Source organism: Botryllus schlosseri, chromosome 2 (assembly GCF_051294905.1).
Source record: "Botryllus schlosseri isolate E-star chromosome 2, Bs_hap1, whole genome shotgun sequence".
NCBI lineage: Eukaryota > Metazoa > Chordata > Ascidiacea > Stolidobranchia > Styelidae > Botryllus > Botryllus schlosseri.
In genome coordinates, this window is record NC_137237.1 from 5,229,142 (window position 1) to 5,370,690 (window position 141,549).

The following is a 141,549-nucleotide window of genomic DNA, read 5'->3' on the forward strand; positions in this document are numbered from 1 at the left end:
CCGTTTGAGCTAGTGGGGAATAGTGGTGTTAGGCACAGGCGAATAGCTTATTTTGAAACAACAACAACAACATTTTGATTCTGGAATAAATTTCAGCATTTCTAAATTCTTTGCTTATCGTTCTTCCGAAATCTCGAATCAGAGTACGGGCTGCAAAATCTGACCTCGTGGGCCACGTGTTGGTGACCCATGTTATAAAAGATTGCGCAGCGGTCGTTAGCGCATCCCGACGAGCTATAAAATATTTTGAAAATAGCTAATGGCTAAACGATCAAATCAATAGGGGAGTTGAACGGTGAATATATTAATCTTTTGACCCCCAAATGACCTATTTTACGAATAAATGTAATACAATCATAAAAGGTGTAAAGTACTGACTGATAAATCTTAACATCCGTGTATCGGCGGAAATGATTATTGGGATATGTTTATTGATGGTTCTATAGTCGATATGGTGCTTAGAAGTCAACATAACGTTGTGATGTTTGGTGTCGCACATCTGAAAATATATCCGGTTATACTGTGGATTCATCATATTAACCATAGAGATTAAAGAGCTACATTTGTGGATGATCACCATTTTAAATCCGATTTTACAAGAATTGGTTAACTACATCCTTGCAAAAATGGAAATCCATGCATTAAACATTATCATACCGAGTACGCTACTTTTCGTATGGGATTATTTCTAAGAACAAGTATAAAATGCTATTCTATGTGGAAGCGATAGCTCACACCGTTATATCATGTTGCATTTGTTATGAGATATCGGTGCGTGCACGGTACGGAACGAATATAATTACAATGCTCATCCGACGCATGGTTGATAAATTAAGGGGTGAAATCGATATCAAACCGGTAAGACTACAAGACTGTGAGATAATTTATTCAATTTATCTTGTGCGATATTTATGAGATGCCGATGCTGCATAGCACAAGATGATCTTTGTTCGCTAAAATATTTTCATTATTTAATTAATGCATCTAATATTTACAACGGTAGAAATGTTTTCTCAAATGTTCAAATCTCGTAATTCGTGCCATACTACTCCTGACTCCCGATCTCAGGCTTCCAGTAAAACTCTATGAGAGCACAATAATAACCTAAACTTTAGAGCAACTGTATACGACTTACCTTCTACCAGTACAGAGTTTTGTGTAGTCCATAAAAAGCATACAAACAAAAATAAGATACGATGCATTTTAATATCCTAAATCCCTGTTAAAGCGCATATGAAACAATTTCTCTCTTATCACCACAAATACCCACTGCATATATGCACTGTCGATCCAAATGTGAATATACAAAGTAGTACCTGAACGAACAACCTTGACTCCCGGCACAAATACTCGGGATTCTAAAATAACTCTTGTTGGGATGCTCATCTTAATCGAATCCTTAAACCGCCGACAAGACAAACACAGCCTCAAGGCTATTTACTCGTTTACCATTCCGATGAATAGAGATCTCTGATTATTCCCTACGATAACAGGAGCGATCTATGGAATTATTAAATTTAAAAACGCTTCCTGTAACCTATATAGCAATCCGAGTGTCCCGAATAAAATGAGAAATTACTACCACGAATTGGATGCTAATCCGATAATTGACCTCAGCCTGTTGAAATGCCTTATTGAATTGTCGTTCAACGCCGAAAATCATCAGCGATCGACGGAGAAATTCCATCTAAATCCAAATCTATATTCAAATTGGAGACAATCTAGGTTCAAAACATTGCTCTCATAATTTGTAATGCAATAATCTAATTGCTGTTTATAGAGATTGCTAGCACACCTGAGGCGCGTAACCACAAATCCAACTCCCGCAGATTCCTATCGTCTTTTCCGTGACCTTATTGTTATTTATGCTTTCCTTGGGGATTTTTCAGGTCGAATCGCGTATACGTTAATTTTGCTCGGAATGCATATAATTCATAGTTTTCTGCGAGTAGCTATTTTTTAGCAAATAAGAAACAGCGCAGAATGAAATCTTGCCGAAAATGAAATTTGAATGATGTATTTCTGGTATTATCCGCAGATTTGACTAACCCATTAAGGTCATCAATCGTCAGTGCTTAATGTAGGATACTGGTCGAATATAATGCGTCAGCAAACGTGAATAATCTTACCTCGCGATTAATGTGAAACCGATAGACTCCTAATCTCTACATGTTTTAATTAGAACAATTTCGAATTCATTGTATATAAATAGATACATGTGCTATATTTATACTTAAACTACACTTTACATTACGAAAATAGAAGTATATCAGGAAGTTGTCATACGACCATTGTCAGGTAAATTCACGTATTCGCGCAACTAAAAAAACAATTCCACATAGGGGGTCCTTATTGGGGGATTGTACCATTGAAGTATAAAAATAATTACAAAAATGCGTTTTCAATGTTAATTTCTGCTGATATTTTGAAATAAGCAGAAATAAATTGCACGGAGTAAATAGAAATCTTGCGAAGTATTTGCGTTGTGTATTTTGTTACATTAGTGTATATCCAAATTAAATATACTAATGGAAATCAAGAATAAATAGTGTAACATAATGTAACATTCGATACTGTCAGCCAATGACTATGGTAACATGAAAGCAACAGTGCGTTATGAAATTAATTCTAATTATCAATCAATCTGACACCGCTTTGAGGGATGCATCGTGCTCATAAGAAATCTACGCGCACTAGCGGCCGGAGAGTTGCAAATTTAATGACCGCTTGGAAAAGTAAAAATTTAAAAACTATGCTGAACTGAAACCACTGGTTCGGTTTATGAGCAAATTTTATCCGTTCAATACACCACAAAAATGCGATACAATGAAAAGATAGGAAGGTGTCGAAACGACTTGGAATAGTCTTTGGAATCAGACACCCACCTTGGCCTATGCCAGTGGTCGGGAGCCTTTTTCGGCCAAAGAGCCTTATTGGCCCAATATTTTCAATTGTAACGAAAGAGCCATACATGTTAATCAACTGTTACGTCACAATTGAACATGCGTGGTGTACTGGTAATTTGGTAGCACTAATATGTTAGGGCAGTGGTTCCCAACCTTTTTCGTCTCGTGCCCCCCTTGGCCGACATTTGAGCTAACATTCCCCCCCCCCTATGAAAAAGTTGCCTGTGACTAAAAAATGTGCTTTTTTTACGCGTAACCATTTGTTGACTAAGCAATTAATGGTCAAACATATTCAGATATGTCCGAACTATGACGAATGCGCACTAAACTTTGGTAAAGTACAGTCAAATTTGACATGTTTTTGACCGGTCGGGTAGCCGCTGACGAAAAATAAATCACCAAGTCCGCTTGCTATAGGCTTGAGTTGAATCGATGAATTTGGCACGGTATGTTTTTCACGTTAGTTCATATGTTGGCTTGAAAAGTTAAACAATTTCACTAGTGCTGAGTGCCTTGTGCTGAGTTCGGCTTGACGTTTTCCTGCTTTTAGTAGCAATTTCGTCGAGAGGCTGTCGCGGACCTAACGAAATCGTCTCGTGAGCCTCACTTTATCAGGGGGTGTAATATCTACGGAAGACACCTAGCTTGAAATCCGCCAAAGAAACAGACAATTGTAAAGAACTAATTTCTACTTAACAGCTCTATACCATAAAACTCTAAAAACCTTGTGAACCCAGTGTATCTTCCGATACAATGCCAAAGCCAGATTTCCCCTAAAAAAATTAGGCCAGATTCCCCCCTAAAAATTTCTAAATTTCCCACCGGTTGGGAACCACTGTGTTAGGGTTACCATACGTCCTCTTTTAAGAGGATTTGTCCCGTTTTTTTTTTTACATTTTTGAAAGTGCAAATGTCCTACTTTTTGAGATTTTGTCCTCTTTTTTGAGAATTTCGGTGGAATAGAGGGCACAATCCGACTGAGATACAGTAAATCAGCACTGAAGTGACGCTGCGGTGGCTATTGCGGCAGCTGAGCCGGAAAGTTGATCCGGTATCGCAATTTTGAAAAAGTGTCAAATTTTCAGATTTCCAAAATATGGTAACCATATAATATGTGGGATTCGTAGTGTGCGCTATATTTTTATGCCCACATGGGTAGGTGCAGCCAAACATGGTTACCACAGCATCATCATCATCATCATCATTGGTTTATTAGCAATTTCATCAGTTCAATACACCACAAAAAATGCGATACAATGAAAAGACAAGAAGATGTCGAAGCGACTAGGAGTAGTCTATGGAATCAGACACCCACCTTGGCCTAGGCGATGTAAAGAGGAGGCATGCACACTGAATGAAAGTAAAGAAGATAGTATAGAAAAAAGTGACAAGAAATAGGGCGGCATGTCATGGGAAGCGAGATCGATAGGTCAGTGGTGGTCCGGTAATCTTGAGGATGGACTGTATTTATTTAGTAGTAATTGCGTGTAGTACATACCCAGCACCCACCGTGTGATACGTCAGTGAGGGGAGGCAAGTTAGACAGTGCCTCGGATGTCGTCAGGGATGAGTGAACGAAAATTCTGAACCCTTCAATGGTTATTGTTATCTTCTAACAATGCTGTCTGGCGAAACGAGAGAGTAGCTCACAACGCAACAATGCTGTCTGGCGAAACGAGAGAGTAGCTCAAGAGAAAAAGAGCCAGACAGCATTGTTGCGTCCTAATGCCAATCTCCATAACAATGAAAAATTCGAGGCTGATTGTGGGAGTTCCAGGGCCACGAGCGTAATAAAATTTATATTTTCGTAATCAGTGCAGAGTCAGCTTTCGATTGATACCCGTTTTACCAAATTTAATGCCCGGCAAGCCGGTCAAAAATGACCGTCAAATTGCCTGTAGCCAAATGGAAATTGTGACGTGATACAATTTCACTGAGGCGTGAGAATTGCCTGTGTCGACACCATATAGGACACTATGATTACACGAAAGTATCGTTGAGTATAATTTAGGTAGCGGGTTGGCATGGCTCCGTTCACACCACATTGTCCCCCTTCGCCCATATGAAATATTTCATCACAGTATATATGGCTCATCACAACGTTTGAAACTGATGTTTCGCAAACTAGCATTTAGGCCCCTACTTATCATATCGAAATTCAGCATGTCCATGGCGTGTCCTAATCTGGAAAAGTGGACTCTGGCTTTTTTATTTCATTTTTAGAGCTGTTTTACCATACCACATTACCACTTGTGAAACTTTCTGGAATAAAGACATGAAATACATGTTCCGCTTTTTGAAGTAGTAGTTATAATTCACTTTCAATTCCCAGTATCATATACTTTGAGTTCTAATTAATATCAGTTCTTTTGTTTGGATAACATAGTTGAAGTATAAAAGCAAGTGTAGCAATGCCGTTAATTTCCGGAAATAAAGCTACACGATCTGGCATTTTTACGGTTCACCATATTTTTTATTAACGTTTACTAATCGCGCAAAGTGTTTACACCGTATGCTATACAACTTCTCCGTATTGCTCTACGACTAAACTACGGGCCTAATAATATAGGGGACCATGGTATTTTCTAAAACGTGCCGTTCGAGAAAACAGAGGATTATAGTATGGCAATATCGCATTTCCATATCAATACTCTCATTTTCATCCCATGATGCGGACGTATGCTTATGTTGTCGAAAATTGGATAGCCTACCTCCTTGTTTGCATCAATATGAATCGAGCTCGGCACCTTTCGCGTAGTTCAATTTGCACCTTTTGACAATCCACGTGAACGAATTAGGATCGTTTTCACAACTACTTACTTACTTGAGTAGATTTAATGTCGGTCAATTCTACTTCTACTTCAAGTAGTTTTAGGTTGCTTGTGGAAGAAATACTTCTACTCGTACTTGAGTAGATTTTTTCGTCGCTACTTCTGCTTCTACTTGAGTAGCTTTCTTGACTACTTTGACCACCTCTGCTATTCAGACTGCCGCGGACATTAACGACCTGCCGATCCTCAAATCGCGGCCGGCAAGCTGAGGTGTCTGATTACATTGAAATCGACGAAATTTTCATACATGGCATTATCCATTAAAACATTTAGTATAATGGAGTCGAAGACTAATTTTAGTGTGCAAATCCGGGAATGAAAAGCACTGGATTTTAAGATATTCGGAAGACGCATTCCAAATTATTGATTCAAATATAAATGATCAATATAGTTATATCATAGCCTTAATAAAGTCTATGGTTATATTGTTAAGCTCGCGGACTCATTTTGGAGCTTATATTCGGATCAAGAAAGAGCGGGCTTGACCTTGACTTCCCACATTAGCAAAATGGCTACACCGTGGATAATGTACTCCGGCAATATTTTGTGAAGCCACCAGATATTCTTTTCGCCGCGGGTCAATGCATTTTGACCTCCCTACCTACAAGGACTTTTCTGTACTGGATTACTGGTGTGATTAGCGAATACTGAGGCTGAGCTGATAACGTGATAAGGTAACCGGGTTGTATACTATAGTGAGACCGCGGACAGTATTGCTGACTGCGGAGACAGGAACTCGCGGTATTATTGTACTTGTTTCTCTTCTCATTGCCGTCATAATATTCGTTATGATGTTACAGTTGCATCAATATTCAGAAAGTCTTATAGTTATATCAATCATCAATCAATCATTATTATTAATATTTTCATCGTTTCTAAACTTCACAAGACTGCGATACAATGAAAAGATAGGAAGGTGTCGAAACAACTTCGGAGTAGCCTTTAAGATCAGACACCCACCTTGCTTGCCTTATAGGCGAAGTAAATAAGAGGCATGCACACTGAATGAAACTGAAAAGTAATAGAGATAATATAAGACGCAAGCGATATATGTCTTCGCAAGTCGCATCAGTCACCGTAACCCTAACCCATCAGTTACAGAGGACTGATAACAGTGATAAGGAGTTCACGGACATGTCACGGTATCCTATTGATAAAAAAAACGATTGACTGGTCAGGCTGTCGTTTATGATAACGATAATGATGAAATGTTGTCATTCCTGTAACCTCTCGATTTTAAGAGATGTACAAAACAATGGAGTCATTTCGAAAATTGAATGCAGCCCAGGAAGCCCCAGTGCTGGTGTGCCTGTTATGACAATACACGATACATGTAATTGGGTGATGGAGATTTGAAAATGTAACTGATTACGGCAATTGAAGCGTTTTCATGGGCCAATGCATTAGATTTAAAAAAAATCCGCAGTAAGCATGATCGATTCTTTGTACACGTATTGTCTGCTATAAAGTTGCGCATATGAGGCGTTTCAAGTTGTGACGTAACAAGTAAATGACATCACATTTTAAAAGAAAATTGTTCTCTTGTGACGTCTTCTTATTGCAATCGTTATTTATATTGTCATATGTCATCCAATATGTGTTCAAGGCTCCAAGTGCTCTGAAGCAGAATAAATATTATCTTCATTACTTTCCAAAGTAATTCAATCGACAACTTTGAGATTTTGCTGTTGATACATTGATGAACTAATCACCCCATGTCTGGTCATCACTAAGGCAGGCAGCTTATGGTATAGTACCTTGCATGACTGTGAATAAGACCATTTTGAAAAGGAAAAGGACATTTCATCCATCCCCTTCATAGTACGGTTATGAGATTATATGATAGAGTCCAAGAAGCTGGACAGTAGGTCATGGTTCAATCAACTGATATATACCCAGCTTTCTTGCTAGATGGCAGGCGCTTGGGATATACCGTAGGGCGTAGTGTAAAGAGGAAAAAGGGTGATGCTGACTCTGCAACCTGCGGTTCTATGGCGCAGACGAAAATAAGCTCCTGTCCTCCCTCTCTCTTATCGCAACGTGCAAACTCTGAATTACCTTGTTACTGGCTACCTACACAGCCAAACACTCAGTGTGGAGTGTGCTACCGTTGAGATCTCATTCTCAATTAATTGTTTCGTACACCGGTGTGTTTCTATTTCAGTTGAATAAGTTACATAGCTGTGATCATTAGAATTACAGACAGAGATGCGGGCACTTTTAGCAAAACGTATCCTCCAACCCGCCATTGCTAGAGGAATGTCTAGCGGATCAGCGAACGCTCACTCGGGACCAGGTAAAAAAATTGCATTTTATTTCAGGCAACAATCAATGAGGATAGTTCGTTGGCAAGTTTTTCCATCAATGCGGAACCAATAATTTATGCCTTACTGGGTAATTGAAATGGATATCGGCCTGAGGACAAAAGCATCAGTGCTGTAGAGCAGAGCTAATGCTTTTTACAATCATCATACACTTGATATTTTATGAAATAGAATTTTCATAGGTCATTGTTATTTTGATCCTGTATCTATTGTACTCATTTATATGCAGTTGGCATAGGTTGGATTGATTTTCTTGGCGTTTTGCTGAATTATGTCAGCTTATATTTTGGCCTCCATTCATGGCATGGGACATCAATGGTCAGTTGATCACTAGTTGGTGATTCGTAGGTAATGGCCTTGCAGACTTAGGGTGGAGCCCAATTCTTCTCCTCAACTAAGTAATGCTTAAATGCGTATCTCCACTCAACTAAGTATCGATCGATACTCAGCGTTGAGTGCGCGCCAATTCTCTCAACTCAGTTGAGTATCGATTTCCAGGCGTCATTTTCCGAAGTTGTGTTGCCAGATTTTTTTAGCCTTGAACCAGACACGCGTGAACGATTTTGTCATGACAACGAGACGCTTTCCTCGTTATTTCGTCACAAAACTTACTTACGTATACGTCGATCTCACTGATTTACCTTATCAATACCCTTCGAAGATGGCCCATTAGAAATACTAGAAGTCCTTGAAGATACCCACAACGTTCCATTGCCCCACAGAAGTATATTCGCAAGATGCCACAAACCCATTCGAAATTTATCAAGTTAAAGTTTCACAACAGGCCACAATAACGTAAGTGCAGGCCTCTAAGAACAAAAGAATGCGTCGATATCATGTAAATAAATTGAAAGTTGACATTTCTTCAGGATTTCTTTCCAATCGTAGATCGTCCATGCACGAATCACTTAGCTCCTCTACCATTAAACTTTGCCATATCCACTCTACATTTTCTCCCTGATATATTCAGCATTTTTTGTTTCCAAAAGCTTATTGCTGGTCCGTTGACGGGGAGTCTCGTCTGAATATTGATAGGCCTGAAGGTATAGTGACTCCATCCCAACACGGATATCACCAAGAATTCTATCAGTCCAGGTTCAAAATGCTGAATCTTCTTAATTGTGAGAGGAGCATTCGTAAAGTGCCGGCAGCGTTAAATTCAATCGCTAGCAGCAGCCCAAAACTTGTCGGTTTTGCTTGACGATCAACCTTTGTCGCCATTTCTGTATCTATAAATTTCAAATGGCAGTTGACATGACTTACGGTATGTATAATAAAATTTTATGGAACAAAATCCACCAAAGCGCACTCATTCACTCAACGGAACTTGACGCTAACGAATTGATACAGCAGAAGTTACCATTCCGGAAAATCGCGATACCGTACAAGATGCCGAAATGGTACAGCAGGCGCCACTGATTTCATCCGTTCAGGAGAAAGCAATAGAGTACCGTACCGCCGGTGTCCGGTATTCCGGTATTTGGCGAACCCCGCAGCGACTGTTGCCTAAAATGCCTACAGTTGGCTGCTCGACCGCAAAAATTGACACTTAAGTCTGGTGGTCCGCTGACTTAGATTTGAGTGCCGATTCGAACGCATTTGAGTGTGAGTATACTTTTTGGCGTGAGTTGAGTAAAAAATTCGCTGCTGAGTAGAGAATCGCTACTCAGCAGAGAAATTGGTCTCGGCCCTTACTGTCTGACTTATGAATTCGGGAGGCAATGCTACAAAGAGAATAGTTGCACAAGTATCTTTTCACTGCCGTGACCCTGACCCAGTCTAGTGTTTTCCAAATGCAGGCCTGATTTTCTGCCCGGTAAATGGTAAACATAATATCTATCCTGTGGAAAATTCCTTCCAAAGTTTGAATTTAATGATATCACAGAACCGGTTCGGCATGTGGTTGATATTTACTCGTCTCTTCAGATTTATGGAAGCTGGGAACCTACGTTTTTGTACCAGTCTGGGTTGTAGGAACCGCGGTTTTCGTATACCAACGTGAAATGGAGCATTTGGCCCACCATGTCCGACCCGAACATAAAGAATATTCTCATTTGGGAATTCGCAGCAAGGTGAGTGACGAGATCTCCCATTAATTTTAAAGCTCTTCAAGTTTGTATGATGTGTGTGAAGTGCACATCAGTCATTCTCAGATTCTGTGTTCTGCGTTAACCACGATCGGGAGGTGTCAAAACAGGCACGGTCAATTTTTCTAACTAAAAGGATGCTGTGAAAACTAAAACCTATGCGAATCTTCAACTTCATTCCCAACCTTCTATATGTCACCGACAATCCGCATGACCCCTTGTGATATCACTTTGATTCAGCAATGGTATTCCAACATATAGGCTTATTGTGACACATAGACCACGGCTTCCAGCCTGAGGGACACGATCCCCGAAGGGGTCATGCGGTCATTTAATATATTTTGTAGTTTGCGGATAGTATATCAATTATCGTAATTTACACAACACATTATACAATCTTCTTCTCAGTGTTAAATTTTGATACTTTACTTTTTAATGATAATACGGTATGCAACGTTCTGTTGATTTTGCCGTTTGAATATTAAAAAGAATACTAGCGTGAGTAGCATCCCGGTAATCTTTTGTAAACTACAGGTTTATCACAGCCTTGATTTTCAATTAATTACTACTCGATGACATCGTTGTGAATTATCTAGAGCAGGGGTTGGCAAACTACGGCCCGCGGGCCGCATGCGACCCGCGAGAGTCTAAAGAAACTAATAAAAATATTGATAACATGCGTTCTAAAAATCGAATTACAGTAGGGATGTGATTAAACCTTTTCTTAGTATATTTAACCATGATAATTCTAAGGCAGTGGTTGTCAAACTGGGGGGCGTGAAGGCATCTGAAGGGGGCGCGAAGCTGAGCTCAACTGAAATTTTTTTTTGCGCTCCGCGCGATTTCCATCCTATTCATAGTTATTGCTCTGTATTTAGTGTGAATTTCATATTTAAATATCTCCCATCCCATCCACAGTCGTAACCTTCCATGCCTTTAAACTATCCGTTAGGTTTGCTAGCTAAGGGGGCGCGAAATCTTTCACCGTCATATGGTGGGGGGCGTGTCTTAAAAATTTTGAGAACCACTGTTCTGAGGTAAGTTCTTCCTATATTATTTTTATGTTTAATTTCTGACGCCGCAGCCCGATCTCAAGGCCCACGCAGTTTGAAAGGTTTCAACTGCTAAACATCACAGAAATCCTAAACGACATTGACATATTTCGGATCACGAGTGTGATTTCCGATCGGCCACTCCAGTTTTAATTATTTCAGTAAAACGATTCGTGCGTGTCTTAGGTGAATTTGTTCTCTGTATGCGTAGAATTAGGGTATTCATATTTTTTCTGCACATAGGCTCGTGGAAGCATGTTTGAAGCTAACATGGTTATGATGCTGTCAGCATTGTGTGTCCTGCACCTGAACCAAAAGTGGAATTAGTAAATCTATGAACAGATTGCTGCAGACAGATTAAAATTTCAATCCTGTTCTAAAATCGGGACAGCCGACTTTCATTTCTATAGTTTTGACAAATTGGTTATTGAGGTCGACCAGCCTATGAAATCTCGTCACTGTTTCTGGCGCGCATCAAAGCAATGTCTGGTTTGCTTTAAATAGGCATATATATTATCTCCTTGTCCTCACTATTTAATCAAATACCAATTTTGCGTTTTGGATTATAATCCCTATTTTATATAGTGAGGCCCGCGAATGGATTCAGATGTTGAATGCGGCCTGCGATCTCAAAAGTTTGCCCACCCCTGATCTAGAGAGTATATTGGTAACGACCATAAAATATGAGAGTAGGATATGCGGCGTCATGCAGGTACCTTTAGTACTGACTGGCTAGGCCTCCCACATGAATAGTTGAAATAAATGAACAAATAACACGGAACTTGTTTTGCGAGTGTGGAACAGATTTTGGTGTTGGCCTACCCGGTAGAATTTGATTGACAGTTCCTTACTCTGCGGTTACCAATGAATAGAATATTGAGCCTTGTAATCATTTCCCAAGACATTTTATGCGACTACAATGAGAAAGCATTGAGAAGAAAATTGAGTTCTGTGAGCAAAAAGTTCGGGAATCCGTACCCAGTGATGTGATTTTTGTGGAATTCATTTGATTGTCCCCTTCCCCTACCCTATGATGTTTACAAATAAAATGGTCAATATGTGGATATGATGGGACTGGACGGCTGCATGTAGGTATATCCATCACAGCAAGTGATTTCAATATGAATATTCGTCGCAGTGGAATCAAAGTGACTTATGTCCAGTTTTCAAATTTTAAAGGTCCATTTTTAAAACTTGGAAAAAATCAAGTTTTTGAAAAATTTTCATCATTTTTCTGCCATATCTTGGCCATAGTTATGTTATGTATGTTTCATCCATTCAAAGTCAGTCAGGGCCAATATATGGCTGAAAGAAGACGAAAACTGTATGTAAAGTCAATTTTCTCAAAATGTGTAAAATGGACATAAGTCACTTTGATTCCACCGAAACCAATTATTCAATTGTGTATTGAAGTCATGTGCCTCTAAAAGTCTCTTTAGTGATCTTAATTGTGCAGTGACATATCACGACTGGAATGAATGTGACAAGAGTACAACGGCAGACCTCCCTGAATATAGAGTTGCGAGCAAATGTAGAAAGGAACATGAAGTCGCCTAGTTTTTTTCAAAATCAAGTTCTGGGCTCGCGTTTACGACCCTGAAGGGCCCTCTCCGGATAAAACCCCGGTTTTGAAGCTTTTCTTTTCTTGCAGGCGTTCCCGTGGAAGGATGGCAACAAGTCGCTATTTCATAACCCGAAATCCAATCCCTTGCCCGGAGTCGGATATGAAGAAGATTGAACATATAAAATTTGCTTTCCTTTCGTAGTGGTTTGGCTTGACGCTGAGAAACAGAAGATTAAATACTCGACGTTCATCATGCGTGACGGAATGATAGGTGTTTCGAATAGATTTTTCTAATAGCGCTATTGATATCTACGTATAAGCCTGCGTACAGCAGCGGGTGTTCGGTGAGACGCAATGAGAAAGGGTCAGTTGCTGTATGCTACTAGAATCGAAATCGTTGATCAAAACGATGCGTTGATGGTCAACAGCGGGTTTTTTAGTTGTGAATGAAATATCCTATCTGCGGTCCCGATATCCCTACGGTACACGCTACTTGTTCCTACATGGTCAGTTCGTTTCCTGGGCGACGCCTCGATACGCCAGTCAAACTCTTTCACGTCGTAGATTTACTTTCGTCGTCTACCGAGATGTGCGCTAACTGTATAGCCAGTTTCAAGATACAATGAAATGAACTATGAGAACCCGATATATGCATGGATGAAAATATCTACACTGGCCGTGCTCAAGCTTCATTCTCGTCTTCGGTGCAACAACCAAGATCGGGGCGAACACATAATCAACAAAACCAGTGCAACGTTAAGAGTTTGGGTCCCGGAACACGCGCGTCCATAGGCCGATAGACACGTCGCTGTATTTGACTTTTCTCGCTTGAAGTATCATTAAATCTAGGGTGACCATATTTTGGAATACGGAAAGGAGGACACTTTTTAAAAGTCCTAAAAGTTAGTTGAACGAAATTGAAAACAGCTGACTTAGAAATATTTACCGAAAATCTTGTGATGACTAAAAAAACCGTTCATCACTCTGATTCGACTCCCGAATGACCCACTCGAACGTTGGCATTGCCTATTTCGCGTCAAATATGCCCATTTTCAGTTGACCCTGTCCATTAGCCTAGCTGTAAAGGAGGGCATTTAGGCGTCCTCGGAGGACACATCCTCGTATGGTAACCCTATTTAACCCCTGCCTACCAGAGATGAGCAGATTTGAAATTTCTATGTCCTAATCTGATTCCAACTAGAAACTCAGAAAAGATGCTAATTTATGCAAGGGAGGAATTGCAAATTTTTCTTTCACAACCAACATTCTCTTGATTCAAGATAACTTTGCATAGGGCTGCTCCTCTCATGCTCATTGGCACCGAGTGTACCATACTCAAGTACGAGTAGAAGTACTTCTTCCATGATCAACCTGAAACTACTTGAAGTAGAATTGACTGACTTTAAAAGTACTCAAGTAAGTAAGTAGTTGTGGAAACGATCCTATTTCGTTCACATGGATTATAAAAAGGTGCAAATTGAGCTATCCGAAAGGTGACGAACCCTATTCATATTGATGCATACCAGTAGGTATCCAATTTTCGATAGCATAACATAAGCATTCGTCCACATCATGGGATGAAAATGATAGTATTGATATGGAAATGCGATACTAGTCCTCTGTTTACTCAAACAGCACGTTTTAGAAAATATCATGGTATTGCGCACTCAACCATGTTATAAGGCCTGTAGTTTAGTCGAAGAGCAATACGGAGATGTTGTGTTGGATGCGGTGTAAACCCTTTCTTCGATTCGTAAACGTTAATAAAAAAAATATGCTGGACCGTAAAAATGTTATATTGTGTAGCTTCATTTCTGGAAATTGAAGGCATTACTACACTTGTTTTTATACTTCAAGATGTACGTTGTCCAGACAAAAGAACTCAAATTAATTTGGAATCAAAATACATGGTACTGGGAATTGAAAGTGAAATATAAATCTAAAAACGGAACATGTATTTAATGTCTTTAGTCCAGAAAGTTTCGAAGGTTGGTATGCTAAAACAGCTCTAAAACTAAAAAAAAAAGTCCGAGTCCACTTTTCCAGATTAGGACACGCCGTGGACAGCTAGATCACGGTATGATAAGTAAATGCTAGATTGCAAAACATCAGTTTCAAACGTTATGATAAGCCATATATACTGTGATGAAATATTTGATATGGCGAAGGGCGACAATGCGGTGTGAACGGAACCACGCCAACTCACTACCTAAATTATATTCACCGATACTTTCGTGAAATCATACTGGATACTCCGCATTCACTGCGCGCGAAGCGTGACGAAAATTCTGGGCTTAACTCAACTTTTATGAAAATTAAATGTCGATACTCCGTGAAAACAGCCCCGAAATTTCTCAGGCTTTCTTCCTGATTGGAGGACTAAACTACTTCTACTTGACAAACTGAAAATAGCGAAAAGTAAGTAAGTAGATCACAAAATATTATGAAGTAGAAGTAAAAGTAGTGAAATTCAGATCTACTTGAGTAAGTACCAGAAGTAGAGGAAAGCTACTTGAGTACTTCGAAAAAGTAGAAGTACTTCGTTACTGACCACCTCTGAGTGTAGTGCACCATAAGTACATTAATAACTGATCTGAATAAAGTTTGTCGCCATTTGCCACACGACATATCAATCTCCCTGAATATCGGTAAATCCAATCCTAACCCATGCTCATTTCTGCTGCCTACACGACCTACAAACTTATAGACCGAGATCAAATGCCAGTCCTCGATGCTGGACTCGGAAAATATGTTGATAACTGACGACCATCGAACGAGGTAGTAACGAGTTTCTTCTGTAGTTACTGTTCGCTGAATGATATTGAAAAAACCAGTAAAAATGTCAGCAGTTGCGATTGCATCAGTAGCTTCGCTGAAGAACCACCTGGGTCCTGATCCAGTGGCGTCGGAATAACCGCATTGTTGCCCTGGATAAAATAAGACTAATAAAGTGCACAAATTGGAACATAGGACTAGCTTGGGAATTAGACTATTATCCATAGGTGGTGGTTACCAACGCATGCATGGGTTGCGACCAGGGCTCTGGAGTCGGAGTCTGGGTAATTTTCGCTTGATGGAGTCGGAGTCGTGAAAACTATAATAGCTGGAGTCGGTGCGTGTAAAGACCCAGGAGTCGGAGTCGGTACGATTACAGACTCAGGAGTCGGAGTCGGTATATTGAAAATGTATGGAGTCGGAGCCGGAGTCGGTAGTAAAATTTACCGACTCCACAGCCCTGGTTGCGACCCAGACGTGCGGGTATAGCCTGATTATTTTTGGCACGCTTGTTCTCTGGTATATTGTATCTGAGGCTTAGAAATTACAATAAATATGATTGAAGATGCGTAGATAACACAAGACTTGAAATATATACACCGTATTTGTTTGGATAGCAATATCTTTTAAATCGATCGCCTTACGAACGTGTTGGGAACCAGAAAGTAATATTCGACTGTCCCTGTGGCTACTATAGTTTGTCTAGTCCACTATCATCGTACCGCTGATTTTAAGCTGATAGGGTAGCTTGGCGTCCGTGTTTGACACCAGTTCTCATCGTAATTCCCGTCGGTGGCACTTTCTATGACGATCCTGTGATACAGTTTTAACGGTATTCAGCCATTCACACAGTGTATCGGGAGTCACAATTATGATATTACCTGTACCAGAAGTTCACGGTACTTCCCTCGCATGACTTACAGTCAAATTCGAATGTCATCGTGCTTCCCGTACCGATCTGGTCACATTTTGATAATTGTGCATTGGTGCCTGAGAATTCGGAAAAATAATTCATTTTCCATCGCACAAATTGAAAGGTCTATAACTAAACGAACGGTCAGCTTTATTTACGGAGAAACAAACAAATAGCCTAACATTATTTTCAAAATATAGTCCATGGTTTAGTGAGCCTGTACGGATCAATGCTTCAAATGAAGTCACAGGCAATGATGATTTACTGGTCACCCGCTCTCTTTAATACAGTCTCACTGTCACTTGTACGAATATTATACGATTATAATGGTCTGACTGGATTTTTAACTCTATAAGCCTTGGCAAGTTCAACGAAGTTCAAGTATCAGGGATATCTAGATATCCCTATCAAGTATAAAGTGATTTCTTACAGACTGATTCTTCCCCGGGAGGTATGATGCAAGCAGTTCCGGATGGACTGTCAATTGAAACTTCATAGTGCCTTCCATTTCCGCTAGTATCCTTGACCGTAACGCATGGTTTTGCTGAACCGATAAACATAATAGATGTGAGCATGGTCAGCATGAAAGGCATAGTTGTTAACGTCCGGGGTTTGTAATAACTGAATGATTTGTGCGAGCACTGGGCAGGCGTCAGTTCAGCAGCTTTGATCACGAATTTGTACGTAGGTGTATCAGCAATCAGAATCAGTGGCGTAAAGAGCATATATGCTACCGCCCTGGCTTTCGTTGAAAATGCCGCCCAAATTTTGATATAGTTTCAATATTTTCAATTATATTTACTGGAAATCTTGTTGTGTTGACTAAAAAAAGGTCATCACCTCACATTTTGCCGCCCCTGGTGCAGAGCCGCAACCGCCAAGTGGCTGCTATACGCCACTGATCAGCATCAGCCAACACGGTCAGAATGACTAAGCAGCGATGGAACCACCCAAATAAAAAAGATAATTTTCAATCTTGCGACGTCTGTATATATCTGTGGTAGAGCAACATATTACACTATTTATTTGCCAACGATATAGGCTAATGCATAATCTCCATGACTGTCGCAGATATGTCAAATGTGATAAATAGGGCGTGTACGTGATTTCAAAACTATCGTGTTCGTCAAACAGGGATTGATGTTTATCGCCTGGTGTTATGTCGATTTCACGGATAAGAGGATGGTGAAATTTCAAATAACTCTTCTTTCAACTTGATAAAAATTGTACAATGCGAGCATTTCAACTATTGAAACAAGTTGATGCAAGTTGATGATATCGAAAACAAATGCGCCTTGAGTGGTTGAATTCGCGAAATCTTGTCGACCACGCAAACGAAGTGAAAATACTTTACCCATCACCGTCGTCGGTCAATGCTTAATCAAACCAGAGATATCTAGTTCTAGATATCCCTGAATCAAACTGAGATTCATCCAGAGGTGATCAGAAACGAAATATTGGTACTTTTTCGGATCCTGCATGGGCGTCGTGTATGAATTGATATATATCTTAACTTACTTGAATCGCCAAACTTAACTCTCATCGGCATATATCCTAGCGGTCTCGTGAGGCTCGCATTTGCGGCTGTTACCGTAACAAACGTTTGTGAATAATCACTTGCGTCAATTGATGTCCATTCCTAAGAAAGTAAGAACAATATAAACGCTGGTATGTTATGCATATATGTGGAGCATCTGGAACAGCAAAAACGCAGTATTATGCCCTCGAGTTTATTTACAATTTATACAGGCCTTTATATTGTTTGATATTTCATTAGCGCAGTCCCATTGCATTCATACGGTACTCTCTGATAGGTTCGCTGAATCTGTTTCCGTCTTAGCAGTAATGCTGTTGGGGAACTAATTGGAATTTCGAGAGAGGAACGAAAACTTACTCGTATCCCATATGAATTATTTACCCAATTATCAATACCGATACACGGACTTCTAGCTGCATCGTTGTCTCACAAGCCCAAGCAACCCCTTATGTCCCAGCCCTGGGTGGCATTAACAACGGCTGCGAGAACCAAGTTTCTCGGTGGAACACGCTTCGCTTCATATTGAACCATCGCCACGCGGGCTGTAATGACAACCTGCATCTCGCGCACACACTGAAGGCATCCTACTATGCAGCTTAACCAACGACCAGCATCAAAAATAGTGGTAGGATATTGAGATTTTGAACTTATCCAATATACCCAAAGGTGGTCATGGTAAGTAGATGAAGTACTTCTACTTTTTCCAAGTATATTCAAGTAGGTTTTTCGAACTAGTACTACTTACTAAAGTGATTATATTTTAGACTCCTTTGACTTCTACTTGACCATTTTGTTGGCAAAATATTTATTTTTCCGCAATTTGGATTTTGTAAAGCAGAAAGTACTTTTGGCATGCACTTGTATCCCTCGTTATAAGTGAAATCATCATGGCAACTGAGCGAAAGATCCCGCTGTATCACGATACCGTAGTGGTATGATCCGCAGATGCAACACCAATAGGTTGAGAGTAGTTCGAGTCCAACCGAGGCGATTTTAGTATCCCCTCCGAGTTGGCGGCTTATCTAGACCCCTCCTCGCCATCTGAGCTGTATAGCCTCCGTATACGATGAAGCCAAGAAGTGGGGTGTGCTACTAGTCAGCAGATCAGTATTCAAAATAAAGAATATCGACCTGCTGTAAATAACCATTGCGATCGAAAAACTATCGAGTAAATCTACTTTTATGAACCACTTACTTGAACACTTTTGAGATCTATATTTTCTGCTTTTACGTGAGGTAGTTTTCCGTGACTCCGACGTATATTCTTGTACTTGAGAATTACAGCGTTACTTCTACTTCTACTGAAATAGTAACGCTGACTACCTTGACCCCCTCTCAATATAACCAACCTCTGTTCCAATACGGAATAATTCTGTTTATCACATTTCAATGTCGCCCAAGCTAGATATACATCATGTTCTAACACCATTCACAACTCTCGAAGAAGTTTCGAAATCATAAATCATATTACTTACTTCACAATTGCTGTGCGCTTGCTGCAGAGTTACCAGGACATGTAACAAAACGTATGCTATCCTGCCTAGTTTTGGCATGTTTATAAGCCGGCAATATAATATCGTGATGTATCTAGTCCTAGAGCATAAGATAACATTTGAATCTACCACGAATTAGGCCTATACTCTCAGCATGATAAATGCATATTCTTTGTTCCACTTATGATTACATTTGAGTAAAACTAGTAACTTGGTGCAATCAATTGATCATTCGACCTCGCGTTTCATCTGGTTTGAAACAGACTGACGAATTAACACATTCTCAACGCCCGAAGGTTGGTTACATTCGCCTTATCAAGTAGCGGCTGCAATCGACAGCCATCTGACTGTAAAAAGATCACTGCGGCTGCGCTATGTCGAACAACAATCCTCGCAGTTTTTTCAAGTCTCGCGACATCGCTGTCCTAAATATAGCTTCTATCCAGGCATCATTCTCAGTCACAGGTATACGCAAGTAGCGTGGCGGAAACTCTGATTCAAACGAGTAAGAATCTGCGCGACGGTGTAGTATACCACACTTTATACACATTTCCGTCTTTGATGTATAATAGAAGCTGGCTTCTATACAAATGATTCCATCTTTTTAAAAGGCCATAATATACAACCGTATCATTCCTAACTACCGCAGATGGCGTGATGATATCAGGCAGAAATAGGATGTTGAATTGGTAATACAGGAATAACTGATCCCAATATAACATGTTGATTACTTTCAAAATTTGACAAACGTACATTATTCTTCGATTGCAATTGGTTCAAAGGCCGCACATATCGTTTTAGGAAAACGTGACATGATTTAGCATTGTTTGGTGCAACTAAGCGCAAGACACTGTAGCATCAAGCAAGATGACATCATGAATTCTGTCATTCGACTTTACGGGACCACGTTGAGGACATCGTCAGTATTTACGAGAGGAATGACTTCATATGCGTAGGTAGGCGATATATAGGGATGCGAAAGTATTTTTTTCCGAAATTGTGTCAAATCTGCATAACATGAAACCGACAATATAATCGAAATTTACGATTAACATCCATATATTCGCCCCTGATTGCTGCGACAGCGCTTTAACTAGGCTTACCATATTTTGGAAATCTAAAAAGAGGACACTTTTTCAGAAATTTGAGACTTAAAAAACCGGACAAGAATTCTCAAAAACCGGTGAATTTTTCCCACTTTGTGATCGGTTGACAAACAAGAAAAGGTCATCTTTCCGCCCAGAGCTAAAATAACCGTTTTTCACTCCGAAATGCCCGCCGGAGCGTCAGTTCTGTGTTAATTTTACGGCATATCACTCACAATTTGCTCTAAATTCACATAAAAGAGGACAAAATCTCAAAAAAGAGGACAAAAGGGCGTCCTCCGTGGACACTTTCAAAAAAGTCAAAAAAGAGGACAAATCCTCTTAAAAGAGGACGTATGTTAAGCCTAGCTTTAACAGAGTGGGCCCATATCGCCAATGAGTGAGGTCATGACGTTAATTTCTATCTCAGCTATAGAGTCTCGTAATATATATTGCTGCGATGGTGACATCATAAATTCTCAAACCAAACTTCTGGCAGGAAGGTACTCTGACTACGCCTGAGCGCATATATACTATGACAATATGCAAGTATATATTGGTATATTTGTGAATATCGAAAAACAGATCATAGTGTCGTTCGCTCAAGGTAGGTTACGTTGATACAGTTTCATGGCGTCCTACGTGAAGTATATTCAGCAAACATAGATCTTCGATTGTCAACATTTAACGCCCAGGGGCATCACTGGCCATTCTAATCATCTGTGGAGCGGCTCCCGAATTCATGCGAATCATCGATGGCGCCATGTTCGAACTTGCTTGATAAGATGGGGCCGCATTACCGACGTTATATGAAGCGAGTTGCACTGCACGAAAAACAACAGTTATGAGCACATCCTTCAGAGAAGGCAGCCCTGCGCCTAGCATAGTGGTCAGGTCACCAATCAGGGGGAATATCAGCTAATAGGGCGGCATTTTAGGATCTGACGTTGGCATTGTGAATCACTTCATTGGGGTAAGGTACAGCTGGACTCACCAAATTTCTCGTGGTCTGTCTGGCAGCACTGTAAACTTTAAACTAGTTCCTTCCCAATGTATTCCTTTATAAAGTATGAAGTATGTTTAAATTCTATTAAAAACTTCCATTAAAAGAAATTCATCAACCCCCCATGTCGAAACCGCCATGTTTTTAAACTAGTTCAGTTGTGCTAGAAATGAAATTCGCGACAGCCTCTAAATCAAAACGGGAAAACTTTATGCCAACGACAGTGCACCAAGTGTTAAATAATGAGACCAAATTCGCCAGCAGTACCGTACCGCAGTGTAAGGCGAAAAAATGTCGAAAAAGTTCTGGCATCTCTCTCCTAGAGCTTTCAAGCCGCGGAGCCCGCCATATCCGTTAGTCAACGGGTGCTTGCCAGGGAAGTATGGCCCTTTTTAGTCATGGTAATTCATACGGAGAATTTCGGCTCACATATGAGCTGACGGGGTTCACGACACGAAAAAGGTTGGGAACCACTGGCCTAGCATGTCATTCTGCACTGCAGTCCCGTTGACGAAAATCAACCACATATGTACAACGTACAATGTACATGTAAATGACACCCCATCACTGGACCCAGCATCTCAAGCTAAATTTTGTTATCGCACTAGCCTGGCCGGGACAATTCGACTTCGCTGGTCTCTGGACTTTTGCCGTATTTGTCAACTCTCATGCCGGCGTTATGAAATGGTAATAACTGTAGTTTTCGACGAGTACGAACACAAACCTGGTTCTGGTTCAATCTTCATAGCCGCGACGATTGGCTGCGACTTCGGCACTGCGTTTACAAAATCGAACCATTAAAGACATAATCATATCAATGGTTTCTATTAGGGTTGCATTTAAAACAAACGACGTTTTAAAACGCTTTGTTTTAAACACATGTTTTAAACAGTATTAAAAAAAAGACCTTTTAAAAAAAAATTGTGTTTTTTTAAGTTGTAAAATTATCCCATAATTGTGTAAATACTTCACAAAAACATGTTGTATGAGCCTATACGGACAATTACTACCCGATGTAGCCGACGTATATCGATATGGGAGGGTTGGAACACATAAAAATAGTCTGTTAAAGAGCAATAGCACATATATTTAGTCAAAAGAGGTATTTTTACCCTATTTTTTCAATTGTCAATGCCAATCCACTGTGACGTCACAATTGAATATTCGTGACGTCATGGCTTTAAAAAAAACATAAAAAAAAAAGGGCCTTGTTTTAACCCTTACGAGGTGGGGCCATATTTCGCAGAATTGACCTTCACTTTTCAAATTCTCACCGTGACCCCACCAGGTCTTGAATCTGGGCCTTTCCAGTTTAAAAGTGTGCGGAGTATAGCCCTCTACCGATTCCACCCTTGATCGACACCCCATGACATGTCTGAGGTTTTTTAATAAGTTTAAATAAACAAGCTTTTCCCCAAAAAAACTCTCTCTCTCTCTCAATTTTCAAGGCTGACCCTCAGGATGGCGTCAGAGAGAGGAATGTGATGCTTCAGTGCGTAGCCACTGTTGCCTGGTTTCAAACAAGCCGTCAACCATGGTTGTAAACCGCGCGGTTCGTCAGATATCGAAAAATGGAAAATACATATAAAATTTACAAATGGGCGTGGTCAGTGAGTGGTCATCAAGGTCAAGTTCATGATCAAGACTCAATCGGCCCCTGCAGTCCGGTTTATGGCATAAAACAACGCGATATGCTTTCTTTTGTCATATCCAACCATTTGCCGGCATAGTAAACCTGTTTATGACTCTGAATTTGCACTTGAACTTGACCTAGATCTTGAAAATCATTGAAGCGTGACCAAAATTTACAAATCCCCCTCAGAAAACTCCAGAAAACGTTTTGATGTTTGAAACGGTGAAAATTTACATAGAAAACCGTACATGTCGACTTCTGATGTTCTGGCAGATTTTCCGACAATATTTCCCACTCGGAAAATATCCGGAAGTTTTAGGTGATAACCGTATTTTATTTTATTTTTTAATTTTTGTTTATTTTTACAAACCAAAATTTTTGAGTAAGGTACTTAATACATCGGAAAAGTCTCAACTTTTCAAAAAATGTAGTACCCGATGTTAAGGGCGTGTCAACATGGAGAAATCGGTGTCGGAGACATGCCATATCAAATATGATACGCCCACCTCGTAAGTGTTAAACATGTTTGTTTTAAATTGATTTTTGTTTTAAATGCAACCATAGTTTCTATACACACTAACGCCATAATACTTCAAATATGATTTTCCAATACAAGGAACTAGTTTTAATATCGAAGCAGCAAGTGGCCGAACTGGACCAAACGCAGCATATTTAGCTGTATAATGTATATTCGGACGAAAGGCGCGATGTGGTGTAGGCCTATAATTACAAGGACGTATAACGACTGTACTGTATACTGTACAAGTACACATGGGCTGCTAAGCCATACTAGTTCACGTATGCAAATATCGAGTGTAATCATTTGAATACGAAATTGTTCACTTCACATTTTACAATAGACGAAACGATTGTGTTACATACCCTCCTTCTGGAATGCTGTAAGCGGTCGGGCTGTCGTTGATGTCATAACGAGCGTCTGGGGGTGAGCGAAAGCTGCAATAGTGCAATAGGATGGTAAGGATGGTAAATCACAATACGTAAACGAATACTTCAAGTAGAGGTACTAAATGTGACATTACTGTTGGCCAACTATAAAGATTCTACCGCACACTAAAATTTTATGCAAAGCCTATTCCTATTCGCAAATACCTGATGTCATATAAGTAATCGGATGAGGTTGCGGATGCGGGAAAGATGGCAGTAGGCCTACCGGACGATGAGGAATCGGAACAACATGTGAGGATGTCTGGTGAAATTTCGACGGTGCTGTAATAGGACAATTTCATGCATAATGAATGCATAAACAATAAACATGCTATTTCGCCTCCCCATTTTACACAAATTCCCAATATATCTATATCTTATAGTAGGCTTTCCTGCCTTTGCAACTATAGACATAATTGTTGATACCGGTTAATGAAACTGGCCGAATCATGCGCGTTTCGGTATCACAATTCACATTCATCTGTCTCTATACATAGATACACGTTATTTCATAAATTAAATACTGCATGGTCGTTTATGGCTATGTGCTAAACCTAACAGAGGTTTCGTAATCGCAAATACCTGGCTGCACACTAATCATCGGGTGAAGATGCGCAAATGGGTCTGATATCGCTACCGGACTCTCAGGAATTGGCGCGACTTGTGAAGGTGTCTTGTCGGATTTCGTCAGAGCGCCGATCATCTCAGACACTGCAACAAAATGATTATACAGGCACAAGTAATAAGAATGTTATTTTATTTTGACGAAAATTTCCAATTTGTGCCCAGTTGACCCGCAGCTCACTTTCCCGTATTCAGGGAGACATGCAGAAATTCGCATCGCCAGATGAACTTGGTTAATCAGATAGATTTGAATAATGTGTGATTATCATAAATAATGTTCAGCTGTAGCCTACTACCATTTTCATCCGCTCAAGAAAAATAGTGTAAGATTAAATAACTGACCATTAACATCTTCGTCGCCGAGCTCAATGTTAGTCAGTCGACAGTCCGCTTTCAATTCAGCAATCTTGGAGCTCAGCGGATCCATGCACAGGGGTAGATCTCTCACTGGTCAGAAAATAGAAATTTAAAAGAACATGTTTATTGTGAGGTTTCGGTCTGTAGTAAGCCGATATAGACCAGTGCAATCGACTATTATTATCTGTCCGCTATAAGACGCTACTGCCTACATTTCAGTTCAATATCAACATCAGTTAATCTACTCCCTAGCCAGGGGAGATAGTGTAGATGGCCCGGGTTCAATTCCACGTTGGAGGTTATTATGGGCTCCTCACGCGTCGCTGTTCTTACGGCAACCAAAAAGCCCGGAAAAAGACCCGATGGAAAAGCGCACTCACAAAGGATGGAAAGAGCAAGATAGAACCGCGGAAAGGAGACTAACTTCGAAAGAGGAACTGTGACATCGGGCACTAGGCCGAGGTGGATGCCAGATACCGTGACTGGTCGTTCGGCATCATCCTATCTGTTCATTACACCGCATTGTGTCTTATCGCATTGTACATTGTCTGACGGTCATTGATTATAGAATAACTCGAACACGCACAATTACGTTCAATATTGCACGGAATCGTGGCAGACATGTGAATTCGCGATCGTCTAAGGACGTATTGCCATAGCCAAACGCTTAAAATATGACTACTTCTTGGGACATTGAATAGGCGGTGAAGGGTGCAGTCAAACATCCCACGCAGCAATCATGCACTGAAGATGAAAGCAACCTGCACCCACATTTTTTTATCTTCTTTCCCAGCTTTTTCCATCCCGTAAGTTTGCTTGAAGCGCTCTTCCTGTTTGACAAGTCTTTTATTGCATGCTCTAAAACGTAAATTGAGATTGCATGAAGCTGCATAACTAAGGGAACTTCGCAACATCACAAACCGGTCAGCACTTTGTCAGCCGCGGAGCCCGCTAGCAGACCGACGAATATTTTTTCAACAACGTCGTCACCAACTTTCGAGAAACCGTCCTTGGCATCTGAACGAAAACATGATGCGCCAACAATTTAAGCATATCTTATACAGGACAACGATTATCTTCATGTAACTGGGAGGCTCAAGCTTAACATGAGCTTTTTGTCGATGGCTCCCGTCAAGTAACTTTCACACGGACTACGAATCGCAATAGTATTATGTATATCGAGTTAACGAAAATATGTAGAGAAAATATCAAGCGTCTCGCTAGCCTGGCTACTAATAACCCACATTTGTTTCAAACAGCACTCGCCTAACGTAGCCTACGTCCACGTGCGACCAACCAGTTTTCTACAGATGCTATGTACTTGCTATAGTTTATTGAGAATAAAATACACCAGTGCTTCCCGCGAAGAATTTCTAAATGTTTTCTATTCAATTTTCTAAATACCTTATCTTCTCGCGATTAGACGAGCAAATACAGTACACGTTCTCCTCTAAATTAAATTGTTAATGCTCCCATAAGCGCCGCAAGCCACATTCACCCGCTTAAATTCGTGGGCCTGATTTTCGTGACGGTCATTTCGATTGGAGCGCGACATTGAAAAATGAAAAGTGTGTTATTGTGTATTCCTGAGAATTGAAATTCATTTCTTCTTATTAGGCGTTGTGAGCGTTGATCGGGATAAGCAGCAACCCAGACCGATATTATTGCTGCGACGAGCAGACAGTTGCCGTGACGCAAGCTACTCTGAAGCTGAACCCCTTTGTGTTCGACGTAGAAGACGAATTTGTGATTGGATTTGCGCTTTCTCGTTTGTAATCACTAACACGACATGTATTCCTGTCTTCTTGAAACACTCGTATTCCCGAATTGTGGCAAAATGTCGTTTGTCGGCGTTTTCGCTACTCACATGACGCATTGTGCGTTGAATTATGTTGTCTTAAATTTGGTCATATCTGATTGTGGGTCGCAAAATTATTCTTGGTTAAAGGTAGGTTGCGAACTGAAAAAGGTTTGAGAGCACTATGCTCTACATACACCACATGCAAAATCCGGCAGCTAGCAGTCAATTAATCGTGTCCACTGTCCACTATCTCATCATTACATACATTTTGCAATTCCAGCTGTTGGATCTGCATCGCGGGCAATCAACCAGCACTTAGTGGCCGCTTCTTTGTTCTTTTTATTATCAGTGGTACCGTCAATTGACACAGGAAAGTTAGAATCTGTTGTAAAAGAATGTAACTATTACTTGACCAATGACTTATCAGCATCGTCACTGAAATAACAAACTAATCATATATCTTCTACGGAAATAAAATGCATTGTCTGACAATAGCAATTATAGCAGGTAATTGTTTAGGGAAGGGAAGGTAGCAAACCTACGGCTATGGTCCATATGCCTAATCTATACCATACCTTTCAATGCTTCACGATATCTTTGTGGAACAAGACGGATAAACAAGTCCGAATAGGCACTTCCAGACGCTCCCTTGTATTCTGATTTTGAAAGCGAATCGAAATCAATTATACATCAGTGGAATGCTATCCAAATCTCACTTTTATTAGGGTCGGTTGACTTCTGTCCATTCCAGGAATACGTTCGCATGTAAACGATCGTAGTATTGAAGAATTGCTGTAAATTCTCATCCCGAAAGCCAGGTAGTCCGGCGTGGTCGTACGCTTTCAAGTTCCCGCCGCACATGTGAAATACCTGGCCCAATTTATTTCGTTCGTCGGTGCAGTGTTTAGTCAGGAGACATTTTCCGCTTGTGCACAAATAGGACGATCTGAAGTCGCATGCGTCCGTCAAGACTCTGTTTCGAATCCGCTAAATGTGGAAAATGCAATGTTGAATAGAAAGAGACGTATTTTCCTATGAGTGAACATTACTAGCCTATAGGTAAATTAGTTCAATTAGATACGTCCAAACACGATTACAGCATTTACAAAGTTTACGAACCTCGGTCTCTGATTGGCTATATAAGGAACGTTCTTCCATGGCCGCCTGTGATGACAATACGTCTTAAATGCGACGGGCACGTTACTGAAGAAATGAATTTACCTTGATCTTTGACTCTGAAAACGCGTCATTGACCTGGAAATCAAAATGAATTCAGGTCATGAGGGCTATTCTCTGAAATATTGAATTGTGATGAGATTCCACGATTCGAATCGACAATTATTTCAGTTCAAACATATTCCAAAGTAGCAAATCTCCACGATATGAATTTGCATCAGCATCAGTGTACGGCTGCAGGCTATCCTCACATAATGCAAAAGCTACCATGAAGTTATAAGATGACACTTGTCATCAAAATAGTAATTCCTCGTGATGAATTACCTAAATATAGTCATACGGCTACTTACGGTAAATTTCGCTGTTTTGGACGAAAGAAGCTCCAATGCCAACATTCCTGGTGATGATATCTAAGGTATTCAATACAACATTGAGTAGCCTATATTGTCAATTAACGAAAAATTGCGAATTTTCTCAGTCTGCTAATTGACAAGTTATGGATTGTAATCAGAATTCTGCTGTCACTAAAGGTATGTAATATAGATTGATAGAATCAACGACCAAACGGCTACAATAGAGTGTATAGGCCTTAATAGTCTTTGTGTCATGCCATGTTTGTTATTTGCATAGCATAAAGCTCAAAAGATGTATATGGGTTATATTTTAATATGTAAATATGTCTAAGCAATGTCTAATGTCACCAACAAAAAAAGCTACCGCCACCAACCGCGCACTGCTCACAATATAATATGGATTGATTTATCGCCGTACTACTATGTTATGCTGAACTCACGTCGCATCGTTCCTTGGATATCTGAAAATGGAATGTTTAAATGAATTATATTTGCAAAGATTTGGGATATATGCCATATCCCCGTAACAAGGTATATTTGAAAAGACCTATTGATTTTTGAAAGACTATCCATGTAGCATAAACGTCTCTACTAGAATTAATGATAGTATGCGATATATGGAACCCTGACGCACACGCTCAGTCGGTATATCGGTAATTCCCTCTAAGGGTGAAATATATTTAACAATCACGTGACCTGTCTTGAGCATTGTTCCCTCTAATTTTGACGAGACTGCGCACACTCACCAACTCACTGCGAATACCCTTAGACAACAGTGCTTAACGACTGATAAATGGTCATCCCTTCGGATCTTTTGTGCGCCACTTAGAATATCTTTGCACAGAGACCGTGTCAGCACTGCGCATTTGCGCACGCGCGCAGCTTAGAGGGAACATTGTTCATGGATCTATTTCGAAGTACTTAAGGTGTATAATGGAAATTAACTGAGGGGCATGGCATTTTCGCTACTCTGGCGGCATTAGGGGTAATTTTACAATACCCGGCCCTCGGAGTAGCCTACATCATGCTGATAGTAATATATCAGTTATAACGAGATCATATCACTTTGCAGTCTACCGTGTTTCAACTTTTGTTATATTTTGTTGATAGACGCAAATAAGATTAAATACCACTTACCCATTTTTGAACATGAATGTCCACCATGGAGTCTCCCTGTATGAATTGGAATGAAGACTAATATTTAAAAAAATTGTACTTCCCGAAATCGTTAATGTTTTTCATACACATGCATTACCCAACAGTAAGTTATGAATAAAGAGAATGACTCACCCCCGGACTGTTGTAATTACAATCAGCCTGTAAAGCAATGGTAAACGGATAGTCATTGGTTTTACGGGCTAGGCTGTGATGTATTGGTGAAAAAGTGGCGATAAATGCTGCTATCCCAAATGAAATAGGAAATAAACAGATTTTTATCATTTTGATGATGATTTCCAGCAAAACACCTGATGAAGGACGTAAAGAAGGAGCTAAGGAAACGCCTTCAATTGGTCTTTCTACATCCTGATATCGGTTCGTTACATGGTATTGTGTCTGATGTAGGCCTATCACATTGTGCGTCTTGAGCGGAGGAAAATATAAAATTCTATGCGATTAAATCGCACATGAATCGGTTATTTGAGGTGCACGAATGATTTCTGCAGACGAAATCAAAATGTAATCAACTTCTATTACGAATCGTTAGCTGTCGCATAACGATGACTGCACGAAGTCCAACTGCCAATCCAGCCTATCTGAGCTAGCGGTGTCTTACACAAAACTCCGGAATAACAGTTGGCCGTGCTACAATACGGGTGTAAAATGTCCAGAGGTGTCGGAACTCAACAACATAACATCAACGGCAACCTACCGCGAACCATTTCAATATAGCAGTATGTAAAATATTTGGTAACTCACTTGTACTTGGACAAGAAGGGCTACCAAGCTCACGGCAACCAGAGCTGTATCCATAATCTCTGGCTTGGAATACCATGTGTCACTCAACTATTCTGAAAGACAGTTTTGCGACTACCACCCCCGGCAATACGTATATATGCGCAATATCAATATAGAGAATGAACTAGTGGACAGTACCGTCGTTCTTTGTATTTAGGGGCATGATTCGAAAATAGAACTAAGAACAATACGTTGCTCGCGTTACTGATGGAATTGAAGCAATTAATATAAAGCATGACCTGGAAAGCCTAGTGCTGGTAACTATAACGACAAACATAAAAATTCACGGGAACTGGTTTTCTTAGGCACACTATACAACAGTCGCTCCGCAATTCGATTCATTAATTCTTCGCAAACCTGGCAACCGCGTTACTTTATAACGAGTAGCGACTCGAGCCGTTCCGATGTTTGACACCTGACTATATCTATTTCCGTGCGCACACAATCTACACATATAATCCATCCCAGTTCATTATAAACCATCTCTTTATTACAAAAGAACACGAAATAGACAATCTGCCAGCTATTACACTAGATATAATAAAATATCGCAATCCTCTAACGCAGGCGGTAGCGTGAGCCCCCTAAAATCTACGTACGTTCACAAAATTAGGAGTAAAAATTTGGTAAGGCCACGACTAAAAAGAAGGTCCTGTTCAGCCCTCGTGACGACTAGTTAAGTCAAAAAACCAGGGTAGATGTTACAAATAATCGACAATGTAGCCTCATCTTATAGCTCACAGATGTGCTTTCAACATAGGTCTTTCATGGACCCCTTATATAGTTTATAGATGAGCTTTCAACGTAGGATTTTCACTGAGCCCATAAAACTAGTACGCGGAGTCCAGTTTAATAACGCTTGCAGTCTATCTTTCAAAGACAGGGCTGCCCACGGCGGAAGATTCTGATGTCATAAGGGAGGAATCGGTGAGATTCGGGGCGTCCGCGAACTCGCCCTTGAAAATTTCGTCCGCGTACGACTCGCACATGCCGTTAACTTCCCGCGAAACGGCGGCGATTACGTCATCCAGAATTTCGTCCGAGAGTCTGAAATAGCGGAGGAGGCTAGAACATGTCAAAGTTACGCGTCAGTTCCATTGTCCCGCAACTTTCAACGACTACTTCACCTCGGAATCAAAAGCGCATACATTCAAAAATATATTCATTACGGCAACCAAGCCTGTGCCTACACAAGGAGTTAGTGTTAGCATTGGGACCCCGGGAAATCCCGATCCCGGGATTTGAAGCAATCCCGATCCCAATGAAATCCCGGGATTTGTAAAGAGCATTTTCCAAGGCTTACGTAGCGCCATATCTCTTATTTTGGTAATAAAGCAATGTCACAAACTCTGCTGATAGTTTAAAACAATTCACAATTATTTGATATTAAAGCCAGCTATGGCATAACAATGTACTACACAATCACTTCCGTCGTAGTCTACGAATCGTAGCAGTGTAACTGAGTATCGGAAAGTCACAAGGACGGTGCTGTGGAGGTGAAATACAGGTCGAATAATGGCGAATTTCGAAGATGTCAATGCAAAGAGAAAATCACATGTTTAGCGAAACTGTTTGTTTTATAAATCGACATAAAAAGCCAAATGCAACTTGTGTCAAGACGTTTTGAAAGCTTCAGTGTCTAGCACAAAGGGACTATAATAACGCATTTAAGGTCCGTACAAATGATAGTAATTAAATCATGCATGATTCAATCGGACACGTCAAAGCAACATCAGCTAAAAATGAAGATGAGGAAGATCGATTCCTATAAAATAAATCGCATAAGCCTCGCCTCGATGAACTTCTTAACCAGTTAACTGCTGTGGACAGGTTAACATTTATTCAATTACCCAAAGTGAGCGAATTCGTTGGGCCTTCAAGGCTTATGGCTATGACTTGTCAAAATGTCACAAATGGGTTCGTGACTTGGTGATCGAACACAGTAAATAAATCCGTAAGTGTGTGGAAGAAGAGCTTATGGCAATGAAACGCAGCATTGGACGTTTTTCGATCACGTTTGACGAATCATTTTCTACACGAAACAGGCGGTACATGAATTTAAACGCTCATTATCCGGGTGGCCTTTGGTGGCTGGGTTTCATTCGTATTCACGGGAGCATATTTTTCGTCAATACTACAAGGAATAAATGTTGTGTGTGTAGCTTGTATGTGTATTTTACTACTTTGCTAATCCCGGGAAATCCCGGGATTGAGAAGCGCAAATCCCGGGAAATCCCAATCCCGGGATTTCAAATTTGATCCCGAAGTCCCAACCCTAGTTAGTTTACGATCTAAAAATAGCACATTAAACAGCGTAAGCTCTTTCTGCGCCCCGGTTATTCGAAATTTCATGCCGGTGACGTCATATTTTGTGCTACGATTGTTGATATACAATGTTCTTTCCAATTCTCCTCTAGTTGCAGCCGAAAATATTCGGGTTCATTTCAATATGAATACACCATGCAATTGTATATTGAAGTTATGTACCTCCAAGAAGCTCTTCATATATTCATTATGTACAAATATGAATATCAGAAGCTTAGGGGTAAAAATCTTGAATAGATTTTCAATAATATATTCAAAATGCAATTATATTGAAACTCAAGGCAGCCCTCAAGATTACTGGACCGCGATCTGACATATCAGCGTTACTTGCCGGCACATGCCACATTCATTTCATCTCTATCCCTGTTATACTTTATTAGTTTTCATGGATGAGTGCAAGACTTATCTTACTCTACGCACCAAAATCGCTGACATTTATGTCATGAAAAATCGGTGATCATTCATGTTTTAGCCACTAGTGGTGGAAAATATTTCCAACTTAACGAATGATTTTGGTCAATGAAACTGGTTCTTGCATATTGCATATATTGCGAATCGCATTTGTACCGCGGTGCTCAGATCGCAAGGACGGGAGAATTCGGCGGCCGGACATATCAACACGCTCAACAGGGTTACGATCAATAAGCGTTGATCAAATGTAGGGTCATGGTCCCATTCGCCTCCCCTGGCTGCGCGGATGCGTTGGAACTGTTTTACATCGACACCCCAAATTTCGCGTTCAGGCTAATCAAATGTTTGGTTGAGCTTGAAAGTTGACATTAAATTACATGGGTAATTCATATTTCGATATCATAAATTACTTAAAAAATTAGCAAGCGGGCCGCTCCGCCCCTGCTCTGGGCCGAGGTGGGTGTCTGTTAACAGACAACTCCATGTCGTTTCAGCAAACTCCTATCTTTTCATTGTATCGCATTATGTCTTGATTTGATGAAAATCCCAATAAACTCACTAACAACTACACCATTATCGAAGACTCACCCGTCGACGATTTTCCAGGGGTTGAAATTCCCTTTCGGCTCATGGAATGAGTGTTTGAGATGCCGTTCAAAGTTTCTCCTGCCCTCTTCAATAGCGTGCAGGGTGGTCTCGGGAAGTACGAGGACAGTCCTGTTCTTTCCTTTCTAAAAGACAGACGCGCGTGCATAGGCGGTCACAGCATACTCTGCCTTGGCACTCCAGTTTAAGCAAAAGTGACCCAAAGTGACGTCATAATAGACGCGGAAACTGGATTTCAACGGAATGGAGGGGAATTTACACAGTAAGTACTAAGTACCGAACGCGGGTAGGTTGACTAAAAAAAAAGGTCAACTCCAACCGATTATTATAAGTGGGCTTTTGGGAGATGAGTCAGAAAAGTGACATTTTTTTAGTCAACCCAAATAACTTCAGCCGTAAAAATTTCCAAATAACCCGTTTGCTAGGCCGCTTTTGTAACTTGTATAGAGTGTCTTCTTTTTTGGATTTCAAAATATGGTAACCATACATTTGAGCAACTAACAGAAAATGTCACTAAAAATAGGTGTTCAGTTGCCGCGATACAATGGCTGTTTTACCTAGTGGAGTGGCTATTACAATTTCGCTTGTAAAACTACTTTCTACTTAGCAAAATACAAGGTGCTGAAAGTATGTAGTTCTGCATAAAAACTATCTAGTAGGCATAGTCAAAAAACAACAGCTTGAGTAAGCAGTACAAGTAGGTAAAATCTAATAGGGTACGCCGGAAAAGTTCGAGTACTTCGTTATTCACGACCTCAGGGCCTACCATGCATCCTTGCCGAGGCCGTCGTTAGCAAATGATGAACCATAATCATTTCTCACCTCACTGTTGCTTCTACCTTCCAAGGTTATTGTAGGCTGCTGTCCGTAATCAGCTCTGTCTTTGTCGGGTATGAAATTTACAATTCTGGGAAAAAAAATTTAATCCAATTCCAATCTGGAAGGTACAACAGCCTACTACCAGTTGAACATGCGCGCATGACAATTACATTCCGAATAACTAGAACCTAATCACTAGCTGAACAGTAAATGAAAATCCCAATCGTTTAGTGGTTTTAGCTTTTTTGTGAGCGCATACTTGACAACAGTGGTTCCCAACCGCCAGTCTGCGGACCAGTGCCGGTTCGCGGCAAGTTTCCTGACGGTCACCCAAATATTTTAGAATTTTATATCTCAATTCTGAAATGTAAGAAGTTGGACGCGTGTCCGTTAATTAGTGAACTAAAACACCAAATTTTAAATTGATTCAGAAGTTTGGTGCGTATTCTTCTCCATCGTGCCGTAATAGCGGGTTCATGATCTGATTTGGGTGTACGTCACAACATCGCAAGTTTTGTCCGAAATTGTTTAAAAGTAGCCCGCAACTCGTTTCGCACTAGTTGTTTGTGAAAGCTACGGAGAGTTTTAAACAAACTGACTGTGAAATTAAGCGACACTTGACAGTAAAATAGGAGCTATAGCAAACAACAAAGTCGCATTTCTTTTAGAGGGTACCGAACGATCGCAATCGAGTTATTGGCCTTTAACGGGACTTCGAGAGCATCGCCTAGCAGAAACTTCAATATCAGGGGACTCTATCGACCTACCACATGAAAAGTAAAAAGAAGTAGTTTTGCTTAAACAACATTATCAGTAAAATTATAAGTACGGTAGTAGAAAGACACTTGAGTTAGTTGAGTATGTAGTGGAAGTAAACAGAGTCCAAAAGAGTTCATACCAAACATAGCAGTACTTTATTACTGATGAGCTCTGGCAGTAAGACGACATGAAACAGTCAAAGGCAAGAAGATATTGGCAACTTTAATCACGCAACGGCGAATAATAATAATCTGATGATTTTTAATCAGATCTGATATTTAATTTCACAGCCCCGATTTTCAGCACACACCCAAGCAGATTTGCTGATACAGTAATTTTTGTCGGAACCTGGAACTGCCCAAGTCAATACATGTAGCTCACCGTTTGGGAGCGGTCTCATTCGATTCGGTCGTATTCGTGAACTTGAACGCTTGCGGTGTTTTCGGCATCGTTTCCGAGACGACAACGTGCGATTCCTTTTCTGCGTCTTCGTAATTAATCTGAACGTAGACCAGAAATGGCCGACATCACACATCAGGTCAACCCTCTTTACAAAACAAAAACCGAAGTAGACGCTGGAGATACCTCACGCCATCGTCTACGGATGGCCTCTTCCTCCTGCGAGATTGCATCGAGTCGTGAGAAGAGCGATTCCAATGACGGCCTCTGCTGAAGCTGCACTGCTTCTTGTTCAACCGCTTTCTCTTTTTGAAAACTGTCCAGAAACAATTATTCTAAAATCTACAAATCAAGAACGAAAGTCACAGGGGCTGCTTTCGGCTTGACATACTTCTCGAGTTCTTGCTTCGTTTCCTGAACGATTTCGCGAACTTGCCTCTCCAACATTTCGTCATCCGGAGTTTTCTGTAACGCGGCCGCTCTTTCTTTAGACTTGGCAAGCTCGTTAACCTGACATATAGAATATATTACGTTGACAGCTAAGTCTCTTGATTTCCCACTGTGATGTGACCAGGCGCTTATCCAGAGCGCGAAAAAGGGGGGGGTTTGCGTTTTTTTTTTTATCGTGGTGACCTTGGTCACCCATATATTTATTTCTTATATCAAAATTTCAGTACAATAAAGTCGAGTAAAATTTGCATAAACACAAAAAGGGTGTAAATTCAATTTCTTTCCTTTGGATCCTTCGTCGTCATCGTCCAGCATCATCATCCAGCATCGTTCATTCTCATCATCGTCGTCACCCGTTCTCGTCATTCCTCCGTCGTCCCGTTGCTCCATCTTGGTCCGGATGTAAAAATTTCTATTCTTTTTTTTGTTTTATTTAATATTTTCAACGCCATCGTTCTTCTCCAATTTCGTCCGTTTTCGATGTAATCGTTCTTCGCGTCTTGATATTGCTTCCATTTCAATATCGTTGATTTAAAGATCGATACCATCAGTATGTCATTCTGACTTCTTCTTTTTTTGGTGTATATAATTTCTTCCTTCCTTGGAGTCCATTCCAATCTTTCTTTAATAACATTGAAGACCTGTTGCGTAATATCGCATGTGGTGAATACATGCGTGATTGTGTCTTCTTTTGATTTGCAGAATTTGCAGTTAGTTAATTCTCTTCTCCCATTTATCTTTCTCCCCATGTTTCTTTGATCTTTTTGCTTGCCAAAAATATATCCGTTATTGCACAGTCGGTAGTTGATAATCTTTTCTTTGTTAGTAAGTTTTGAATTTGATCCTCTCTTAGAACCTTGTATAGCGTTCCAATTTTTAACCATGGTATCGTCTATTTTCTTTTCATATGTCCTATTCAATTCTGTATATAGCTCCTTAAAATTTGTGTCTTTCCATTGCTCTGTGTTCCATTTCAATCTTCTGTTCATCGCTACTAGTTTCTTCCAGTTCTCGTCTGGGTTTCCCTTATGTGGCATACTATTATCGTATATTCCTGGGTTTATTTCTTTTATCTTCGAGCCCAGTTGGTATGCCGCGTATTGATGCCAGAACTCTCCCGGTTCTTCGATACGCGATAGGGCCTTTATCTTAATCATGTCGCACGTTTGAGCAATGGTTTTGGGAAATGGGACTGCGAGTCCTCCCTCACATTTCCTTTTAATGAGGATTTTCCTCGAGATCGTTTCGATCTTTTCGGGATAGTATATGAAGTCGAAGAATTCCTTCTCTATTCTTTTTAATACTCTATCGTGAGGCTGATGTATTCTTGCCGTGTATAGTATTTGCGTTGCCGCCATACTTTTCAAGATTTGCACTTTACCCAGCCATGTAAGCCTTCGCGTTTTGTACAGATTTAAAATTTTTATTATTTTCTCTGTTTTTTCTTTCTATGAGTTTGGGTTGCTGTTTTTACCAAATCTGTACCCTAGGATTTTTACCGAATCTTTGGTATATTTATGATAGTTTGAGTGTTCTAATTGTGTCTTTGCATCTTCATTTATTGGTAATATCTGGGTTTTCTCTTGATTTATTTTTTGCCCTGTAGCACTTGCGAAGTCTTCGAGGTGTTGGAAAGTTTTATCTATCGAGTCTTTCGTGCTTAATATGGCCGTGATATCATCAGCATATATCTGTGCTTTTATTTCTTTCTTCCCTATCTTCATACCTCTTACTTCTGTATCATTCAAAATTCTTCTTGTTAACGGTTCTGTGACCATTGAGTACAACGTCATGCTCAAGGGGCATCCTTGTCTGATACCCCTCTGAATGTCGATAATCGCTGTTTTCTTACCATTGACTTGGACTACACTTTGAGCACATCTATACGTGTGCTCAATATATTGGTATATATTGTCGCCCAAATTCCACGTTTTCATCAATGATAATAAAAAGTCGTGATTTACTCTATCGAAAGCTTTTTCCTGGTCAAAGCTGACCAGGAATAGCGTCGATTTCTTGTATTCAGCAAATTCTGTGGCCGAATTTATGTTCAACGCCGCATCAAAAATGCTTCTGTCCGCTATACTGCATTTTTGGTTGATGTTTATTAGGTCTGGTAGGATGGACTTCATTCTGTTCGAGATTATCTTTGAGAGTATTTTATAATCTGTATTCAGTAAAGTAATTGGCCTATAATTCTTAATTTGTCCTGCATTACCTTTTTTGTAAATTAATTTAACAAGGCCTAATTTCCAGGATTTGCATAGCGTGTTGAAGATGAATGCGTTGTTCATAATTTCTATGAGCTCCAGTTTTAACAGGCCCCAGAAGGTTTTGTAGAACTCAATCGATAGACCATCGGTGCCTGGAGATCTGTTGTTGCTCATCCCCATAATCGCTCTTTTTATCTCCTCTTCAGTTATGACCTCATTTAGGGTCTTACGCTCTTCTTCAGTTATTTCGCAATCTTCTATTTCTTTTCTGAAGCCTTCTTGTTTTTCTTGGTCTATGTTTAGGGATTTTCCCCATAGTTTGTTATAGAAGTTTTCTACTTCTTTTAAAATTTGGTTTTTCCCAATCAATTTTTCTCCTTTGTCATTTTCCAAGACGTCGATGTTCTGTTTTTTGTTTTTCGCTTTTAGTTTTTCGAAAAAAAATCTAGTCGGCTTTTCATTCAATTCTATGTCTTCTACCTTGGCTCTTTTGTTTATTCTAATCAGTTCTTCTCTGTCGTGTTCTTTCATCTCTTTCAGCAAGTTTCTGTATGCTTCAGTGCCGATATTTGTTGATCTTATTTTGTTCTCTAAATTTTCTTTTTGCTTTCTAGCTTCCTTTCTTTTTTGCATGCCTGCCATTTTTAGCATGGATTTTAGTTCTGTTTTACCCGATTCCCACCATTCCGCTATGTCGTGGAAGTTCGACTTTTGCGCCGTGAACATATTGTACCTTTCTATTATTTCTTGTCTAATCATTTTATTATTGTACAGCTCCACATTGTTTTTCCAATGGCCTTTACCCCATTTTATTCTTCTCTTTTTGTCTAATTTTATAGTGGCCATGTATAAGTGGTCCGAAACTGTGTTATTTATGTAGGCGAATCTTTGTATTTCTTGGTCTAGATTTTTAGTACAATAGATACGGTCTATTCTACGAGCTTGGTGGTGTTTCATGACGGTGTATATAAACTTCTTTGGGTTTCTTGTTCTAAAGACATCTTGGAGTTTGCTACTCCTTATTAGCTCCTTCCATATTTTACTTGCTGCAGTAAAAGGGTGCTTAGGTGTCTTTTTTTCATCTTTCTTGTCTACTATCATATTAAAGTCTCCGCAAATTATTTTCCTACCTTTTGTATTCCTAATCTCTCCTGATATATACTTATAAAAAGCCGTTTTGTATCGACCTTCGCTGGGGGGTCCGTAAATGTTCCAAACCTCTGTTTTCTCGCCCTCCTCGTCTGTCAACGTAATTCTTTGTACACGGTCTTCTACTATATCCTTGGGGTCGATCTGATATACCTCCTCTAATACTTTTTTAACGAGTACGGCAGTCCCTTTAAAATATAGTTTCTTATTTTCTTGGCTATCTATCCAACAATTACCTCTATCTAGACAATTTGCGTACAAGTTGTAGTGATTTTGTTTTGCCCAGTTTTCAATTTTTGATTTATTAATTTTGTGTGTCTCTTGTATGCAGATAATGTTATAGTTTTTTGTTCCTGGTGAAACTTTAAACTTTTTCCAATTCCTATCCAAACCATTTACATTTAAGGACGCGATTGAGAGCTCCATTTATTTTGATTTATTCGATTCAATAGTTTTGTCATTTCTGTCCTGTTAGTCTTTATCCTGTTTTCTTGTGTTTTGGTTTTCTTCTGTTTTTCTTGTTTGATTTATGCTGTTTTGGTGTCGAGAATCTCTTTGTTATACTTTCTATTTCTTCTATTGTGAATTCATCGGTGTCTGAATCTGTCAGGTCGGGCTCATTCGCCGGCGTGTCTATATCAGTCGTATCCTTGTCTGAGTCAGGGCCGTCTGACGACAGCTCTAGGCCCATTTCATTTGTATCTATTACAGTTACATCATGTTGCTCTTTCGAGTCATCTGTTTCTGTGTTTGATCTGTTTTGCTTTTGGTGCGTGGTCATTTCTGTCTGTTTTTCGTTCTCTTGTGCTGCGTTCATCGTTTTGTTCTCATCATCAGTTGATGATGCTTCGTTTTTATCATTTTCATCGTTTCTATCTATTCCATCGTTTTTCCCTAGTGTTGGGAAGTCTAGTTCCTTTTTTGGGCATTTGTACTGTACATGCCCACTCTCGCTGCAGTATCTGCATACTCTTACTTTTTTGCAGGTCTCAGCATTATGCCCATTCTCCAGGCATTTAGTACATTTGTTCGTGTTTTCTAATGGAAAAAACACTTTGCATGCAGTTTTTCGTATTTTTACGAACGGTGGAACTGTACCCTGTTTGTAATTTTCGACGGCTATTTTTCTGTAACCGTTGTAGAATGGAGTGTCTTTGTGGTATAGACTCTCCACTCTCACAATTTTGCCACAGTTCAAACCTTCCAGGTATTTATGGACTTCCTCGTCTTCTATTTCAGTAGGTACTGCCCTGATGTGGATAAACTTTAGTTCATCTCTCGGGTAATATAGCTTCCCCTCTATCTCTCCAAAGGTGATGTTCCCTCTTGTTTCATTATACATCTTCATTCTGTTGTCTATTTTTTCGTTTCTTTTGAAAGTTATATTGTATGATTTCGGGCCATTTTGGTATACTCCTTGTATATCATGTTTATATTCTTTCAGGATATCGTGTTGTAGTACCATTTGTAATACCTCGGACAAGGTTTGTTCAAGTTTTACAACCAGATCAAGCGATCTAGGCCTCTCTCCTTCGTCATCCATGTTATAGTTGCAGATCAATCAGCTCTGAAAACCACAGCTTTTCGTTTTGTTTATTTCGGTATTTTATTCGCTTATCCGTTATTTTTGGCAGATAGGTCGCGTTATTCTGAGTACCGGTGCACTAGGAATCCTAGTTCGATTGTAATCTCTAATGTTCGTGTTGTATCGTCTTTCGTTTATCTCGTCAGTCTTTTAGACAATCAAATTTCAAATTTGTATTGTCTTCGTGTGTGAAAGACAGTTCCCTTTCTGACGGGTTCTGTTTTCAATTTTTTGCGTTCAAGTTCAGTTGGAATCTAATAATGTAATAAGAAATAACTCACACACTCAAAAAAACGACACGTCTATAAGCGTGTGCCCAAGTTGGCTGATATACCGCGACCTGGAACCGGCAGTTACGGCTTTTAAAACTAGGCACGACAGGTATGTCAGAAACGGCAGTTACGGCTTTTATCTAGATACGGCAGTCACGGCTTTGTAAAACTTGGTACAGCTCAATTGTTCAATTAGTTCCCAATTTTTGACAAGATTGACACGGAAACACGTGTAATTATGTACGGCTTTTATCTTAGGCAAGACTGGCACAGCAACCACGTGTAAGACGGTACGACTTTTATCCTAGGTAAGTCGCACCACAAAAAAATTTTAGGCCAATAAAAATCACGTCCTGTATAAGTTTTTAATGTAATCAGCGTTTGCCACAGCGGCAAAACCACAACTAGTATTAAATCTGAAAAAACAAGCTATAAGACACCTGTCTAGACTCAGAAAAAACGTACAGTGCTCAAAACATAGGAAGTATGGTTGTATGGTTGTATGGAAGTATGGTTGGGGGGTTTGCGTTACGAAATTGGCTATTGTGACGTCGTCATTACGATCACTCGTCTCCACGCCGTGGCGAATATTTATAGTTTAATAATAAACAGAGATTTGCGGTGAGTGGGAGATGTACGAATACGATACAGACATTGCCTGAAAATCGCGTTTCTTTTACGGTGTGATCGAAAGAAATTGTAAATGCTCTCACATTTAGTCAAGAGCCGGCAAACGCCGCCCGTCTTTAAGCGCCTAGTTCCGGCCAGAGATGCGCGATTTTGTTGGGTTTTGACGATATTATGCGCACGGTCGGTAGTATCGCAGCGGACGAACAAGCGCGGAAGCATAAAGGCGGTAGCATAAACGAGGGCGATCGCGATCGCCACAGAGAGGTGTGGTGTGAACACTGAACAGTGTACGTCGTACACGAATGTGTGCTTTTCGATGGCTTTACTAGCCATACGGCTGAGCGTGTAGTACGCGCGAAGATAATTAGACTTTAATTGCAAGCACGCAAGTCAGTCAATTAATACAGAGTACACACTGGGATAATAACTTGATCGACAGAGAAACTTGTCAGCCGATATAATTAGGTTAACTTTACTACGAGGCCTACTCAATTCTCCCGTTCAGCGACAACATAGGCCTGTATTTGAACGACAGCAAGCCACCTAACAATCGGGAACGTGGATTGCTAGGCATGTATTTTGAAATGTGAATGTCAATCGTAGGCCATTTCTCGCCAATAATCGCGAATACAATGTGGATTTAAGAATAGCATTGTCGCACTGGTGCCGTCGTGTCTGCGTCTCGTTGATCAATCAACACGCCGTGCAATTCTTAATTAGGATTTCAAGGCGAGCAGGTGCAGCGAATTCGCTAGCGATGTTGATTGCCGACAACTTCGTCTTTGCAATTAGGTATCGCGTCGGCCAATTAGATTAGATCAGTGGTTCCCAACCGGGGAGGAATTCCCCCCTTGGGGGGAATTTCGCAATTTTTAGGGAGGAATTCTGCTTTAGAATTGTAACGGATTTCCCAAATTGTTCGTGTCCGAACTGTCATGTGTAGTCAACCAGTTATATCCGAATGTATGCTCCTGATTGGTGTTTTTTGTTTGCTGATAGTATATTCAAATGCTATTTGAAATCTTTTTTCACATACAAATCCCCCCTTTTTTAAACTAGTTCAGATGTGCTGCGGTTTGCAAGACAATTTTGTAGGCAAGCAATCAAATCCTAAGCGAGCAAATGTCGTGTCGGATCTATCACAACAAGGCCTCTAGTGAAAGAATTTATCTTATATGTCAACATTTTCAGACAGTGACAAAATATTCCAACGTCATCGATTCAAGTCAAAGAGATCGCTAGCCTTACTTTATTTTTAGTGAACAGCTACCCGATCGAAAAAAGACATGTTAAACTTGGTGCAATGTTACCGAAACGTAATGGGTGTCCTAAATTTCCATGAGCTCCAGCAGGGAATCTTATCACGTGCATGTTATGTATCAGGGCTGTAACCAAGTCACGAGGCTCCGAGTCACAAGTCAATCTCAATTTCATAGTTTTGACTCGAGTCAAATTGAGTCATTTTCAATTCACCATTGGGTCACGTCCGAGTTCAAAGGGTCGAGTCTGAGTCATGGTATTATGACTCGAGTCCGAGTCCAAGTCAACACTGTTTGGTGATATTGAATGATTTGGATTTATGTTATACTAATATTCCTCACTTTTAGCAGTTTGACATTGTCAAGTACCAGGATCAATAGACGAAATTCCATGAGGGTGGTCACTTTACTGTTCTTCGAAATTACAATTTAATGTCGGTCTATAGGCCGTTTTATAGTCTCGAGTCATATGGCTTGGTTCGAGTCATGCACAGTGACTCGAGTCCAAGTCGAGTCAATACCCAGATTGTCTCAAGTCGAGTCGAGTCGTTTCTATATTTTGAGAAAATGACTCGAGTCAAGTCGAGTCATCAGGAAATGGTGACTCGAGTCTGGTCAACCCTGCTATATATGAAAGTACCAATATTATTGCCCAAATGCATACGCAAACTTGAGAAAAAAATTGCGATACCAGTAAATTTATGGATAGTGATTTTTCGCAGTGGTTATATTAGTGATTGGTGCATGGTAATCCGAAAACACAAATAGAAGTGTGGGGGTCTGTTGAGTCAAGCCTTCCAGAATTTGTTTGATTGGGACCAAGACCATTGTTTTTGGAGGTCTACAAAAGTGTTATTACAGCACTGCTAGAAACAAACAAGGTAAAAATGACCTTTTTTAATCATCGGGCAGATTTATTTCAAGGGGGGAATTTCGGCTTAAATTTCGGCCAAGGGAGGCACGAGATGAAAAAGCTTGGGAACCACTGGATTAGATTTTCCTAAAATGCGTCTCTCGTTTTAGCAAGGCGAGAAAGAAATCGAGGGAAGAAAGTTGAGTACGTCAGCAACTGCCACAGCTGAAATGTAGCTGACCAAGCGCAGAATTCGTATGGAATTAGCGAATTATAATGACCTATTTTATCCTTTCGACTAATTCGGCGCATAATTCCAATATTTTGTAGGGGTGTTAGTCCCCTTAAATAACATTAAGACGCCATATTCGCCTTCTCATACGTAAAAACGAATATGTTAAACTGATAAATTAGCAAATATTAGAGGCTATATTTGACATCAATTTTTAGGATTTTGAAAAGGGGGGGGTTCCGACCCCCTAAAACCCCCCCTGGATACGCCACTGGATGTGACGCTTACCTGCTTCAGCAGAGGTTGAATCCTGCCTTTCAATTCCGCTTCCAGCTCGTCAGCCAATCTATTTTTCAAAGCGTTGATGTCGCGCGAATTTTCTATTTGATAGGTATCTGCAAAACGTGACATGTTATCCTCAGTAAGATGGTACGGCGCGTTTAAAATTTATTTACCGATATCATGTTCTCTAGGTGTGCTGAAAAACTTGACCGTTTTTGCTTTGGACTGTGGTCTCGGAGTGGGCGAGTCCAGGAGCGGCCCCAGGGACGGCGGGCCCACGCTTTTATACGGCGAGTTGGATGGGGGACGCCATTCTGGCCGATCGATCATGTCTCCTGCTTCCGGCATATGACTGACTACATCAAAAAATGCGGTTAAAATTAATAGTCATCACATTTTCAATTTCAATCAAAAGCATTGTGACAAGGTGCCGTGCTGAAAATTAGGACATGTAAGGTACAGGTTATTCTGTACTAGTGTGGAAGCTCACATTACAGGTAATAATCAGTCTTCCTAAAATAGCTATCCAAATCCAATCCGGCTCAAAGGTCAAATCCTAGAATCAAGCATTTGACTCCGATCCATAAAACGGTACACAAATAAGCTAGACCCACACAATCTGATACCTATTTGTCGTAGGAATGCATTAAAACGTCAAGTTTTCAAGAGATGCACGAAAGAATTCAAAATCTGCATAAATTCCATGGGACCATTGAGTCTTTGCCTGATCACATTCAATCCAATGAAAAACCCCACACTGACTCCAATCCTGGCCTGGCTAAAATCTAAAATCCGGGTATGGATCCATTCCCATACCATTCTGTACACAGCAAAGTTGAATTACTGGAATTTTTTTTTATCAAATTAGATTATTATTAAAACTACATAGTCTTTTCCAAATTAGATTAGAATTACAGAATTTGAAAAAACTTGGAAATTGAATTATATTCCAAATTAGAAAGAAATATATGACAAAATCAAGTTCAGTTCACAGCAAAGCTGAATTCATTCTCATAAGTAGTCTAATGGCAAATGTCTGTACACCCGGTATGGCTCATTGCGTACTGTACAGTTCTTACATAACAAGTTCATGAAAGCCAGAAATTAGATTAGAGTTAAAAATTGACCATAGAAACATTTCACAAGTACGATTAGAATTGGACTGTTGATCTAATTAGTCAACTAAAATTATGTAGCAGATCGTGATGTTAGGGTAGACCAGGGGCGGGCAACTTCTCCAGTCGGGGGGCCGAATCTAGGAATATTAGGTACTTGGCGGGCCGGATTGCTGAATCGATACATTATTCGCCCATTTATACACATATACACGGAACAATCGTATTTAATGAATGTATTTTAACGACAGCAATCTCACTTCAAAACCATTTCGCGCCGATAATGACGATGACAATGTGGATTTGAGAACAGCATAGTCATACAGGCGCCGCCATGTCTGCTTCTCTCTGTTCAATTAACACACTGCACAATCATAATACTGTCCCATAGTGACCGTCTTGCCGAGCGCGAAATTTGATAAAACGGGTATCAATCGAAAGCTACCGCGGTACTGATTGTGCAAATATAAATTTTATTCTGCTCGTGGCCCCGGAACCCCCCAAAATCAGCCTCGAATGTTGCATTGTAACGGAGTTTGATATTGTGACACAACAATGCCGTCTGAGAGCAACGGAGAGCAGCGCAAACCACAAGCGTATTGGCCATTGTTGCGCAACCGATTGAGCATTCACTTCACACTCTCACTCTCGTGCGCACTTGCTCTTGCGCTGCTCAGACGGCTCCAAACACCAAACTCCGTTACAACAACAACAACAACAACAATCATTGGGTTATAATTTTCATCTGAACAAGTTACACTCAATGTACAATGCGATAAGACGCAATGCGATGTAATGAACAGATAGGAGGATGCCGAACGACACGCATCAGTAGCGATCCTTTACTCTAACATCCACCTCGGCCTAGAGTGCCCGATGTCACAGTTCTTTTCGATGTTGATCTTTTTTTGCAGCCGTGGTCCTTTCTACTAGTTCTTGTCATTCCTTATGAGTGTTTTCTTTCATCGGGTCTTTTTTCTGGGCTTTTTTTTTGTCGCCGTTCTAACGGCGACAGCGGGGGAAGATGAGCCCAGATGAATCTCCGATGGGAATCGAACCCGGTCCACCGGCTTAGTAGGCACTTATCGTTACCACTACGTTATCTACCTCGCAATGCAACATTCGAGGCTTATTTTGGGGGTTCCAGTGCCACGAGCAGAACAAAATTTATATTTGCACAATCAATACGTCGGTAGCTTTCGATTGATACCAGTTTTATCAAATTTAATGCTCGGCAAGCCGGTCAAAAATTACCGTCAAATTGCCTTTAGCCAAATGGAAAGTGTGACGTGGACCAATTTCACTGAGCCGTGAGATTTGCTTGTATCCACACCATATAGGACACTATGATGCAATCCTTGATTAAGATTTCAAGGCGTTCGATAAGCCCGGTACCCTAAATTTACCAAGATATCAATTCATTAGGGTTGATTACATGGTAAATGCCGATAATGCAAGTCTTCTCGCACGCTGCGCGCACACGTATATAATAACATACAGTCACTGAAATTTGACGTTTAAGAAAATAGTGGGGAATCTCGGCAGACTGGGGCCGCAGGCCACATTATCATGTAAGACGGGAGACTGTCCGCGGGCCGTATGTTGCCCGCCCCTGGGGTAGACTGTAGAAACTTGTACCCACAAGGCCTTTCGCTGCGTATTATTAACGTACCGACAGCTTGTTGTGAAGGTCTAGGATTCAAGAAGGACGGTTTCGGAAGACTGGGTTTAGTAAACGACTTCTTAACGACGGTCACGTTTTTAGACTTGAACGAGCGATGTGGAGTTCGGTCTTTTTTCCTGCCAGACCTCGGAGTTCTACCTGCGAGATGAGATCGACGGTTACCAGCATAAAGAACACGCAACGTTCGCGAAGTAGACATACCTGACGGGAGAGGGTTAGAAGCTGGGACGTACTTGGGTTCAATGAGTTGCAATGCATCGGATAATCTCTCGACTTCTTCGATCTCAGCCAGGTTGAGTTGTAAAGCACACAAAGATAACTCTCTGTAAAGAAGCAGTGGCTAGAAACATTAGACAATAGACTACCTGCTACTATCAACTAGCGTTCAAGAAATATAACAGATGTGGCTGGTAACGAGGTCCTTCTACTTATTCGAAGTATTCGAGTATGTGTTACGGCAGTGGTTCTCAAACTGGGGGGCGTGAAAGCACCGGAAAGGGGGCGCGAAGCTGTCTGAGAGAAATGACGTTTCTTGAACTCGGATTGATTTTAATTCCTGCTGAAATCTCAACAGCGGCAATTATCCTAAATATTTTACGATTTTAAATGTCACAATTGCATCGTGCAGTGTTGTAACCAAGTCACAAGGTTCCGAGTCACAAGTCAATCCCACTTTTATAGTTTTGACTCGAGTCACTTTCAATTCACCACCGAGTCAAGTCCAAGTCATTGAGTAGAGTGACGAGTCCGAGTCATAGTGTTGTGACTCGAGACCGAGTCCAAGTCATTGTGTTCAGTGTTCACTGTTCAGTTTTGAGTTCAATCTGGTTCAGCCCACTTTTTCAACTCTGCTCGAGTGATATAGAGTGGCTCGCATTCATAAGATGGTCATTTTTCTCAGTCCTAGCAGTTTCTGGCCCTATTTTCCAAGAATCAGTCGGACTGACAGAGGAAATACCAATAACGTGGTGACTTTATTATTCTTCGAAATTACAATGAAATGTCTGTCTCGGCCGTGCTAGTTTCGAGTCATGCGACTTGGTTTGTGTGATGCACAATGACTCGAGTACAAGTCGAGTCAATACAAAAATTACTCGAGTCATTACAACTCTGCATCATACCATCCATAAACCGATGCTAGATTTTAACTGACACCGGACCTTGCACCGATCAGACGAGATCTCTGAATTAAGATGAACCCGTAAATGCGTGTAGCTGTTGGCTTATGCTGTCATGCCGTGTCTGTCAAGCATCCGTGTAGAGTGCGTAGAACGGCCACTCTTAGGAAGCGAATTTTATAGCCTAAGAGTACAAAATTGAATTATTCTCTTGACGAACACCTGCGACGCGTGTAGGAAAATTGTTTGTCCCGTGAAAATGTGCCAAGCTCAAGGGTTCGCCAGGTTAGTAAAGGTTAAGAATCACTGGGGCAACGTAGCAGAACCGAACATTCAAAAACTGAAAATATTTCAAATAATCCGTAGCTCACTTGATTAGTCTCGATACTTCTTGGAACAACGCCTTCACGGCTACGAAATTGTCTTGAAAAACCAAGTGTTCGGGCAGCTGCGGACAGTAGCTTTGAAGCAGCCGTGACGTCCCACGGTGCGACGCGGCTACTTTGCTGAACAGGCGGCTCTGCAAAGCAACACACTCGATCAGTTAGCTGACGTCAACGGGAGCGACAATACCGTACTTTCGCATTCAAGTCGTCCTTAGTAGATGTCCTTCTCAACTCTTCCTTAATAACTTGAACTTGCTGCTGCAGCGTGTAAACTGTTCTTGAATGTTTTCGCATCTGGTGCAGCAACATACATACTCAATACAGCAACATTCCACACCAACATATTTATGGTTTTAACTTGGAATCATCAATTCAATTCATAATTTTATTGGTATCTACAGTGTTTGCTTGAGTGTGAAATGCACTAGCATATATGTGGTGGAACAAATTTAGGAAAAAAATACAGACGCGAGTTACACAGGTGGGGCAGAACTCGTAGACATAATATCATATTATAATGCTCCATGCACAATTTCCAGATGGCAGCTCGCGTGCTCTTCTGTGGCCATCCCCTTATGTCTTAACGCCGTGGAAGTTGATGACCAAATATTTTGAGACGATTCTCATAACTGTCATTTATAACCATGTCTTGTCTTCTTAAATTTCATTCCAGATTTTTCGCAGTTAGCTTGATTTTAGAGTTATGTAATGAACGAGTAGGACATTAAGATTCCTAATATTTGAATTAAAAACAATTAATGCCAAGGAAAATTATTAAAATAGTTTGTGTATTGACCATCGTTCCGGAGAAGTTAATGTAATCAAGAATCTTCTACAGTGAGAACTTCGTAAACTCAGTCCAAACCAATAATGTTGAGCTAGGTTTGGAGGTATATATATGAAGAGATTCATGGAGGTACTATTGTTGATATACAATGTTCTTTCCAATTCTCTACTAGTTGCTGACGATTACCCCCTGACGAGTGTCAGCCGAAATTATTCGGGTTCATTTCAATATGAATATACTTTTCAAAGGTAAATATATATGTTCATTAGGGCTCTTCAAAAATGACTTTTTTCTCAAATCGTACTGGCCACTTGATAAAATTGTTAGGTTACCTAATTTAAGCCTACACACAAAATTTGGTTCAATTCCAGCCAGTAACCGCTTTGCTACAGGAGAAGAAAGTTTATATTTAATATATAAAAATAAATGATGAAAATTTTAAAATTTTCAGTTCACCCCATGAAAGTGTTAGGCTGTCTATAGAAACGATGCTACCAAATTTGGTTCAATTCCAACCAGTGGAAGCGGAGTTATTGCCGTCGAAAAATTTGGATTTGAATAAAATAGTATTTACGGTGACCGATTCTTTGCTTATTTATTATAGTTGTGCTCACCGTAAATACTATTTTATTCAAATCCAAATTTTTCGATGGCAATAACTCCGCTTCCACTGGTTGGAATTGAACCAAATTTGGTGAGCATCGTTTCTATAGACAGCCTAACACTTTCATGGGGTGAACAGAAAATTTTCAAATTTTTTATTATTTATTTTTATATAATAAATAGAAACTTTCTTCTCCTGTAGCAAAGCGGTTACTGGCTGGAATTGAACCAAATTTTGTGTGTAGGCTTAAATTAGGTAACCTAACAATTTTATCAAGTAACCAGTACGATTTGAGAAAAAAAGTCATTTTTGAAGAGACCTAATGTTCATTGCTCAGTCAACAATTATGAGATTGAGGGTGCGATTTCTTCAGATACTATGCCAAGGGGGGCGGAAGAAAGTGGACACATTGACATCCCGTTACCTGCTCAATTCCACCATGGAAACCGCGCATTCTTCTGCGTACAATTGTAGCAATGTTATGTGAGGCAGTTTAGGAGATTTCAATGATCTGACCACAGTCCTATTTACATTTTTGGTATTAGTGCTAAAGTGCGGTAGCCAATTTCAATTAGATTGGAGGTGTCATATTACTTATCCAATTAAGACGAGGGTCACACCACCACAAAGAGTACCATTCAACTACCTGTTCCAAGTGTCGAACGAGCAGTTTTTGTTCCTCTTCCATGTCCATCATAAGAATGTTTTGCTGATGATGCATCCTCTCCTCTGAAAAATGAATGTAGCAGTTGGCATAGAGTTTTACAACAAAGAGAGGAATATGATACGATAGATTTTACCTTCATGGGATTTTTGCAATTTCAATATGACTTGCTGAATTTCCAAACGTAACCTTTTAATGTCTAATACTTCTTGATGTTGCTTAGGTCTAGCCATGTTTGCTTTTGAAGTATCGTTGACAGAAGCTTTCACATTTCGAACACGAATGCGATCGTTAGGTCTCTTGTCTCTCTTTGGTTTTGAAGATACCACAAGTACACTAGTGTGCACATCTTCTGGCGCATCCTCAAAGTAATCTTCAATTACATCAGGAGATAACTTGTTTTCCCGGGCAAAGTTACTAAACATTTGTCTGCGCTTTGCTAGTTTCAAGTCTCTCTTCGCGAGAATAACTGCATTGGACAGCTTACTATGAGACACGGCTTTGAAGCGATAAGGATCATTTTCTTTCTTTATGGGAGACTCACGTTCGTACATTATGGCACCAGGGCTCGTGAAGTTTGTCTTCAAATTTCTGAGGTCGACCGGATGGTCGAGATTGAACTGCAATTGATTGGCGTTGATCATCGCAGGTGCAGATTTTATGGACTGCTTCTTTGGGTACAAATACGCAGTAGTAATACAAGATTATTCACATCAATTTTCTCGCCGTTTCATTTCTGGATGCAAAACATAAAAACATACAACCGGGTAATATAGGGTGGATATAAATTGGTGATGTAACGATGTCAGCCACATATAGTAGACTGTTAGAGATTACTAACAGTAACAACCAGCAGAGGGAGCCCCTAATCCAAAAATTGTCTATGTGTACTGTATTGTGACTTTGTGTATTTTTACATTTAAATGATTCCCTGACATCACGTCATTGTCAAAACTGTTTTGACACCAACAGAATTTCAATCACAGGCGACCCTTTCAAATTATCATTGTGGATTTGTGGCTATGCTTGCACCTAGCACGCTAGTGGCTTTCCTGGCTTATACGCCTGCATGTAGAGGCAGAACACAATCTATCCCTAACCTAACCAAGCTCTCCGCAATTCAACTCAAACCGACAAGATAGCGTAATGGTTAAGCGTCCGGCTTCTTGATCGGTAGGTCGTGGGTTCGATTCCCGGCCGGGTCAGACCAAAGACCTGATTAGTAACACTGGTATCCATGGCTTCCCTGCTTGGCGCTCATGCATTACTGGGATAGCATGGAGGGGTGGTGCATGACTTAGAAAGCCGTAAAGGCTATATCTGCACTTCCTTGTCCAGCGGCATATGCACATCATGCACTCATGGTATGCATATATGCGCAGATCGTGTGCATGTGTATCATGAGTCGGTGTATATGACGCAAAAACATCAAGGACAAAAATAAACTACGTCTTTTCCTTTTCCCTTTCTAATCTAAACCTATTATAACCACTGAACCAGAAGAAACGAAAACACCAAACCCAACCAAGATACTAACGGCGATAACCCTAACATTACCCATTCAATAAAACAATTAATAACATAAAAACCAGTCCTCTTTCCAAAACGTCAACGTACACGTTGAATCAATCTTTCACAGTACTATATCAATATATCATTAATTAATGGATGAGATCACCAACATATGAAACGATACGGCATGCCGGTATATCACGGATCGGATGGATGACATCGACCCTAAGCTAGCAAATCAAGGTTGTCTGATTTCAAAGACTACTTCAAGTCGTTTCGACATCTTCCTATCTTTTCATTTTATCACAATCTCGTGTTGTTTTTGAAAGGATAAAGTTATTAAATATAAACTATAATACGGCGGAGTTTTTCCAATCCACCCCAACTAATAAAACGATTTGTTATGCCGCCATTCATTCTTCCTTCATTCAAGCTGTTTGCAATCATTTAGGCGGAACGATCGTTTCATCCATATCATCGATATTTCCATTGAAATATAAAGTCTTTGAGTATGATAACTTCAAGTATAATTGTATATGGCGCATACAGAAGTAAATTATCAGGTCTGAAACTCTAGTTATGTGTTAACTGTGGATCTATTATCCAATGCATAAATGACACGATGTGTCTTCCGGAGATGAAACCCGAAAAATCATGAATGTTATGTAGGATCAGTTAGAGATGAGCGTGGATTAGGATTAGGTTTTGAAAAAACAGGATTTGTGAAATTTTGTCGGATTTGGATTGGATTTGGATTAGACATTTTTTTCAGAACGGATTAGGATTTGGATTGGATTTACTTATTTTCTGGGAGATTGAAATGTCGTGTGGCGAATGGCGACAAACTTTATTCAGATCAGTTATTATTGTACTTATGGTTACTAAGTTATCTTGAATCGAGTGAATCGTTGGTTGTGACAGAAAAGTTTCGAATCCCTCCATTGCATAAATTAGTATTTTTTTCTGAATTTCCAGTTGGAATCGGATTAGGATTGGACATGAACTTGAATATGAAAAAGTTATCGATTAGGATTAGGATTTGGATTTGAATGTTCGGATTTGGATTGGATTAGGACATACAAATTTCAAATCCGCTCATCTCTGGTATCAGTATCAATTTATTATAGGCTTACCATATTTTGGAAATCTAAAAAGAGGACACTTTTTCAGAAATTTGCAACTTGCAGAACCGGAGTAGAATTCTCAAAAACCGGTGAATCTAAATCTGACCTAAATTTTCAAAAAAGAGGACAAAATCTCAAAAAAGAGGACAAAAGGGCGTCCTCCGAGGACACTTTCAAAAAAGTCAAAAAAGAGGACAAATCCTCTTAAAAGAGGACGTATGGTAAGCCTAATTTATTATTATTTTCATAATTTCAAAAGACCACAAAACTGCAATACAATGAAAAGATAGGAAGGTGTCGAAACGACTTGGAGTAGTCTTTAAAATCAGAGACCCACCTTGGTCTAGGCAAAGTAGAGAGGAGGCATGCACATTGCACACTGAATGAGAAGTAAAGCAGAGAATATAAAAGGCAAGCGAAAAAATGAGGTGAAATGTGGCGAAAGGTGAGATCGATTAGGTCGTGGTCCGATAATCCTGATGGCTGACTAGAATTCATTTAAAAGCAGTGGTGACTCTTGGAGTGGGCGAGGTGGGCGGTCGCCCGGAGCCCTCCCGGTCGAAGCCCCTCCCTCTTTGGTCAATCATCAAATCTCTGCATTTGTTAGAAAATCCCCATATCCCGATACTCATCAAGTCTTTGCATGCGGTGGAGGTACTTAGTTTTGATGTAGTCTATCCTTGCCACCATGCAATAATAGATATGACCTAATCCAGCGCAAAGCTCAAACCTTGACAGGGTGTGCTGACTCATTACTGCTGTCAGCCGATAGCTTTCCAGATTAGTGTGGGTCTATTTAGCTTGCAGTAGGGGAGATATGGTACCGATGGATCAAAAATTGGAAAATGATCGCTGGCCCCAAAATGTTCAGCCGAAAACAGCACGTCTTTGCTGGCTCAGCACTTTGATACAAGCTCTACCTATCGCGCACATATACATGAATATCCGTCTTTTCAAAAAATATTTATGGACATTCAAAATTTGTTGCTCGAACGTGTCATCGATCCCCACCCGGTGGGTCCAATGGCACACGACCCGGGGACCTATGACACATATACCCTAAATACCTCAGATGTGACAACTTTTTTTGCTTAGTATTATAATCTAAGCTACAGTAAGTCAAAGAAGAATGTTTGATCGCAACCGTCAAAAAATAGAATAAATATTAACTCAAATGTTGTCATAAAATCACGTTTCGATTTATGCTCGGACTTATAAGTTTTTTTCGGTATTTTCGGTTTCAGTGATCCATCGGTACCACATCTCCCCTAGCTGTATTGCTATTCTATTATTTCACGCTACATTCCATACATCTTCAACATGAAGGCATGACGAGCTATATATAGTTAACTGGTTCAATTCTTTTATAATTTGACAATGTATGATAAAAGAAGGCTCAGAAGCTAGAGCAGTTCAACATTCCGGCCTGCTTTCAAAGCCGTGTCATAGCGCGTCATATACACATCACGTAATCCTGTTCCAGATGGCACACAAATATTAAGTCGGTATAACAACAGATGCGAAAAGGGGGGTCTGAGGGGCGGAGCCCCCAATAAGCTGCGATTACATACTTATAGGGGGGTCCCCCGGAAGTCTCGCCTAGCCCCCCCCCCCCCATCCAATCGTAGGGCCACCCCTGTTTAGCAGAAATTGCTTGTATTATGTCCTATTGCTCCATGCCCCAACAATTTGCCGGTGATAGTTCAATTCGGAAGGGAGGAATACACCGATGTGGCAAGATATACGCCATCCGAGGTCTAAATGTCATTATGGCGAGAAATTATTGTTTGAAATCTAATCGCCCGCTTCATCACTTTGCATCGCAAAGACCGTACACACGAGTAATTGGAGTTGGCATATATTATGTAATACGGCATGTATTACTTCTCCCCACCTCCTGTCTCTTGGCTATTTCTTAACCGGGAGCTAGTGTTATCAGCTAATTGAGAGTGCGACATGCGTATCGGCAGTTATCTACCAGCAATTCAGCATGCCTCCGCATAACGTCTCAGGAAATCAGGTTGATTGCAAAGGCTTGTATCCTGCGTGGAGTTTGTTGATCGTGTCTGTTTTGACAGCGTGTTTCTGTGTCGCTGTGGCTGTCGCACACAAATATGTGAAGAATAGGTGTCGAAAATTGACAATCCAGAGGAAGACAACAAGGAATTCTGTCAAAGTAACGATCGGCAAAAGGTCAACCCTTCAATCAAGTTGTGCATCCGAATTAGTGACGGAACGGGATGCTGCCAGGAGTGAATCCGGTATACCAGGAATAGTACAGTGTCAGGGGGAGAATATAGAGAAGAAGAGAGTTGGCAGTCAAGTTTTCGGTGACTTTGGAAGAAGTAAAGGAAGCGTTTGGGCGCTTTCACCAAACGATCGACACGCCAGTGATCTCTCTTTGGCGTCGGGGGCTTACGCACATGTGGATAGCTTAGTAAAAAGAATCCGAGCATTGTCGGAAGACGGCAAATTGCAAATCGACGAAGGTTCCGAAATGCTGACACCGGGAATAAAATCAGTTTCCAGTGATCCATCGTATTTCACTCCAGCAGTACTTCGTCTTGCCTCCGCTGAACGAAGAAGCCGTTTTCCAACACCGGGAATTGCAAAGTTCTCGTTGACCGCACGAAGACATTTTTCTTCGGATGAAGCACGACAAGCTATCAGCCATAAAACCTCAAATGAAAGTCCACGCACCCGCAGTTGGGCAAACAGTTTGTCTTCTATTCATCCCGAAGCTGATATTGGCAATAATAATTCCACTTATCTTACGTTCAACAACGTGTCTATCGCCATCACTCCTGCGGCGTCGAACAGCGATTCCGAAGCATAGATGACTGTATCCAAGTGTACTCGACAAGACGATAGTCAAGGATATAATGAGAATATGCACAGAACCTAAAGATTTATTACTGTAACAAAAGTGAGTAAAACAGTCCAGTGCTACGTAATGCTATTGGGGCTCGACTTGACTAGAAACGTGCAGAGAATGGGAAATTCCTCGCGCTACGTGTTTTGTTTATATCGTTCAATATCTTTACAGAAGATCAAGATGCACCAATCTTGATCTTTACACAAGATCAAGATGCACCAATCTGCATTAGCAGATGTGATTCGTTGCTTTATTTCTTGAAAAATAAATTATGCATATACTATACAGTATTCGGAACATTAATTCTCGTGCTGGTGTATATATTACGACGAGATCAGATAAATGATCACTTCAGTTTACGATTATAGTCAGTCGCATGAGACGCTGGCTTCGTGGACACATGCGTTAACCGTATCATCGAAGGCCGTGCCCGCTGAACATTGGAAATGGTACGCTACTCCGTTGGAACAGCGGTAGTATGAGTGGCAGTCGACTTTATGATACCCACTCTCACCCGCCTGTCAAAATAGAAAACATTTTCCCATTCACTGTGTAATAGCAACGTATAAATTTCTATTAAGGACTCATGCAAAGCTAATGCGCTGGATTTTGTGTCAGCCGATTCAGAGGAGCAAATATAGTCGTACAGAATACGAATAGGCATTAAATTTGGCATTGGCACACGCGGTGGTGTTAAGCGAATAACTATAAGCGGACATATTTTGGTAGAATAAGCAATGGTAGGCTATAATGTCACGGCTCATTCGTTGTAGCCCAAACGCGGTCAAGTCATGCATGTGAAATGTGAATTACACTCGAGTTACCCGAAAGAGCAGAAGCAGATTTAGCTTCGTCCAGTTACGGTCATCACAGAAATATATAATTATGGTTAGTTCTCGTATGCATCTCAACCTCGACGCTACTACCCCCGAGGAGTGTTTTTTAGTTTAAAGGGGGAAATACTCTAGGGGCGCTGCGATGCTATGGGCAAGAATATCGTACAACAGTATTCCAATTTAGATCTCACTGCAAATTTACTTCCGAGCAATTATTTGGGCTCGAATCTGATAGGTTTGAGCTATACCGGAAGCTGTAATGACAGCGTCCAGCAAATTTATATTGTTAATTAGTCAACAGGTCATTCGCCGACATCCACGCCCTAAATGTTTACGAATTCAAGCACGAGCTCGAAAAGCCCGACCCGGCTTCCACCTCTATCCCATCGTCTTTAATACAGCACCAGACCATGAAAAAATATGAAAGGGAGCGCTGGAGAAAGAAATAGTTAAGAACCATCGATCTAGACCAGAGGCCTCAAACACGCGGCCGGCGATGGCATTTTGGAATTTCAAGTATTCAACAATATATTGAAGTGCCATATATCTTTTTTAGATATAAGAACTTGAAGTTCACGCTAAAACGACTATAAAATCATGGAAATCTTAAAGAACTTCACTATCACATCACTTTTAGCACTTTTAAAAGCTGCCATGCGTCACATTTCTAGTTCATAATGATAAAACATCACGCGTTACTGATTCGTGACTGAAAATTGTGATTTGGTTTGGTGCGACCTTCTCGTAAAATTACTCGATTTTTGTTTGACTGGGTGAATAAATAAAAATGACTCGAGTTGAGTCGTATCAAACGTTAAAATCAGAGAAGGAACGGTAACTTGGTCATCCTACGGACACAACGATCTATGAAGCTGTCATGGGAACTAGTAATGTATTAAAAGGTCGTAGCTTGCGTTGCGTATGGTAAATAGCTATAAGCATTGGTATTCTGTGACACACGTGACGTATAGATGGTTACATGGTGGGCGTTGTTTGTTCCCTTTATCCATATTGTTATCGGTGGCGAGTAAGCTGTAGCACCAATGAATGCTTCGCCCATTGAACATTTCTATTCCAGTGGTTCTTAACCAGGGTCCGTAGACCACATCGGGGTCGAAGCACCACATCAGGGTGTACGAGATGCATTGTAGAGTTAGGCCTATATGCTGTGGAATATTTTCTTGGCCAATTTATGCAACTGGAAAATAGTCTTCGCTCTACGCGCGATTTTATGTGAATAGCCGATACTTATCACGACTACATCAAAACCAGGATTCGGCTACACCACTCAAATGCTTTGATATCAAATCAATCTTCAGTAGGTTTTCAAATATTCTACATGAAATAGTGGCACGTCAAAGGTTCACTAGCTGCAATACTATAACCCGATAGTTTTACGATGTCATGATGCATCCTCTCGCATGATGTCTATAACTCATTAATTAAAAAAAATTATGCCCGGCACAGAAACAATATTATTCAAATATTTGAAAATGTGATTTTTTTCGTGTCAAGCGTGAATAGTACAATAGTAAATTACATTTCCTCGATGTTAGTGGGATACATGCCTGCAAGGTCCCGTCAAATAGGGCCTACGTGGAAATTATACATTGAATATCTCTATTATTGATGCTGCGGCCCACGGCGTCATCAAAAACTAATAAATTGGCCCGCGAGGACATTTGAGTTTGAGACCTCTGATCTAGATTATCCAATGTCAACCTCGTTCTCATGTCCCTAGCAACACCATTGGATCAAGAATCTCACCGCGCATTGACTGTTCTGACTTGACGTAGACGTTGTGGAAGTTGAAGTTGAAGTGGTACTCTTGCTGGTCTCTGGCGCAGTAGTAGTTGTAGTTGTTGTAGTAGTAGTAGTACTAGTAGTAGGGGAACTTGCACCAGAGTCTGGTATGGTGGAGCTTGCCGCCGTACTTGTAGCAGAGTTATCGCCGTCCTGTAATAACAGAACAAATATTCGGAAAAGCAAAAACCAGAGAAGCCGAAGCAACTACCATGGCCATGCAACTACTTACCCTGTAGCCAGGAGGTGGCAACACAGAGTCCACACCAATTGCAACGTCGGCACATCCGTAAAACTCTTCTTGCGGTCCCTTGCCCAGGCCGCAATCGTTTGCGCTGTCGCATCCCCACGAATTACCTAAAATAACATCCAAATTTCCGAATAACAAACGCGCATGAATCTCGGCAGTCGCTGCGCGTTGATAGAAGTGGTGACATCTTGCTTACCCGTGCGATATCTCCATTGCAGCACGCACTGATCGCATGTTACATCGCTCGGCAATTTGACCTGAATATGGTAGTACCCAGTTTTGGGGTTTTCATCTGTAATGTCGTATTGGGTAGTATAATCATTCGTGACCGGAAGCAAGTATCTGAAATTTGGGCATCGATAAATTCGACCTTTGGTCAAAAGTATATTATATATGGAGCCGCAGGCCTATTTTTCAAACAAATGAAAATGATGATCCCTGTGTATAGTCAGATCGGATTTTAGTATGTCTATGAGACTGATGAACATTTATACTCACTGGTTCAGGCAATCGCGCGTGATTACACTGGTCACGTCGTCCCATGGGCAAAGTCGAAATTCGAAGAATCCACGATGATGAGTTGTTATTTCGATCGTAACGGATATCCAAGCACCTGCTTAGAAATAACGATTTCAGTGCAGAACTACCAACTACCTTCATACATACTCAGGTATGATAAAAAAAAGTATATCTCAGCGGTTCTTACCATTACTAACATGGGGAGCATTTACACTAATCTGCAAGCCTTCCCGAAAACCTGAATATTCGCTAAAACTACCAAAATGCGTATCAAATACATCACTGCATATTACTGGTGCACAAATTGAACTAAGCGGCAATAGATTGTCGTAAGAACATATTCAATAAAATATTGTTTTCACGCAAATCAAAAACATTACAATGAATATTTCTTGCAAGTCACTGCCACTTGTGCCGTCTCCTTTAAGATATCAGTTCAGAAATCCTAGGCTCTTCTTTGGAAAGGACTGTCATGTTGATCACAGCAGCATGATACCAATTTCGCAATTGCAAATGAGCATAAAATATTGGAGATAGAATTACCAGTTCGAAAGGACAGTGTTTCGATGTCGGACTACAATCTCATCTGCGTATATACGCCGCTTCATACGACGTACCACCACAAGAGTCGCAATTCCACTGATGATCGGCGTAATTTCTAGAATCCAATGATAGCCAAAACGGGTGTGTTATCGAAAATAGAGACCTCCATGTCTAAATTAGTTGAGCGTGTGTCGTCACCCCCAGAGAACCCCTGCTACCAGGGCCGTAACTGCCGCCCCCACCCACTTCCCAATTTGGAGGGCGAGATCGAAGGGGACTCAAAATCATTTCGAAAATCAATATAAATTAAAAAGTGTTTACGGAAAAACGATACACCTTCAAAATTTTATGGAATTGAATGTCTACTTTTTAATATGGGTACCCTCCGCGCCCCAAGAAAAAAATACGCATCATTTATGAAAAAAATATACATTTCGGTACCGGCCATCACTGCTCCACGACACACCAAGACTTATGAAGTTTCGGCCAACATGCGACCTCGCGAAGCAGTGCGTTACCAAATAAAACCTTGACCTAAAATAACCGCGGCATGTTGACTGAAAGCATCAATATATATTTAGTCCATAGGCGCCTAGCCGGGGCGGAATAGTCCTCTGCTTGGTATTCGAAGTCACCATCGCCCTCAGATCTACAGGTAAATCTGATCACGTGGGCTGGGAGAGGGTGAAGAATTATTTGCAATATATGCAATTACCAATATTATAAACCAAATTGATATAATTTTTTCGCGCCTCGCACGACTACAGAAAGGGTGACATGGGTGCCTTAAAACGCCTAAAGCTTTTTTGTACTGTTGCCCGATACGACGGGGGGTCTGGGGGGCGACGCTCCCAGAAAATTGGTATATGACCTAGTGGAGGATCAAGAACAACGTTTATTTGGGGGGGAGGGCTGCCGAAATAATGATTCGGCCCTGCCTGTGACTGACTCAGTGAACCCCGCGTGATAGGGACACCGGTTAAGAACTGGACTACAATAATTCTCCAGACTTAGGCTTGAGGTCGAATAAAAGAGTGGGGAGTTAGGAAATTGTAGCGTAAGTACACACATAGCTCCAATAAGTAGTGGAAAGAGATGCTGGTATGCCGAAAGCCAACGAATGCCAATTGCTAAAAGAATAATTTCATAAAATATTCATCTTGTTGCCGACGAGGCCTATCATATAGCGAAAATATACTATGGCAAACAACTAGAGCTACTATTCGCACCTTGCTGGTACTGACGAACGATGATTCCCTTCGCGTATGTTCCGCCTGCGACATTTTCTGGGTTCGCCGCATCATAAGCATCGCCACATACGCCGCACATGCCCCCGAGTGAAGCTTGATGCTGAAAGTTTAAGCGAGGAATATGCTGTTTTATAACGAATTTCTATTACGATTACATGGGGCTTATAATCCATTGAACAAGCATTCTTGTCAGCTATTCATACCGATAAATACTAATCTTCCCATTGACGATGCTGAATGCACACTGTAGGATCCAGCAGGATAACAGATTTCATATTCTTGGAACAGTTTGTCGCATTTACCATTTGAGGTCAAGTTTTTATTATGATAGGCAACAATTCTGCGAACAGAGCTTATACGCGAAGGCATAGGTAGTTAGGCTTGCGCAATAATCGACTTTTCCGAGATTGCTTATGAAATTTGATTCGTGAGGCCTTTTCTTTGGCCTATGTTGACCCCGGGGTCACTCATGACTGCCCATGCTTATGAATCCGATATAGGATGTCACTATTCAGACTTCATAATCTAACTGTTATGATCATTGAGTCATCAAGTACAGACATATCCATTTCAGTCATCACCACGATCTTTTCGCCTTGGCACTGTTAGTGTGCACTGTGCAGATCATCTTGGCTACTGTTCAGCGGATATATGTCTAGTTTTCCGATTGACGAAATAGTCTCGTTCTTTCCCTCTCTCCTGCTCATTCTTTAACCCACTCAAAGCGGCTAACGACACCCTAGTCGAAATCGTGTGTTTCGAGCTCAAAATCGTATGTATTTCTTTGTTAGTGAGTGAAGAGAGGCAATGAATGTCCGATACACCACGATGCCAGTGACTATTGGAAAACAGCCTAACGAAAAGTGACACCCACACCTCTGTGATACTGACCTGAGCCCCACCGCAGAACAGTTGATTATCATTGTAGTTTGGTTCAATGATATCTTCATAGGGTGCAATCAAGGGATTGTCATCATTAATGAAACGCCAAACCGATGAGCGACCGGGTGGGTCCATCAGTCGACCATGGCCCTCAACAGTTGATTGCCAAGAAGTAAAGAATAGCGCTGTAATTTAATCACTCACGTTACTCGACCAGCGATAGGTATATAGATAGATATCTTACCGAGAACAGCAATTGTAAGCATCTTCACAGACATTCTTATTCCAGACTCTATACCTCAATGTGAGAAACGGCCGCACGCTGTCTCAATATATAGCCTGGGTCTGCACCGGGCAACTACGATATTTGTGTTACTAACGCATTTCTTAGCATACACCAAATATTTATATCCATTGTGCTTCCGAAATACTCGGTCCCTTTGAGCCATCCCATTTATCCTGTAAAAAGTTTTTTTCCGGGATTTTGACCATCTACGCGCGATTACGATTTCGCATTAGTCAATACAATTTCTTTACTTGGTTGTGGACATAGTGATTTAATAATAAAAATGCACTGTGTCCTGGTAATTTGTTTGTGACTTCCATTGCAAGCAAGCATTAAAAGTAATAGCGTATACCGTTGAATAGATGAAACAGAAGGAGGTTATGCTGACTCCATATTTACACCGTAAGAATTTACGATCATATGACTTAAACGCAATGAAATTGAAGCACCATTAATCGGTCGTAATCTGTTGACCAGGAGAACTTATTGATCGGTCTCTACAAAGCAACATATCGTGAGAGCGAGATCAACAATTGTGTATATTTATTTGATTACTTGGGTCAAAGCCCTTGCTCGTACCTGTGTATGTGTACCAACCACTCTGGCATTTCTTACATTCATATGCAGGACGGACGGACGTTTATTCTATAAATAGCAATTGCTATATTGTCGCGATGATAGATGTATAATTGTATATATATAGGCTGCATGCGATGTAATAAATTGTGACATGAAAATATACAGTTTGAGCAATGAACAAAGAACACAGTCGCTTGAACTGACAGTCGGTGTTAATATCGTAATTTATATTTCGGTTCCGCGAGAAAAAAAGCGTCTGCAACGCGCGGTCTCGAATTTCAATATCTCAGCACAATATTCAATCCACAAATTCGACCGGAGAAAAGGTACATTCCCGCCTGCCTGTCGGCATACAAACAGAACAACAGACTCTATACGCCAGGTGTCCCCTAATAACTTTAGTCTTGGGACCCCCATTGTTATAAATCCAACTTCTGGGGGCCTTGCTGCCCAGACCCCCTCCAGATGTAATTTTTTTACCGCTACTTACCCAGCTATCTACGTGGTCTGTTTGGTTGATCAGCTTTAGTCGCGTAGACGCGCAATGCGCGAAAATTTTCTATCATTCATCATCATCATTGGTTTATTAGCAATTTTATCAGTTCAATACACCACAAAAAATGCGATACAATGAAAAGAAAGGAAGATGTCGAAGCGACTGGGAGTTGTCTATGGAATCAGACACCCACCTTGGCCTAGGCGATGTAAAGAGAAGGCATGCACACTGAATGAAAGGAAAGAAGATAGCATAGAAAAAGGAAGCGACAAGAAATAGGGCGGCATGTCATGGGAAGCGAGATCGATAGGTCAGTCGTGGTCCGGTAATCTTGAGGATGGACTAGCTGTATTTATTTAGTAATAATTGCTTGTATTTCGACTTGAATGTGGACATGCTCGTCGACTGCCGGATGGCCGGCGGGATACTGTTTCACACATCAGGTCCGGCATATTTGATAGAGCGATGATCTTTTCGGTCGATCATATGATATTTGGACGACGTGGACGCGCGTGTGTTGTAGGCCTACTTGTGCGCTTTTGATTCAGAGGTAAAGAAGTCATTGAAATATTCGGGGCAGCGACCGCAGTGAAACTGATACATAAACTTGGCGATTTCTAGTTTCCGCATATCTTCTATGTTTAGGACGCCGAATCTCTTCAGCAGCGACTTATTGGATGGGCAGCCAGGCCCCTTTGGGGCCCTAGCTATGATTCGGAGTACTTTATGCTGTAGTTTCTGCAATGGCTTGAGTGCAGTTTTACTGGCAGCCCCCCAACAGAGGATGCCATAATGTAACTTCGATTGGATTAAGGATTTAAAGAGTATCAGAACAACCCATGCTGGCATGAAGCGCCTAAGGCTGTAGAACAGGCCGCACTTCGGTGATAATTTAGTTTCTAGGGACTGAATATGAATCTTCCAGGACATGTTCAAGTCCAGTAAAACCCATTATCTGTGTTGGAAACGGGCAGACCAGCGACATTAACGGTTAGGTTATTTTTTGAATTTACTGTCAGCGATTGGGATTTCGCGGCTTTTATGCAAAGGTTGTCCTGGGCCGTCCACTCATGGACTTTAGGCATCTGGTCACCAGTCAGGGCATCCAGCTCTGCCGTCGAAGATGCGGAAGAGAGGAGGTGAGTATCATCAGCGAAAAGTGTGGTGTTCAATGAAGAGGTTCCAAAAATGTCGTTGACATATAAGGTGAAAAGGACCGGTCCAAGTACTGAGCCTTGGGGCACACCACAGGTCACCAGGTGAGGAGAGGACAAGGTGTCTGAGATTGCAACCATTTGTTGGCGTCCAGTGAGGTAACTTTTCATGAGCTCAAGTTGTGGGCCCCGAAGTCCGTAGCGCGCCAATTTCGAGATGAGAATTTTATGATCTACGCAGTCAAACGTTTTTTTTAGATGTTGTGTAATAAGAGGTAAATACTTCCAAGTTAGCATGGACATCCAATTAGTGCCAATGAGTGTTTGAATAGACGAAGAGTAGATTACCATCAGGAAGAAAGACTGCTGAAAATAGCAGCGCTAATGTATGCCTTATTAAGCGGACATATCCGCGAAGAAAATGGGTGCTAATAGATCTTCAGCAATCCAAATATTAGTTACAAACCTCATCGTGTGTTTCATCATATCGTGGAACACAAAACAAACGAAACGAGCATCTTGTACTGGTCAAAGTGGCCAGCGTGTCGAATCGAACAAAAAGTATCGATATAAAAGTCATTTCAAAACTATCTCAGGTGGCAGTACAAAATGAAGATCTAACTTGTTCTATAAAGTACATTTGGTAGAGGGACCACAAACTTTTAACAGTTAATAAGAGGTGCATATTCTTTCGAGATTGCGGGACGCAACGCAGAATGACTAAATGACACTATGGGCGATTTTAGAAGATATATTATATCCAGTTTCCGTGTTACTGGGGCTCTTTATGATAATATCAATCGTGAGATTATATTTTCATCTGCCCCAGACACGCAGCACACACGCAATGTAAAATGTGATATACAAGGCAAAATGCGACACAGCTGCGACACCAATGTGTTGCGGGTTATAGTCCGATTGAGGTCGAATCCAGAGTTCCTACCTAAGTGTTGGGAGTTTATCTAGGCTCCCCCTCGTCATCTCATCCGCGTAAGCGGTGTCTTATAAAAAGCCTAGAAGTGGGCCGTGCTACAAGTCGGAAGCTACCAAATAAAATATGACGAATATTGACCTAATGTAAATGACGATAGTAGTCGACAAACACCATGAATACCACATGGATACAATATAACCACTTGACAATTATTATTAGTATTGTTAAAAGTTTACAGTGGCACTTATCACCGGTTAAGGTCGTATATTCCACTTGAGTAAGTATAGCGCAAGTAGGCAAATCGTTTTTGAGTATTCCCAGAAAGTAGTACTTCGTTACTGACCAGCACTGTGTATTCGTATCGTACTTGATCAGACAGATGTTACAATATAGCCTTTTAGGCATCTCCAGACATATGGCCAACTTGCCTCGTTCACATTCCCCATGGCAGAGGTGGTCAAAGTAGTCAAGAAAGTTACTCAAATAGAAGTAAAAGTAGCGACGGAAAATCTACTCAAGTACAAGTAGAAGTACTTCTTCCATAAGCAACCTAAAACTACTTGAAATAGAAGTAGAATCGACTGACTTTAAATCTACTCAAGTAAGTAAGTTGTGAAAACGATCGTAATGCGTTCGCATGGATAGTCAAAAGCTCTAAATTGAGTTATGCGAAAGGTGCAGAGCTTGGTTCATATTGATGCATTCCTGGAGGTATCCAATTTTCGACAGCATAAGCGTTCGTCCGCATGATGGGATGAAAATGATAGTATTGATGTGGAAATGCGATACTAATCCTCTGCTTACTCGAACAGCACGTTTTAGAAAATATCATGGTATGGCACCCTCCCCCATATTATACGGCCCGGAGTTTAGTCGGAGAGCGATACGGAGAAGCTGTATTGGATACGGTGCAAATACTTTGCGCGATTAGTAAACGTTAATAAAAAAATATTGTGGATCGTCAAAATGCCATATTGTGTAGCTTTATTTCCGGAAATTAATGGCATTACTACACTTCCTTTTATACTTAAACATGTGTGTTCTCAAGACTAAAGAACTGATACTATAATTAGAACTCAAAGGAAGATACTGGGAATTGAAAGTGAAGTATAAATACATACTTCTAAAAGCGGAAAATGTATTTCATGTCTTTAGTTCAGAAAGTTTCAAATGCTGTATGCTAAAACAGGTCTAAAGCTGAAAAATAGTCGGAGCCCATTTTTCCAGATTACGACACGTCATGGAATGCTAGACTACGATATGATAAGTAAATGCTAGATGGAGAAACATCAGTTTCAAACGTTTTAATGGGCCATATATACTGTGGCGAAATATTCCATATGTGCGACAATGCAGCGTGAGCGGGACCACGCAACCCGCTACCTAAATTATATTCGCCGATACTTTCGTGAAATCATATTGGTCACTCCATATCCAATGTGCGCGAAGCCCGACGAAAATTGTGGGCTTTACTCAACTTTTCTGAAAATTAAATGTTGATATACTCCGTGAAAACAGCCTCGAAATTCCTCAGGTCATCTTTCTGATTTTAGGATTAAACTACTTCTATTTGACCAACTGAAAGTAGCGAATAGTAAGTAAGTAGATCACAAAATATTATGAAGTGGAAGTAGAAGTAGAAAAAATATTTCTACTTGAGTAAGTACCACAAGTAGAGGAAAATTACTTGAGTACTTCAAAAAAGTAGAAGTACTTCGTTACTGACCACCTCTGTACACACAAAAATCGAATGCAAAATACGTTATCTATAATTCGTAAAAGATCCATAAGAGCAATTGAATGAATTATGTTGGGTTTGTATTTGTGATGTGTCAGTCATGTGTGATTGCGCCAACCAAGTCTGTGCCTACAGAAGGAGTTCGTGTACCATCTAAAAATAGTACTTTGAGCTTAAGCGCTTTCATCGCCCTGATTGTTCGAAATTTCATGCCGGTGACGTCATATTTTGTAATACGATTGTCAGCCGAAAATATTCGGGTCCATTTCATTATGAATATAGTGTTCAATTGTATATTGAAGTCAATTTCCTGTAAAAAACAGTTTAGCTCAAAGTGATATTCCTGGTTATACGGTTGCTCGTTCTTTTTGAGAACAAAATACATTCTCCGACATGGTATTCCAATAACTCCATGTTTGAAGAGCCAGGTTAATTATCACTACTGCTCTTACACATGCACGATCAATTGTAATCAAATCAAGCATACAGTTGGCATTACAATGCGCTAATGTTTTTGCAACATGAAGGAGAAATTACGCTCTTTTGGAATCAGAATTATATCCAACCTTTGATTTTTGTTGCAGTAGCGGACATTCGTGGTGTCGCCTGCTGGGTGTCGTAACCTATTTTATTTTATGTCATCACAATACTCAATGATATAACTTTGCCATAAATGAATGATTATGAAGTCATAACGTTTTAATGCCTGTATGGAGAGATGTTGGTTGGCAATAAAAAGGAGCAAGGACTATGTAGGTTGATTTAAGTATATAGAAATATTGGGCTAAATATGGGTCACTGTACTCTAGGTCCAAGAATCTTATTGCTATTTCTGTTTTTCTAACTAGATAAAAGAATTCATTCTCTTACGGAAGGAATAGACGGTGGTGTTATCATATCAACTCCGATATGTGTAATGTTTAGTGTCTGCACTGAAGGATATGTCTCTTGGGTCATTGTTTGAATGCAAGCTCAATATAGAAATGTGTTAGTGCATACTACCTGATCCGTGTCATAATAACAGTAATCTAATATTTTGTGGTAATATGTTTCGTATAGATTCAGGACGATATCACAACCAACTAAATATTTATCATTTGAATCACCATAACTATACCGATGCTATAGTATAACATCGGCGTTGTGACTTTGCCCGGCGAAATTTTGCGACACAATTAATGTGAAGCTCTTTGAGCATCAATTTCATCAAATCCTAACTAACAGAACCACACACAGAACTTACAATTCTTTCCAGTCCAACTCAGAACTAAACATTCCCAGACGACAACAATATAGCTGCGGATAAGCACTGGTAAATTACATCGTGTTAATACTTTTAGTTATTACAGAAGATATTGTCGCTCGACACAAACGAAACAACCACCAAGTATTCTTGACCTTCCTAACTTAACAGTCTCAGTCGCAGTCCCAATACACACAAATCCGAATGCAACATACTATGTTTAATTCAGATAAGATGCATGAACAATTGAACATGTAAGTATCGTGGGTTTGTGTCGTTTCAGTCATATGAGATCGTCCTTGGTGCAGTTAATTCTTCAGATTGTCTTTATCTAGTACATATTGCAAATGTAAATATCTTATTCTAAACCCGAAGGATGTGTATCCTCTCCTCACCCCACAAGGTGGAATCACGTTATACACCCAATCGCATGGCGGCATCCCGTTTTGACCGACTACCAATCCCGCCGGACAGTCGTTAGCAATCCATTGCGAATGTACACACCAATAGTAGCTGTAGCAGTCCCTCGACGAAAACTCACCTTCCTTTATCATGAAATAACGGAATAGTATTTCAATCAAATGCGCATAGATATATGATCGAGCTGCGTGCGTACTAATGCAATATATTTCTGGTTCTGCGTTTACGCGCTTTTGGTAATGACAAAATACATTCTTCGACATGCTACTCTATACTTGAAGGACGATTCGGGTAGATGTCATTACTGTTCTTAATTAGACTCGATAAAAATTGGTCATTTTACGTGCAGAGTTGATATTAAAGTTTCCGACATGAAGCAGAAATACAGCTCAATCAGAATTCGGAATCCATCCTACCTTACATTTGACAACATTTGATTCTGTTGTTGTTGTCGTGGTGGTCTTCCGAGTTGATGTCGATGCCGGCGACTTTCTTGTCGTTGTTGTAACCTATTTTTTTTTTATGTAATCACAATATTCAATGATTTAAGTGTGACCTTAATGAATGATTATAAAAGTCGCTATACGTCCTACAATAAAAATAAGAAAAAATAAAAACGAAAATGATATAAACAGAAACATTTGAACATTTGGCAAGATTCGTTGCACAGTGACTGTACTGGTACTCTCCCAGGCCGATATGAGCTGATTAGCATTACTCATGTTCTCAGTGTCAATAATATTTCTCAGATATTGGTTACGCTCACTCTTACCGGATGGATCTGTACAGTCTGTAAACGATTAGTAGACCTATAATATACTACATATGGATACTTAACAATCCTGAAAATTCACCGCCCGTTCGTGACTTACATAATGTTACCTGTGATTTTGCTGACGTAACTTACTGTAACTATGAAACACAACAGGCTGGAAACCAAATTTCATTCTCTTACCGACGGAGTGGACGGAGGCGTTATCATGTCATCTCCGATCGCTACGTCCGCGCACCCGTAAAATTCTTCCTGTGCGCCACAGCCGATGCAGCCTACTCCATCAGGACCAATCCCCCACGAATTCCCTTTTTTATTGCGACGAAAAGTGTGTGTTTATCTTATGTCCCCAAATAAACCAATCAGGTGTTCGGAAATCTATCGCTTTGACAATACAGGTGAAAATTTTGTGGGATATACATATTATGCTGATACTCTAAATTTTAGATAAATATACCTTTCTGGACGTTTGTAGGCTCGCCACGTGTTAGTTATATATACTTAAGTATAGTACCAGAACCGTAACAGCACTTCGTCAGCCCTCCCCCAAAACGTTGGTCTTAGGCTCCCCATAGGGTGATAAACCGAACTTCTGGGGGGCTTTGCCCCCAGACTCCCCTCACTTTCTACGCCTTTGTCCTGTTGTTTATCATCTACATTGGATAGTATATTCATATTGAAATGCAGCAGATGCAATATGAATATACTATTTAATTGTATATTGAAGTCCTGTACCTCCAAGAACATCTACATTGGGTATCAGTCTAGTCAGCGAGCATGTATTGCCCAAAAATTCTATAATTCATGATTGAATCGATCAATATAATCGGGAATTGCATATATATTGCTATCAATTTTTATCCTCTCTCTGCTCACGTAATCGGATTTACTAGTAGAGCTGAGTGAGGTGTGTTGGAAAAGGTAGGAACCCGAAATAATAATTATACATCTTCGGGGGTACCCGTTGGTATAATGACTTCGTTACATGATGCTATTTCGGGACCTCCCATCTGCTGTGTCAAAAGATATTGAAATCGCCCAAACGTACTAAACTTAAAGACGTGCACGATTTCCAATTGGTATTTCTTTACTGACAAAAAATATTCCCTGTGGGATGCCATTTGTCTTGTGGGGCTCAGATTGCCAGGATAGGGACATTCGGCACCAGCCATTTTTCGGCCTATGGACAATTAAACATATATGTATATTGTAGGGATGGTGTGAACGTGACGTTCACGTTCACGTTCTGTGTGTTAACCGCAGAAACCGCAGAGGTCCACGTTCACAAACGAACCTTGGTAGTTCCGCACTGTGAACCTTTTTCAGATATTACGATTTTTGACGTCATTATAATATCTATGGTTAAAATTTATTGCATTTCAACGGCGGGTCATAGTCTATGCATGACCCAGACAACATAAAAAAATCAAAACTAAACGAACATGCACCTTGACAATTTTAAAAATTTACTTGCTTTGTTACGAAAGTTTGCTCGAAATACCCAGCTTCCCGTTTGTGAATATTTCGTGAATCTCTGCTGTGAGCTTGACCCGCAGTCACACAACATCAAGAGGTATAGTCAGAGAATGATGCTTATTCAATCAATCAATGAAATTGATATCGTTGTCTAATGTGAAAAAATATTGCAGGGTATATACTGTTGTGTAACTTGTATGGGGTAATCTCGGTAGCAAGTATAGAAACCCATTTTACACTCTGCTCAATATCAAGGTAACAATGCTCAGGCGCCGAATACATTGTCCGGTCTGGCCTAGACCGTCGAAATTGTTGACAAAGCGACGGAAGACATTGATTTTATGGGATTCTTATATTATATAATTTGATTGCACCGTGCAGTTGATACATTTGGCGACGTTTAAAAAGTCAGTATGTACTTCATCATTGCGACATAATGCGGCCTGAGCCGTCGCTTTAGGTATCGTGTACTGTACATTAATATTTTACTACACTGAAATGTAGGGTTGGAATTAGCAATATGACGTCACGAGGTTCACGTTCGCGTTCACACGCCCCTCAACGTTTCAGAGGTTGACACCATCCCTAGTATATTGTACACATATCGAAGTTTTCGGTCAGCACAAGGGCATAGTCCTTTTCGGCCAAGGTCTTCTCGCTGCCGATCGTTCTGGCGCACTTCTCGGAGTCGCATGTTACATGGCCTATAACTTCATATGTCTTGGTGCGTCGTGCAAAGCGCCCATTTCTATAAATCATGCGCATTTCTTGTTGGGGGAAGGGTACACAATAATCAACATATTTGACAACATTAAATTGCGCGCAGTGCGGAAAAAAAGTTTCATAGATTCCCAAAAATATACTCTTTGATTTATGTTAATTCACGAATCAATTTTGGCTCCCCTTCGAGTTCGCCCCCCCCCCCCGCCAATTGGGAGGTTTAGGGTGCGGCAGTTACGGTCCTGCATAGTACAATTCTATTTCAAGAGTATTCTCACCTGTGTGATAGCGCCATTGCATCACACACTGACTGCATTCTAAATTGTCAGGTAGTTTCACAAGAAGTTCGTACACTTTCTTGCTAGGTGCACCCTCTGGCAAATAATATCTTGTTTGTCCCGTTGCCGTAAATGTGAGTAAATTGCTGAGACGACAAATGAGAGGAGTAGCATTGTATATTACGAGAGCTTATTTTTAGGTAATATTACCTATTCAGGCAGTCGTGAGTAGCTGCATTAGTAGGGTCATTAACTGGACATATTCTGAATTCGAAATATCCCTTGTGACTGGCGGTAAGGTCAACTCGAACAGCGATTGTTTCCCCTGATGTAAACTAAAGGTAAGGTTCGAAATACTCTACAACCGTTGAAAAGATATTACCGATCGCGTATTGAGCCACGATGATCCCTTGAGCATATTTTCCACCTGCTTCGTTCTCTCTACGTCCGTCAAAAGGGTCCCCACAAACTCCGCATTTGCCGCCTTGAGACACCTGATGCTGAAACAACGCTCATATACTATTAGTATTGGTTGTAGTTTTGATATGGCTCCCTTGCAATATGATTCGATTCAAGCTAGTAGGCCTACATATAAGCTTTTTCCAGGAACTGCTTGCAGAGTTTGTAGAACATCATTGCATTGGTATTTAGAAATCAAGCCAGAACAGTTTGATTTCGCAGTAGCAACATGCATATTGAAGTAGTTGTAAGTTGGTTTGGCTGAACTTCGCTGACTGCGTAATCGCGTCTGGCTTTTAGATCCCCATGTCGTATGCTGCATGACAATTCCAGTCTCTAACAGGCCTCGGACGACACAGCGAAATTCCAGTCAGCTAATTTGAGTGGTTACCAACCTTTTTCGACTCATCGCACCCTTATCAAGTTCGACGCAAATTTTCGGAACCGAAAAAAGAGGACATATAAACTTGAAATTTTATACAACTAAACTCTGATCTCTGTTGAATCAACTAAAAATCGATATTACCCCCGAAAGACCCGTCTCCACATATAACACTGGTCAACACATATTTTTAGGCGGACAAAGTAAGAGTGGTTTTGGGAGTTCTTCGTTGGCTCAGCGGAAAATTGTCCATTTACAAGTCAAAAGAGATGAACGTATATTGACAAATTCGATAGCTATATATTCCTCTTTCATCTTGGTAGAATGACGAATTGGTACAGGAGAAAATATATTTGCGTCGTGCAAAAGTGCAATTTTTAGGCTTGAGAAACTGCTTTTTTATCAAACAAAGATCTCGCATAAGGTCATGTTAATATTGATGGAATAACTGAGAACGACATGAGAGTTCTTCATAGTCAATTATCTATTTAGGCGCAGTATAAAAGTAGAAAAATCAAAGATTTACTTCCTACCAAGTGAAATATTCAGAGTGAATACAGTGATTTTCGGCTTTTTTAGGGATTTAAGTATCTTCTTCTCTAGAGCCAATCTGGTAAAACTAACGTGATATTCGTAATCAGCAACCTTGGAAACCCCAGAAACGACTACTAGATGTTCTGTCAATATTTTTCACTCTGTTATCCAGTGTAATTAACGGGGCTAACCTTCTTTTTAGTCAACTTTCGAGTCAGATCCAACACAACTCGTTTTTCACCAGCATTTCATGCCGATTAGTTAAATAATTAAATATACCCGTTCTAACATTCCCCCTATCGCCCCCTTCTTACGCTTTTGCCCTCCAATCGGCCGTTCTTTATCTGCCCCCCCCCCCCCGTTTCTCAAAATCTCTCACTGGGGAGGGAGTATCTGCCGCGTTGGGAACCACAGAGCTAATATGTTCGAAATGCTTTCCATTCAATTCAGTTTCTACCTGGAAGCCTCCGCAAAAGAGCTCGTTGTCATTATAATTTGGTACAACTTGAGACTCGTACGGTTTAATCAGCGGGTTGTCGGTAAACCTCCAAACGGAAGATCGACCCGGTGGCGATATCAGCCTTCCATGACCGAAAACCAGAACTGGCGCGATAACCAGCACGATGCAGATTCCTATAAAACACGAGACATTGATTTTGATTTTGCATACGCTGTTATACGTATTCACGCTAAATGGAACGTAACCAACCGTAATTCAACTGTAATTCGCGAAGTAGCATTGCTGGTTTCGATACGTGTTGTCTGTTGTCGTTTTGTCTGAAAAAGGCAAAAGTATAATATTTTAAACTGCAGGACACGAGGTTAGTCTGTCACACATATTAGCCACACTTGGCAGCCCCCGAAGTAAAGCTGTAGCGTACCACACTTATCATTATCGAATTTGATCTTAGCACAAACGAATACCGCCTGTAAACTACAGGGCGAGGAGGAATCTTAGATAAATTAAATAAAATTGCATTCCCTTAAATTATGCCCTTTTGCACACAGGGTCGCTGGAACAGAACAAAGGATGAAGCACCCTGCAGTAGGTATGGATTTCGCCTACCTTACTGTCTTCAGATGGCGACACCGTTCTATCGACGATAACGCAGAGACCGCTATATATGTAGCCTGCTAGATGAGTCAAGGGATAATATTAGAATGTAACTGCATATGCGTTGTTCTGTCAAACATCCGTGCCCATTTTACAGTAATTGAAATGCGATATACAGCTTGAACAATTTGTTTCCGACGGTGAGGAATGTGACGAATACATACGGTTTGTACTATATGACAAATTCGATGCCTCATACGAATTAGATTCAAATTTTTAGCCATAAGCGTTATCCGTAACAACCAACGCTTATGCATCTTTATATTATAACGATAGCGAATATGGAAATGTAAGCTTTACTGTCGTATGATGCGTGTATTTAGTCACCAATGAATGAATTATACTTTAAGGGAATGTTAGGCACCGCCTAGGCGCCTAGTACGTTATCACAATATATATATTATAGGCAATGCTGCCTGATATCCAGGACGAACCATAACATTTTATCCTCAAATTTTTGTCTAATCTTTCTCACCGATCCTGCAGATGAACCTGTACTTTATAAATGCGCGCTGTGTCCCTGCGAGCGACTGGATTCATGTTATAATAAATGGGATCGACGAGAGTTTATGCACCTATTGCTTGCAATATATATATATATATATTGCCCCTATTACCTGCCCCTATTACCTGCCACTATTACCAATATAGGCTATGCATTGGGTATTTGTAGATCCACGCCCCACTACAACTCCGACTCATTGCGATTGAAAATTGAGACTATCTCCACCAAGACATTGATATCAAAATTAGCCACCCTATCCATCGTGGACAAGTAAAAAATGTATGCATAACCGTAAAATTCCCCTGCCCCATGGTAGATTAACATAGCTATGGTCGATTTGTTAAAATGCTCGATTTTAATTGCTGAGAGTATGACCTGGCTATAATATGTTCATTATATAGTGCGAAGTAGGCCTATTGGATAAAAAAAAGTTGTTTGAATATTGTATTATTCGTTTCACGGATATAGTATATGGAATGACATCATTCTGCGGAGGTCGTGCGATACCGGTGTTCAATAATTTCCTCCATTCTGTAGTTGATATTTGATCTAAAAGTGCAAGAATATTTCCACGAAACCGTTGATGTCACCGGAACGAAATTCTCCATACCCAGCACGGTGGTTCCACTGGCTTGGTGAGTGTGCGCAAGCTCGTCAAAAAGTAGAGGGAACATTGGTTGTAGCCTACTGCTTAAATGCTTAAATAGCCTGAATTACTAACTATCCGTACAATATATATGGAAAACGCAACTGTCGTCTGTTGAACTGTCAGTCAAGAACTACACAGGACGTTCGTATCAGCCAGTTAAGTATTTTGTAAGCCGCCATCCGTAGACCATCCGTATACTATCGAAGTGGACCCGTTAAACAAGTGCTTTGGAGCCGGAGCCGGGGAAAGGAGCCGGAACCCCGGAGCCGTGTATTTTCAACAGAGCCGGAGCTAGAGCCGAAGCTCGGAATAAAATTCTGATGGAGCCGGAACCTGAGCAGGAGCCGGTTGTCTGAAAGTAGCTCCTGATCCGATGTATTTCATAAGATGCTATATACTAATACTTTTGGCTGAATTCACAAAAATTTTCGGTAATCGTTCAAAAAATTAGGAATTGTTGCCTCGTTGGCGCCACCTTTTTTAAACTAAAATGTTTCAATTGTTCATGTTCAATTGATCATACATAAGGCGCTAAACCTCGGTATGCGAGATATGCCGTGCATACTCCGTATTTACTGTATTGTGGAACATGGTTATTCGTCATACCCGCAATTTCGTCATCAGCACAACAATGATAGAGCGGTTCGAAAAATATTGATCACTATTTATTTTACAAAATAGGACGGGTGCTCATGTGAGCTGAGCAAATTAACTAATGAGTAATTAGGGGATAAGACGAAGCGATGCTAGAGTAGGGTTACCATATTTCTGTAATCCAAATTCCGTACACTCTTTAGCGCCCACTACTGGATTTCAAAATGAGTTGTGACGTCACACTAGCAAAGCTTTACTCATAGACCAGAGGTGGTCACGATGCGGTTCAGGAGTATGTGGCTGTGTGTTGTGTAACCGGGACCGAAACCACTTTTTTCATCCCCATCCCGCCAAATAAACAATGATTTTGAGCCCACCATAGAGTAATCGATGCCACTTTTTTTTTTTTTTGGGGGGGGGTTGCTGTATGATTCCATATGCATCTAGTCGTTAAATTGTTTTGAATGAATTCTGTCAATAATATTGGTTGTTTCATATATTACTATATAGTTACTACTCTACGCCCACATGATCAGAGTTGGCGGTAGAGCTGGTGGAGGATGATGAATTCGAAAATACGGGGAGCGTAATTGTACATCGCTAAGTCATGTTCATGTCCCACCAATAAGATTGTTTATCAGCCTTATGCCGGTGCGCACCACGGAGCTTTATAAACACGCCACATCCAGTGGTTTCCAACCTTTTATGGTCGCGACTCCATCTCCAATTTGAAAATGTTCCGCGACCCAGATCAAAATTTGACGAGCTGATTACTAAAAGAAGTCAGCACCTTTGCCCAGACTTACCTGCGGGCTGTTTTGGAAGCTGATTACGTTCAACATGTTCGCAAACCCCAGAATAAAGGCAAACGACACCCACGTTTGGAACCACTATCTTTGAATAAAGAATTTTAACGGCCTGAACGATATCTAGGAATATACCGTTCTCGTATAATTGCCATTAGAGTTATTTCAGTAAATGAAGGTTGTTTTTATTTATATTTTATTGCAGTTTTGGCGAGGGTGGTAGTCCCCATATTAAAATTAATAAATGTGATAGTAAATCGCGCGCAGCGCGAAGAAGAATGTCATGCATCAGCATAAATATTCCCCAAAATAATGTTATTATGTTGATTTACGAAAAAATTATGAGGCCACGTCAAAATTCCGGACAGTTGGCATATTTTAGAAATTCCTCACGGACGCTACTTTGAACAGTGAAATTCCGGACATGTTCAATCATACATCACATGCGCATGATCGTGAATAACTACAAGAGGTGTCATTTTCGTAAATATATTCAGTTGGTAGGAGAGCTATTTCAACCAGTTGCTTGCTATGGCAATTAAAGGTGATAAAGGTGATGTGAACATACTCCAAACTGCATTCTACTTTACACAATACAAAGTGTCAAAAGCAAGTAGCTGTGCCTTTAAAACTAGTAAGTAGAACTTGTATAGTAGTCTAAAACATATCCACTGGAGTAAGTAATGCAGGTAGGCAAAACCTATGCTTGAGTAATCCAAAATAGTGTAAGTGCTTCGCTAGCGACCGCTTCCGGAAACAAATCATGATATACGTATTTATAGATGACTCCTCCTGTAACACAAAACAAATTGAACTGACGGTGCATTTTTCTTCTCCTTCCGAACTTCACCGGGTGGCAGCGACGTACTCGTTGTTGGATTTATAGCAGTGATCGGTGGTGACTTGGTCGTGGTCGTTGTCGTAGTGGTGGTCTGTTATTTGTTTTTAATACTGTTTTGTTGGTCGTATTTAGGTGATAACGAAATACAAGGCGTATTTTGGTTACAAGTGGTTTATTACCATCCCACCTGCCCATCTCCAATTGCAATGTCTGCACATCCAAAGAATTACTCCTGCGGCCCGCATCCGACACACCCAGTACCATCCGGGCTTTTGCCCCATGAATTTCCTAACGAAATTATTCAGGATCGCTCGTTACTTGATTGTATATTTGCCGCTTCCATTTCGAGATAAAAACAATTAAACAACGCATTTCATCCCTAGCTCGAGATATGCTCTGCCTGTTTTTTTTTTGTTGTTGTTGTTTGTTTGTTTGTTTGTGTGTTGTGGTCTTCATGGTGTTTGTCGGCTACTACGGTCATTAACACCAGGCCGATATTCTTCGTTTTTAGTTCGTTAGCCGCCGACTTGCAGTGCGGTCCACTTGTAGGCTTTTATATAACACCGCCTACGCCAGGGTTGGCCAACCGGTGGCCGTAGAAGGAAATTTGTGCAGCCGTGGCACGTAATTAAGTTAGTATGTGTTGTTGGCGACCGTCGACTTGAAAATTGAATTTACGAATTGACTGCCAAATTTTCAAGAGATTTTAATTAGCCTATTTTGAAATTTTCTTCGCAGGGTTAGGGGTTCGTACCCCCCCCCCCTTTTCAAAATCATCAAATTTGCTGTCGCATCGGCGACTAACACAAATGACGAATTCGATCTACCCGTCATCGTGCGCCTCGAAATCTTGGATTGCACGATACCTTGATTGATACCTCGACATGGCGACGCTTGTAGGACAATGCAGTTTTCAGATACACATTGTCTTCCATGATCTACGCCGATAAATAACTTCCTTGTGTAAGTTGCATAAACAATTACAAATTCAAATTAAAAACAACCCCATAACTATTCGGTTGTTGAGTGGTAACGTAAGTAGCTTTCTAGAATCGCCGTAAAATATAGGTGTGTAGCGTTATGTTACGCGGAATACTTGAGAAGTCGATCAATACATAGATTTTCGGAATCAGCGCGACAATTTCATTTGAATAATATCAGTGATGATAAATTCTAAGTAATTTACGATGAGTTGCGCTATCACAGGTGAGGCTTGGCCCATCTGCGCCGCATCTGTGCCTTAACCCTCCTTTTGCGCTTTATATCGAACAATAAATATAAAAATTCCGTTATTTTGGAAAAAGAAATGCTTAAAATCTAATCATTCCTAAACATCGATAAAAATACCAATAATCATTGAAGGTCTCACAATTTTCCCTCGCTCATCCCTGACGACATGTGAGGCACTGCCTCACTTGCCTCCCCTAACCCCACGTCACTGACATATCACATCCTGCAGTGGGTATGTACTGCTGTAGTGACCATGTTTGGCTCATCCTGCGTATGTGGGCAGAAAAATATGGCGCACACTGCGAATCCCATACATCAGTGCTACCAATACGTCACGAATTTTCAATTGTGACATAACAGTTGATTGACATGTATGGCCCTTTGAGAAATACAATTAGAAATACCGGGTCAATATGACTTTTCGGTCGAAAAAGGTTCCCGACCCCTGCACCATACCGACAATCCTGATGGGAGGACAAGAAATAACAGCATGTTACAAGGTGAATAATTACAATCGGCCCACCCGAAAATACATCATCGTTTATAACTTGCCCTAAATTTTTGAAAACACACCCTCTACCGGTGAATGAGATCACATAAGCTGAGAAAGGATAAATGTTTGATGGTAATACGTGAAACTACGAATATAATTTACGAAATTCATCTGTGAATCTGAAGCTCAGCGAAAAATGGATATGTACAGTTTAAAATGGGTATTTGGCGTTCATTTTGTTCATTACGAACTATGCCACATGACTAATCGAAATGAGGCCGTGAATAGATTGGCCACCCCTGGCCTATTGTTGTTGTTGTTGTTAGTACTTGAATATGATGATCGGCTACTATGGCATTTTACACCAGGTCTGAAGAATCTGAAAGTTCGTTACGGTTACAATTCTCTGCCGATGACCTACCCGTATGATATCGCCATTGGAACACGCACTGGGCGCAACCGAAGTCGTCTGAAAGCTTTACTTGGATTTTGTAGGTGCCAGCCTGCCATGCGTTTGTGGATAGGAAATACTTGGTGTCTCCGTTTTTCAGTTTCAGAAGGTTTCTGCAAAGTTGTTCAACAATAGCTTCGCACATCGATTCGACATCAAATTGTGATAAGGACAAGAAAGGTCAATACACGCTATATTTTATAGAGCCTATCCGAGTCCATCAACTCTTGTCTGCAATATATAGGCCACATCACAACCACTTGGGCGGTTTATATGGCGTTTAGCAGAATCAGGAGGCCTTAAGCCATGCGTACAGTGACTTGGATTATTTGCTAGCCAAAATTATACTGATGGAGGAGCAGGACAAAGCATATTAACCACACAAGTACATAGATGCGCATGCGCATTGCGCATACACGGCACGCACGGCACGGCATACACGGCACGCACACACCCGTCAAGGCATTCCCTGGTGGCACGTCCGTTGGGGTATGCCAGCGGGTACAGCCTGAACTCAAAGTAACCCTTGTGGTGGGCGGTGATTTCGACGGATACGGTGATCATCTCACCTGCAAAAGGTACACGATTTGTTCATCAATTCGCTCGCGAGTTATTGGGTTAAATTTGCGACATTATCTTCGTCGTATTTCCCGACAATGATTCCCTTGGCGTACTTACCGCCCGCTTCGTTGTCTCTCGGTCGGTCGTAAGGGTCGCCACAAACACCGCATTTCACACCGACTTCAGGTTGATGCTGAGCGTTAAAAAAAGACTGAATGAATTTGGATGCCAATATCGGATAATCAATTGAGGCTCTTATCGTAGTATAAAATATTTATGCATAAAAACGCGAAAGGGCAAAAGCGACGGTTTTGGTTCTCAGCCTTTTTCTCGTCTCGTACCATTTCGAGGTTTCATGATTTGGTTGCATACCAACAAATTAACGAAAAACTACTTTATACTCGAAATGTATCTAGGATTATTAACATGGGTGGATTAGCGGAGAAGTCGTCCGAAGCACGAGCTAATCAGCCCCTATTATTAATAACACACACTAACAAGGCAAAATTAATGCTATTTTTTCTTTTCTTTTTCTCCACAAGCTGATCTAGGCGAGGTGCAACTAAATTGAAAGACGCATGAAGTATTTATATATGCATTCGATGAAGACAGCTCTTGCATTAGAAAAAAATACGTTGAAGATTTGTGAAAACAGTACTTTTGCTTCAAACGAAATGCATTTACTAGATACCATCTGCAAATGGCTTTCCGTATTACTAGTGGGCGTCTTACCTGTCCCCCGCAGAACAATTGGTTGTCTCCGTAGTTTTTCACTATTTTGGACTCATGCTGTTTGATCAGAGGGTTCGTGTTTACGAATCTCCACAAAGATGATCGACTGGGGGGATCAATCAATCTACCGTGACCCTCGACGGTGTTGGACGCGTGTAGCAACACGACAGCCAAGCCTACAAACAATATATGAAGCGTGCTGCTTAAAGAATTATGTCGCGTGCGGCATAGGTGCAAGTATCAGTGCCTGTCTTGTTAGGCTATATTATTCGGAGTAGATGATGCAGTATTGGATTTAAAATCCCGGTGAGAGCTTGCTCCACTTTAAGGTCAACCCATAATGCGTCAGAAATACCTCTTGTCTCAACAAAAGTTCAAGATCGTTGGAGCTTACGTTGATAGTTAGTTAGAATCGGCTTTCCGAAATGTCCTCCATTTTCAGGAAATCGAACATGTCGTCCGATGACGCCTAAATCTCCCCTTTTTAGAAATTCGTCCTCATTTACAGCCTTGGCAGCTATAGGCTAATGGATATGGTCAACTGAAAATCGTCATAAATCACGCGAAATACGTAATGGGGACGTCCGAGTGGATCATTCGTGATTTTTTTGATCGACACCAAAGAAGTATCGTGGGTAATTCGGGGGTCGAGTGAGAGTGGATACCTATTTTTTAATAAACCCAAAAAGATTTCCAGTAAATATTTCAAAATCATCTTTCGTTAGTAGGCTACATATTGCATACGACCTACTCCGATTGATACAATGATCTAATCTAATCGGCTAATACATCTCGTATTGATTCATAACGATTTCCTCAATTGCTCTTGTTTATGTTTACTGGGCTTGGCTTCAACGCTACGTACTTGATGTGTATATCAATCATTCGAACCATCATTCCGATTAGTACCGATGTAATTAGCAAACATGGACGAAATTCCTACGACACAATAAATGTGAAGCTACATTAACTTGAAATTCGTCAAATCCTGATAAGTAGGCCTATAACGATACAACGCTAAAATCTATCGCCATTCTAACTCGCATTGAAAATATGAACGGACTAAATTATGTCTACATACGTACCGACCAGCGCACGATATCTCTGGGCAGACATTGTCAAGAATGGTGCAATTAGATACATTCAGATTTATGTAATGCCCTGTCAAACACATTCAGTGTTGTAATTTCTTCATGGTCTATCACAACTTTGCACAGCTTATAACATTATATAAACTATTCTCCACGTTATACCTCGCCCTCCTGTCAAGCAAACCAAAAGCCCCACGTCATCCCGTAAGGTGTTGTTTCAGAGATATGATCAATAAATATCCTACAATTTTGCTACTTATATGTCTTTTACTGATCCTTATCACACCCATACATACAATATATAGGTCTATGATGATATTTAACTTCTTTCAGTGCTGTGAAATTTTGTAACTGGTCAAGCGCAATAACCCCCAAGGTTGTCCGAAATTATATGCTGGAAATGAAACCTTTCAGCGTGAACCAGTTATTTACAAGCGAAATAGCGATTCATTCCATTCCGGGCGCTCTCATTTGTGAGAAAATTTCGCCGGAGCTATTGCTATTTTTGAGGCCGTGATCGCGATTGAAGATTTTACATCCATGGTGTAAGCATACACAGCTTGTTGGCACGCAGTTGCCATCCGCATATCGTAATGTATGGGAAATGGATACACACACGGACATCACCTATACGTCCTTCTACCGTTTGAATGATTTATCGCATGCCACCCAGGCCACTCTGTAGAATGAATATACCATGCACCGAAAAGGAGTAACACTGCAATAACGATTGGGTACAGTAATATATTCACGCTCCCCTTATATCATATCACGGTCCGCGGCTGCGTTAGGGTTTTGTTGTAAGTATATATATGCTTTGAAATCATGCCATTCCACTTGAATATTTTTTCACACTTTTCGAGATTATTCGCGGTCTATATTCATGCATGGTACACCTGCAGTGCTTGGGAACTGTATCGTTTCTATAGTGAAACTTTGGCCGTGATTTGTTTGCATATACTCATCTTGCGGTGCTGACACAACGTCTCACGGGACACAGAGCAATATCTGATGTTTTCACTCGATGTTTTTCGAACGGGTCATTGGCTTCGCGACAAATCTAATCCAGAATATGATGCACCTGCGACTTTATTTGATCAACTATTTGCATATTTATGTTACGACAGGGAAGGAAATATCACAATGTAACAGCGGTACCGAAATGGCTTAAAAATTCAACTACATGGCATAGTTGAACGCCCCGCAAAATGTGATTGTAGTCGTAGACCGATGACACTATACTTATAGGACAAGTACAGGCCATCGTAGTTAATGCGAATGTAGTAAATTATGAAATCTAATTCTTAGTGGTCGCCATAAACACTAGGTATACGCGTTAACTTATATCATCGTCGTCGGACAATAGCCCAAACTTTAACCACGCAGATGAGTGCTGCTCACCCTTTTTGTCTTCGCGGACCCCTTTTGGACCGTCACAGACCCCGCGGACCACTTCAACTTATAGTCTAAATGTGGCTCAATGTGTCATGCACAAATATGACATGCAGGCTTGTGATAAACTGCAGCAGAATGACTTTTCTTAACATCATACTATATGTAGATATTGGATGGAATTTTATTATTTCAAAGCAAATTTTGCAGCCGTATTTCGTGAAATACGTTGTCGTGTCTTGAAAGTCCAGCCTAGTCATTTCTATCTAACATCTCATCTTGAAGTATTCTGGAGTAGTTGTGTGTATCAAAGGAGAAAATGGATTACGTGACGAGGTTAACCCTTCATTGAGGCAGATTAGGAAAACAAATTCAGGAATTTATATTTCAATAAACGACTGTTTATTAACTTTCTGAGACTTCAAATTCAAAGTGTTATACAAACATTTCGAGCTCACCCTGATTGACCTTACTATCTCAAACTTTTATATTTTTCCACAAACCTCAACAAAACAATCTAAACAGCAATATCTTTGTATTAGTGGGCTATTGGTAATTTGACAACATGAGTTTGCACAGTAGGATACTTCATCTCACACGACCATTCTGATGATGTAAGTCCTGAAGTTTTGGCAGTTATGAATCGACACTGCCTCATGCTTTTCCTAATTTAAAACATTCCGAATTAGGTCATCAATCATTTTGCAAATTTAGAGGTTTCGCGGCCCCCTGATTGAGATCGACTGAACTAGATATTATCAAACATCGACGATGGGTAGGAAAGGACTTCCACAATCCTTTCATCAGAACTAAATCAAGAGCAAAATTTTGACGCGAACTAGTGGGGTATACGTCCAAGCACAATACATGAAATAAGTCAATGAATTAAATCGTGTCTTGTAACATGTAATACGTGCACGGACAATTCATAGGTTTTGTGCGCTCATACCACTCCAGGATGACTGTGGACTCTGTCAGAGAAACATCAGGTAATTGACCAAGCAATGCCTTACATCTATAAAGACTTAACACATACCGCGGTCTACGATGATTTATCCAAGCCCCCGCATATACCTTAATAAAGATATACGTAAAATGCAGTCATGGAAGAAAAGATACGGAATACCTTGTTTTGTAAAGGAAGAATCCTACTTGAAATTTTATATTTTGCCAGCTGGTGGTACCAATTGCCACTGTTAACGAATAGTTTGTCGCGTAATGCCCAGCTGAGCAATGATCCGAATCAAAGCAAATTCGACTGTCCAGTTTCTAAGAAATAAGCAGTCAAGTTATCTTCGTTTGGAAACTGGATCCCGCTTGTAATGTAGGCCTCAGGTCGATATCGTGTACCTAATTGCGTGATTGAATTCTGACACTACTTTATGTGGATGGTGATAACGTTCGGTTAACATTGGGGTTTATGTATGCGAAACTCAATACTCGGGTTCACAAGGATAGCCTGGACGGTTCTACACGGTGAACAAAATTGTGAAATATCAGAACATTACGTTAATATTAACACCCTTAAACTTTGGCTACTTATCACTCACGGCGTCAGGGTAACAGCATGGTAGATTGTGACTGATACCGGACCTTTCACCAATCAGAAGATGTCTCTGAATTCTGGTAAATGCGTGTGTTGTATTGGTGTTAGCTGATGCTTTTGTGGTCTGTCTCGCAAGCATCTTAACAGAGTGCGTAGCAACACACAAAGGTATGGAGAAATAAGATATTTCAATCTTAGGTCATGTCATACGCCATGTATAATAAACCTTTTGAATCTAAGAAGGTTGTACATCGAAGTGGCTTGCAACATCGAAGTATGCACTACGAGTAGCCTATAGGGCCAACTCAATTAAGACACATTTGGCAGCATGCCACTCTTACGAAGCGCGTTCTGTGGTAGCCCAAAAACAATCAAACGAATTATTCAGTTGCCGATCACCTGCTACCGGATGAAAAAAATTGTTTTTTTCCATGAACAAGTGCCAAGTTTGAACGGTCCGTACAATTCGCTTTTTATGTAGCTTATGGTCAGGTACATTTGAGTCAGGTCCAAGTCAGACAATAGAAGAGAATAAAGACCACAATCGCTTAAATGTTCATATGCTATACCTGGTACCGTTGCACATGGCTATTTTTCGCACTTCACGCGATTTACCCCAGCTCATGATTGTTGCTTCGTATATAGTCAGAATGTCATATGCGAGAGGTAGCCTATATATCTCAACAGTCATAACCTTCCATGCCATCGCACTATGCGTTGGAATTGCAAACATGCATGGTTACTATATGTTTAAGATTTTTGATAAGACAATGATTGTTCACTTTCATCATGGGGCGTATCTGAAAAAAAGTTTGAGAACCACTGTATTAAAATGTTACCATGGAGTTACGATAAGATATTATGTCAAATACTTTTCGTCTCAGTCACATCGTCATGAGCGAAATCTTGTAAAATCCAAATGCGATTAATTGCTTTGAGTAATTGATTGCTATGGCATACTTCGAAAATATTGTATATAGTAAGGATGGTGTGAACGTGAGGTTCACGTTGGCGTTCTGTGTGTGAACCTCAGAAATTTCGAGGTTCACGTTCACAAACGAACCTTGGTAGGTTCTGCACTGTGAACCTTTTCATATATTACAATTTTCACGCCATTGTAACATCTTTTGTCGAAAGTTATTGCATTTCAACAGCGGACCGCTATATCTGCATGGCGCTGGCAGCATAAAAAAAATCAACACTAAACGAGCATGCACATTGACAATCTCAAATATTTTACTTGCTTTGTTACAAAAGTTTGCTCGAATATTTATTGATTCTCTGCTGTGAGCTTGACCCGTAATCACACAACATCAGAAGCGAAATACACTACATGTAAGTAGCCAGCGGATGATGCTTATTCAACCAACCAATGAAATTGACATCGTTGTCTGATGTAAAAAATCTAGCAGGCGTACGGGGCCAATCTTGATTTCATATTATGGCTACGATTGGGGTGTTGGCTACTGTTGTCTAGCTTTTTAATGGAGTAATATCGGTAGCAAGTATAGAAAACCGTTTTACACAGAGCTCAATATCAATGTAGCAAGGCTCCGACGCCGAATATATTGTCCGGTCTGGCCTACATCGTCAACGCGTAAGCTTATATTCCCTTGCAAGTCCTCGCCGAAATTTTTGGCAAAGCGACGGAAGATATTGCTTTTATGGGATTATTATATCATGTGATTGCCCCAGTTGATATATTTGGCGACGCTTAAAACGTCAATATGTTCTTCAGCATCATGGCATTATGTGGCCGGAGTCGTCGCTAGGTATCGGGTACATTAATGTAGTAGTAGAGGTTATCACTTCACGGAAATGTAGGGTTGGAATTGGCAATATGACGTCACATGACGTCACGACGTTCACGTTCGCGTTCACACAAAACCTTTCAAAAAGGTTCGCGTTCACACGAACCTGAACCTTTGAGAGGTTCACACCATCCCTAGATAGTCAGGACAGTGAAAAGTGTCTTTAAATAATTATCAAAGCAGACATGTCAAGTCAGACCGTTAAAATACAGCTGAATGTTTAAAAGAGTTGCCGAGTAGCCTATCTCAAACACACCCTTCATTTCGCGTTGTTTCGACGATTCGTTGCTCCATTGTAACATCAACTCAATACTGAGTCATCGAATCTTGGACATCGGTAAAGAGGCCCGGAAATATCAATGCAGATGCTAATGTCCGTGTTCTGCTTTGTGTTCACTGTTCAAGTGTTCATGCATACACAGCGCAGGTCAGTTCTATAGCCATTACCTGCGAACGAAGTGCCGAACTGGCAGTGGGCGCCGGCTCCTCGAGTGATATTAGCATAAAAGATATCTCTAGTCCCTAGGTGTTGTTTCTCGTGAAAGTCTATATAATTTTCGTCGCTACTGCTGCCCCCTTTTACCGCCGTAATGTTACAATAGTGACTTCTTTATAAGAATGACACAGTTCTCACGATTAACAACATCAAGATATATCATGCTTAAAATAAGCATAACGCCACGGCACCCGCGGATGACAGGCAGAATAGTGTAAGCGCAGAATAGATACGTAACGAATGGACAGCTGATTGAGAATGGTCACTCAGGTCTCACATAATATATGGTAATGTGACGTTGCCGAAGGACACTTCAAGTGAGTAATCGTGCCTTCCATTTGCTGAAAGGGACTGTCGTTCAGCGGGTCATAATTCATCCGCTATGGAAACGAATCAATTTTGTAAATTATTTAACATTAAGCCACAAGATACATTTTATCGCACTTTCAATCCACCGAACTCTATTTTTATTTTATGTAGGAGTTAGCAGAACCTAAGCTGTCACGGCGCGCGAGTAATGTTAGGGAGGATTAAGTCCGTTGCATTATTACTCATTAAAAACGGCCCTAGTGAGGCAATGCATACGGAATGCATATCTATATTGTGCGGCTCTTCACAAAGTATAAAGTTCGTCGAATTGGGTGTAACTTCACAGGTGATAGTCGTATAAAAGTTGCGTTTTGTTTCCACTCAAGTCGTAAACATAAGCCGCCTCAATTTTCGTGTGGCGGAGATGGCATTGGAATAATGTATTGCCACAAAAGTTCGTCTGGGGCTTCGCTTGCAGGAATTTAGAAAGTCGGATGTAGGAATTTCAGAGGAATTTTAAGAATGTGGAATCGTACATAATCCTCATCAGATCCGCTTTCAATTCCAATTATTGATTGTGTTTGTGGTCTTATCAGGGAGGTATAGTCCCGATATATTATGAACAAGGATAGACTCTAATATTCCGAATTAAACCGCGCTATGGCGATACAAAATAAAGTAATGAATGAATGTGATATTAAATCCCAGTGCAGGTAATTTCCTGATTTTAATGAAGTGTGTTGTAATTCTATCCTTAAATTCCTTCCTAAATCGAGACCTGCTTCAACCCAGCTTTCCAGATCTCTCAAAATCTATGAGTAGCGCCGAATAGAGTCTTGCTGTCGAGTCAATTATTAGGTCAAGCTTGGATGTGAATCACCCGTGCGACATATCGCTGGAAATGCGAGTATCGTTTACACCAATATTTGCAAAATCACGGGCTAGCTTCGTGTCCCAGGGTCGCTTGAACCCTGAAGCATACGTGTTTGGGGTGGTAATTGGTAATTACGGGAAATCGCATGCCCACATCTAGACGTTAGAGTGCGCATGGTATGGAAATGTCGCATGAGTAATTATAATTTAGGGAATGACAGTCCATATCCTCTAATAAATTCTTAATCCCGTACATATCATTCGGGGATTATATCGCAGCTCTCAGTTTCTCTTGGCGAAAACCGTAATCGTGTAATCCAAAGTCCGATCCGGGTGCTTGTCGTGCCTTGATTCTTGGTTTGAATTCTACACGATTACGATTTTCGAATGTCTACAATGTAGCCTACATTCTGCATTCTACATTAACCGTTTTAATGCTGGTTTCCCTGGATTGCGTGAATACTATCTAATTGCCCTGGAATACCAAGGCCAGGGAATTTATTAACCCTATATGGAACACTCATATAGCATTGATGCATATTGATACTTTACAAAATTCCACAAGATGGCTTAATTCCTCAGAGGATAACAATTGCATGTTCCACTAGGTGCTGATTCTGATTTTGGTATAGTTTACAAGGTGGTCAGAGGTCATTCAATAGGAATATTCATACCGAACACGGTCTGCACACCCGACATCTTCAATTTCCACGGGGTACATTCAGTATTTTCTAAAGTGCATAAGAACATTAGAAAATATTGATACCTGGCAATTTGCGATGCATTACAAAACTTTTATGGTTCTCATATGCCGCTACACAAAAGACTTCTCGTAAAATTAATTACTCGATGTTTAGCGTCTTTTGAGGTTTTACCATCCGATGTTATGGTCCATTATCTGATGTTATTGTTCTTTGTGGTGTGGAAATCCAGTTGCGTGTGTTGTAAAAGGTCATGCCATCATATCAACAGGAAGATGTTAATAATTACATCAGCTACCTTAGATGTTCAATCACCAAGCCAATCGTTCGAGTCTCTTTATTACCCGCATTTGTTTTACATTTTGTCAGCAACCGTTCCATTGCGACGACGTTCATTATGTTCAGACTTCAGATAGACGTGGACTGGAGCTGCAATTACATAATATATGGGTCGAAATTCTGCTTTGAACTATGTTTCATACAAAAGTCAAATGCACTTTACACAAGTCCCTGAGCCAGTGCCCCTAGTTTTATAATATCTAACCGAGCTGTGCATGTATGGTGCTGGAGCATATGTAGCAACGCTATTCAACTATATATATTTTCTCTCGTGGTTTCGGGAGAAAAGTCGATTATGGACGACATCAATGCTTTTTATTGGGATCAGACTTTAACATAGACATCGGAATGTCCAAATCCACTCGAGCAGACAATAAGAATCCATTTTGTACATGTTTGTCACCAACAGCTGTCAAATGATTGAACACTATTAGTTTTGAAACAAACTGAATCCCCATTCCAGCGATACATAAAGGGTTATGTCACATAGGTTATTAGTCATTAACTTCGTGTACCCAGTACAACAAAATGATTTTCTTCAGGAGAGATATTCATTTATCCCACACGCACATTCACCAAGATCTCGCCATTGTGATATTACAGTTATCATGGAGCAATGTAGTAGCTGAATCTACTTGTGTAGTGGATTGTCACTTACTTTTGGTCGTTTTATTCGAAGACGCGTAAAAGATCGAACTCGCCGCAATTTTGCATGCTTCAAAAAGCAATACGTTGCGATAAGTTCGATGTCGGCAACTGATTTACTATAATTTAAATCGGAGCTTATATCCTACTAAGCACCTGATAATGCCGTCGACTTCCGATTTTAAATCCCCCACCTCTAATACACAAAACACATGTATGATGCCGAAAGGCCCGTGTGATCAGACAGCAAAGAGGATGCGAAGAACTTTAATCTTCGGACCGTGAGAAAGCTCGGATGCGTTGTATAAACACTTGAAAACCGTATCACCATAGTGATTACTGTAGAGATCTGCCATTCCTTATTAAATATGGTTAGAAAGAGCTTTGTTTGGATGCTTGTAATAAACATGCAAATCCCAAAGCCGTATTCGTGTTAAACTGTGACATTCCCACAAATTTGACATAATTTCTGGAGCGATGCATTTTTTAAAAATCTATACGTCATATCAGATTTGTCCCGTATACGTTGAGAAACATGTGACTGAAGTATAGATTTCAGCAAATATATCCACCCAAAATATATCCACTCCTAACCGAATATTTTATAAGTTGTCTGCTATAAAATGTATTCATTGTCGGAAAGCCAAGTCCGACCAAACATGGCCTCGGAGAGCCGTTAGGCGGGAGTCGTCATAACGACAAAAGCAACAGAGAAAGTTCCAAGTCCAGAAATAACCATCACTCGATTTCGAGAGCTCGAATACAAATGTTGCTTGAAACTGAGGATTAGTAGCACAGTAGATAATTTATAGGAAGTATATATCTTGTATCAGGACTGGATGTGGGACCTACGCATGTGCGCCTCAAGATTTTAATGTTATTACTGCTTCCGAAAAACATGATGCAGGAAAATGCATAGCCTACGTAGATTAGACTGGATTTGTTTTGGGGGATGTGGTCTGAAATGGGAATTATATCGAAGCGATGTCTTCAGCCATCGTAAAATTCGAGCATCGCCGCTCTCGTCCTTTAAATTACGTCCCTAAATTTAAGAGTGGATATTGTTGATTCTGTTATCGTGACTAATACGGTACAAACAAATTTACAATCCGCGCATTCCGCATCACAGATCCACAGTGCATTGTCCTCTCCTTCAATTGACAGACAAGTTTGAAGCAAGTTTTCTTCCATGTCATTACGTTTTTTTCCGTATATTCAGTCGAAATTAGATTACTTACCGCGAATAGTTTACTGAATCCCTGCCCGGTTATGAACATGATCCATCGGTTTGTTTTGTTTGGTTCCGAGAAAAAATATGCGGGTAATAATTGAGCACCTGCCGATGCTTCTAACAATCAGCTCTCCCGTGCCGTAACACAAAATTACACCTCGAGGCTGATTGCGAGGCGCTCGGGATTCCTGTTTTTCGGTCAGTCAGATTCCCGTCCGACAGCGATCGGTATGGAACGCTGGGTACTGCAATCGCCGAATATAACTGTATCAGTTAGAAATGCATTATTTATTTGTCGCGGGTAACCGGACCGACCATCGTAGTAACGCTGCTTATGGTTTGATGTCATCGGATAAACAGAATTGAGCATGAGACTTACGCTTGTAATCAGATCAGGAACGAAGTAGTTCATTGAGGGTTGTCAGGTACCGGCGTAATGGTGCGACCACAAGTTGCTGTTACCGATAGATGTTACCTCTTTCATTGGCCTATTCAATACTATAATAACTCGATTTTTATTTCATTTTTGCAACTTTGTTGCAGATATCTGAGTAGTATTTCGCCACTGTTATTGTTACTGTTATACGATTGATCAAATTCCAACACCTTGCGAAAGGATATGGCATCGACCAAATCGATATTTGGATGGGGCTCCTTGCTGTTTATTTTGCTCACGGTTCTAGGTGAGACGCAACAGTTAGATATGCAATTAGATTCGTGACTGTTGTGACCATTTACTCGTTTGCAGAGTCGTCGGCGTACCCGAGAGCTGTGCCTCGATATTCTGTGCAACGACTGTGCGCCTATTATTGTACTATTTACGATGGGGCATTGTATCCGCGATCTTGTGCTTCAATCAACAACTCAAGTAAGTCGGTTGTTCAGGCTTAAGTCAATGGTCAAGAGCCGAACGCAACTGAATGCATGTGATGTCATCGTCATAATCAGCAGTACTAGTATGTTTTGTTATCATCATGGTGTCACTGATATTGCTTTGTCGCCTTCCTCTTTTGTCCTTTGGGTCGTATTTGTTTGGTAAATCTCAGTGTGAATAGCAACGCAGACGTAAAGGAGCTCACCCTCCGAACGAAACTAGCTACAACCGAGATTCGAGCCTGCAATCGTTAGTTGATCGTAGGCCCGACCAGAATGAACAGTGAACGCCAACAATATATGTTGATATATGTATATTTTGAGTTGTGTTAACTGCTATCCCCGTAGTCCCATGATTTTGAGTTAATTGTTCGAAAATCCAGGCCTCAGCTCTTCGCCAAATTTCCATCATGTAGGCTACTGTGCGTGATTTCACAATGGACATTGTACAATCGTCAATTGTGTAGGGTTACCATACGCCCTCTTTCAAGAGGATTCGTCCTCTTTTTTGACTTTTTTGAAAGTGTCCTCGGACGACGCCCAAGTGTCCTATTTTTTGAGATTTTGTCCTCTTTTTTTGAAAATTTTTGTTAAATGCACGTGGAAATTGAGACTGAGATGCAGGAAATCAGCGCTTCAGTAAAGGTGCGGCGGTCTTTTCGGGACTTGAGCTAGAAAAATGACCTTTTTTAGTCAACCAACGCAAGAAGCTCACAGAAAGTCGGTGTATCGGGAATTATGAGCCGGAGAGTTCACCTTTTTTTTAGTCAACCAACCACATACTTGGGAATAATTTACCTTTTTTCCGGATTTAACTCCAGTATCGGAAGTCTGAAAATTTTGAAAAAGTCTCCCTCTTCAGATTCGCAAAATATGATAATAAGTCTACAATTGTGCATTTGTACATTGTACAAGCATGCCAATGGTCATAGTGTTGTGCTTGGAGTAAAAATTCGGACCTTCAACGACTGCGCATTAGCACGACCAACATAGCTGCGAACAATTTATGTTGATAACAATAACTATTATTATATATAACTGATATCCATCGTTATGTGAGTGGATCGTTCGTAAAACTAGTTCTTCTCCAAATTCCCATCCTGTACGAGCATATCAATTGTTACAGTTAGCGGTACGTCAACGACGAAGTGACCCAGCGTGAACTCGCGATATTACATGGACGAGGGCCAATTACATGTTACTATTACGAAAACAGGCTCAGGTATTGGCCGGGCATGCGTTTTGGTGCATACGAGGGAAACTTCATTGACCGGACGTGCGTTTTGGCGCATACGAAGGAAACTTTCTTTCTGACCTCATAGCGACCCTAGTAGACTGCTTTGTTTCCCAATCACGGTTACAGTTGGGGAGCTAGGCCCTTCCGAAAACGCGAACACTGAACAATGAACAATTTGAACATGATCATCAACGCCTGAAAATGGCTAATTTCTTTTTGATAAATGGCAATGTTTTACATTTCTCAGTGGCGCAGTTGTACGCCTTGTGTTTATAGTTCAAGTAAAGTCACCTGGATTCCTTGGCGTGTCCTTTATGCGAAAATGCAATATAACGATAGACTCGACCAATAATATCGAACGGGACGAGATAATTCGAATTGAAACAACATGCATCAACATTCCTCCTCAACTTTACGAAACCGTGGAGCTGTAATACATGCATACCATACAAGGCCTCGCACCAAGTAGTGGTACAGAGAAGAATATCTTCCGCCAATTAGTTACACAATCTTTCGACGGGTCCGCTCCTTCGTCATATAATAACAATGACAATATAACGTTATATTCATTACTTGGAACCGGCTTGACATCATTCAAGGTGCGAGGCCTTCATGGCATCATAGTGATAGAATGAATTAGTTTCTCCCGCTCACATAACGTGCTCTGACGTCGTCGGTGTCAGTAATATGCTTATTGCATGTTTAATACATTTTTGTACCTAATATTTACGTTCTTCCGTTTCCATTTAGATTTCATCCGAATATGTAGATTCTGCCGGTATCGCATGGGATGTCATTACGCTACGGGGTTTCACTGAGTCTTTGCAATAGTAGTCGGGTGTCGTCGATTATTTTATGTGATTATTGGGAATTTCTTTACTCTGGTAAGGATCCTATACCCTTCCACGAACTGTAACTGTCAAGATCTAACACCAACGGCTATATGTTTTCGCCAACCTGCTCACTCTCTACCGAGTCGGAAGTGCGGTGCGCTACGCAGTATTCGTGAAGACCAAAAGACAGTGAACATTCGACTACAAATCTTTACCCGTCTGAAGCAGTCCTGCACGGCCGTCGTCAATCGATTATGTGACGAGACCACAGCGAATTCGTCGACTGTATCAAATATTTGTGTTCGCTGTTCGTATGTGTCTAATTGTCTATGTTACCGTTGTAAGCATGAAGAAATCACACCATATATATTGCAGTTTCAGTTTTTGGCCGATAATAAGCTATACTATAAGCTTGCTTTATATATCGTCACTCCTCTCTTAAATCGACAGGCTCCTTGTATCCACTGTCGACGCTGAGCGTTGAATCCGTTCGTTTTGGGGTTTGATTCGGTGAATACAACCCTGTACTCTTTTTCTGGTGTTTGTTATTATTGAAAACGTCGTTGCCCAAGGGCGAGTGTTTGACGTTGGGTAGCTTGGAGGGGTCTTCGGATAGCTCTTCGGCTATCGTCGCTAGCTCAAGGTCTATGGGGTGCTGTATCCTCGCGTTTTCTTGAGCAGCATCCAACAGCTCGGTGTGTTTTGATTCCGCGTTCTCGATATCGTTTCGGTAGTCCTCGTCGGTGAACGAATCGATGTCGCTAGTGTCGCAGCTGCCGGAGGTTTCGCTGGTTTCCTTGTAGACTTTGATCTGTCTCGAGCAGAATTTCTCGGGAGACAGATGATTCTCGTCTGAGTCCTGGAGGCTTCGTGCGGAAGAGTCGCCGTCGGAAGTGCTGCTGCTACTGTCAGTCTCTGCGTGGTCATCATTCGCGTCGGGATGAATCGGGGCCGTGATGCGTATGGAAGGCGGCTGTAAATATTGAAATTCTATGTCTGGAGCAGTGATCTTCAACACGGCGGTGTACAGGAATGAAATACGCAACGTATGATTGATGCGTTAAATAGATGAACTCCTGATGCAAACCGTATTGTATAAATATGCCCGTGGATTTAAGAAGGGGAAGAATAAGATCTTGTAACATGTCTACTGTATATGGGACGGACTACTAGAATTATCGGTATCCGGAAACCCAATCATCCGTTTCTCAATTGAATTTAAGTCTGTAACTAAGATTTACCTGATATGAATCCTCGTATGGTTGAAAAAGTCAAGATCTAATAAATTTACGAATACTAGTGATAGACCTATTTGTACTGCCTATATGTGTAGACCCGCGCTCTGCACGAATATCAGGATGAAACACACGCTTTGGCTGCACAAAAATGCATGCCACACTTGTGCGATACGATTGACTTTTGATTAATCGGTGGCTTACGCGTTTTGTCAAGGGAATAGCCTTCTCTTTCATGATTGCAAACTTGACGCAGGTTTCGGCATTAGGATTCTGTTGTACATCTCGCGTCGAGCTCCATTTCGTTTCGCCCTCCAGACACATTCCAGTGAAAACAGGTGGCGTTAGGATATCTTGCGGTACTTCGTCGGTAGAGGTTCCTTAATTGAGTTCGAGAGGTTCAGATACAGGTTCACACGTACGGCCATTACGTATTTCCAATACATGAGTCATCCACAGGGTTTACTGATACATTGCTCGGGCAGTGACCCCGATCGAAGGCATATTAGCATATTCTATGGATGGGGTCTGGGTTACATTTTTGAGTCGGGTCAAAAGTGGTACAATAGCAAAATTCAGGCGGGTGGTGATCCTCACACACCACACGAATAAGTCGTGATCGACCGTACGCTAAATGACTACGATCTAGTTGTTGCGAAATTTTGACTCCTTACAAACAGGTAAGCTATATAATCTTGGTGGGATAGATCCGCAGATGCCTACATTTGAGTGTGCGCATCACTATTGGTATCTCAGCATCGACTGTATTCTCTCAGCTCTGAGGAGTGGCATGTGGTATATAGATGTTTGCCAATATATCGCTAAATAGCGTATACGCGTCTATATTGCATTACCTGGCAGGGCAATTGACAGATCGAGTTTTATGTTGCATTGACTTAAATCGGGAATGTTTTCTTCATCCGTCGAGTCAATAGTAATCTACAAAGGACGAGTTGCTGTCGTAAATCGAAAAATAATAACCTGTTAAACGCGTCTTACTTGCATCGAAGTGCCTAACGGCATGGCGTCGGGCGGAATTATGATTTCTTTTTTGCAGGGGAGGTGTATTATGCCATTGCCGCCACCGCCAGCAAATTTCTGAAGGTAAGAGTTTCCTCTTGACAAACGCCTGCGGAACGCATTCAACTGTGAGTTGCTGACGGACTAGATGCTTCCCGTTACGCATCAAGCCACAAACCTGTCACTTCCCGACAATTTCGTTCGGCGCGGATATATTACCCGAGGATTGTCGTGGTTTCCATTGGACGCAGAGTCGGTTACGTCTATTTCTAGGTGGCCGTTTATTGATCGCTGATTATTAAGCCAGTTCTGTACGGAAGTTGATGATCGCATCGACGGAGAACACATCAATAAAGTATCTTCCCTGGCTACAACATCTGACATCTGCACCGTTCTCTCTGTAACAGAAGTAGAATAATCATGAAATCATGGTATCTGTCTTGGACTCTTAAGGGTGATGACGGGACCGATAGTTTATCAAATCAATCTGATATCAATAACGCGACGTTCAGACGTATGTTTTGGCTGAGGCTTACTAGATATCATAGTCAAATCATCGTCATCGTCATCTTGATATCGATCTCGCGTTACGTAGTGTTATTAAAAGGCACAAAAATGAACACCGCGGTAGCCAGCGACCCATTTGCTGAGTTTCGGTTTCGGGTGTTATCACTGGATGTCACTGCCTCGTCACTGCATGCCTATGTCATCATGTTTTTGTTTAAGTTTCTCTTGCTCTAAATTTGATGCCATCTGTACCATTTAGTGTAGGCCTATATGAGGTGTACCGACATTTTATGACTATTTTAAATCGGTTCGATCATTTCAGTCTATAAGATTGCGTGAGGTTCTAGATTCCGATCACTTATCCTAGCACAAACATTGTCAATCAATATATTCATCTAATTACGCGTAAATGTAAATAAGGATTAAAAATCGTAAGCGGCCTTGTTATTTCGTGTAATGATAACACCCTGTTGCTGTTATTAATCCCAATAATCCGCAAGACACGTAATGGTCTCCTACCCATCAAATCATGCTCTTCCCCCTGCAGCAATAGTTTAATATCCTCTGTAGCAGCGACATCTGACGGACGGTGGCCGTTGTTGTCTCGAAGACGAACCTGCATAATATGGTATGCTGTCATGGTGAAGCGGCATTTAATAGTGTTTTTATTCGTGATTTTATTTACCTTTGCGTTGAACTTCAACAGCAGCAAAACGGCATTATTGGACGTTTCGGCCGCAACGTGTAGAGGTGTCTGGCCTGAACGGATGTTAGTAAGCGACATTAGGCCGTGTCATGACTTAGGCCTACTTACGCAATTCGCAGAATACACGTACCCAGACGGTTTTTCAGATTAGGGTTAGCTCCGAAACGCAGTAGGATACCGGGAATCAACGGATCAATTCCTCTCCTCATTGCACACGCGTGTAAAGGCGTGTCACCATCGATGTTGCACATATCGGGATTGGCACCGCTTTTCAGCAGCCATTCAATTGCCTTCAGATCGCAGCCCGTCATGACGGCGCTGTAAATGAATATATGTAATCCATGTACTTGAGCAAGCATTCGAACCTCATTGCTAAAACCGACAGCGTTATGATCTGCGTAAGGGGTGTCTTAAAAATGCCTTGGACGAAAGTGGTCTGTGCTACAACCTACAAGTGGCAGATCAGGAATTATTAAGAAGTAATACCGGGCCGGTGTAAATGACCATATTAGTCGAAATACCATGAAAATACCAAAACAACAACAGAGTTATGCTTGTTACTACAAAGTACAATCTACAGCGCAGTCTCGCGACAAATATTACAGAAGGCATCATTTTATACTAAAAAGTAATTTAGCGATTGGTCCGTTGCCACGCTGTGACAGAACATAGTGATGCTTCGGTACCGGGTGACATCTTTTGAGGCGGTGGCTTTTCGGGCATATTAACTATCTGTTATATTGTTTGTGAACTATCCTGTTCATCGTATTGAGGCCGGGATCTTAGTTATTATCCCCCACTGTTCTTCCGACATCCGTCCTACGCCTACAGCGGTATACGTTGGGTGGAGTGTCGCCCTTGCGGCAGAATATGGCCTGATGCGGCATGACTTGATTATATCAATCGATATGCGCTACCAATTAGGCTATTGGTACATGTCAATAATTCCAACTACTGGACATAATAAAGTTCATCTGTCCCGTTTGTTCGATAGCTTGTTCCACAGTATAGCTTGTTTCATACTTCATCATTGTGAATTCTATATAGTGATGGACAGAGATGTGGAAATTATGTGCATGAATCGTGAATGGAACTCCCGGTTTATTGCATGGATTTCATCGCAATTCAATATTTTTAAATAAACATTAATCAGCACTTATATATTTAGTGATAGTGTTCAGATAATGCGAATCGCTTACGAAACTTCGCAAACTCATCATATATTAAATCGTGAACCTGAATAAAGGAGTCTCCCCGCGATCATTTTGGAGATTTATGTTTGGTCTGAAGTTCAGCAATATTGCAAGGGTCTGGTCGTTGTTATGGAACATCGAGACGTAGTGCAACGCCGAATCTCCGTGCGAATCTTGCTCATCTGAAACACATCGCAGAAAGTTTATTATTATGCACTCAAGAATCATCTGGCTCGGGGATCCAGAAGCTAGGTGTTTGCTGGATTCTCTGAAGATGTAATTAAGCATATTGTGATCGCCTGGAAATCAACTCACAGTAGGCCTACTCTGACTTTCTCGAGTGTATATGTCGTGTATCTGTAAACGTGATGCCTGTTATTTTAGTGACAATTGTTCTTTTATGCCTGTGCAAATTTGTTGTGAGAATACAGTGATGTTTAGATGTATTTACGACATTTAAGGTATAATGGTCACGATCGAAGACTCTTCTATTGCAACAATATCTTTAATTCTTCTTGGGTAGCATTGGTGGTGTAGGTCCCTTCCCCACGAAATAGCATCTATCGTAAGTAGACTCACCCACATCTGAGATGCGACTCAGTACGTATTGCAGTGCTCTGATGTTATTTTTTCTGCTTGCTGCCCGGTGCAGAGCATTCATCTTCAACTCTCTGGCTGTAGTCGTCGACGTGGCAATTGAGGATCTTCTCTCTGTCGGAATGTCGGCGGCCAGCGAATTAACCGAGGATCCGAAGCCGCCTCTTTCTGATTGAAGCTCCGGTTTTATGCATTGGGGCTTTTGAATATGTCCAATCTCAATATGTCTGTTCAGATCGCCGCCTTTCTTGACGTATTTCTGCAGCTGTTTGAGGTCTCCCTTCTCTGCAGCCTCGTGCAGACGTTTGTTGATTTCATCATTGGATAAAGAATTTCCCATAGCAATTTATATAGGCTATTATATATATAACCTATATCGATACAAATGAATAACCATCCCGCCAATGTAAACTGTGCAATGACTCGGAACTGCTGAAAATTGTCAACATATAAATCGATCGTAAATAACAAAGCAAGGACTTTAATCATAACTATCTTTACATTGCGATTGATACGCAATTGACGATCAGAAACTTAGATAAGCCTTGCCCTCAGTGCTGGGCGCTCTGTGTGTTGGGAACTTGGGATTAGATAGAAACTTCCCAGTTCTAAACACGAACACAGTCAACATTGTGAGAGTACATTTCCGAATTTTCAAAGGCTTTATAACTTTATCATAGAATCACAATAGAATTTCATCGCGGTACATAATTTGACAATTGCAACGAACAATACATCCATATTGGTAGTTACATATTATACCATATAATATAGACAATCTGTATACTATATTAGTATTATTGTTTACGCGCATACCACTCCCGAATAGTATTGTTTTTCTGCCATTCTTTCGGCACCATTGTTATTACCTCGCCGTCAAATTTCGAATTCTGATTATCAGCATGCACTTACGGTCGCTCAATAGGAGAGGCAGTTCTAAAGCTTGTCATGATTACGTCACAACGACAAAATTCTTTTTGTATTTCGAATTTGGTTAACCTCATTTACTGACGTTCGCTCCTGATGAGAGTCAGTCGAACAGCTTCGAGTGGAATAAATTTGGCAATATGAACGTATTGTTTTCGCGGTAATATTGAAGTTCTGTACTTCCAAAAGCTTATTAAGAGCTTAAGGTGAATAGATACAACAATATGAATGTATTATTCGCTTCAAGAATGACTATAGCAGTTCTCTCTCCACGTGATTAATACTATGCCACCAATCCTTACTTAGCGCCTTATACGCTGGTAGCTAACCCACACGTTGGAGTGAAAGTGTGTCTCTATCCAGGGTCCACCACACGGAAGCATAATATGGAACCATAAATTATTACAGTGATTCTAGCACCTCGTCGACAATCGGAAATTAAAACCACTCAATACTTACGACATATTCTGGACATGGGGATAGTGAAAACGCGAAAGTTGTAAACATCACATCCAACTCCTTTACATGCATGGGTGCAGATAACCCGTAATGATTTCACCATAGTGTCCTATATGGTGTCGACACAAGCAAATCGCACGGTTCAATGAAATTGTATCACGTCACAGTTTCCATTTGGCTACAGGCAATTTGACGGTGATTTTTGACCGACTTGCCGAGCATCAAATTTGATAAAACGGGTATCAATCGAAAGCTGCCGCCGTACTTATTACGAAAATATAAATTTTATTCCGCTCGCGGCCCTGGAACCCCCACAATCAGCCTCTAATTTTTCATTGTTATGGAGATTGGCATTGGGACGCAACAATGCTGTCTGGCGAAACGACAGACGCAACAATACTGTCTGGCTCCCTTTTTCTCGAGCACCTGTCTCGTTTCGCTAGACAGCATTGTTGCGTCCCAATGCCAATCTCCATAACAATGAAAAATTAGAGGCTGATTGTGGGGGTTCCAGGGCCGCGAGCGGAATAAAATTTATATTTTCGTAATCAGTACGGCGGCAGCTTTCGATTGATACCCGTTTTATCAAATTTGATGCTCGGCAAGTCGGTCAAAAATCACCGTCAAATTGCCTGTAGCCAAATGGAAACTGTGACGTGATACAATTTCATTGAACCGTGCGATTTGCTTGTGTCGACACCATATAGGACACTATGATTTCACTATAGAAATTAAACATGGAACGGCAACGACCGATTTTGCAGCTTCGTTCCGCTTCGCTGAGGCTGGAATGGAGAATTGTTTTGCGTAAGCGACTGTAGGATTTCTGGCAATCCAAAAGCTATCTTCCCGAGCGCAGAAATTACTGAATCTGGTCTTGATCGAAAGCTACTGTTGCACCGATTCCGAAAATATAGAATAAAATATTGATCAGGCACTGATCCACCTAGAATCTGTCCTCCAAGTCTGAAATATCGGCATTGTTCAGAACAATCGGGTAACCGCAATACAATGGCCATAACAATGACCCGTTGCGACTCTCCGATTGTTCGAACAATGCCGATATTTCAGACTTGGAGGACGGATTCTAGGTGGATCAGTGCCTGATCATTATTTTAATTTATATTTTTGCAATCTGTGCAACGGTAGCTTTCGATCAAGACCAGATTCAATAATTTATGCGCTCGGGAAGATAGATTTTGGATTGCCAGAAATCCTACAGTCGCTTACGCAAAACAATTCTCCACTCCAGCCTCAGCGAAGCGGAACGAAGCTGCAAAATCGGTCGTTGCCGTTCCATGTTTAATTTCTATAATTTCACCGCGTATTATAACAATCATCATCGTCGACCTTTTGCACTCCTGTGGCGTACGGCTGTGGTGATACTTAATTTCTTAAATTACAACTCTAATACATGCCAACTTTACGGTGCCATCACGCATAATGCCTCACTTGCATCTCCCAAGTCACTGGAACTTGATACTTATTTCAATCTACGAATACTTTCCATTTATCCCCAGCATTTCTCCACAAACGGCAGCCGTGCGGGGATCAACCTAATATTCAAAAATATTGGATCTAATACACTTATATTTCTTGCACCCTATTATCACTGCAGCTAAAGCAAGGCACTATTGACGACTCACTAAACACATGTTGTTTCGGCTGGAACTATGCAAAAATCTTTGACTAACAAATGTGGAAATATATGACACATGTGAGACGAGCAATCCCAATGATACAGTCACTGCTCAGTCTAGTCTCTTCACTATCATACGTATTCCATTGTTGTACCCTTTGTATGTGTTCATTCGACTGTCTTAAATCCATAAGACGCTAACTTCGTGATTCTATAATGAATAAGACGTATCTAATTCTTGAGGGATATCGAGTTTTGTTTCTAGCTGATTCCATCCAACCGCAAAATTCAGAAATTCAATATTACAACTTGAGTTCACACGCGGTACCCTACCTAGTGAATCCTACACGCACGTCGGCTATTCGACTACTACATACGGAGAATAAAGAACTTTCGGTATGCACGCGACGAATTCGTGGAGGTTAAATCGTGGGTTGAACTATCAAATTCAGTCCAGTATAATTGACTTTCCGGGTGTGTCGACCAACAGTAGTAACACAGCCAGGGAGTTTACGTATTCGCTGAAGTGATCTTACCGGAATGTGTTAGCATAGGTCGGTCTACTCGGAAATGATTTAGGGCCGTGTGTCTTACTCATAAAGCACAATAGTACGATTTCCAAGGAATAATCTCTCTCTGCAAATATTTATCCTTGGGTTCGTAAAGTTTAGGTTAGGATATAGTAAACTATCGCTTATTTACGACATTAAACGTCTCCTGGATACGATGGTTCTTATAGCATATTCAAGACAATGCCGGTATAATATGTGTATATATATATATATATAATATATGGAGTTTAAGTTCAATTCCAGTATTTGATATTGATTGAGTCCGGATCCACGCTCCATTTAGGACTACTGTATGTTCGCTACATTTGCTAATTTTTACCAAGTATGACGTGATATGCGAACCCGTCCGTTCCCTCAGTTGATTGCGAATCTACCCCACCCCACATGCTCAACTCGTTTCGTGTGTTTTAGCGAATCAAATGTTATGATTTATTACAATTAACCACAATGATTTATTCTTGTTCGTTTAGAATTATTTTTATCATTTCAAAACGCTACAAAATTGCGATAAAACCGAATGTCGCAAGAAAGCGAGACAGATATAGCCTACACAGCATCTATTCAATTCAAAGTACATAATTGGTAAATCACTGTGACGCAAACGTTGTCAGAGCATACACTGTAAAACATAACCATCCAAAACTTTCTACTTAACATTCTGTCAATCTGGTAAGTATGGTATTGAGAGTAATGTATCCTGTATGTAGGAATGAGTATGGAACTGAGCTATAACTAGGGTTGGATTATCCGGATAACGGTTAACCGGTTAACCGCAGGTATTTTCACTATCTGATATCCGGATAGTTTTCTGCCGGTTAACCGGATAAAAAAGAATCGTTGCTAATGCATTTTACACGTTTTAGTAAGCTTCAATAAGTCGTATTCAGTGTTGACGCGGCCGATTAACGAGAAGCGTGTTGCCAATTAGCGAGATGCGTCTGTACACATTGCACAATGTAATGAGACGCGATCTCCTGCTGAGAAGATCGTTAAATTAGGTCATTGATTGCCGCGCGCTCGGCTATCGTCTCTGGCCTGATTTATCGCGTCTTCAACAAGCCGATAGTTCCACTGGATTGAAGAATCGCATCTGCAATAGGCCATTTGCAGTGTACACACTATTCCATCGCTGGCCTGCACAATCGCATCTTCATTGGCTTGGTGCTCACGATATTATCGTTGACCTACACAATCGCATCTGCAATAGGCCTACGAACGATATAATCGCTGGCCTAACCATCTCGGACCCAGCATGCATTGGCTCCTATCTCTCGATGGCTTGTTGACGATATGCCGTTTAGTGTATTCTAATTAGTGATTCTGAGAGTGACACCGCGAAACTGAATGACATCGAATGTTCGCAAAAATGTGCGTGCGTACAAGCGTGATTGATTTCCGCTGATGATTAATTCGAAAAAAAAATCGAAACCCCCTGATTTTATTTCAATCCCCCTACATTTTCGGCTGGCTGCGTGCCTGATCACGTGAATTAGAGCGAGGTATCATGTCGGCATCAATTCCAGTATCAGCTAGTCGTCCTTTTAGTACTCCAAACCTAAACATAAGGATGGTCAAAAGGATGTAAAGCCGTTGAAGTTTCCGGCGTACGACCTGCCAACCTTTTGTCTCTCTACGAAGCGCTGCTTTCTATTCAGCCCACTTCTGTGGACTCTTTGTTACAAAATTCCGGTCCCGGCTACAGGATCCCACAATTGATGCATCTGTGCTTTATAAAGACGGCATTGCAGAAGCAGTGAACATTAAATTTGCGTGGTTTTTCTCGTATTCGCTCATACTGCGCGCGTAGGTAGGTACTCTACAATAACACTGTGTAATGATTTTGCGATCCGTTTTACATGCAGACCTAATGAAATCGATTGTCTCACTTAGCAGTTATTATCCGGTTAACCGGTTAGATAAATTCCAAAATATCCGGATATATCCGTTATCCGGATAGTGAAAATTATTGATATCCGAACTAACCCTAGCTATAACGGATCGTACGATTCTTACGTCGCGTAAGATTCTCAAAGATATAGCGGTTATCTGGAAGGTTCCACATTCTTTCATTTGGGTGCACATAACGACCCGTTGATATGCGTAATTTCGTGTGGGAATAGTCTTTCCATTACCATAACTCTCATCAGAAATCAATTAGCTTTCAGAGGCGCGCTTCCAGGGCCACAGTGATGTGTCTTCGGCTGCTGTAATATTGGCGTAACCAATATATAAAAACGAAGTATGTACTGCCGACGCCGGAGAGGATGGTGTACAATATAAGGAAAATCCTGTCCAACAGAAGCGCCGTGTAGCACCGTTCCGCTTCTTGCTGAAAAGAGTGATCGAAATTCGCTAACGTTAGAAATTGCAATATCTTTCTTGTTTGTAATTCACCTTCTCCCGATCAATTTCGCTGCGGTGGAAGTCCGCGATGGCCATCACACAATTTGTCATTGTTCGAATTTTTTTCCGAATATCAGTTGGCATAGAGCGTAGTCCGGCAATTTCTTTTTTCATCCTTCGGATACTACATATACGTACATTGGTTTTCGGCTCTTTAAGCATAGACGAATTCGACAAGAACATATACACGGATGCGTACCGTAGTAATTCGGTGTGCGTTTTTGATTTCGGATAGCTTTGTGTTAACTCCTCTGTAATGAGCCCTGGAGGTTTATGTAAGCAAAGAAATGATGGCAGTTTCAGCAGAAGGAACCTTCTAGCTGACGATGGCAATCTAAAATTAGTGCGATCAAGAGATAAATTATTATCTGCAGGTAATTGCGAAGGGCATATCAAAGAAATTGACTTACCTGAGTCCTAAGTAATGGATACTTAGATTCAAAGTGGCGAAGACTATTGAGAAAGAAATGAAGATCATGTTGAACAGCATGTAAGCAGAGATAATTGGCAATTGTTGACTGAACGATGGCAGTACTTTCATCACTAATAGCATGTAGAAGATATGCATCAGCAAGATGGAAATGGCAAATATGATTTTGGATTTCGAATCGGCGGGCAAAATGAAGACAAAACCTAAATACAATACGAATTTGGTAGTAAAAGTTGATCAAAATCAATTTATAGAGATTGCGCTGTTATGTCCGCAACATATCGCTAGAGGTGTACAGTTTATATTATACAATGCACTGTACAAATCAAGTAAATGCCATATTAAGTTTATAGGAAAGTGAACCACCCCAAGTTACATTTTCAATAGTAGATGATAAGTATATCCTCTCCACTGCGATTACAGAGAGTAACATAATGGCGTTCGATACATTTATGAACACTGAAGAGTGTTGAATTATAATTGCAATAATTAATGTACAGGGATATATAGAGTTCTATATATCCCTGTTAATGTACACTATACACACGTAGCGCCGTACCCGTGCAAGTGGGCATATACAGCAGAAGTCAGAAATGACTAAGTAACACATTGCATGAACGCGCTCGCCAAAAAGAAATGACCAGAAAACGATATTTCGTTTCTTATACTGACGAGTTCCACCTATATGTCAGTTAGACTTTACTTAGAACTTTACCGTTACTTATGGGACACCTATAGGAGAGGAGTACACCATAATAAAGACAAAGTATGAAGAATGATCGCTATTATAGAGGATATACCTACAGTACTTTGTTCACACATTTCAACGCCCTTTGATATATAGCTATAGCATATATCACCTGTTAGGAATGACACGCCCATATATGGGGCAGTGATGAATGCACAGTAGAAGAGTGGCTTTCGATGGAGCTCGAACACGTAGGATAAGCTCGGGTTTGATATTGCCTCGTATGAGTCACGATTCACTCGATTATGTTCTCTGAACAATAAAAACTCCCGCAGTCACATCAGGTGAGACTAATAAACTTTGCACCCTGCCTTTTAGAATTGTACTTGGTTCGATATATTTGGAAGAATTCCCATTCCAAATTCGATTCGTAATGATCCAACTCTACCTGCGCAGATATATTCGCAGTATCAGGATAGATCTGTATCACGCTCCGCACAGTGTGACGAGATAGCGTAGTGGTATGATCCACAGCTGCAGCACTAATGGGTTGAGATTTCGAGTCCGACTCCAGAACTCCTATCTAAGTACTGGAGGTTTATCTAAGCCCCTCGCCACGTGATCCACGTCAGCGGTTGTCTATAGAAGTGAACCGTGCTACAAGTCGGTAAATACGGAATCAAAATGAATAATATCGGCCTGCTGTAAAATGACCAATGCATAGTCGGAACACCACGAATATCAAACAAACAAAACGTTCCGCACAGTATCATAGATCTGATGCATTCTCAATTACCGTCATTGTAACGATTACGTGTAGCAGTAAATCCCTCGCACGCAGTAATCTTAATTAGGAATTTCCAACATAATTGTGTATTGTATATATTGTATAACAAGGATATGTTGATGCGACCTGTGATTCCATAGCAATTAACGGTCTAAAATAGATTTTATGAATCTTGATATATCCATATCGAAAAGTTTCATGCTGGAGAAGGGGATCCTAAACGTTTTGATCGCATACCCCAGAAGTTTCGTTGGGTGGTGTGGTGCGCGCGTAACTCAAAGTTTAAGAATATGATGACTAAATGGAGAACGAATGATTTAGGTGTTACCAGTATTTATTAATTGATTTTGCTGTATCTAAGAAATATTTCATGTCACAAAATTACCGAAGAGGTGTCCACGGCAGACTGAGATGCGTATTGCGTATTCTAACAATTGCGTTATATCAGCATCATCTATTCAAACAAACTGCGGTATTTGCCTTCCTGTGGCTCTAAGCATGAGGAATCACAAAGTACGTATATGCCTACAATGTAGACTCTACATATACCTCATTGGTGTTAAAATTCAATTCGATGTGGCGACGATCGTAAGAAATGGATGCTGTTATCAAAAAGAAAAATTATGACGCTGACTTCGCACTAGAAGGGTGAGGCGGAACTTACAAAATGTCAAAGTGCAGTTCTGCTTGTCGAACGGGAAGAACGATACATCAATGTAACAAAAACTGTGGATAAGCGCTTGCGAGGACAAGGTAATGTTTCCGTCGTAATCAATCTTCGCAGACCCTTCTTCTGGCAGGAGCACATTCATCCCAACACTTTGGAGTATAACGCCTCGTGAACGGAATATCTCGGCAAAGGAACCTCAAAAAATGTAAATAAATCATATACTTATCTACAACGGCGATTTCCGGACCCCACAAATGCGTGATCGGGACTTTCGTGTACGTGAGGTTGCCAAATGCCTCCGGTGTCCAACGTAAAGCGGAATCTTTCCATTTCTGTGAAAGCGGACGTATCCTAAAATGGTAGAGTATCTCCACGGCGTCAGAATTACGTGGTGTTGTCTACCGCCGAGCGTGATCATCATATTTTTCTCGTCCACGTCCACTACTCGCGTCAGTACAAAATTGAGCCCGATTTGAGTGACATTCCCTATTTGATCAGGGCGCGTCCAGCGGTTGTAATGCAGGAAAATATGTTCGTGAAGACGTGTCTCATCTTGCCAACGAAGAGTGACCGTTACGTCTGATAATAATGATTAATGATACTGTATTATAATCCCAATAATGAACTTGGCACAAATACTTGCTCCGGAATTTATAATAGTAATTGTATTCCTATTCGCGAACAGGACAGGTCATGCCTCACGTCACCACACCCCTTATACTGTGTAGGAAAGTTGTTATGCTGTTTTGGTGTTTCGACTATATGTTTTTCTTGTTACCACTGTTACCAGTCCGATATTATTTAATATGATTTCTGATAGACCGACTTGTATCACGGCTCACTCATGTTTCAGGCTTTCGTAAGACATCGCTTACGAAGATCAAGGGTGGAGATGAGCCGAGTTAAACCTACAACAATAATTATTATCAATTATGGAAACGACCTCATTGGGACTCGACCTCGAAAGCCGTTGTAGCATAGGATAGGCGAACAATAATCGAAAGACACCCGGTTATTAATTGCTGGGCTTTCTGTTTCTGATAGGGAACCGAATGAGTTGATCAAACCGATCAAACCAAAACACGGTCTGGTCTGAAATAGATTCGCTTATAGAGTGTGGTGTTTATTCCGTTCAATACAACTGTTCAATGTTCATTCATATGTATCGATGTTGAAAGACAGCGAACAGTTCGCGATAAAAGGAGAAACTAAATTGCAAGGCCGGAACGCAGTAACACGACGTCCCAGTTCCTCGATGATCCCGCTATCCCGCATGCCCAGTAGGGGTCTTCAAAAATGACTTTTTCCCTCAAATCGTACTGGCTACTTGATAAAATTGTTAGGTTACATAATTTAAGCCTATACACACCAAATTTGGTTCAATTCCAACCAGCAGCCGCATTGCTACAGAAGAAAGTTTCTATTTAATATACGAAAACAAAAAAATCTGAAAATTTTCTGTTCGCCCCATGAAAGCCTTAGGTTTTCAATGGAAACGATGTTCACCAAATTTGGTTCAATTCCAACCAGTGGAAGCGGAGTTATTGCCGTCGAAAAATTTGGATTATCAATAAAATAGTATTTACGGTGACCAATTCTTTAATTTTTTATTATAGTGGTGCCCACGGTAAATACTATTTTATTCAAGTCCAAATTTTTCGACGGCAATTACTTTCTTCTCCTGTAGCAATGCGGCTGCTGGTTGGAATTGAACCAAATTTGGTGTGCAGGCTTCAATTAGGTAACCGAACAATTTTATCAAGTAGCCAGTACGATTTGAGAAAAGAAGTCATTTTTGAAGACCCCTAATACGCAGGGACGACTAAATATTGCATATCGCAGGTAATCTTGACGTAAAACCACTCACCAACCGATAGCAAACAGCAACAGCTAAACAGAATGACCCGATGGGCAAAGCTCATCGTTCCCCCCAGCAGTTGAAATTCCAGATCAGAAAAGCAGTGATCCTCAGTATATAAAGGCTTTGGTGAACTGGACCCGATATCATAGAAGATAACATTGACAATTATTGCGGCGCACTCCGTGATAACGACAGAATCTGATGAACTCTCAATCCCCACAGACTGAAGCTATCACCACACCACAAGTGAATTGTCGTTACCATTGACATCTTGCATCATATAGGAAGCCAAGCAATTCGCATTTCGCAATGCTGCAGATCACAGGCTGCCAGCATGCATAACCCTTCATAAGCCCTTTCTCAAGTAGAAATCACACTTTATATTGAAGAAGCTGAAAATAATAGTAATCTAATCTTAGCTAATCATGAGCCGGCTAATTCTCCCCCATAAAGCTATTTTTGCGTTCTGCGTCAAGTGTTGAGTCATTGCATGTACTAGCTGTATCCCTTCTGTATCAAAATTCATTTAAATTAAAAATCAAATTCTAATTTTAATTCTCCATTTATGTCTTGACTGAAGCGCAATATACATACTACGCATTTCCGAGCACAGAGCAAGTGAGCACTGAGCACTGAGCATTGCACCGCACAACACAAGAGGCAGAGAAAGCTGTAATTAGTATGATATATCTTGGGAAAAGCGGCGCAGTCGCATCCAAACGATGTCTGTCACTCAGGTGGGCGACCAGGAAGTCAGATTAAATTAATTATAGTCACGTAACAATCTCGGTTTGCGTCGCATTCATCAGATATTGGAACGAATTGATCTTCGAGAACAACAGTTAACGACGCCGTACGTGAACCGATATGATCCCAGTACAGTGGCCAACAGCATTTTACGTCCATGTGAAGTCGGCGCGAAGACACTGTAATTCATACTACCTTCGATAACTCGATAAAAAGTTAATGTAACGGAAGGACAATCATTTGTTTGATCAATAGTAACGCAAGGGAAAAGGGATTATTCAGTGGGATCAGCCGGCTCATCCTTAATAAAGTTTTCGTATAATATCTTTCCATCGCCATTCGTGTCCATGTACGAAATCATTTCGTCTACTTCATCCTCGGTCAATGCCTCCCCCTTCGACGTCATGATGTTTCGAAGATCTGCTGCGTCAATGAATCCATTTTCGTCCTTGTCCAGCGTCCTAGAAGTGCGATAGGTTAATCACAGTGTATCTGTATCACTCTGGCTACAGCCAGGAGCTGGCAAATACGAACGTGACGTAATCGTAATCGGAACGGACTTAATGCATTGTCGCACAATAGTGAGCACTGAGCCGTTACGTGATTCATAAGTGAAGTTTATCAGATGGGCTATGCTATATTCACACAACCACACTGACCTGAATGCTTTGGCTATCTCATCTTCAAGTACAGTCTGACTTTTGACGTTGGTTGCATATAATTCGAGCATTGTCTCGTAACTGATGTCGCCCATATATTGGGGATCAACTTCCTGTCGAATGGAATCGGTTTAGCGTTTTATCCTTTTGTCTACGAAATCCAATTGTATTTACTAATTTGTATTCTTCGATTTCACCTAAGGTGGGCGTTAATCCCATTTTTCGAAGCACATTGCCGACCTCCTCCACTTGGATTGGACCGCCTTCTTCCTTGACGAAACTGTTGAAAGCTTCCTTGAACAGTGATTTGTCTTCGTCGGGCAATTTGTCAGCAGCCATTCTATTCGAAAATGCTATACTGGTAATGATATATATAACAGAAAAGATTTGATTACTTCAGATCGCGATGCATTATTTCGCACTCCACTGGGATAATAATTCTACTTATTGCGTCTTCATAGGTGGTAGGTCAATATTAACGGCGGGAGTCCCGGCGTGCTCTACAGCCAGGGTTTCAATTCACGTTCAGTCGCCCATCAGACTCGCAGTTGCAGACGTAGCTTTCATGTCATTATTCCAAAAAGGCTTTTTAATCATTGATTTGTATTACGACGGTGAAAATATTTCTCAGCCACTGATTCAATATTGTAAGCTGCTGGTGGTAAGGATTTTTCCCAGCATCATCACGTTTCAAATTTAAATTACGAGGGAAATTGGTGCGCTATTTTCCAAGTACCACTCATCTAACTTACAAAAGTGTGTATGAGCATGTGAAGGCTAGTTGAGCGGCTGGTTCATAAGATGTTCTCCCGATATATTTGAAACGTGAGTAGCTTGAAAGTTTACTATAAACTCAATGAAATGTCGTTGATATTACTAATATCAATATCTATAGATGGATAATTTTGCGTTGATCACTCGCATAGAAGCAATACCAACCATCTCATCAAAGTGCTTTTCGTTATTAATAGAACCATGTGAGACACATTTGCTTTTATCCTTTTTTAAGTTTAGGGGACGTGATGCAGTGATGAGGAACCCGGATAAGCCTGCGACAAATTGAGCATTCGAAGGAAAGCGCATTTTATAAGCAGTAATGTCTCGCGATGTCTCAGTATGTTTCACCACGTAGTGCAGGTGGGCGAGGATTATACAAATTGGTTTGGTTTAACACGCGTATATTACTGTCCAACTTGGGTCGATCAAATATTAGGAGTCGTTGAACCAAATAATCGTATTATGAGGCTAATAATATGATATATAGATCAATCGTGCGAATTGCATAATATTGCCACCTGTCGGGCGCATCGAATCTCCTTAGCATCAATATTTATCGAACGAAAATTCAACTTCGCAAGAAACTGAAAAAAAGCCCGACGAGTTTTTGCTCCCCCATCGCCCTCTTCGACTTTGTTATCCCTTTTCTCGCTAAATCTCCTCCAATGAGTGAAATCGTTCACTTTGGCAACTACTGTTACATATTTATGTATTGAAGTTCTTTCTTGAAGGGACATGCAAACTGGAGGCAAAATAATTATATACTACATTAAAATGGGCGATATGGTCAAAAACTTTGTTTATGAAGGATGACTTGACCATGACTGTGATATCACATTGTCACCGCACCTGTCCTGGCATCATTAGATTATTATGTTTTAATCTAATCCGGCTGCTGCTCGTATGCATGGTGCACGCTTCACATACTTATACATACAGATAGCATCCGCACCATTTAGAACTTCCCAGCATACATAATAATAGCTATACTTATAAGAGTTTGCAATCGGACCTTGCACGCGCTCCATTTCAAGCACTCATAAAATCCATATTTGCCATTGCCAGAAACGATACATGCCCTTTGCCCAGGTGTCTCCCAAGGAGGATGCATTATACATATATACGCATGACAATATATCTCACTATTAGCTCAGGGTCTCAAGCTCTCAACACATCTAGCCTACTAATCGTATCTCAACGCTCATTGCCCAATGCCCATTCATGACACATAGGCTACACCGATCGCGAAAGCCTGTTAACTTTTGTTTCCATCAGTTGTCATTGAATACAACGCGACAGTCACTCAACACTCAACAGGCTACGGAACTTCTGTATTGTTATGAAAGTCTCGAGTGTTTGCTGGAGGCTCTTGTCTCTTTGTTTTTAATATTATTGTTATTTGAGCGATTGCTATTTCAACAAATATTTCATATAAGCTGTAGGTCTTGAGACAAAGCTACCCCATGTGTAGCCTATATATTTCATCTAATGAAAATGTGGTAGATCCCATCGTAGATATAATAATTATACTAATGCACTATTACACTGGTAGCAGTGGTGTAATTCGTAGTGTTGGTGCTCTTAACTCTTAACGTCGACTACTCACGAACGGGAATCCTATTGCTTTTTGCCGGAATTTGCCATTGCAACAGGGGTTCGCAATTTTATTTTTCAGGCTGCGTACCCTTTCGCATGTCTGCATGTATGGCACCGTACCCCCTAAAGATAATGCTTTATAAAGTGTACGCAATTCGAAGACAAAACACCACAAACGATGTATTTACAGTTTCAAACATCATTTCACTGCGCTCACCACTTGACGAGTAGATCTATTTTAAACGTGTTTTGGAAAGGCACTCTCGTGAATTAGGCTCACGGAAAGTCTGGCACGAAATCCGTTCTTCACCTAAATGTACATTGTACATTGCACGCATGCTTGAAAAACCTTGTTCACGACTGTATGCGAAGGGGAAGAGAAAAATACTCTCACATTTTCACACTGCGGATAACTCTTCGTCATAATAGACCGGTCCCATAAACTATTATAGTATACTTATCATTGAACGTTTAAGAGCAAAACACTGAAGTAGCCCTCATAATATAGGCTTACCATATTTTGGAAATCAAAAAAGAGGACACTTTTTCAGAAATTTGCAACTTGCAAAACCGGAGTGAAATTCTCAAAAACCGGTTGATTCTTTCCACTTTCAGATCGGTTGACTAAAAAAAAAAAAGGTCATCTTTTCCGCTCAGAGCTCAAAATAGCGTTTTTTACGCCACATTGCCAGGTGGATGACTAAAAAAAAAAAAAAAAAAAAAGGTCGTCTTTTCGCTCAGAGCTAAAATCAGCGTTTTTCACTCCGAAATACCCGTCGGAGCTTCACTTCTGTGCTAATATGCGGCATATCACTCGCAATTTGCTCTAAATCTGCTCTAAATCTCAAAAAAGAGGACAAAATCTCAAAAGGGCGTCCTCCGAGGACACTTTCAACAAAGTCAAAAAAGACGACAAATCCTCTTAAAAGAGGACGTATGGTAAGCCTATCATAATAAGCAGATGATACTTATTCCTGGTAGAGATCCGAGACCTACATTAGGCTCAGATAACTCTCATCACCGCGTCAGTAGAGAAACAGAAATTCACAACAGTTAACTCAAGACTATACGAGCAACGTTAGGCATACACCAGTGGCGGCTCGTCCTATAGGGCAACTGGGGCATTGCCCCACCTAAAATTCTGTTCAATAACAATTCTTTACCATTTATAGACGCACACCTATCTATATAAACCGAAATCACAGCGAAAATCGTATACTTGTCCTTTCGCTTGTAAATGCCCATATATAGCGAAGTCTATGCGAAAATCGAATTCTCTTCTGTGTTTTCGCTTTGCGAATGCCTAGCCGGGGCTTGCCCCGGTAGCGCTCATAACAAGCTTTCACTGTCTATTCTCTCAAAACCGCGCACAATAAAGAAACGGTGATTTACTCTCTCCTATTCATAAAATTACCGAGCAACCGGGGCACGATAGCTCTGTGCCCTTAAGGTGTGATGTAACAATCGTATCTATAGCTGAACTCTGTTACCGTCATTTGCGTTTAGTCGACCTTTGCTGGTATAGGTCGATTTTAATGGGGTTTCACACCATGAAAACTCTTGAAACTTGTTATGTCATGTCGTGATGGTGGTATTTAACACTGCCCCAAGTTTCAGGGTTTCTACTTAAAGTTTAGGGTAGTAATTCCGTTTCCGAAGTTGAGTGTGTGCTGATCCGTCATGTATCGCAAACAGATTTTACTCAAAAGCCGGTATTGGTATCCATTGGTTTTGACGGTGTTCAATACTGAGATGGGTTATGACATTTGGCACGGTAAGTCTTAATGTTAGTATCGAACGCTGTACCAAGTTTTAAGTTTGTCACTGAACTGTGTTAGGGGTAATTTCGTTTCCTAATTCGAGTGAGAGCTGAGTCGTCATTTATCGCTAACAGATTATACGCAAAGCCGGTATTGGTCTCTATTGATTTTAACGATGCTCCTTACCTAGATCCGTCATAAGCTTTTGCACGGTATGTCTTGATTTTAGTATCGAACGCTGTGCCAAGTCTCAAGGTTGACACTCAATGATTAGGGCAGTAATTTCGTTATCAAGGTCGAGTATGGTAAAGATGTGCTCCGATCTGACACTTTAGCCTACAACACATTGCGGATTTCACGCAAAAGCCGATGTATCTGCGGTAACGTTAAGTGAGATGATGATATCATTCTCAGTTTGCATTCAAATATTTACTTTGATCGTATATTCTCCAATGTCAATTTCACCGTGAAATTGTGGCCTTCAAGCCATTTGCGTACAACCCCCCCGTCACTTGATCAGCCTATTCCTCAGTAAATTTTACGCAAAATTCGGTGTTGGTCTGTTCGCATTAATTTTGACAGTGTACCATACCGAAAAGGGCCATGAGGCCACTTCTCGATAATGTCATGTAACAGTGTACCAAGTTTAGGGCTTTCATCCACGTATTTATTCGGTAATATATTTTTCAAAGGCGATTTCGCAGCAGACCTATAAGACAGTGATAAAAACGTATGTGTCGTGTTACAGTCTCCAGTTTCAAGGCCAAAATCTCTTATGCTGTACCGAGACCAAATTTCCGAGGCTGCTATTCTTAGTCCTTTACAATGATGTTTTGGATTCAATAGGACAGGCCCAATCTATGAGATAACAATTGCGTATCTGTCCGAATTCGTTGACCTTTCCAATTAGGCTTACGCTATCTCTCGAGTTATAGTCATTTCCATTTCTGCAGATAATTAGTCAGGTCTAATGCGAACATGAACCGTGTTGAATCTTTGTTCCGTACGCCGTTTACGCAGTTACAACACTTCAAGTCACAGCTCACCAGCGTGGCACATACGTTAAAATCACTGTTGCCGGGAAATTCATGTTACCGTACCATCATTAAGTTACTTGTTTACGTTGGAAAACGCCATTGTGACGTCATCTTGATAAAAAGTCGCTTGCAGCCCTTGCCCCACCACCCGATATTGTCACGATACACGATAATGTATAATCATGGTGGTTAAAGCATGAAGCAGTGGTTTCCAACCTTTCACGACTCATCGCCCCTTATCAAGCTCGACACAAATTTTCGCCTCCTATATTCACGGATCCAAAAAGAGGACATACAAACGGGAAATTCATTCACCAACTTATCTCGCTGGTGAATTGACAAAAATCGGTCAGTTTTCTGAGACGGTACTAGGAAAACCGGTAAGAACCTGGTTAAAGTTCCATGTTTTCTCGAATTAACTAACTCTAATCTAATTCGGAAAACTGAAAATTCAAGTTGTCCAAGTCTGCCTGATGATCTTGAACCGAGATGACACCTTAGTCATAGTACGGTCATTGGTCACTGGTCAGCGGTTACATACTCATGCCGATAACACCCTTCTGCACCATCCCCACACGTTCCGCAATAGCAACCACTCAACAATACATGGCTTCATCACATTCTCTATTGGAACAACGAAAGATAACTAATACAGCACATGATCGACAGGACACTCCCGACTCCAACAGCGGCCCGCCAACACCGGTAATTGCCACCAACACAACAGCTCGCGCGCTGCCCGACACTCCTATTTGGTTTGCTGCTCTTGAAATATCGGATACTTGTCCATCACTTCCTTCCAAGTCACCAAGCCGCTCGAGAGGTCGGCGACAATCTGAGGCAGCTCTTCGACCTGGAAACAAGAAGGTCACGAGGGTGCCATTAACAGATTCGGTAACAAAATCATCTTACGCTGGCACGGATCTGTACGAGAGAGTCTCTCTCGCGCAGCGTGGCCGTGTGCGGTTCCATTCTCACGGTGTCGAAATCCACGGTGATTCCGAACGGGATGGCGATTTCGTCTGTGCGCGCGTACCGTTTCCCGATCGAGCCCGACGACGTGTCTACTTTGTGCGAGACCCCGAGCTTGGTGAGCAGCGATGCTGACACACAAAATACAATAAACAATGAGCATGTTTGCATTTGAACACTAAGAAAAGGACAAGCACTCAAGCGGTTATGTTTGTAGAATGTTTCCCTTTTTACACTTTAGATTTTGTGTAAAGTAGAAAGAAGTTTTGGAATATGCTTTCGTCCCTTGTATGGATGTGTTCGCTTTGCGTTATTGAGTGAAATTGTCATAAACAATGGGTGGCACAGCTCTTGTATCACATAACAGATTATACTTTTCGGAAACTGCACCTAATTGTATACGAGTAGAAATTTACGGCGTCACTTGTAATTCTACACGAGTACAAACGTAGACTACTTTACCGCCTCTGGAACAACCGAAACGACTCCCAACCCAGCGTACGAATAACATATTGTAAGTGTCAAAAGTACTATTCTCTCGAGGTCACGCATTCATTGACTATGCAGATTACAAAACACTGCTTTCCGCATAAAAATAGAAATTAATTAGAAACAGCACGGCGAAACTTACATATTGTCGATATGTATTCGTCAAACTCGGGTTTGTTGCTGAGCGGCAGAAGCGAGCATTTGTACGGTGCTATGATTGGAGGTAAGGAGAAAAACTGTAAGAAAAATACGTCGTTTGAGTTCAGTAATTACTTCATGCTGTTGCGAGCACTACCAAGTTAAGTGAAGTCTCTCCCCATAACAGTAAAATAGCTTTGACGTAAGCCGGGATTAGTATCGTGCAAATGAAGACGTGGCAAGGACGGGAATTTGGGACGGCGAAAGTCGTGACATGATAGATACATGACGATCTCATCGAACCCATTGCGTCACAATATCAGATATGAAAATGGACGGAGGTCACCTTGGCTATGCTGCTACACATAAACGACCAACCAATTGAGCGCGTGCGCAGTCGGGTTAGAAGTGGGATTGTAACAGCAGAATATGTTGGCAACTTTTCTAGTAGTAAACGCATTATCAGGGTTAAGTCGTATATGCATGAGTAAACATTCACGATACGTTATCGCCCTCATCGTATCAAAAACTAAACACATGGAAGCCGGTGGTAAGTTTCTGCGTCTCGCTTCGAAACAGCTAATTAGCGCGACACACACGCAGCCCGGTAGCGTGAAAATTGTGATAGACAGCGTCCGGAAGAGTAATTTACAACTAGCGCGCTGAACGATGGCAACCCTATATTCAGTCAATACATCCGTGTTGAATGGTGTTGGGAATGGCATAATACAGATGATCCTGACTTTATTTGAAGCCGACGTTAGCTTGACATCTACGGTTTTACCTAATATCCGATACTAGGCTGTAACACGAGCGTTACTCGCAATAGTGTGCTTTATCTTCGAATGTCTTCTTGCTGCTGAAATGAACCACACACCAGACATACGTAAACGTGATAACGAGCGTGGTGCTGCCAGGCAAAAACGATTTACGTTCGTCTGTGTTGCAGCGTTAGCGAAACAGCGCTCCCGTACATTGTGATTATCATACTCGTGCTTTGAATTTCGGTCTAAGTTAACTATGCCCCATACTTCACAGCTTACAAGATGTACCAGGACCTACGCGACGCTTATTGAGCATAAATAAAATTTGGAGGTCTACGTTTATGGTAAGGGACATGACCGTCACCAATTCATAATCATTTCCAGCGACCTTCGAATCCCGTGTTGATATCTTCGTTTACATCTTGAATTACTCACGCAAGTCGGAGCTATACCACAAGTACAGAATAACGCAATGCCACAGCGCGCCGCATGCGATATTTTATGCGATTCCAAACTCACTGATCTCTGTTCATCCGCGGCGCGAACCCGGAAATTATGCTCCAAAGCGCTGTATAATATCCGCCCAAAACCGAACGACGGCTCGATAACAGACGGCACGAATTCCTCCACCTGTCATTGAAAAAGCGGAACGTGGTGAACATACGGCCACGCAAAACCGATCCTAACTTTACCTGTACGGTTTTAGAAGCCCTCTTAAATTTAACCATTTCTTTCGTAATCGCAAACGTGTTGCCATCGCTACCGTCCAAATTCGCAGTTCTAAGCACAAAACAATCAATAATGTAACATCACTCAATGAGATTCCAGAAAAGTCCGCTGATATACATTAGGGGCGTTCAAAATTGATTTTTTTTTCTCAAATTCTACTGGCTACTTGATAAAACTGGTAGGTTACCTAATTGATACCTGCACACCAAATTTGGTTCAATTCCAACCAGTAGCCGCATTGCTACAGGAGAAGAGATTTTTTTTTATTTATTATAAAAATTGATTAAAAAAAAATTTCAAAATTTTCTGTTCACTCTATGAAATTGTTCGGTTGTCTATAAAAACAATTTTCACCAAATTTGGCTCAATTCCAACCAGCGGAAGCCGAGTTATTGACGTCGAAAAATTTGGATTTGAATAAAATAGCATTTACGGTGGGCACAATTATATTAAATAATTGAAGAATTGGTCACCGTAAATACTATTTTATTCAAATCCAAAATTTTTCGACTGCAATAACACCGCCACCGGTGGTTGGAATTGAGCCAAATTTGGTGAGCATCGTTTCTATAGACAACCTAACGAATTCATGGGGTGAAGAGTAAATTTTGAAATATTTTTTCATTCTTTTTTAGATAATAAATATAAAACTTTCTCCTCGTGTAGCAATGCGGCTACTGGTTGGAATTGAACCAAATTTGGTGTGCAGGTATCAGTTAGGTAACCTAACAATTTTATCAAGTAGCCAGTAGAATTTGAGAAAAAAGTCATTTTTGAACACCCTTTATATTATATACATACCCTTCGGATTCCAGTTGGCTTTCGAGTTTTACGATGGAATCCTTGTCGAGATCGGCCAGCAATTGCTGTACTTCTTTCGCGGTGGCTTTGAACGTTTTGCCGACCAGCTGCTTATTCGGTATCAGTTCCACGACGTCGACTACTTTGTAGATATCGCATTAAGGAAACCAAAGTATATTACGAAGCGCACTTTTGCAAGCGACGCACAGCGCAATTACCAAAGACGCCCTGTAGGATGGAATAGACCGAGATTACACGTGGCTCCGAAAAAAAAAAACGATGTTTCAATTTTTTTTAAAAATAAATTCAAAATTTTAGAACTCCTGTGCGTTTACATCTACCAGTTGGAATTGAGCCAAATTTGGTCTGCAGAGTTTTTTAGGCACCCAAACAATTTAATTGGTGAATTCCCGGGATTCGGAATATTAAGTTATATTTGAACAACCCTTGCACATAGGTTAATTTCCACAGCATTTCAAAACTACTAAGAACTAGGACGATACCAGTCGTGGGATATTAAAGTATGTCGCAAAGAATGGTGCTTAATGGGCATGTCCCGTGTTAAATGGAGATGAAATCCTGTACGAAAAGATTTGTATCGATAAGGTGTAGGTATTGAGTCACTTCTCAGTGTGAATGAGAGGTTCGGGAATGTTTCGCAAAATAAAATACTTGACGATTAATAAATTGACTGCCGGCTTACGAGTCATTTCCTATTTCACATACGCTGAGTCCGAGTCAAAACATTTCAAAGCATTGACTCAGGTCAAATAAATCACTTCAAAAACAACACCAATATATACTCAGATAAGGATATAGGTTCAGGAAGAATTCTTTCCGCCACGAGGTTGACACGAGTCGCCTTGGCATGGCAAGTGAGATCGTAGCACGAACGGTCCGCACACCCGACGCATTCAATCCAACCCTACAGAAAATAAGGACCCATTGCGGTTTTACATCAACCACATGCGTGCGGCGACAACCCACGTATGAAGTCTTGCATTCCGCGTCCCAGCAATCGCACGCGTAGTGAGCCATCTCGTTGTCCATGTGCTGGCGGAAACGGATCCTGGTCGGGTTGACGCCGATCTTGACGCAGAAAAGGTAGATCCGGCCCAAAAAGTAGCCGAGCGTCTGGTTGTTTACAGTGCCCTGGATAACAAGATTCGCACTGCAATCCAATTTGAAACTTACCGGTATGTACATCTGCTGGAAATGCAGCTTTTTGTGGTGAGTTCCCGAAATGCTTGTGAGCTGACTTATACATTTGTTAGCTTATGTTCGTTTCTAGAACATTTTTAGAGAATTAAGTTTTTGCAAGTTTTCATATTCTTCCGGCCATATTTTGGCCGCGGTTAACTTTGAAACAATGTGACAAACATAATCATGCTCAACATGACCGAAAATAATAAAAATTTCACAAAAACTCAATCTACTCGGAATTTAAAAAGTGGCTTGAAGATATAATCTCACCACAACCAGGATTCACAGGATATCTGATTCCGAAACAAGAGATTCCACACGATATTTGATTATCAACCACAATTCCAATAACAGCTATCACGTGACACTGAAAACCGCGCACAAACCTCTGCGACAGCATCGCCAATCGACTTGTAACTGGCGGGTTCTCCGCTGAGCTGTGCCTTGGCCGAGTACATCAACACTTTCAAATCTGCCACGCTAGAAAACTTGGGATGGTCCTTGTTTTCGGGATCGACGAAGTATTCGATTTCACCCATTTGGAATTCCCTGCAAAAAGATCACTCATTCACAATAACACGATGGAGATAAACCTATTTCGGAAAGCTGCAGAAGCAACTCCACAGGCGTGGTTATAGTCTGATGACTAGGGCAATTATTTTTTACTAAGAAAGGGAAGATTTTGATTCGAAAAATAAAAATTTTGACATTTTTTCATCTTAAAAAACTTGATTTTGACCTCATGTATGTAAATTAGGTGCTTTCCCACCTACTGTTAGAATTGCACTACTAATGTTCATTTCTGGTTGGAACTGTCTGTCCTTACGAAGTAGTTTGGCTTGCAAAAAATTATTTGACTTAAAAACTGGCAAAGTTTTACACGAGAAAACATTAATTTAACGAAATCTGGACCTATGAAAAATTCCATTAGCTACATTATCGTAGAAATAATCAAAATTTGACGTAGTACAACGAAAGATACTTTCCTACATTCTCGGCTAGTCCTTACTAAGTAGCTTGCCAAGAACGACGAAAGAACGTTCAACAGCAGCAGTTTTTGGCTGGAAGCACTGAAGTTGTGCGTACACCGGTGACACACCGTGTTGGTTCATTCTGACAATGTTGTCCACATCACAATTTTTCATCGCGCGCTTGTTACGATACAAACAAAATGCAGGTGGCAAAATTTTTTTTAACTCTGTATACAATTTTGACAATTTTTTGACGTAACGCTACAATTTTGAAAAAATTTTGACTTATTTTGACACGTCAAAAAAAATCGCCTTACTGATGACTTCATCAGGAAGGTAAATTCGCATACCTCACTCGTATCAATCCAGACCGTGGTGATATCTCGTTCCGGAACGAAGTCCCAATTTGAACACCGGCGAACGGCAATTTACCCTGGTTGAATTCCAGAAGTCTTTTGAAGTTTAAAAATATACCTTGCGCCGTTTCAGGCCGGAGATAACTAAAAATGCAAGCGGCAAATTATAAACAATGCGTCACATTATGATAACTGATGCATTATTACCTTGGCATAGCGCCGCCTGGACCAATACACGTTTGAAACATCAGGTTAAATTCCATTGGATCCGACACGTCGTTTCCGGATACGGGAGACTTAACATCATATTCTTTCATCAACTTTCCAAGTTCCTCTTTGTCATAGTTATCAATCTGCAAGAGGAAACAGTTCAAGATCCTGGGCATTTCGGGAAAGGACAACTCATACGATGTATGTTTTTTTCAAGGTCATGGTACATTGACCCATGGAAACAATTGTAACATACATAGGGTAGATGATACAGATATGGAATCAGAAGGGTGTTCTGGTCCCACAATTTTGCATATCAACTTTGTGACATCACAACAACATTGTATTATTATTCCTTACATATTAAGGAAATTTCCAGTCTCCCTAATTAGAAAAATCATCCAGACATTTGAATGTGGGTATTAAATGATGCAGTCCCGCCAAATCCAAATTTCAGACATAAAATACTGTTCACCGACAACTGTCCAGGTTATATCAAGTCTGCCAGCGACACAAATTTCTTAGCCAACAACCTGATTCATGATCTGTTGCATTTTTGCCTTATCTTCGTCAGACGTCTTCTTACTGTCGCACAGCTTCTCCAGATGACCTTCCAAAAGGTGGTCGGCTCGGAAACACTGGCCATTTTTCACATCCTTCACCATTAGATCGGCAAACCTTTCTACGTGGCCGGATGTTCTGAAAAATTTCATCCAAATTTTTGCACATCGGGTAATTCGGAGATATCGATAACCACGCGATAATAATGAATTTTATGCCACATAATGAGTTTGTTTCAGATTAAAACCAATCATGATATATGGTATAAGGTTGATTGAAAGTCAACTATAAAAAACCATAAACACCCACACCAAGCCTTGCAAAAACATCGATAAGCAACCTTGAGATTACAAATATATGTGTACTCATGTTCGGTTTGATACATGAATACTCTTAATTTCATTACATTTTTAGTTTACAATATAGTACTTTTTAGGATATGATTTCCCTATTCGAACCACTTTGTCAAGTTTGGCTATGTTCAAACAACAGACTACTTCCATTTCTACTCAACAGTTATCCAAGTAATTCTAATTCCAATCTACATTTATAATAGAGTGGAAATTTATAACACTACATCTGGTGAAGCAATAACGCCGACTATGTACTTTGACCAAATCTGGTATTAAAATTCTACGTTCACATTGGCGAGTTGAAGATTGTTGTACCTTACAGCATTTATGGATTTATGTACCAAAATAATTTGTGTATGCCTCACTGCTGTAACCAGATGACAGACAATCAAACTCACTTAAGAACCGGGGCAGGAGTCAACATTGTGCAGTCTATCTCCAGCATTTGATCTTCCATGATAAAGTGTTGCCGCCAGAACGATGTCATGTTATTCTTGAGCATGCAACCAACGGGACCAAAGTCATACAAGCCACTGACTCCTGCAACAAACACAAAGTGTTGCAGAAAAGCCAATGCATCACAGACAGGCAGTAGTTGAAACCTCCATAGAGTTCAAACGATTGGCCGTATATGAATCGCCTCTTGATAGTGTCCTCAAACTTTTGTCTCGGAAAGTTTTCCTTCGCCGCGAGTTCATTTTCTTTGTCCAAGAGTTTCTTTTTTCGAGCTTTCAATTCTGCCACGGCCTGCTGTACGTCGACGGCCGGAGCGCTGTTGGCTTTAAGATCTCTGACAACATCTCCCTGGAAGAATCATTGAATTTGTTGAATAGATCTAGCAAACCAAGATTCAACTTGAAAATTTTGGGAAGACTAAAAAACTCTGTCACCCTTTATCCCAACCCACTATTCAAAACTACTTCAAACTTCTGTGTTCTATTTCCACTTCAAGTAGTTATTGCATGTCTCCCGCATTTGTAACTACCGTACTTCGTCTGGTTCTCGTCACTAGTGCCACCAGGTACTAGGTAGTAATGAAGAAGGGTTGGTTGCAATGTAGAATAGGGCTCTTCAAAAATGACTTTTTTTCACAAATCGCACTGGCTACTTCATAAAATTGTTAGCTTACCTAATTTAAGCCTACACACCAAATTTGGTTCAATTCCGACCAGTAGCCGCATTGCTACAGGAGAAAATTTTCTATTTATTATATAAAAATAAATAACAAAAAATTTGAAAATTTTCTGTTCACCCCATGAAAATGTTAGGTTGTCTATAGAAACGATGTCCACCAAGTTTGGTTCAATTCCAACCAGTGAAAGAATTATTAAAGAATTGTTCACCGTAAATACTATTTTATTCATAATCCAAATTTTTCGAGGGCATACACTCCGCTTCCACTGGTCAGAATTGAGCCAAATTTGGTGTGTAGGCTTAAATTAGGCAACCTAAAAATTTTATCAAGTAGCCATTGCAATTTGACAAAAAAGTCATTTTTCAAGAGCCCTAATGTAGAAGTTACAGTCATATTTGCAACATGTTTGAACATGGTCAAAAACGACTTGTTCCTCAGATAAATATTCAGTTAACGTGGACAGATTGGAGATTGAGCTGGAAAGTTGTGGATTGCGTTCAATTCAACTCTCAAAAAGCCCATTATTTGATCACAGCGAACAACAATTGAAATGGCGACACAAGTTGATATAACAGTGTCCCTCAAAAAAGCCGTATATTATACTATGATGCATCTTATGATTTGAAGTTCAAAATTGTTACAAGGTCAGAGAATGTAGTTTGTGATAATAGAGAATGGCCACGGTGATAAGTCTGCAAGAAATACCATTTTCACAACTAATTGCTATTGGAAATTGTTATTGAAAAGCAAACAACTTGCCATGTACGAGAGGAATACAATTGGCATTTGTAGGCCTGTGCTATAATTACAATATGCTACAGTGGATAAATTTATCAACTTCCTTAGTTTAGTATTAGAGATGATCGGTAACGATGTACTTCTACTTCTACTCAAAGTAGATTTAGCCTACTTACACTACTTCCTGAAGTGGCTATATTTTAGACTACCTGTACCTGCTATAGTTCAACTCGGCAGTTTTCAGTATTTTAGGCAAAACTATAGGCCTAGAATACCTACTTTTCACTGACATGTGAATTGCTACTTCTACTAGTGCCCGAGTATATATCTGCGACATAAACTCTACTTCTACTTGAGTATCAACCAAACCAGCGATGGCTATACTTTGACCACCTCTGTTTAGTATAAATGTGATCCGCTAGCATAGAATTATAATTATTTATATGCTACTCTACAGCACTGGTTAAATTTCTAGCTTACTAGCGAGACAATTGCGTGCTGGCAATCCTCTGATTACCTGCTCTTTGACTGCGATTCTCAGAGGCTTAATAAGTTGTTCCAGTTCCTGGTCTTCCATGTTATTTTCGAGTTTCCACAGCTGTTCCTTGAGATCTCTCTCTTCCTGGAGTCGCAACTCGTACTCGGCTAGTTTTAGATGTCCTTTAGATATCTGCACACGGATGGAATGATTGTTTACTACATAAAAATAAGGATTAACTCCATTGCACATCGAGACAGAAACATATTCACGGTACCCGAGCTCTTTGCCGTGCGTGAACAAGTCCGGAGATAGAATATAAATATTGCCTTTTGCGAAAGTAAGGTGTCACAAAACTCGCACTTCTTATAGTCTTTACTGAAAGTAGAGCGTATCCTACAGCTGACAACGACCTCAGATTCGTCATCAACAATAAAGTATCACTCGAGTATCCAATCTATTTTCAGAGTTTTTTCGAGTGCGGAATGATGAAATATGTGCATTGATGCATTACGGAATCAGTGTTGCATAACAACACAACACATGTCACTGCACGCTTCGGCGATTTTGTTGTAACGATTTCCTTCATGCTTATCAGCATTTCTACCATGGAGAACTGAATGGGATAGAACGGTAACTGCGTGGCCTGTCAATCATTTACGGTTGAATAACAATCAGTAGAGCCAGAATGTTTCGGTTGTTTGCTGATATTTTCCGGCTTACGTAACAGCGTACATCGGGCCAAGTAAGTGTTATTATCTTTATCGTAAGTAACTTGTCTTGTCTAAATTACTTTGAATGTAATTATTGACAGTATGTGACATATACCTTGATAACGTTACGTAGTAAATGACTTGGCACAGTAATGTCCCAAAACTACAAACTCACGCCTTCCCTTCACTCCAAATCGAACGCTGAAAACTGTGCCCCCACAGCACTGCTACTATTTTCGATCAATTTGGGTCGTACTTTTGAGACGGAAAGTAATAGGTAAAACTAATTAAATTGGGTAGTAAACGGTATGTGTAGTAAAAATGCGACTAGCTCATGGTTATGCCAACTATGACCACTTTTGTCCTGTCAATACTGGATGTTTGGTGATGATGCTGGCGTGAAGACGATATCTCTTTTAATGGACAGCATCTGTTGCAACTAGTCTTAATGTTGACCATCATTACTAAACGTTGAAGGCTACTTTGGGTAAGTTTGATCTTTGTAGATAACGAAAATATACTGTATAAGATAATTTGTGGCTTCAGAGAATCTGCAAGGCCTGAGTATATGTGATGGTATTAAAATCCAGGTTTGGTTCAGTCTGTGCTGAACTGCCGATTTGTGATGGGGCTTTCTTGTGATCTGTATACAGGGCAAACGGCGGTCTTGGACAACTAAGAAATTCTAGTTATTTGCCTAGGCTTATTAGACCGAAAAGCAGCTAATCTAATTGTGTCTAATCTATTCTGATTTTGAAATGCTGTGTAGCTATATTTCTGATGTAACTTGAGAAAAACTGTGTAGTTGTAATTAAAATTCTAGTCTGATTTGAAAAAAGTGTGTCTCTCTCTCTGATATAATTTGGAAAAGCTGAAAATTTTCTTAGTTGTCCAAATCTGATACAGTGGTGATGCTAACATTTGGGTGTTACTCATGCCAAGAAACCATGGAGGTTCACCTACCGACTGATACCGTTCCAACCAGGCCGACATTATCTCATCACCTACTCTTATCCTAACCTTGTTTGTGATCATAAAGCACACCATCGGCTGCCATAGGATTTTATTTCCAGATGCAGATGAAAATGTGCGATATATCGACCAGTCATACCAGAACACCACAGGCCGTGCACTGATGGACGAGGATATTACTATGTCTGATATGTTGACACTGACACCCAACCCATAGCGTCATAGCTATATCTTTCATGTTAACCGTGTTTACTGTTTATACTTTGGTCTCCACGTCTTCATCTATCCAGCTCCTCCCTTCCAGTTGTGATCCGGAAAGCTCTGCAGAACCAGCAGGCATCTAGCAAGTTGTTTGTTAATTGGCAAGATTCCTTTCAATTTATCAATTTACAATCCTGCACAATGGAAATGAAAATTGAAAGTAGTTCATTTATTGAATAGACGAGAAACGAGAGGCCTGCGAACCTATAAATATTAGTCAACAATTGCTCGGACTATAATGTTATATAACCACTATAAGCAAAGCATTCTATCCTCCTTTTGTGCGGCAGTGTTTGATGATATAAGCATCATCATTGATCCATCATAGCCTACTCTACTATATATTAACGTTCCTTAATGAACGTGCAACAACTGATAACTAGGATAAGTTTTTGCAACTTTTTTGTACAGCTTCCGGCAAAACCTAACTGCTTAGAAGGTGTGTAGTATGGTGTTTCAAGCTGTTTGAAGGAATCTGATGTTGCAACTTTTCACAGCTTTTTCGATCTTTCATGAAATGTTTTGCAAGTTTTTCCGATTTTTCATGAAGCTAACTTTTACTGAAAATATTTCGCACTATATGCAAATAGATACTTGATTATTTCACTATCGTTCAAATTCGAGGTCCTTTCTGTTTTGACGTACATTCAGGCTAGACCGCCGAAAACAATATTTTCACTGGGTCAATTTTTTCAGGCTACCGAGTTGAGTGTTTTGCTACATTGTATTGGATACAGATAGATTCGAGTACCTCATGCCCTAATATTTTCAAGGAACTTGTCCGAAAATGCAAATGTTTAGAGCAACTTTTGTGAAAAATAAATGCAAGTTTTTAATGCAAATTTTGTGAAAAATAAATGCAACAAAAACTTGCTCTACTACTGATAACATTTGTGATGAGATGACAATCATTAGATGCGCAGGGAGACAGTCAAGTCAGTAGGGGAGATTTAACATCTTAATCTGAAAAAAGATTAGAGAATATTCGAAACTACAAAGTGTCGAGAGCAAAACAAAAAATCAATAAGACGTTTCAGGAAAACTAAGTGCCGGTAGTGCTATGCGGATGCGCTAACAGTACACACATACAGGCTCGGCGCAGTCGAATAATAACTTATAGATATATATATATAGGTCTAGCTCTGTCTGCATTCAGACTAAGAGCACCATCACCGAGGTGATGGAAATATCCATCGAAAAAGGACACAGCAATAAAGATTTCAAATATAAATTAAATTTCGCGTGAAAGTGCTGCTTTCGAAAATGTCCTGATGTCGGTATCGTTCCGATTAAGGACATTGTTCATCAGCGTTGCAGACGGTCTTCCTTTCTTGGTTCTCCTTTCATCTTCAAAGGTTATCGACTTCACGACACTATCATTAGGTTTCCGAATTATGTGGGCAAGAAATTTAGCTTGTTGGTGATCAATAAAGGATGAGAGATCTTCAGTGCGACAGATTTTATGAAGACTTTTATTACTAATTTTGAAGGCGTGGCCGGTTCCCTTTCGAGTGTAGCCTCCATGTATCATTTTTCGCAAAAATTGTCTGTAGCAGACATCCAGGACGTTTCTTTGATTTTCTGAAAGAGACCATACGCTGCAGCCATATGTGAGTCGACTTCTCACAAAAGCATTTAAAAATTTTATTCTTGTACCAATCCAAATTCTGAAGTTTCGAAGCAGGTATTTATTGGATTGGAAAGCTGCATGAGCCGAGCTGATCCTGTTGTTGATTTCGGTTATTCCCACATTCGTTTCCTTATAGTGAACAATACACCCAAGGTATTTGAAAGTTTTTACGTTTTCAATATGATGATTATGCAGAGAGCAGATTGAAGTCGGGTAAGCCAGTTCTTCATTGTGGTTAAATATCATAGTTTTTGTTTTCGACTCATTAATTTGTAATCCGAAATCAGTAAGAACTTCTGATAGCAGTTTCAGGCCTTCCTGGAGAGAAGATTGGTCTTTGAAAAAGAATTCAAGATCGTCCGCATAGCCTGAGCCCATGTTGACAGCTGTTCCTTGGTAGTTTTTGTCCCTTTTATTTTCTCGTGCATAGTCCGGTGTGCGAAAATGATACTGGCTGAAAGCGATATCGGTTAGTTCCACTCTGTGTAGGAAAACCCTCACGGCATAGTCCATGTAAAGATTGAAGAGGATAGGGGACTCGGGACCGCCCTGTCGAACTCCAGATTTTGTGGAAAAAGTTTGGTTAGGGTGGCTTTTCAGTTCGGTTGTTGTGGATCGATATAGAGAGGCAAGTAAGTTCACGATTTTGGTTCCCTTATCCTCACCGATTCGATTTCGTAGCGACTGAATTAGCCAGGTTCTGTTGACGTGGTCGAACGCAGAGGAGAGATCGACAAACAAGGCATATGTTTGTATATCAGTTTTTTCCGCAATGATTTGAGACTGCTTCGTGACATATATACAGTCGATGGTTCCCTTCCCTTTTCTAAAGCCACATTGGAATTCGAGAATTTGCTGGTTATACCATTCCTCTATTCTTGATATGATTATTTGTATTAACAGTTTACAGAATACACTTCCAACTTGAATAGCGCGATATGTTGATGGATCGGTTCTGCTTCCTTTGTTTTTCCATATGGCAGTTAGCTTGCTATGGCCGAATGATTGGGGTAATTTTTCAATCTCCCATATTGTTTGGAACAATTCTGTAATTTTATCCATGATCAATTTTGATGACGCCATAGTTATCTGTATTTCGATCTATTTAACAATACTTTGATTGGAAATAGATAGAAGTCGTTTAAAAAGACTTTTATACGTTCCTACATTCTTGATTGAGTTTTTTAAGCTGAGGACGGGGGTTCACGGGTTTGGGTTTATGGGCTGACCCTTTTTTTGTAACCAGAACGCCCAATCGAGAGGTGAGGTCACGATTATAAAAAGTTTAGGAACCCCTGCTCTAGATGCTATAGCTTCACCATTAAACACTATCCTGTATTGATGGATCAAAAGTGATTAGAGTTGGCATAAGCTGGTCGGATATTAGATATACAATCCAATTACTATCCAATTTATGATGTAATTCAAACATGTAGCCTACTACACATTGTACAGCACTATAACATATCAGAAACTAGAAAGGACACTGGCGTCGATGTTCAACTTAATCACGACATACTGTCATTAAATACGTAAAAATTAATTTCGACTAGTTACGGTAACGAGAATAATGACACTTCCTTAACCCGATGTATGCTGTTACGTAAGCCGGAGCATCACATTCACAACAAAGCACCAAAACAAAACATTCTGGCTTTACTGATTATTACTCAACCGTTAATGATTGACAGGCCACGCAGTTACCGTTCTATCCCATTCAGTTTTCCATGATTTCTACTATTATAAATCTGCACAATGTACGTTGTACTATAGATTACTAATCTACGGATCTATAGTTGTACAATGCGATAGACAGGACAAAATTCGATGCCGAAACCACCACGTACGGTCTCTCAATCTGGTGTCCACCTGGCCGGGTGTCCGATGTGGCATTGGCCTGCCTTGATCTTTTTCGCGTCTATCAATCGGGTTTATTATTATTTTCATCGTTTCAAAACATCACAAGACTGCGATACAATGAAAACATAGGAAGGTGTCGAAACAACTTGGAGTAGCCTTTAAGATCAGACACCCACCTTAGCTTAGGCGAAGTAAATAAGAGGCATCCGTACGTCTATCATTCTTTCGGCAATTCTTCCCTGCTCATTTTCGTTCGATTCATTGTTACATTCTTTCATCGGGTCTTTCTATCTGTTTGGACTCCGTGAGAACAAGCGACAGATGGGAACAGTAGCATAGATAAACCTTCGACGCTTCGGCTATCGTTAAGAATTGAACCCGAACTTCCCTGGTCCTTGATTACAGTGTTCGATCTTTATCTCTCCTTTTTGGGGCTTCCTCGCAATTCCTTTATCATGGATTTTTTGAAAATACTACAAAGCTGTGAGGTAGTGAGCACAGCGACGTAGGAAAGGAGGAGCCCAGATAAATCTCCATCGCTTCGGAACGTGCTACCATAGCAATTTACAACGTAGCTACGTTGTAAATTGCTATGGTATTACTACTACCAATAATCAAAAAGGTGCCCCACCGTCGATGGCGGTGGATTCACCTTAGCATAGGGTTGCCATACGTCCGAGATTTTCCGGACATGTCCGGAATTTCACTGTTCAATCTGCGTCCGGGAGAAAATTCTAAAATATGCCTAAATTTCCGGAATTCTGATGGCTTCAAGTAGGCTCATAATTTTACCGTAAACAACAAGAAAAAACAACATTGTTCTAGTGCAGATTTATGGCACATGAAATTTTTCTTCGCGCTGCGCCCGATTTAGTATCGCATATCTTGATTTTATTACGGGACTACAACCCTATCAAAAACTGCAAAAATAAAACAAATAAAAATAGCTTTCACTTACTGAAATAAGTCTAATTGTCATCGGAATTATAGAACGGTATATTGCAAGAGTCTGTTGCGGCCGTTTAAATGCTTTTTCAGATATAGTGGTTCTAAACCTGGGGGTAGTTTGCCTTTATTCTGGGGTTCGCAAAAATGTGATGTTGAGCGTAATCAGCTTTCAAAATTACACGTAAGTAAGTCTGGGCATAGGAACATCGGTAACCGCAACACAATGGCCATAACGATGACCCTTTGCGACTCTCCGATTGTTCGAACAATGCCGATATTTCAGACTTGGAGGACGGATTCTAGGTGGATCAGTGCCTGATCATATTTTAATTTATATTTTTTGGAACCGGTGCAACAGTAGCTTTCGATCAAGACAGATTCAACAATTTCTGCACTCCAGAAGATAGCTTTCGGATTGCCAGAAATCCTACAGTCGCTTACGCAAAACAATTCTCTACTCCAGCCTCAGCGAAGCGGAACGAAGCTGCAAAATCGGTCGTTGCCGTTCCATGTTTACTTTCTATAATGTATTCGTTCATGCCTCATTATAAGACTAGATAGTAGGCGCTAAAGAATATCCGCAATTTGAGCCACAAAATATGGTAGCCCTCACTATACAGCGGTTCTTAATATTCTGTCACAACATTGACGATCGCGATTTTTTTGATCACACAATGGAGACCCAGGTTCGGGGGAGGTGGAGCGCTGACGAAGTACTATTTTAGCCAACTGGCCATGCCTATCTCTGTCACTGCGTGATACCAATCTTTGTTAGTTTTTTATTTTAAAGCTGATTTTCAGGAGCCTGTGGTCCAATAATGCTGACATGAATTTGCGTCCTCGCTTTGTCGTTAATTGTCCATTTTTCTCGTCTGATATTATACATTTTTCGACTGAAAATATGGTTACCCTAGTCTATAGTCGCCAACGATGTGCCACGACACACACACAGGCGTCTCAGTCGGATTACTTATTCCAGTTACTGCTGGAATGTATTCAAATTCCCAAACTATTATACAACGCAAAAAACATAATATTCTTGATATAATTTGAACTTTCTGCCAGGTTTTCAGGGCGCTTTGGAATTGATCATCAGTTATGCACGTCATTTCCACCCCCATAAATCGGATAGTTGTGTAGACGCTCTGTGAAATAGAAGTAATATGATTAGTTTTATACGTGGCGGTGTTTTGTAAGAGCTTCTATCCATGTCTGAGCAAGATGCTCCATTCTGAATACGATATAAGAGAGGTCATTTGCGCTTCTCTTATTTGTATAGGTATCAAGCGAGATACTCACCAATACACGGCCTATGCGATGCAGTCATCTTTACAATTCATGCATGGTGAAATGCTAGAAACGCAGATATTTCGACATGCACCAGCAATGGCACCAATCGTACAATCAACATCACTTGCCGACGCACCTATACAGCATAAATTTCATTTTGAAGTATCAGTTAAATACCAAGTTTTACGCAGTGTACTGACTGCAAATATTCTTCACGCAGTCGCCACATGCAGGTGATGCGCCATCGTTTTCGGTGCAGGCACTTGAATTCTCGCACGCCGCTACGCATGACTTTGTTTGTGATGTCAAAATTTCTTCAAAATACATTCGATATCAATCGAGTGGATTCGCTTGAAATAGGAACTAAGCATACATCAGTCTTCTACATTTGCGTACTTACTCTGTTCGCACATTTTTTCACATTTGACACATCCTGCAATTTGCCTTCTGAATGCGACGGGACATTCGTCGTCTGGAACGGTGCTGTTTCCCATACATTCTTCCACGCTGGTGTAACTGATGCCTATGACAATATATTATAGTATAGTTCAAAGTCTCTAGTTGTAACATTATTTTGTATACTATTTATTAGGTCATATTGTCAGGAGTCAGTTATTGTTGAGATAAAATAATATAAGAATATATATTTAGTACTAATGCCCACACGTTGTAATTTTAAACCGAATGGAAGCTGTAATCCATCGGTCAGGAACCTATGGCTCGCGAGCCATATATGGCTCTGTTGGGTATAAGACAGTGGTTCCCTATACTGGTGGGGAATTCAATGGTTTTTGGTAGGGATTAGACGCATCTGTTAAACATGGTGTGGTGGCATGGTGTCCCCGTAAATGTGTAGTCTACCCAGTGTTAGGGGCTCAGACCCCCTTTTCAAAATCCTCAAATTTAAATTATTGTCGCGCCGGCGACTAATATCACTCGCGAATTCGATATTACCGACTCGAAATCTCATATTGCATGATACGTTGATGGACCAAAGGGAATAGCAGATATGACGACGCCCACGTGACAACGAAGCCTTCAGATGCACATTGTCTTCCTGATCTGCGGCGTGAAATGAACTGCCGCGGAAGTGACATTCACCATTACAAAGTCGAATTACAAACAACACCATAGCTATTCACGTTCTTGATTGGTAAGTAGCTTTGCAGTACTGGCGATAAAATGTAGGTGTGCAGTGCAACGTTAAATGTAACACCAAATACTTTGAGAATTGAGAAGTCGATCAGAATGAAGATTTTCGGAATTCGTGCGACAGTTACATTCGATTAATATCAGTTATAATAAGTTCTAATCTATTGCTGTGCCCTAACTCTCTTTCCGCGCTTTAGTTTCGAAAAATAAATATGCAAATGGTGTGATTCTGGGAGAAAAAATTTCAAAATCTAGTCATTCGTGAACGTCGATCGAAAATACCAATAGTAATTGTAGGATTCACAATTTTCGTTCTCTCATCGTGACGACAGGTGAGGCACTGCGTCACTTGCCTCCCCTGACACCACGTCACTGGTGTATCACACCTTAGAGTGGGTATATACTGCTGTAGTGACCATGTTTGGCTCCACCTATACGCATGTGATCATGCACTGTAAAAAATCTGGTAGATTTACTGGGAAATCTCTGTAAATTTTACCACGAATTACCGGTCGCAGCCAATTACTGTACGTAGCTTGTCATTTTACATTTTGATATGTAATATTACCTTAATATAGCTGTAAGGTAAGTTACCAGAATTTCTTCGCAAAATTACTGACAGTTACTCGTTACTGCAGTTTACCGGGCTATTGGCAAAATTGATTAGCATCAAAATCGCTGCAGCCAATGTATACGTAGAACTGAATGTTACTGATATATCATTCTAGAGGTGATTTCACCTGACTGAACCTCGTTTGCGAGACTGGGGTCTGTCATACCGAAATTGTTGGCCCTAGTATCAATTTAAGCTTAGTATAGGGTACAAGAAATAACTGACAATCGTAGCTAATGTGGTATACCGTAGCCATATTATATTATAAGGCAACGGCTGTACGGCCAGTCTCGCTGGTTACATTCGTTGTCACGGATAAGGCTGATAAGTTAGAAAATTAGTTCAGGATGTATAATATTGCTCGGGGAAACTAGAAATATCAGCACCGCATGCCCAGCTGACCATTTGTTAATGGCGGACAAGGCGACCAAGGCGACCAAGGTTACATAAGGTGACTGCTTTTTCTGAGATTCGTAGTAAACAACCAACGCACAACTGTGACATCACAAGCAGCGTCTGGTTAGGTAAGTACAGTAAGTAGTGAACAACACATGGAATATATATCAATTTATACGAAATTTGATGAAAAAAGGGACTATATGCAATGCTAAATGTTTCTGTATGGAAAAAACGACCCAGATCAAACATTATAACGTGGCCAGTAAATATTATGGTGTCATGTGTCAGCGGATGAATACCATTTATTTCGAAATCGCGTTCGAGTGTCGTCTGGCCAGTGGCCATTAGTGAGATTTGAGCAAAGGGTGGAGCGAAGCTTGTTGTGCTTGAAGAAAGTGGACACGGTCGTTGAAGATTCCTAGGAATGCTGAATGGAATACGCATCTTAAAAGGTAATACAGTACTACATAGTATTTGTTACCGTGAATATCTGACTCTGCACACCAGACTCGATGACTTAGATTTCATGATTGATATATTTCATTCGCCGTATTCTCTGTTCTATTTTGGGATATTTGTCGACTTATATAGTGACCACATACTCCGCTGCGGAGGTTGAAACTGTTGGCTTGGTAATGTCATTTTCGGGCCATAGCATAGATATGTTTTCATCCACTGCTGGATTTGTTTGCCACACAAGCCACCTTAAATTAGGAACCTTTTGCTTCAATACAGAGATTAAGTCATGAATCTCTGCTATGTCATGTAAAAGGCGGAGCCGTCATCACACAATGTGCCAGTACCGGTACTTCAAAACATGTTATATTTTTGTTAGCCCATTTGTCTTAGTCTTTATAATGTCATGTCCACTGTCCAGGTTAGGAACTTTGCTTTATATAGCGACTTACGCATGAATTCTTTTTAGTGGAACTGCAAGATACTACTTACACAGAAGGAATGAGAACGAGAAAAAGAAACAATTGGAAGTTTGGCCGGTGGTGGAATTAATTCACGTTTTCTTGAGACCACCTGTGTTACTGCATGTCTCCTAAAGAAGAATTAGACCTCCAGCAGCAATATTTTTCCATCGATAACCACTTCATCGTGATATCATGAATACAGTTTGTTCCAATGTCGTTTTGGGGATGTGAAGAAAATGTTGCGATATTTTTGCATCGGGTTGCTTTGCGATAGGTATGGATGTGCGTGAATTTACAAGCTGGTATGTAATCCTGATTTACAGAGACAGCATGTAGGTAGGTAGGCGGTAAAATGACAGTCGCGATCGCAAATGTACAGGAGAACATGTAGGTTAGATATACCGGAGGTGACTGTAACATTACAGTCTGGCGTGTAAAGTGAGATTACCGGACGAGTGTAAGTTAAATTTACATTGACTAACGGTAATGTTAGATTACCACGAAATGTCTGGCTACCGTGCTTCCAAACATTTCGCGGTAAATCGAGGTTTTTATTTTTTACAGTGTGGGTTCTCGCATTTAAAACGAGCATCACGACATACGTTTTCGTAACTCAAGTTTCGAATGCTCAGATAAGGCAGCCATAGCATGATTAATACGAGGTTTTACAGTGAAAATGTGGCGCACACAACGAATCCCATGTAGTGAGTTCGAATAAGTGCTACCGTGGCGTCACGAACTTTCAATTGCGACGTAACAGTTGGTTGAGATGTATGGCTCTTTGGGAGGTAACACGGAAAAAATAGGGCCGATATGCATATCAGTGAAGACGCTATCATTAAATCGCAGGGCTCTTCCAACCGGGCAAATATAAAGAAATATATACCGCAAATCTTTTCAATAAGGTTGTCACAATTCCTCAGTGTCAATTCTGGCTCCGTATTTACTGCCATGCAAGGTTCTGTCTGTGAGCAGTATCGCTGGCATGTACTCATCGTAGCATCTGTTAAGGAATGTTTGATTTTGATACTGCACGGCGCATGCTGTTTGCAACTATAGGAACGTGTGCACGGCGATCGATGAAGTGGTACTGGTCCACCCATAGCCATGATGCACACAGTGAATGTGGAATTCAATATCGAAACAGTCTTATTTTAAAGGTCTATCCGAGGCTCGGACGAAAGGCATCAGGCCATGAATCCAAATGTTTTCATTACCCGTACGGCGTACGCCTTACCTCTTTCGCACTTATGATGGCATTTAGAGCAGGCAATGGTTACAAACCGGAACGATTGAGTGCATATCTCGTCATCGACATTTTTTATACGCTCCAGACATCCTACGAAGTCTTTTGCTGTGCCTGCAAAATACGTATAAATCGTGAAATCTTGTGCTCCTCTATTACTTTCTCTCAGTTGTAAACAGTATGTTCACCTCCATTAGCGAAGGATACATTGCATTGTGTATCCGCCAACGCTTCGCACATCATCGGCACATTTGTTGACGTCATTTTCTGGACTGTCTGGCAGATTTCGGAGGCGTCACAGTCGCTATCACACCGGCTCGGGGCATCATTGCGGTCTGCATCTCGGGAATAATCTGTAATGGCGCATGCCTGTGTGTTATCACGCAACAATCCCCACATTGGCAGCAATGCCTACCGCCACGCTGGCAACTTTCTTGGCACCGCAAACAAACGAGAGCTTGGTCTCTGGTTGCTGATGGGCATTGTGTATTTAAAATGTTCTTTGTCTTTGCGAAACACTCGGAACTAAAGTTGTCGCCTGTGAAGTTGCATGTTCATTATGTTTCGAGAAGGCGGATCTACCGCTATGTCTGATGCATTATATTATACTGTGCAAAACGATTCGAGTAGACGATTCTAAATCGAGTAATAATTTTAATGATTCAAGTCGAGTAATAGCGAGAGATGAAATTTTCGATACTATTTTCCGCTGCGGAAAGCTGTAAACCTCTATTGGTCGAAACTATGTTGTACAAAGATACGTACGTTAGTGGAAATGACATAGCTGTGAAGTCGTGAGCAACCCACGTATACTGTCACAAACTGCAATATGAAATGTATCGTCGAAAAAATGCCAAATAATAGCACTGGTACTATATTCTTTGTGGTCGTGTACGAGGTACAATGGTACATCATTCAACTTTCCACAAGATTCATACTTTTGTGACATCACAATTCGAATGATACTCATATACCAGACTCGATTCGAAGCCAAGTACCCGCTTCTAGAATCGAATCACTCGGGTACTCGATTTTGCACAGCCCAAGATAAACCGTGATGAGGGCCCTGACAGCGAGTCACGCAGCTCCAAAACTTGGATTCCATATTCCCAGTCACTAGGAACTTTCGTTGGCAAAACTGCGGGCTTACTCGAGTTTTCGGCATCGGAGATTGGATGTAGCCTACGCGTATCAGCAGGTATAACTGTTGTGTTCAGGGTTCACAGATATCATAATTTAAAAAAGGACAACACTGTACGCGTTAGCCTACATTATGCAAACTATACTTTTGAAATTACCACAATGCACGTTCGTGAAGTTATTGCAATCCTGTTGTATCTTAGAAGTCAGTCCGCTAATATGCATGCATTCCCTCGTTTCTCCACATTGATCCACGCACGCCTGCTTGTCGTCGTCATTATCGCCACCTTCCATAACTTGTCCTTCCTCATAAGTAGTAGAGACGACTAAAATCAAGATGAAAAATTAAGACGGATTGATTAACTAACTTGCCAAGGAAAATTTTTCAGAAAGGTCTTCTATATATTGGATGTTAGCTCCATCTTTTATTGGCTCAGCGATTACGCCGGATAGGACAGGGAGAAATTGTACATCTATGTATCTCGTGACTGAGAATAGGAATCGGCATTATATAGCCTTAATTCTGCGACTTGAAATTGATAGTATTGGGATTACCGTCGCTGGCCGTTACGTAGCGGATTTGTCGACTCACCCGCCTCACATCTTTGGTCACATTTCAAACATTCGATTGCCGCTTGTCGAAATGACTGACTGCATTTCTCGTCGGCGACAGTCGTTATCTTTTCGAAACAGTTTATGACTTCACTTTCGCTGGCTCCTGTTAAAAAGAATCAATCTTCTGTTTCATCTGCCCCCATATACATATCTCTGTGGACACTGCACAGTGTATTACTCGCGCACA

General features: G+C 40.7%; 14 protein-coding genes and 1 long non-coding RNA gene across 19 annotated transcripts in view; 2 read left to right on the forward strand and 13 right to left on the reverse strand.

The window, feature by feature from the left end:
• Positions 1–1,356, reverse strand: part of LOC145433133 (uncharacterized) — an 8,047-nt gene extending 6,691 nt beyond the window's left edge. Inside the window, exon 1 of one of the 2 annotated variants that reach the window (XM_080310077.1) lies at positions 1,136–1,356. In XM_080310077.1, the coding sequence (XP_080166203.1) occupies positions 1,136–1,202 (67 nt within the window). In that variant the 5' untranslated portion in view covers positions 1,203–1,356. The remainder of the gene's footprint in view (positions 1–1,135) is intronic. The other variant, XM_080310076.1, reaches the window with a different exon arrangement.
• Positions 1,357–7,859: 6,503 nt separating this feature from the next.
• Positions 7,860–13,014, forward strand: LOC145433134 (cytochrome c oxidase subunit 6A1, mitochondrial-like). The gene is made up of 3 exons (XM_080310078.1): positions 7,860–8,033; positions 9,988–10,133; positions 12,852–13,014. The coding sequence occupies exons 1-3, from the start codon at positions 7,946–7,948 to the stop codon at positions 12,936–12,938; spliced, it is 321 nt and encodes a 106-aa protein (XP_080166204.1). The 5' UTR covers positions 7,860–7,945; the 3' UTR covers positions 12,939–13,014.
• Positions 13,015–15,538: 2,524 nt separating this feature from the next.
• On the reverse strand, positions 15,539–19,861 carry LOC145433135 (uncharacterized). Of its 2 annotated transcripts, XM_080310080.1 has the most exons (6): positions 19,465–19,848; positions 17,971–18,091; positions 16,883–16,996; positions 16,421–16,529; positions 16,262–16,352; positions 15,539–15,691 (listed from the first exon to the last, which is right to left on the reverse strand). In XM_080310080.1, exons 1-6 carry the CDS (start codon positions 19,540–19,542, stop codon positions 15,566–15,568), a joined length of 639 nt encoding a protein of 212 aa, XP_080166206.1. In that variant the 5' UTR covers positions 19,543–19,848; the 3' UTR covers positions 15,539–15,565. The 2 variants fall into 2 exon arrangements, with proteins under 2 accessions (XP_080166206.1, XP_080166207.1); XM_080310081.1 differs by lacking the exon at positions 16,262–16,352 and having other exon boundaries at positions 19,465–19,861.
• A 1,250-nt stretch (positions 19,862–21,111) lies between these two features.
• Positions 21,112–30,530, reverse strand: LOC145433137 (uncharacterized). Of its 2 annotated transcripts, XM_080310083.1 has the most exons (18): positions 30,377–30,530; positions 29,750–29,776; positions 29,597–29,632; positions 28,900–28,920; positions 28,457–28,516; positions 28,152–28,184; positions 28,050–28,094; positions 27,647–27,917; positions 27,506–27,586; positions 27,196–27,312; positions 26,051–26,146; positions 25,901–25,987; positions 25,115–25,219; positions 24,731–24,859; positions 24,314–24,430; positions 24,086–24,157; positions 22,295–22,345; positions 21,112–21,391 (listed from the first exon to the last, which is right to left on the reverse strand). In XM_080310083.1, the coding sequence occupies exons 1-18, from the start codon at positions 30,428–30,430 to the stop codon at positions 21,252–21,254; spliced, it is 1,542 nt and encodes a 513-aa protein (XP_080166209.1). In that variant the 5' UTR covers positions 30,431–30,530; the 3' UTR covers positions 21,112–21,251. The 2 variants fall into 2 exon arrangements, with proteins under 2 accessions (XP_080166209.1, XP_080166210.1); XM_080310084.1 differs by lacking the exon at positions 25,115–25,219.
• A 353-nt stretch (positions 30,531–30,883) lies between these two features.
• LOC145433136 (uncharacterized) lies at positions 30,884–51,807 on the reverse strand. Its single transcript, XM_080310082.1, has 14 exons — positions 51,154–51,807; positions 51,000–51,082; positions 49,155–49,256; positions 48,948–49,096; positions 47,660–47,781; positions 47,447–47,596; positions 44,833–45,015; positions 44,666–44,772; positions 36,126–36,244; positions 35,921–36,050; positions 35,717–35,835; positions 34,580–34,664; positions 33,740–33,882; positions 30,884–31,462 (listed from the first exon to the last, which is right to left on the reverse strand). Exons 1-14 carry the CDS (start codon positions 51,659–51,661, stop codon positions 31,282–31,284), a joined length of 2,181 nt encoding a protein of 726 aa, XP_080166208.1. The 5' UTR covers positions 51,662–51,807; the 3' UTR covers positions 30,884–31,281.
• A 4,945-nt stretch (positions 51,808–56,752) lies between these two features.
• LOC145433144 (uncharacterized) lies at positions 56,753–63,010 on the reverse strand. Its single transcript, XM_080310093.1, has 8 exons — positions 62,856–63,010; positions 62,621–62,796; positions 61,709–61,829; positions 59,916–60,030; positions 59,614–59,759; positions 59,400–59,524; positions 59,132–59,320; positions 56,753–57,046 (listed from the first exon to the last, which is right to left on the reverse strand). The coding sequence occupies exons 1-8, from the start codon at positions 62,887–62,889 to the stop codon at positions 56,897–56,899; spliced, it is 1,056 nt and encodes a 351-aa protein (XP_080166219.1). The 5' UTR covers positions 62,890–63,010; the 3' UTR covers positions 56,753–56,896.
• Positions 63,011–69,240: 6,230 nt separating this feature from the next.
• LOC145433145 (uncharacterized) lies at positions 69,241–75,272 on the reverse strand. The gene is made up of 10 exons (XM_080310094.1): positions 75,149–75,272; positions 74,792–74,859; positions 74,540–74,715; positions 73,090–73,207; positions 72,918–73,032; positions 72,708–72,853; positions 70,417–70,541; positions 69,878–69,970; positions 69,437–69,586; positions 69,241–69,372 (listed from the first exon to the last, which is right to left on the reverse strand). The coding sequence occupies exons 2-10, from the start codon at positions 74,820–74,822 to the stop codon at positions 69,358–69,360; spliced, it is 969 nt and encodes a 322-aa protein (XP_080166220.1). The 5' UTR covers positions 74,823–74,859; positions 75,149–75,272; the 3' UTR covers positions 69,241–69,357.
• A 5,355-nt stretch (positions 75,273–80,627) lies between these two features.
• LOC145460081 (uncharacterized) lies at positions 80,628–83,174 on the reverse strand. The gene is made up of 6 exons (XM_080338471.1): positions 83,144–83,174; positions 82,059–82,234; positions 81,985–81,989; positions 81,397–81,580; positions 81,182–81,329; positions 80,628–80,936 (listed from the first exon to the last, which is right to left on the reverse strand). Exons 1-6 carry the CDS (start codon positions 83,172–83,174, stop codon positions 80,674–80,676), a joined length of 807 nt encoding a protein of 268 aa, XP_080194597.1. The 3' UTR covers positions 80,628–80,673.
• Positions 83,175–93,035: 9,861 nt separating this feature from the next.
• Positions 93,036–95,967, forward strand: LOC145433142 (uncharacterized). Its single transcript, XR_013913047.1, has 3 exons — positions 93,036–93,175; positions 93,241–93,360; positions 95,353–95,967. It is a non-coding gene; the product is annotated as an uncharacterized LOC145433142 (long non-coding RNA).
• LOC145433138 (uncharacterized) lies at positions 95,803–101,231 on the reverse strand. Its single transcript, XM_080310085.1, has 10 exons — positions 100,676–101,231; positions 100,140–100,278; positions 99,034–99,221; positions 98,883–98,956; positions 98,717–98,813; positions 97,869–98,088; positions 97,670–97,799; positions 97,525–97,609; positions 96,875–97,050; positions 95,803–96,408 (listed from the first exon to the last, which is right to left on the reverse strand). The coding sequence occupies exons 1-10, from the start codon at positions 101,031–101,033 to the stop codon at positions 95,863–95,865; spliced, it is 2,013 nt and encodes a 670-aa protein (XP_080166211.1). The 5' UTR covers positions 101,034–101,231; the 3' UTR covers positions 95,803–95,862.
• Positions 101,232–104,304: 3,073 nt separating this feature from the next.
• LOC145433139 (acetylcholine receptor subunit alpha-type unc-63-like) lies at positions 104,305–108,116 on the reverse strand. Its single transcript, XM_080310086.1, has 6 exons — positions 107,984–108,116; positions 107,104–107,326; positions 106,893–107,027; positions 106,685–106,817; positions 106,274–106,619; positions 104,305–105,011 (listed from the first exon to the last, which is right to left on the reverse strand). The coding sequence occupies exons 1-5, from the start codon at positions 108,003–108,005 to the stop codon at positions 106,452–106,454; spliced, it is 681 nt and encodes a 226-aa protein (XP_080166212.1). The 5' UTR covers positions 108,006–108,116; the 3' UTR covers positions 104,305–105,011; positions 106,274–106,451.
• Positions 108,117–108,125: 9 nt separating this feature from the next.
• LOC145433141 (neuronal acetylcholine receptor subunit alpha-6-like) lies at positions 108,126–109,785 on the reverse strand. Its single transcript, XM_080310089.1, has 5 exons — positions 109,657–109,785; positions 109,491–109,600; positions 109,263–109,417; positions 109,148–109,200; positions 108,126–108,259 (listed from the first exon to the last, which is right to left on the reverse strand). The coding sequence occupies exons 1-5, from the start codon at positions 109,687–109,689 to the stop codon at positions 108,152–108,154; spliced, it is 459 nt and encodes a 152-aa protein (XP_080166215.1). The 5' UTR covers positions 109,690–109,785; the 3' UTR covers positions 108,126–108,151.
• Positions 109,786–111,785: 2,000 nt separating this feature from the next.
• LOC145433140 (neo-calmodulin-like) lies at positions 111,786–113,058 on the reverse strand. Its single transcript, XM_080310088.1, has 3 exons — positions 112,710–113,058; positions 112,536–112,648; positions 111,786–112,337 (listed from the first exon to the last, which is right to left on the reverse strand). The coding sequence occupies exons 1-3, from the start codon at positions 112,872–112,874 to the stop codon at positions 112,151–112,153; spliced, it is 465 nt and encodes a 154-aa protein (XP_080166214.1). The 5' UTR covers positions 112,875–113,058; the 3' UTR covers positions 111,786–112,150.
• A 5,250-nt stretch (positions 113,059–118,308) lies between these two features.
• LOC145433143 (glycine--tRNA ligase-like) lies at positions 118,309–128,096 on the reverse strand. 2 transcript variants are annotated; one of them, XM_080310090.1, is made up of 16 exons: positions 127,881–128,096; positions 127,643–127,795; positions 125,855–126,056; positions 125,651–125,792; positions 124,872–125,037; positions 124,336–124,481; positions 124,123–124,272; positions 123,188–123,350; positions 122,586–122,750; positions 122,415–122,523; positions 121,599–121,743; positions 120,761–120,848; positions 120,588–120,698; positions 119,309–119,402; positions 118,618–118,808; positions 118,309–118,558 (listed from the first exon to the last, which is right to left on the reverse strand). In XM_080310090.1, the coding sequence occupies exons 1-16, from the start codon at positions 128,028–128,030 to the stop codon at positions 118,454–118,456; spliced, it is 2,280 nt and encodes a 759-aa protein (XP_080166216.1). In that variant the 5' UTR covers positions 128,031–128,096; the 3' UTR covers positions 118,309–118,453. The 2 variants fall into 2 exon arrangements, with proteins under 2 accessions (XP_080166216.1, XP_080166218.1); XM_080310092.1 differs by having other exon boundaries at positions 127,643–127,821; positions 127,881–128,008.
• A 6,852-nt stretch (positions 128,097–134,948) lies between these two features.
• Positions 134,949–141,549, reverse strand: part of LOC145433146 (uncharacterized) — a 15,025-nt gene continuing 8,424 nt past the window's right edge. The window contains exons 11-20 of the mRNA XM_080310096.1: positions 141,340–141,465; positions 140,906–141,073; positions 140,023–140,145; positions 139,796–139,960; positions 139,599–139,721; positions 139,248–139,364; positions 135,678–135,800; positions 135,478–135,591; positions 135,287–135,413; positions 134,949–135,132 (exon numbers count right to left, since the gene is read on the reverse strand). Coding sequence (XP_080166222.1) covers positions 135,298–135,413; positions 135,478–135,591; positions 135,678–135,800; positions 139,248–139,364; positions 139,599–139,721; positions 139,796–139,960; positions 140,023–140,145; positions 140,906–141,073; positions 141,340–141,465 — 1,175 coding nt within the window. The 3' untranslated portion in view covers positions 134,949–135,132; positions 135,287–135,297. The remainder of the gene's footprint in view (positions 135,133–135,286; positions 135,414–135,477; positions 135,592–135,677; positions 135,801–139,247; positions 139,365–139,598; positions 139,722–139,795; positions 139,961–140,022; positions 140,146–140,905; positions 141,074–141,339; positions 141,466–141,549) is intronic.

Coding starts and splice junctions, on each gene's coding strand:
- LOC145433144 (XM_080310093.1), bottom strand. CDS start 62,889: ATGTCTGTGAAGATGCTTACAATTGCTGTTCTCG. Junction 62,797..62,855: donor GCTTACAATTGCTGTTCTCG/GTAAGATATCTA, acceptor ATTAAATTACAG/CGCTATTCTTTACTTCTTGG. Junction 61,830..62,620: donor TGTTCTGCGGTGGGGCTCAG/GTCAGTATCACA, acceptor TTAAACTTTCAG/CATCAAGCTTCACTCGGGGG.
- LOC145433134 (XM_080310078.1), top strand. CDS start 7,946: ATGCGGGCACTTTTAGCAAAACGTATCCTCCAACCCGCCATTGCTAGA. Junction 8,034..9,987: donor GAACGCTCACTCGGGACCAG/GTAAAAAAATTG, acceptor TCGTCTCTTCAG/ATTTATGGAAGCTGGGAACC. Junction 10,134..12,851: donor ATTTGGGAATTCGCAGCAAG/GTGAGTGACGAG, acceptor CTTTTCTTGCAG/GCGTTCCCGTGGAAGGATGG.
- LOC145433137 (XM_080310083.1), bottom strand. CDS start 30,430: ATGGATACAGCTCTGGTTGCCGTGAGCTTGGTAGCCCTTCTTGTCCAA. Junction 28,517..28,899: donor TATCCAAGGAACGATGCGAC/GTGAGTTCAGCA, acceptor TGAATACCTTAG/ATATCATCACCAGGAATGTT. Junction 28,095..28,151: donor TTTCAGAGTCAAAGATCAAG/GTAAATTCATTT, acceptor TTGTCATCACAG/GCGGCCATGGAAGAACGTTC.
- LOC145433141 (XM_080310089.1), bottom strand. CDS start 109,689: ATGATGATCACGCTCGGCGGTAGACAACACCAC. Junction 109,601..109,656: donor TCGGCGGTAGACAACACCAC/GTAATTCTGACG, acceptor CCGCTTTCACAG/AAATGGAAAGATTCCGCTTT. Junction 108,260..109,147: donor TGAATTTTAACACCAATGAG/GTATATGTAGAG, acceptor ATATCTGCGCAG/GTAGAGTTGGATCATTACGA.
- LOC145433143 (XM_080310090.1), bottom strand. CDS start 128,030: ATGACGAATCTGAGGTCGTTGTCAGCTGTAGGATACGCTCTACTTTCA. Junction 124,273..124,335: donor CCAGGCGGCGCTATGCCAAG/GTAATAATGCAT, acceptor TTGCATTTTTAG/TTATCTCCGGCCTGAAACGG. Junction 120,699..120,760: donor GGGCTTCTAAAACCGTACAG/GTAAAGTTAGGA, acceptor TTTCAATGACAG/GTGGAGGAATTCGTGCCGTC.
- LOC145460081 (XM_080338471.1), bottom strand. CDS start 83,174: ATGTCTGCCCAGAGATATCGTGCGCTGGTCG. Junction 82,235..83,143: donor GAGATATCGTGCGCTGGTCG/GTACGTATGTAG, acceptor TATTGTTTGTAG/GCTTGGCTGTCGTGTTGCTA. Junction 81,330..81,396: donor GGAAATACGACGAAGATAAT/GTCGCAAATTTA, acceptor TTTGCAGGTGAG/ATGATCACCGTATCCGTCGA.
- LOC145433139 (XM_080310086.1), bottom strand. CDS start 108,005: ATGGGCGTGTCATTCCTAACAG. Junction 107,327..107,983: donor GGGCGTGTCATTCCTAACAG/GTGATATATGCT, acceptor TATTGTATTTAG/GTTTTGTCTTCATTTTGCCC. Junction 107,028..107,103: donor ATCCATTACTTAGGACTCAG/GTAAGTCAATTT, acceptor CACTAATTTTAG/ATTGCCATCGTCAGCTAGAA.
- LOC145433140 (XM_080310088.1), bottom strand. CDS start 112,874: ATGGCTGCTGACAAATTGCCCGACGAAGACAAATCACTGTTCAAGGAA. Junction 112,649..112,709: donor AAATCGAAGAATACAAATTA/GTAAATACAATT, acceptor TCCATTCGACAG/GAAGTTGATCCCCAATATAT. Junction 112,338..112,535: donor GAGATAGCCAAAGCATTCAG/GTCAGTGTGGTT, acceptor TCGCACTTCTAG/GACGCTGGACAAGGACGAAA.
- LOC145433136 (XM_080310082.1), bottom strand. CDS start 51,661: ATGATCAACGCCAATCAATTGCAGTTCAATCTCGACCATCCGGTCGAC. Junction 51,083..51,153: donor ATTGCAAAAATCCCATGAAG/GTAAAATCTATC, acceptor TTCATTTTTCAG/AGGAGAGGATGCATCATCAG. Junction 36,051..36,125: donor ACGAAGCAAGAACTCGAGAA/GTATGTCAAGCC, acceptor GTTTCTGGACAG/TTTTCAAAAAGAGAAAGCGG.
- LOC145433138 (XM_080310085.1), bottom strand. CDS start 101,033: ATGGGAAATTCTTTATCCAATGATGAAATCAACAAACGTCTGCACGAG. Junction 98,957..99,033: donor TAATCTGAAAAACCGTCTGG/GTACGTGTATTC, acceptor ACATCCGTTCAG/GCCAGACACCTCTACACGTT. Junction 97,610..97,669: donor CGTTAGGCACTTCGATGCAA/GTAAGACGCGTT, acceptor CGTCCTTTGTAG/ATTACTATTGACTCGACGGA.
- LOC145433135 (XM_080310080.1), bottom strand. CDS start 19,542: ATGCCAAAACTAGGCAGGATAGCATACGTTTTGTTACATGTCCTGGTA. Junction 18,092..19,464: donor AAGCGCACAGCAATTGTGAA/GTAAGTAATATG, acceptor TTACTTTCTTAG/GAATGGACATCAATTGACGC. Junction 16,997..17,970: donor AGTTAAGTTTGGCGATTCAA/GTAAGTTAAGAT, acceptor TTATCGGTTCAG/CAAAACCATGCGTTACGGTC.
- LOC145433145 (XM_080310094.1), bottom strand. CDS start 74,822: ATGCTACTTCGCGAATTACAGTTGAATTACG. Junction 74,716..74,791: donor CGAATTACAGTTGAATTACG/GTTGGTTACGTT, acceptor CGTGTTTTATAG/GAATCTGCATCGTGCTGGTT. Junction 69,587..69,877: donor CAAATGTTGTCAAATGTAAG/GTAGGATGGATT, acceptor TTCATGATAAAG/GAAGGTGAGTTTTCGTCGAG.